This window comes from Oncorhynchus tshawytscha, linkage group LG02 (genome assembly GCF_018296145.1).
Source record: "Oncorhynchus tshawytscha isolate Ot180627B linkage group LG02, Otsh_v2.0, whole genome shotgun sequence".
NCBI classification, from domain to species: domain Eukaryota; kingdom Metazoa; phylum Chordata; class Actinopteri; order Salmoniformes; family Salmonidae; genus Oncorhynchus; species Oncorhynchus tshawytscha.
The window spans coordinates 66,524,935-66,669,113 of record NC_056430.1 but is presented as its reverse complement, the minus strand read 5'-3'; the positions used below and the strand labels follow the sequence as shown (position 1 = coordinate 66,669,113).

The 144,179-nt window shown below is 45.0% G+C and overlaps 4 protein-coding genes and 1 non-coding gene across 10 annotated transcripts in view; 1 reads left to right on the top strand and 4 right to left on the bottom strand.

Moving 5' to 3' along the window:
* The first annotated feature begins 29,168 nt into the window (after positions 1-29,168).
* On the top strand, positions 29,169-103,805 carry tnrc6c2 (trinucleotide repeat containing adaptor 6C2). Of its 4 annotated transcripts, XM_042303280.1 has the most exons (21): positions 29,169-29,978; positions 48,040-48,130; positions 50,148-50,169; positions 57,351-57,710; positions 66,367-69,168; positions 71,823-72,032; positions 72,627-72,874; positions 74,694-74,751; positions 77,169-77,314; positions 77,619-77,762; positions 78,622-78,762; positions 78,928-79,047; positions 80,024-80,107; positions 82,878-83,115; positions 83,323-83,487; positions 93,199-93,396; positions 93,628-93,777; positions 94,131-94,247; positions 94,925-95,146; positions 95,891-96,104; positions 96,508-103,805. In XM_042303280.1, the coding sequence occupies exons 2-21, from the start codon at positions 48,077-48,079 to the stop codon at positions 96,863-96,865; spliced, it is 6,051 nt and encodes a 2,016-aa protein (XP_042159214.1). In that variant the 5' UTR covers positions 29,169-29,978; positions 48,040-48,076; the 3' UTR covers positions 96,866-103,805. The 4 variants fall into 4 exon arrangements, with proteins under 4 accessions (XP_042159214.1, XP_042159219.1, XP_042159221.1 ...); XM_042303285.1 differs by lacking the exon at positions 94,131-94,247 and having other exon boundaries at positions 29,170-29,978; XM_042303287.1 differs by lacking the exons at positions 29,169-29,978; positions 48,040-48,130; positions 50,148-50,169; positions 57,351-57,710 and adding an exon at positions 61,754-62,224.
* Positions 102,737-111,361, bottom strand: LOC112264226. The gene is made up of 7 exons (XM_042303312.1): positions 111,340-111,361; positions 111,030-111,075; positions 108,099-108,134; positions 107,070-107,426; positions 106,434-106,796; positions 105,578-105,681; positions 102,737-105,091 (listed from the first exon to the last, which is right to left on the bottom strand). The coding sequence occupies exons 4-7, from the start codon at positions 107,413-107,415 to the stop codon at positions 104,906-104,908; spliced, it is 999 nt and encodes a 332-aa protein (XP_042159246.1). The 5' UTR covers positions 107,416-107,426; positions 108,099-108,134; positions 111,030-111,075; positions 111,340-111,361; the 3' UTR covers positions 102,737-104,905.
* A 937-nt stretch (positions 111,362-112,298) lies between these two features.
* On the bottom strand, positions 112,299-118,536 carry LOC112264216 (BUB3-interacting and GLEBS motif-containing protein ZNF207-like). 2 transcript variants are annotated; one of them, XM_042303298.1, is made up of 11 exons: positions 118,365-118,536; positions 117,710-117,836; positions 117,470-117,605; positions 117,158-117,349; positions 116,853-116,934; positions 116,596-116,660; positions 115,912-116,045; positions 114,607-114,705; positions 113,679-113,909; positions 113,295-113,451; positions 112,299-113,128 (listed from the first exon to the last, which is right to left on the bottom strand). In XM_042303298.1, exons 1-11 carry the CDS (start codon positions 118,403-118,405, stop codon positions 112,983-112,985), a joined length of 1,410 nt encoding a protein of 469 aa, XP_042159232.1. In that variant the 5' UTR covers positions 118,406-118,536; the 3' UTR covers positions 112,299-112,982. The 2 variants fall into 2 exon arrangements, with proteins under 2 accessions (XP_042159232.1, XP_024296551.2); XM_024440783.2 differs by lacking the exon at positions 114,607-114,705 and having other exon boundaries at positions 118,365-118,535.
* LOC112223486 lies at positions 116,446-116,574 on the bottom strand. The gene has a single exon (XR_002949330.1). It is a non-coding gene; the product is annotated as a small nucleolar RNA SNORA49 (small nucleolar RNA).
* A 9,629-nt stretch (positions 118,537-128,165) lies between the features above and the next one.
* LOC112222347 (rhomboid-related protein 3-like) overlaps positions 128,166-144,179 on the bottom strand; it is a 51,831-nt gene continuing 35,817 nt past the window's right edge. For both annotated transcript variants that reach the window (XM_042303274.1, XM_042303276.1), the window contains 5 exons: positions 143,894-144,042; positions 138,226-138,338; positions 131,742-131,842; positions 130,791-130,851; positions 128,166-130,251 (listed from right to left, as the gene is read on the bottom strand). In XM_042303274.1, the coding sequence (XP_042159208.1) occupies positions 129,863-130,251; positions 130,791-130,851; positions 131,742-131,842; positions 138,226-138,338; positions 143,894-144,042 (813 nt within the window). In that variant the 3' untranslated portion in view covers positions 128,166-129,862. The remainder of the gene's footprint in view (positions 130,252-130,790; positions 130,852-131,741; positions 131,843-138,225; positions 138,339-143,893; positions 144,043-144,179) is intronic.

The window sequence follows — 144,179 nt, the reverse complement described above, 5'->3', positions numbered from 1 at the left end:
TTGAACTCAAGTGGAGCTTGCATCCTCTGATTTGAGAGAAATTAATATTTCTTGAGGGTAAGGACACTGAGAGAACGTCACTGCTGGGTGTTTCTTTATAATGATGCCTGGGCAGGTCTTATTTGTTTGGCGTTAAACCTCGTACATCCTCAATATACAAGTCATAATTGCCCTAGACTAGAGCTCTCCACTCTACCACACACACACACACACACACACACACACGTCTCCTTCTGCGCTCCTGTTCACAATGGAACCAGGACAATAGTGCTAATTATTAGTGAGTCCGGCTGGTCCAGGAGAGAGAGGCTCAGAAGGAAGAAATGTGGAAAACAGGAGATGACTGGTTGGCACCCAAGTGCTAATGCTAGTGTGTGTGCGTGTGTGACGTGCATACGTGTTTGTGTATGAGTGTTTATTTTGTGAAGAACAAAGTATTTTAATAAGACCACTCTTCAGTCTGGGTTTTTATGCCGCAGTGGATAAAATTGTTGTGTGAAATAATGTGAACCCATTTACTTGTCTGCAATTCTGAACACTTCACCGAAATTAGCCTGAGAATTTAATCTTGCATTTTTGCATAACAACTGCTGTTAGGTAATGGAAGATTTCCATCAATTTCAAAACTATACACCAAAGGCTACTTACTGTCAAAACAGACCTTTTTCTCTTTAAAATATTGCAGCTAATATTTGCTGTTGTCACGTCATAATTACCAGGCTGAGTAATGCTTGAGGTGTTGTACTTAATGTCAGAAAACCTGGTTCCCCCTAGAGGATGATTCGAGGCTTGTTTAATTAGTTGACTGTGTCCTAATTGGCATCTAGAGTGCAGCAAACAGTTCCACTCTCTTTCTGTATGAGCTAATCTCTCTCTGAGCTCCTCTCTCGCTCTCTCTCGCTCTCTCTCGCTCTCTGTCTGTCTCTCTGTGTGTGTGTCTGTCTGAGCTCATCATTGAGGGAAACATGCATTTAACTAAACACTTGTTTTCTGTGAGCAGGCAAAGTAGTGTGTCAAGGGAGTGGGTAAGTAATATACATTTTTTCAAATGTGGAATTTAAGTCTGAAGATTGACAGATTTCAGTGTGCCGTTCAGCAGGTTAACACTGTGTTTGAATAGCAACTAGATATAGTCAGAGCAACATACAGTGCCTTCGGAAAGTATTCAGACCCCTTGACTTTTTCCACATTTTGTTACGTTACAGGCTTATTCTAAAATGAATAAAATAAAATATAAAAGCCTCAGCAATCTACACACAATACCCCATAATGACAAAGTGAAAACAGGTTTTTAGAAATGTTTGCAAATGTTTTAAAAATAACTGAAATACTTTATTTACTTAAGTATTCAGACCCTTTGCTTTGAGACTCGAAATTGAGCTAAGGTGCATCCTGTTTCCATTGATCATCCTTGAGATGTTTCTACAACTAGATTGGAGTCCACCTGTGGTAAATTCAATTAATTGGGCATGATTTGGAGAGGCACATATCTGTCTACATAAGGTCCCACAGTTGACAGTGCATGTCAAAGCAAAAACCAAGCCACGAGGTCGAAGGAATTGTCCGTAGAGCTCCGAGACAGGATTGTGTTGAGATACAGATCTAGGGAAGGGTACCCAAAAAATGTACCCAACATTGAAGGTCCCCAAGAAAACAGTGACTTCCATCGTACTTAAATGGAAGAAGTTTGGAACCACTAAGACTCTTCCTAGAGCTGGCCGCCCGGCCAAACTGAGCAATCGGGGGAGAAGGGCCTTGGTCAGGCAGGCAGGTGACCAAGAACCCGATTGTCACTCTGACAAAGCTCCAGAGTTCCTCTGTGGAGAACCTTCCAGAAGGACAACCATCTCTGCAGCACTCCACTAATCAGGACTTTATGGTAGTGATCAGACTGAAGCCACTTGTCAGTAAAATACATGACAGCCCAGTTGGAGATTGCCAAAAGGGACCTAAAGGACTCTCAGACCTTGAGAAACAAGATTCTCTGGTCTGATGAATCCAAGATTGAACTCTTTGGCCTGAATGCCAAGCGTCTATTCTGGAGGAAACCAGCACCATCTCTACGGTGAAGCATGGTAGGTGGCAGCGTCATGCTGTGGGGATGTTTTTCAGCGCAAGGACTGGGAGCCTAGTCAGGATCGAGGCAAAAGGGAACGGAGCAAATTACCTTGATGAAAACCTGCTCCAGAGCGCTCAGGACCTCAGACTGGGGCGAAGGTTCACCTTTCAACAGGACAACGACCCAAGCCCACAGCCAAGACAAGGCAGGAGTGGGTGGCCCAGGTTGAGCCTTGAGTGGTGCAGGTAGAGCCCGAACTTGAACCTGATCAAATACATGAAAATAGCTGTGCAGCAACGCTCTCAGCAGAGCTTGAGAGGATCTGCAGAGAAGAATGGGAGAAACTTGAAGGGGTGGCAGGTAGCCTAGTGGTTAGAGCGTTGGGCCAGTAACTGAAAGGTTGCTAGATCGAATCACCGAGCTGACAAGGTAAACATCTGTTGTTCTGCACCTGAACAAGGCAGTTAACCCACTGTTCTTAGGCCGTCATTATAAATAAGAATTTCTTATTAACTGACTTGCCTAGTTAAATGAAGGTTACATTTTTAAAATCCACAAATACAAGTGTGCCAAGCTTGTAGTGTCATACCCAAGAAGACTCGACGCTGTAATTGGGTCTGAATGCTTATGTAAATGAGATATTTCTATTTTTTATTATTTATAAATTAGCAAACATGTCTAAAATGTTTGTCCTTTGTCATTATGGGTTATTGAGTGTAGATTGAGGGGGAAAAAACAAAAAAAACAAAATCCATTTTTAGAATAACCAAATACAGAAAAAGTCAAGGGGTCTGAATACGTTCCGAAGACACTGTACACATACAGTATAATCATATTATACAGTATTGTGTTACATGTACAGCTGAATTATGGCTTTGGCTATGGATGTCAGACACCAGAGCCGCTGGTCAGGGTGACCAGTTGAGTAAGGGGGGATAGAGAGGAGGACGTTACGGTTCTGTCTGTGCTAGCTGTGAAATGGGGCTGCCCCATGACGTCTCTGTGATCACCTAGCCTTAGCTGTGTAAACACACACAACACACTACCTTTCCCTAGTCCCAAAACAATCACACGTGGGTTATCAGGCCATTACCACAACGATGGCGATCAAAAGGCACCGGTAGCACGGAGGGGGCCTCCCTAATGCGCTCGACTGCATGCCTTGCCTACCCGCTCCCCCTGCCTCCCTGTAGGCCTCCAACCAATACATTGAGCTAATTGGATTAGTGGTGATAGTAATGCACTGCTGGGCCTTAGCGCAAACTCGCTAATAAACTGTGCGGGAGAGAGAGTAAATTAGCCCTATTTGTGAAAGGCAGATTAATAGAGATTATGAGTGGATGAATTAAGTAAATCTAGCTAAGACCCCCTGTATGTGACGAGAGGGGTTTCTCACCTTGATACACTGAAAGGGAAGAGAACTCAAGCATGGGATTGTGTGTGTGGGTGTGGGTGTGTGTGTGGGTGTGTGTGTGTGTGTGTGTGTGTGTGTGTGTGTGTGTGTGACACTTGTAATTATGACAATGATAATCAGGATTATATCACGTTAGCGTCGTAGCCTAATCAAATCGTGTGTACTGTGCATGTGATTAATTTTGAGATGATATATATGCATGTGTTTGAAAGCGTTTATGATTTAATGTGATTTAATGTCATTATCGCGCCATGTGTTGGTTTGATTGTCGTTTATGTAAAGCGGATGTTTTGTTGAGGTTGACTTCTGTCATCTGTCATGGGATTGTTTGGCTCAGTGTCTCTCTGGCTTTCATTCTCTGTCACTCTCTTGCTCACTGTCACTCTTCGCTCTCTCTCTCACTCACTTGCTGTTCTCTTACCTATCCAATGTGCAGGCCCATTTCATTATCATTCTCTCACAGCAGACGTTCCTATTCAGAGTGGTGTCCCAGAGCCCAGCCTGGTCAACAGACAGAACAGACATTCCTATTCAGAGTGGTGTTCCAGAGCCCAGCCTTGTCAACAGACAGAACAGACATTCCTATTCAGAGTGGTGTTCCAGAGCTCAGCCTTGTCAACAGACAGAACAGACATTCCTATTCAGAGTGGTGTTTCAGAGCCCAGCCTTGTCAACAGACAGAACAGACATTCCTATTCAGAGTGGTGTTTCAGAGCCCAGCCTTGTCAACAGACAGAACAGACATTCCTATTCAGAGTGGTGTTCCAGAGCCCAGCCTTGTCAACAGACAGAACAGACATTCCTATTCAGAGTGGTGTTCCAGAGCCCAGCCTTGTCAACAGACAGAACAGACATTCCTATTCAGAGTGGTGTTCCAGAGCCCAGCCTTAACAGACAGAACAGACATTCCTATTCAGAGTGGTGTTTCAGAGCCCAGCCTTGTCAACAGACAGAACAGACATTCCTATTCAGAGTGGTGTTCCAGAGCCCAGCCTTAACAGACAGAACAGACATTCCTATTCAGTGGTGTTCCAGAGCTCAGCCTTGTCAACAGACAGAACAGACATTCCTATTCAGAGTGGTGTTCCAGAGCCCAGCCTTGTCAACAGACAGAACAGACATTCCTATTCAGAGTGGTGTTATTCTTCCAGAGCCCAGCCTTGTCAACAGACAGAACAGACATTCCTATTCAGAGTGGTGTTCAGAGCCCAGCCTTGTCAACAGACAGAACAGACATTCCTATTCAGAGTGGTGTTTCAGAGCCCAGCCTTGTCAACAGACAGAACAGACATTCCTATTCAGAGTGGTGTTTCAGAGCCCAGCCTTGTCAACAGACAGAACAGACATTCCTATTCAGAGTGGTGTTTCAGAGCCCAGCCTTGTCAACAGACAGAACAGACATTCCTATTCAGAGTGGTGTTTCAGAGCCCAGCCTTGTCAACAGACAGAACAGACATTCCTATTCAGAGTGGTGTTCCAGAGCCCAGCCTTGTCAACAGACAGAACAGACATTCCTATTCAGAGTGGTGTTCCAGAGCCCAGCCTTGTCAACAGACAGAACAGACATTCCTATTCAGAGTGGTGTTTCAGAGCCCAGCCTTGTCAACAGACAGAACAGACATTCCTATTCAGAGTGGTGTTTCAGAGCCCAGCCTTGTCAACAGACAGAACAGACATTCCTATTCAGAGTGGTGTTCCAGAGCCCAGCCTTGTCAACAGACAGAACAGACATTCCTAATCAGAGTGGTGTTTCAGAACCCAGCCTTGTCAACAGACAGAACAGACATTCCTATTCAGAGTGGTGTTCCAGAGCCTAGCCTTGTCAACAGACAGAACAGACATTCCTATTCAGAGTGGTGTTTCAGAGCCCAGCCTTGTCAACAGACAGAACAAGGTTTCCCCAACTCTGCTTTCACTTCCTCTTCTCTCCCTCCAAAATATAATATTTTTTAATACACTTTAGTCAACCTTTTCCTCTCCATTTCCTCCTTCCCTTCTTTTTCGTTGACATTTTCTGGTCGCCTTGGTTGCTTTGTCCTTTACCATTCGTTTCGGCTCAAGGTAATATCTCACATTCTGGCTGGGTGATTTATTTATGATTCATGTATGTGTCTCTTACACACACACACACACACACACACACACACACACACACACACACACACACACACACACACACACACGACGCTCGCGCACACACTCTTTCTCAAAGACACACTTGCATACACACTCCCACACATTACACACACATTCTCCCTCAGTCTAGAGTCTACCGTGCCTCTGTCTGGCTATGCACACACTCACGCACGCATCTCAAGACACTAGCTCCAGGTCAGTTGGAGGGGGTCCAGGCTGGGTCTTCTGGCTGGGTCTTCTGGATGCGAGTCCATCTGGCCTCCAACCCTGCCTCTCCCTCCCCCAACGTGCCTCCCACCTCACCCCCCCGTCCCCATCATTAGTCAACATGGTCAGGAGTAAATGAGCAGGGATTGAGCGAGGGGGGGAAGACGCGGAGAAGGATATAAGGGGGAGGGGGTTAATGTCATGTAATGACGTTGTCCGAGGTCTGCTGTGACAGGTGACCCAGAGCAGCAGGCCATCTCAAATGACTCCATTGGGTTACTACTACTCCATTTTCACTCATGTCCATGGTATGTTGAGGAACTGCCACGCTGTATTCCTGATGTTGAGGTTGTAGAAGACAAGTCTTTTTGCATATGCTACAGGCTCTTGTTAGCACTGTGGGAGCACAAGTCCTTAGTCAGTGCAGGCTTAGAGAGTTCACTGTAGATGGCAGCATGTCTCATTCCAGCTGCACTACTAACTTTCCTTTTCCTCATTCTAATACACTTGAGTACCTTCATAGACAAGTACATAGACAAGCACCAGGAGGACCTATATTCTAAACTTCAGTCAGTGATTGGTCCAGTGGCAGGACCAATCACTGACTGAAGTGCAGGAATAATCATATATAGGGATCCCATTCTCTGTTTGTCACACACACACACACACACACACACACCTCCCCATCCCCCACAACAACATCATGAGCTCGCTCTCCCTTCATCAACATTATTCTCCCTTGTGTGCGATGAAATAGCCATCTGTCACAAACCCAGGTGAATCCCATTACAAAAAGCCATGGGAAAATTAATGAAGGGACTTCCTCCCTCCAGGCTACCAGCACCCCAGACAAACTCAGATCCTATAGAAACACTAAAATTGCCTTTTTAATTTATTTTCCTTCTTACTCATCTTGGTCCTTGAAGATATCATTGCGAACTAGGTCAGCAGAGAGAGAGAGCATGTCGGCTGTGAGACAATATTAAATTGTGTTGCATCGTGCCTAAGAACTGCTCTTAGCCGTGGTATATTGGCCATATACCACACCCCCTCGGGCCTTCTTGCTTAAATATATATCTGCCTTTCTAACATCTATTTGTCTTTTTCATTGTGATCCTTTTCTGTTACCTGTCATGTGTGCTGTGTAGAGATCCCAGTAGAGATCCCACATGTGACCACCCAGACACAAAGGACTGGGGTAATACATGTACATGTCCCAATGTTATGGAAATAGCCTCAGCCCTGTTTTCTCCAGCAATGGTCTCCTCCAAACCTCGAATGAACCATTGTGTATTCCAGTGAGTGCTTGGGTCAAGGAACCTCAGATGGTGGTAGGGGTGAGTGAGGTTTGGGGGGCATTAATTCAGCATTATCTCATCACTCCTGCTGTATAGATCAATAGAGAACACACCCCCCTCCCCATCGTCTCTCCATTTTATAGTTACCCCATGATGGACCTAACTCTCTTCCACAATCAGCACTTGCCATATGGTAGGAGATCAATGTTTTGATTACCCACAGAATGGCTCTCTCTCTCTATTCGTCCCTCTATCCTGTTCTCTCTCGCTCTCGCTCCCGCTACCCCCGCTCACCCCTCCGACCTTATCTCACAAGTGTAATCAAATTGGCAGTCGAGGTGGCAGGCGGTGGTGGGGAAAGCAGCGAGAGAGCCAGATGTGGGAGAGAGAAAGAAAGGGAGAGAGAGAGAGTTAGATGAGACGTCCACACAGACAGCAGGCTCTCTTCTCCAAAGGGAAAGGTGTTATAATGGATGTAGACAGACGTTCCCTGTCAGCACTGTGCTCTCTCTCCGAATCCAGCCAGCCTCTCATCTCTGCATTAACACCCCTTCCTCCCTCCCATCCCTCTCTCCATCCTCCCTGCCTTTCTCTGCCTGTTGTCTACCTCTTCCCCCTCCGCTGCACCAGCCTCCCTCCCTCCACCACCACCTCTCTCCTCTAGATCTACATATTCTCCTGTAATTGACATTTTCCATTTGGCAGCCTCCATATCGGCTGCCAGCCGTGAGATGCCCGTTGCCTAGGTAACCGTGCTAGTGAAGACCCTCGGTGCTTGGCAAGAGAGGTCTAGCTGCCCTGCCTCCCTATACAGTGCACTACTTTTGACCAGAGCCCTATAGGGAATGGGGTTCCATTTGGGACACAGCCCCTTCCCTAAACTGTCAGAACCAGAGGCACGCAGGCGGCGGCCCACTTAGGGAATACTTAAGGTCCAAATAATCATGAAAGGTATTATCAAATAAGGGCATTTAAGCTAATTTATGGAATTAATTAGCTCTCTATGAGTCCAGAGGGGGGAGAGTGTGTGTGCAGTGTGTATGTGCAGAATGTACGCATATAATCCATCTATATGCACTCAGTAGCCTATAGGTTACCTTAGATGTAGTGCAGTTGGTTGGAATGTCCTGGCTAAGTCTGTCATCGTTAGCTTGAAGGTAGCTTTATGATGCATATACATTTAGATACAGCTCAGATGCCTATATTTTTTTCTCTTACACTGGTTCTCTTTTGTCCTTATCTAAATTCAAGGTTGTCCATAATTGTAATCTCCATACCCCCTCACTTTCTCACTCCCTCTCTCTCGCTCTCTCCATCCCCAGTGTTTGGAACAGAGAAAATCAATAGCATCACAGAGCTAATCTGTGGCTGTAATTACATTAATACCAATGAAAGGCAGCTCAGCTAGCCAGTCAGTCATTCCACAGCCAGCCAGCCTCAACCATGCTGTGTTTCCCTCCAGTTACAGGCTTCGTATCAATGTCCATACTAGCGTAACACTTAGAACACCGCTTAGGATGATTTACTGATAGATCTGAGTAATTAATCCTGCCGACTACACCAAATGTATGCCCTATACATTGTCCCATTCTAAGTGGTACGATATATTTTGTGGATTTTGTCAGACAGACACAGACTCTCTGGTCTTCCAAATCCTCCTGACTAAAGGAATTAGCTCCAGATGAAGATTTATGTACCCAGCAGTGGTAGAAAAAGTACTCAATTGTCATACTTGAGTAAAAGTAAAGATACCCTTAAAAGAAAATGACTCAAGTAAAAGTGAAAGTCACCCAGTAAAATCCTGCTTGAGTAAAAGTCTAAGTATTTGGTTTTAAATATACTTAATTATCAAAAGGAAATGTGATTGCTAAAATATACTTAAGTATCAAAAATAAGAGTATAAATAATTTCAAATTCCTTATATTAAGCAAACCAGACGGCACCATTTTCTTGTTTTTTCAATTTACGGATAGCCAGGGCACTCTCCAACACTCAGACATAATTTACAAAATAAGTGTGTTTAGGATGGTCTCTTGATGTGTGTATTAGACTATTTTCCTGTCCTGCTAAGGAGTACGTTTGGGTGTCAGGGAGAATTTATGGAGTAAAAAGTATTTTATCTTCTTTAGAAATGTAGTAAAGTAAAAGTTGTCAAAAATATTAATAGTACCTTCTGCCTGGTGTGTTTAACTTGTCTAAAGTATGGTATCTTTAAAGCTTTTTGTTAATGTATTATTTGTATTTTTTCTAGTTGAGTATATTATTTATATTGCTTTGTGTTGTCTTGTCTGTCTGTGTGTGTGTAATACTTAATAAATAGAGTAAAAAAAAATATATATATATATATGTGTCATAAACAGTAGTGGTAGTGTTATGGTGACATCACGCTCAGCACGCCACTGACACAGTCAAGGCTTCTCTTTCATTTTTCCGATCCCTTTCTCTCTTTCCCCCTCTCTCTCTTATCGATCAAAGAGATTCCTCTAAGTCCCTCTGAGTTTGATATAGTTTCATGATAGTTATACACATTTTACTACATGTGATTATCGATATGTTAACTTCTTGGAATATCATCCAATATCACTTTTCTCAGCATAGTGGACCATCATAATAATACCAGCTAACATTACTTTTCAAAATGTAGTAAAAATACAGTTGCTATCATAAATGATCAGATCAAAATATTGTAAAAGTAGGGCTTATACTGTAACCCTTGCCTTGCACCTTGGTATCACACTGAAAACTCTGGGTCTAGCCTTATCACAAGACTAGATCCACTTCCCCCCACCCCTGATATCCCTTCATCCCAGGGACTCAACTGTTCAAACCTATCCTAACCGGGACAATTTGATGTCTGTCACCTCCTTCCGGTTCCACTCTGTTCAATTTGCTGGTGTGAGAGGCGGACAGGCAAGATGTGGAGGTGAGGGGGATTGAAAAAGGAGATAGTCAGCGGGACCGGAACACACCGACATCTCCATGCCGCTCGGCTAAATTGAAACTCGGAGATTGCCATCAGCGCAGAGCCAGCTGATGCAGATTCCCATCCCCGATTGGGGGATATGTGCGAAGTGAGTTTCTCCAATATCCACACACACACACTTGTCATATCCTGTTTAAATGCTTCCCATTGACTACCACTGCAAGAGACACACAACATATTGTGAAGACACTGCCTTTATAGTAAAGTGAAGGTGAGAATGAATGTTTATTTGCGCTTAGAGATTCGGTCTGCAGGATGGAGGATTGCGTATTTCGAGCTCTCGACAATTCGTTCAGCAAGGTTCTTTTGTGTCTGCCTCCAGCGTTCATTTCTACCCCTCTTAACCCACACTCCCATCAGACCTACCATTTCTCTAATCAACTTCTCATTCAGTTCAATTAAAGTGTCACCTGTCAGTCTCTCTACCTCCAGGTGATGTTTTCGTTGGTTGAACTAACATTGGAGATTTAACTACCAACGGATTTGGCTTCAATCAGGCTATTCATATGGTATGTTCCAAATGGCACCCTGTTCCCTATATAGTGCAAGTCTTTTGACCAAAGCCACTATGGGCCCTGCTCAAAAGTAGTGCACCACAAAGGGAATAGGGTACCATTTGTGATGCAATTATACTCTCTCTATACCCTAACAATCCCCCAGCCTCGTTCACTCACAATATTAGATACACACACTACCCATAACTCATTCCCTCTCCCTCTCCTCACCCTTGTATCCCTCTTTAATTAGCTGTGGATTAAATTAAAGGCTATATGTTCTCGTTAATTGATTTATCTTGAGAGTCTATAATTACAGGTTCTCAATGGAGAGATCTCCACGGTGTCGCTGTGAGCAGTGTCTCGCCGGTGTGTGTGTGTGTGTGTGTGTGTGTGCGTGTGCACTTTGTTCGCGCACGTGTGTGCTCTGATCACCAGCAAAAGAATAGTATGCATTGTTTGAGGCACTCGGAGGTTAGCGGCCCACACAACACTTGAAGTGGAGAGAATAAAAGGAGGCCGCAAATAGATGTCGCTGCCACGTGTGTCGTAATGAAACACAATTATGGCTTTATTAAAGGATGTAATTGCTTTGTTGGAGCGTCTCAATTATGTCCTTTGTTGTGCTCAATTCACCCACTCTAATATTCAATGCTCGGATTTAACCTTGGTTGACCCCTTCCATCTATCAGTTATTGTAGTAGGTGAAAGTGCAGTCATTGTTTTGTTTGGAGAGGGGGTAGACTTCACAGGTTCAGGGACAGGGTAGTTTGTTGTTGTACAGTGATAATTCTATAGGGAAGTGTCACTGGCGTAGACCACCAGGGGGATATAAAGGGTTTAAAGAGGGGGTGATGAAGAGGAGAAGGAGAGGAGAAGGGAGGGAGTGAATATGAGAGGGGATGCAGCTCTGTTGCAAAATGTTTTACGCCACTGCTTTCTCCCTGCCTACTCCCTCGTCTCTTCTCTCTCGGTTTTCTGACAGGACAATGGAATGGTTTTCTGTTGCAGGTCCATCCTCAGAACTCTTAGCAATAGAGACATGTAGTGAACATATTGGATCATTATGCCATTATCCAGTGCTGTTGCCCATATCTAATCCCCATTCCAGCTTTCATCCCTTGCCCAGAACAGTGCCTAGAAACTGGGCATGGCAAGGGATCTCAGCAGCCAGCTACCCCCTCATGGTCTGGTCCCTGATCTGTTATTGCTATCTAGCCAAGCTGGCAAGAAGGCACAAACAGATCTGGGACCAGGCTATAACCCCCTCACCTTGGCAAGCTGTCAAGAAAAAACACCCAGCTCCCTTCTTAGATTTGACACTTTGCCAATTTCCCTCCATCTATATCTACCTCTTTCCTCTGTCGACTGATGGACAGATTACACTTTGTGCCAATTTCCCCCACCCTTCTCTCCTCAGTCTGCATTGACGGACGGATTACACTGTGCCAATTTCCTCATCCTACTCTCTGCTTCCATCCTTCCCTCGGCGGACGGACAGATTAGGACGTCTTTAACAGCATGTCGTTATCCGTCTGCTAAGTGACCGGTGATTAATTGGCCGTTATTAACGTAACCGGGGGATTGTTCTCCAGATACGCACAGCGTGGATGTCTGATTCAACTTTAATAGGCCTCCACTTCCCGCGCATGGATAATGTGTCATTTGTAAAAAGGACCTCTCTTAGACCGTTAATGTAGGCTATTCCCGTTTTTCTGGAAAATCCCAGACTAATGTGTAATTGGGACAACGTGCCAGGGAATAAGGAAAGATTGACCAGAAAAGGCAGGATTTTCTCAACGCTCTGAAAGAGGCCTTAGGGAAAAAAAGGAATCTCACAGTTCATTTGTGCGAAATCCATTTCTGGCGTTCTCCAGGGATATTGCAAGGAATCATGGAATTTTCAGGTATCGTGAGTTCTGAGGTGGTCATGGCAATCCATGTTGGCGATTATATTCATTTGTAGATCACAAACTGGCTGTCTGTAACGATGAGCGCTGAGAGTCGTGAGGCAAGTTCAGGCAGTGAGTGTTTTAATAAACAAAACGGAACATAATACAAAACAAGAAACACTAACAGCACACAGACATGAAACTGAAACAATAACGCCTGGGGAAGGAACCAAAGGGCGTTACATAAACTCAGCAAAAAAGGAAATGGCCCTTTTTCAGGACCCGGTCTTTCAAAGATAATCCGAAAAATCCAAACAACTTCACAGATCTTCATTGTAATGGGTTTAAACACTGTTTCGCATGCTTGTTCTATTGACCATAAACAATGAATGAACATGCACCTGTGGAACGGTCTTTCAGACACTAACAACTTACAGATGGTAGGCAATTAAGGTCACAATTATGAAAACTTAGGACACTAAAGAGGCCTTTCTACTGACTCTGAAAAACACCAAAAGAAAGATGCCTAGGGTCCCTGCTCATCTGCGTGATCGTGCCAAGGCATGGTGCAAGGAGGCATGAGGACTGCAGATGTGGCCTGCAATGTCCGTACTGTGAGACAGCGCTACAGAGAGACAGGATGGACAGCTGATCGTTCTCGCAGTGGCAGACCACGTGTAATAACACCTGCACAGGATCAGTACATCCGCACATCACACCTGCAGGACAGGTACAGGATGGCAACAACATCTGCCCGAGTTACACCAGGAATGCACAATCCCTCCATCAGTGCTCAGACTGTCCACTGAGAGAGGCTGGACTGAGGGCTTGTAGGCCTGTTGTAAGGCAGGTCCTCACCAGACATCACCTGCAACAATGTCGCCTATGGGCACAATCCCACCGTCGCTGGACCAGACAATACTGGCAAAAAGTGCTCTTCACTGATGAGTCGCGGTTTTGTCTCACCAGGGGTGATGGTCAGATTTGCATTTAACGTTGAAGGAATGAGCGTTACACCGAGGCCTGTACTCTGGAGCGGGATCGATTTGGAGTTGGAGGGTCCATCATGGTCTGGGGCGGTGTCACAGCATCATCGGACTGAGCTTGTTGTCATTGCAGGCAATCTCAACGCTGGGCGTTACAGGTAGACATCCTCCTCCCTCATGAGGTACCCTTCCTGCAGGCTCATCCTGACATGACCCTCCAGCATGATAATGCCACCAACCATACTGCTCATTATGTCCATGCAAGACAGGAATGTCAGTGTTCTGCCATGGCCAGCGAAGAGCCCGGGTCTCAATCCCATTGAGCACGTCTGGGACCTGTTAGATCGGAGGGGGAGGGCTAGCGCCATTCCCCCCAGAAATGTCCAGGAACTTGCAGGTGCCTTGGTGGAAGAGTGGGGTAACATCTCACAGCAAGAACGGGCTAATCTGGTGCAGTCCATGAGTAGGAGATGCACTGCAGTACTTAATGCAGCTGGTGGCCACACCAGATACTTACTGTTAGTTCAGGGACACATTATTCCATTTCTGTCAGTCACATGTCTGTGGAACTTGTTCAGTTTATGTCTCAGTTGTTGAATCGTGTTATGTTCATACAAGTATTTACACATGTTAAGTTTGCTGAAAATAGACACAGTTGACAGTGAGAGGATGTTTCTTTTTTTGCTGAGTTTATATAGGGAAGGTAGGTGAGTCCAGGTGAGTCTGATGACACGCAGGTGCATGTAACGATGATGACAAGGGTGCGCCATAACGAGCAGCCTGGTGCCCTAGAGGCCGGAGAGGAAGCACAGGTGACACTGTCTCTTTCCCTTAAATCATGGGGGAAAAGGCAAGGCACCATATGGATATAATGGTGAGAAAATCTGGTAGAAATTAGTCCCCTGATTCAGTTGGTCCCCCTGGTTCAATAAAAGTATCTTGGTAGCACTGCTTAATCCCATTGATGGCATTGGGAGGGACGCTCTCAATTTCCAAGTTGTCAAACCCCTTCCCCCCTCCCCCCAAACTCCCTCCCTATACAGTACCCCCTCTCCACATGAGGCTGCTGACGGGAGGACGGCTCATCATAATGGCTGGAACGGAGTGGTTGGAATTGCATCAAACAATGTTTGATGTATTTGATACCATTCCATTTATTCTGCTCCAGCCATTACCAAAAGCCCATCTTCCCCAATTAAGGTGACACCAACCTCCTGTGTTCTTCTATCTCAAATGAGGTGTCTATACAAGACTGCGTTCATCTCATGTCTGGCTGAACAGTATACGTCCTGCTCCTCAGTTCTACCTCCACCATAACCATCACCCTTACCCCCATGCATCCACCATGCAACTGACCCACCCCTGACATCCATGCTACTCTAACCCCACATCTCTCCTCATCAGCCTTCCATCCAACCCACCCCAGCCACCCAGACATCCACACTGCTCATTCTACCCCACCCCTCTCTTCATCACCCTTCATCCACCCCCCCATCCTTCTCCCTCAGGGGGCTTCTCGCTAGACTACCATGGCTATCTGCTAGCCAGCAGTCTGTTGTTCTGAGCAGCAGTGGAGATGATCTGTTACTGCGTGGAGGAGCTGCTGTACAAACAAAGACAGCCATGCGGCCCTGGCTCTGGTTGACTCCCAAATGGTAACCTATTCCCTATTTAGGGCACTACTTTTGACCAGGGCCCTGGTCAAAAATAGTGCCTAAATAGGGAATAGGGTGCCATTTGGGACTCAGCCTGCATCTCTGCTCTATGGCTCTGCAGTGGAGACTGTAAACCGTGTTCCACTAAAAAGAGAAACCCTCACCGGCTCCTGCCTTTGAAAATCCAACTGCTGCCACCAATTAGCAGCGGTAAAACTCATCAGGGGTGTTGTTTGCCATGTTACTGGGAAGAAGAGAACGTATTGCAGTCCTGTAGTGTGTTTCACCGTGTGTGTTATGCGTGCGGACAGCTACAAGATACACACGTTAGCAACTGATGTAAATGACTGTTTAGATAGTGGTAGCCACAGCAGGCATTTAATAATGCATTTTTGACATTTGCACAGGTGGGAATATGTCAACGTACATCTGCATCTCACATTAATTGCTGATTCTATTGTTGAGCAATTACGGCTAATTAGCAGGCGCTTCAATCTGGTGCCGTGTTGCGCAAATGGTAAACAAATGTTACCTTTACGCATGCAAATAAAGCCGTTTTTATGCCCTCCTTTTGTCCTTGTACTGGGTATGTACTAGCGACTACAGCGAGGCATTTGTCATCTCGTAGCGAGGCATCGCTGCAGAGCTGCTAAAAGGGGACGTGGTTTGTCATGCTGCTGCTGGCTGATGCTAAATGTTTCTTTTTTTATTCCTCCTCGGCAGCTCAGATGTGGCGGGCGGCGGGTTATTATGCAGCTGGGTTATTATCTGGAGATGGATGCCCATGCCACCGCGCTGTCACTCTCTGACCGGGGGAGGAGGGGATGGAGGGAGGGAGGGGAGAGAGTGTAGTCAGTGGAGGAAGGGTGATAGGATAGGGAGGTTTTGAAGCGAGCGAGGCAGGCAACGTGCACCTGGAAGAGGTAGGAGCGGTGGCGTGAAATTGGCATTGCCCCCTCCATTTGCCCCCTCTCTCCGCTTGCCAAGGAGCTGCTGCCTGGCTGATTGACTGACTGACTGGAAGGACCATAGATGGTTGGCTGGCTTACCGGCTGGCTGACTGGGATGGGCTGCAGAGGGTGAGGTTGTTGCTGTGCTGCTGAGGGGATGCACCCCCCTCTCACCCCCTAGCCTCCGCTCCCTCCCCCTTCCCTCACAACTACAGCCTGGTCATAACTCACCCTAATTGCATTTCGTAGGTGGTGCTCAAACACAGAGCGCATGGCAGAGCAGTGTGTGTGTGTGATGTGCAAAGAGCCTCTGCTATGTTTAATACAGCAGGATTTGTGGGAGCCGTAATGGAAAGAAGGTCAGAGGTCCAGCAGGGACACATTACTGACCTCTTAGTATGCACCTCAAATGGCACCCTTTTCCCTATTTAGTGCACTACTTTTGACCCTCCAAATGCACTGGTATTTACTACACACACACGTTACCCTTTATCTAACCTGTTTACCAAAGACCTTGAAGTGTACCCTCCTCCTTTAAGGTGAGAGGGGTGCCTTATGTCTTGAGTATATATGGCACATACTGTATATTGTGACCTTGTAACCTCAGCAGTGTAAATACATTCTTTCTCTCTCTCTTTCTCTCTCTCTCTCTCTCTCTCTCTCTCTCTCTCTTTCTTTCTTTCTTTCTTTCTTTCTCTCTTTCTTTCTTTCTTTCTTTCTCTCTCTCTCTCTCTTTCTTAATTTCTTTCTATCTCTCTTTTTCTCTTTATTTCTTTCTCTCTCTTTCTTTATGTCTGCATGTATTGGGACTTTGCAACCTCAGTCGAGGAATGACCTCTTTCTATCATTTTATCACACATACTTTCACTTCTGGACAGCCTTCTTAATCAGCGTCAGTGTAAATCAGGAGGCGTAATAAGCTCATCTGGGCTGTGAGGAGATATTCTCCTTGCCTTGACGCCTCCCGTTTTCCTCATAATTAACGCGTCTAATCCATCCCTCCTCCTACCATGAATACATCACACACACACTAGACCTCATCTCTCCCAGGGTGCATTGCTGCTCCCACGTTGACTTATGTCCCCAAGATACTTTCTCTCTCAAAAACCCAGTGCACCGGAATACATCTACTATTAAGCATTTAAGCATATTCTGCATGTATTATATGACGTTAATTATGTGACATCACGAGGTTAAAATATTCAGCATTTATTAAGCTGAATTTATTAAGCTTGTATTACGTTACATCATGGGAATTTAGTTACGTAGCATAAGTTACACATTCATTACACAATACATATTAAGTACATGTGTATGTTTTTAATCACACCACACACACAGCTCCTTTTATTATCATAGGGATCGATATCTTCAGCGGTGCTTTGCTCAGGCCATGCCTCAGCCAATTGACTTTGCACTGATGCCTGGAGCACGAAAGAAAAGAACCAACCTTGCTTTTGTTATCTCCTCCTTTCATCAGTCAGTCGCTCTCTTTGGTCCAAGGTGTGGTGGAATCAGACCCCTGTGAAGCCCGTACTTCTGCACACCTACAATTTGTCTTTGACTATCCCTCTCTCTCTCCCTCTCCATCTCCCCCTCTCCATCTATCTTCCCTTCCCCTTTCTGTCACTCTCGCTTTCCTGCCCTTCTCCCCCTTCTCTCCCTCTCGCCTTTTCCCCATCTCTTTCTCTCTCGACATCCCTCCCTCCCTCTCTCTCGCCTGGCATAAGGTGATGGAGGCGGGGTGTGTGTGGGTCTCGGGGGAGCACGCCTCAGGGATTATACAGAGTGATGCCATGAAAGATTCATGACGATCCGGAGTGTGTGTGCGTGTGTGTGTGTGTGTGTGCGTGTGTGTGTGTGTGTGTGTGTGTGTGTGTGTGTGTGTGTGTGTGTGTGTGTGTGTGTGTGTGTGCTCGCCGACTGGAAAAAGGGAGCAGGGAGAGAAGAAAGGCGAGAGGGGGAGGGGGAGAAAGAAGTGAGAGACAAATTGATGGTGCACAGCAGGACTGGCTTCCAGGCTGAGATTACAGGCTTCTCCTTTGACCAAAGTCGGAGGCGGCCATCTTGGTTGGTCAGGCATGCGGTTCACTGCACTGGCCACTGACCCCCTCACACACACAAAAAACACACGTACACATCAAACGCATGCAAGAGTCGCACACACACACACACACACTACTGACTCACAGAACCTATATGCCCTCTTTCTGAAGCTATGTCTCTAATGGGCTTTCAAATAGTCCGTAGGCCATAGAGCTCCATGCTTCTCTGATGGACCAGTATTGAATTCAGAGCAGACGGAGAGAGCAGAGGGCGTCTGCTGTACTAACATGTGCTGTGATAATGATGGAGTTAATCAGGCTGGCACACTCTCCCGTGCTCCAGTCTGGTCTATGGCTGCGTCCCAAATTGCACCCTATTCCCTTTATAGTGCACTACCTTTGACCAGGACCCATAGGGTTCTAGACTATATAGGGAGTAGGTTGCCATTTGGAATGTATCCTATGAGGTCTGTGCCAAGCCGGGGCAGACTGAAACTGGGGGGGTGGGTGGGTGAATGGGGCATCGGTGGCGAAGAGCTGCCATGGCCAACGGAAGCATGGTGACAGAGCCAAGCCAACACATCTCTATTCATAAGATTGTGACATCACTCTGGTAGTCATCTGGGAATGGGTATGAGAAAGGAGGAGGAGGACTCGTGTTGTGGCTTTGAAACAAACATAGAATGCTGATGTGTCAGTGTCCATTTATGATGTACAGAATGTGTGTTTGTATTTGTGTGTGTCAGTATGTGTCTTTAGGAGTCTATTTGTCACTGGTGCAGAGAGGAGTAGACAAGAGGCAGTCGCAGGTTTAGAACTACTGAATTTATTTCAACTCCATAGAATAGGTGGCAGGTAGTGGTTAGAGCGTTGGACTAGTAACTGAAAGGTTGCAAGATCAAATCCCGAGCTGACAAGGTAAAAATCTGTCGTTCTTTCCTGTCGTTCTGCCCCTGAACAAGGCAGTTAACCCACTGTTCCTAGGCCTTCATTGAACATAAAACTGACCTGCCTAGTTAAATAAAGGTTTAAAAAACAAAGAGGGAAGAAACCCAAACACTGTTATGCTCAAAATATATCTTCATAAACAAAAAGGCACAGGGCGAACCCAAAATGCAAAATATAAAGTGCTCAGGAAATAGTAGTAGAGATTCCTCTCAGGAAAACAAGTAACACAATGACAAGTTTACAATGACCAACAAAGACAAATGGAAGAGGGAGTATATATACAGTGATAGAGTGGGGATTGGAACCAAGTGTATGTAATGATGACGAGACAAGTCCGGGGTTGATGAGTGAAGGGCGTCTGCCAGCAGTAGGTTCGGCAGCAGCTAGAAGGCCGGTGATGCTTACGCCTGAGCTGGACAGGAGGGTGAGCCAAAGCGAAGGCTGAACGATCCAGAACGTCCCACGCTGGAATCCAGCACCGCTCTTCGGGACAATACCCCTCCCAGTCGAACAGGTACTGGAGAAGCCCCCACGGCGCTGTGAGTACAACAGGCTGCGGACAGAGTACGCCAGGGCCAGCACTAGCCAAGGGACTAGCTACCACCGGCCTGAGGAGAGATACATGAAATGAGGGTGAGATACGGTAATTGACGGGGAGCTGTAATCTGTACGTCACCTCATTGACTCTCCTTGGGACTTAGGACTGAACGGCCCCACAAACTGCGGGCTTAGCTTCCGGCAGGGCAGGCGGAGGGGCAGGTCCATCGTATAAAGCCAGACCCAGTCACCAGAGTGAAAGACTATGGCCACACTTCGGTGACGATCAGCCTGCGCCTTCTGCCGGAGGACGATGCGCTGGAGACAGGTCGGAACCAATCAGCCACCACAGGAGCCTTGATCTGACTCCGGTGCCAGGGCCAGCTGATAGCCTCGAACACAATGAAAGGGTGTGAGGTTAGTGAAGGAGGCAGAAACGCAGCCCACTCCCCCGGCTGGTCCTGACTGTAACTATGACGGTACTTATCCAGTTCCTGATTTACCCTTTCCACTTGCCCACTTGATTGGGGACAGTACCCTGGAGGTGAGGCTGACTGTGACCCCCAGGTCATCTAGACATGGCAGGTGAACTGAGGACCACAGACACGATGTCCTCTGGGATCCCGTGAGAGAAGAGAAGAGAGCCTCCCTCATCTGCAGGGCCGTAGGGAGACCAGTCAGAGGAATCAAACGTCAGGCTTTGGAAAACTGGCCCACAATGACCAGGATGGCGGTTTGCCCCTCTGAGGGGGGAAGGTCTGTGACAAAGTCCACGGAGAGATGGGACCAGGGTTGTTTTGGAACCAGCAGCGGGTGGAGTTTGCCATAGGGGAGGTGTCTAGTTGTCTTGCTCTGTGCTCAGATCAGGAAGAGAAGTAAACCCGGATGTCCTGGGCCAAGGTGGACCACCAGTACTTGGCAGAGAGACAGTCGATAGTACAGGCTATACCCGGGTGCCCCGACACAGGTGCTGTGTGTGCCCAGGCGAGGAGACGGTCCCACACATCAGACGGCACGTAGGTACGCCCCTCGGGAGAGTTGGCAGGTTAGGGCTCCTGTCGCAGGGCTCGACTGATGTCCGCATCCACATTCCACACGACAGGAGCCATAATGTGGTTCAGGAGAATAATGGGTGTCACTTTCTCCCTCCGATCCTCTGTGTCATGCACCCGGGACAAAGCATCGGCCTTAACATTCTTTGATCCCGGCCAGTAGGAGAGGGTAAAGTCAAACCTGGTGAAGAATAGGGCCCACCTGGCCTGATGCGGTTTCAGCCTCTTCGCTGCTTGAATGTACTCCAAGTTCCTGTGGTCCGTCCAGACAATGAATGGGTGTTTAGCACCCTCCAGCCAGTGCCGCCATGCTTTCAGCGCCTTCTTGACAGCCAACAACTCATGATCCCCTATGTCGTAATTCCACTCCGCAGGAGACAGCTTCCGTGAGTAGAAGGCGCATGGATAGAGCTTAGGCGGCAATCCATTGTGTTGGGAGAGAACAGTTCCTACTTCAACCTCGGAGGCGTCCACCTCCACGATGGACAGAGACAGGTCAGGGTGAGCCAGAACAGGTGCGTTCGTAAAACGTTCCTTGAGCGCACGGAAGGCTTTGTTGGCCTCCCCAGTCCAGCACAGCTGTCGAGGACCTCCCTTCAGGAGGGAGGTGAGAGGGTCCACCACTGTGCTGAAACTCCTAATGAAGAGCCTGAAATAGTTCACAAAACCATGGAAGCGCTGCACCGCCTTGATGTGGGATGGAACAGGCCGCGATCATACTGCACTTACCCTCTGCTCTTCCATCTCCACTCCCGTGGATATCCAATAGCCCAGGAAGGAGACCGCCTGCGGAAAGAAAAGGCACTTCTCCGCCTTGGCGTTCAGGTGATTCCCTATCAGCCTCCCCAAAACGGACTTGACATGAGAGACATGTTGCTCACGTGTAGTGGAGTACACCAAGATGTTGTTCATGTACACCACTACACAGCGACCCAACATGTCTCTAAACACCTCATTAATTAATGATTGAAAAACAGAGGGTGCATTTGTCAGGCCGTAGGGCATTACCCTGTATTTGTAGTACCCGGTGCTGGTGCTGAAGGCGGTCTTCCATTCAGCCCCCTCTCTGATGTGCACCAGGTTGTAGGCACTGCGTAAATCCAATTTAGTAATGTACTTAGCACTGTGCATTTGCTCGATCACAGTGGTTATGAATTTAATACTAGCCTTATTCCTTGTCCGGTAATTGATACAGGAGTGCAGACCCCCCTCCTTCTTCACGAAAAATAAGCTGGAGGTGGCCGGAGAGGTGGACGGACGGATGAATCCCTCGGCCAGCGCCTCCTGGACGTAGGCCTCCATGGCTTCGATCTCTGCATGCGAGAGAGGGTAAATGTGTCCCCGTGGGAGAGTAGAACCAGACAGTAGATTGATTGATTGGGCGATGAAGGGGCAGGCACGTAGCACGAGTCTTCAAAAAGTCCACTTGTAGGTCCCGGTACTCCTCCGGGATAGGGACGTGGGTGGCCTGGTCCGGACCTTCCACAGAGGTGGCACAGATTGACACAGAGAGACACCGCTCCCTGACAATCCTGCGACCAACCCAACAACCTGCTCTCTGTCCACGATATACTGGGGTTATGCAACTCTGGGTCTTCTTTTCCTGTGGCTGTCCTCATGAGAGCCAGTTTTATCATAGCGCTTGATGGTTTTTGCGACTGCACTTGAAGAAACTTTAAAAGTTCTTGAAATGTTCTGCATTGACTGACCTTCATGTCTTAAAGTAACGATGGAATGTCGTTTCTCTTTGCATATTTGAGCTGTTCCTGCTATAATATGGACTTGGTCTTTTACCAAATAGGGCTATCTTCTGTATACCACCCCTACCTTGTCATAACACAGCTGATTGGCTCAAACGAATTAAGAAGGAAAGACATTCCACAAATGTAACTTTTACCAAGGCACACCTGTTAATTGAAATGTAAAGAGTGTGCACAGCTGTCATCAAGGCAAAGGGTGGCTACTTTGAAGAATCTCAAATATAAAATATATTTTGATTTGTTTAACACTTTTTTGGTTACTACATGATTCCATGTGTTATTTCAAAGTTTTGCTGTCTTCACTATTATTCTACAATGTTGAAAATAGTACAAATAAAGAAAAACCCTTGAATGAGTATTGTGTGTCCCAACTTTTGACTGGTACTGTATATTTATATATCTGAGCATCAGTGTGTGCCCCAATAACCCCTTCCAGGACTCCTCCCTCCTCCACTCCCTCCATCTGTCTCTAGCCTCTTGAAACACATTGCATTACGGACAGTTTTGATCACATTTCAGATTAGAGCCACAGCCGCCGTGGAGAGAGCACAGCTTTCACCAGGGAGTGAATTATGCCGCCGTTACCCCCCTCCAGTGCTGGTGTGTGTGTGGGGGGGGGGGCTGAGTTCCCACTATTCCTGTTACCTCAAAGGAAAGCAGCATTAATCAAAATGACGTGGCGGTGGGCAGAGGCAAAGAGAGAAAGAGGGGAAAGGGATGATATTGCTCAACACAAACCCCTCTCTCCAACGCCCAACCAACACCCTACCCCCTCCATCTTCTCTGCATCCCTCCCTTCTCTCTCTGTGCCCTGAGGCCCTGGGGTTCCCGGTGCTGCAAACAGTGAATTAACCCATCTCAGACCTCTGTTAATGGACTCCTAAATATCAGCCCTAGCCTTTGGATATGCCACCTACATTTACATGGGAGATGGAATGATTCGGCTGCCTTTCGGCGATAAAAGCCGTGTTGTTATTGATTTGCTTGTTCCTCCCATTGTTGTTTTGTTTGTGTGTGAGTGCATGTTTATGGAGATGTGGTTTGTCTTTTTGTGTGTGTGTGCGTAATATGATTTCCATCCATAGCCATAACATTGTGACTCTGCCAGCTAATGTGAAACCACAGCATGTCCCACCAACATTGTGTACAGTATGTGCTCACAAGTCAAAGGTCAAGCCATCGCTCCTATTCCAAAACACCCACACTCTCTCTCCCCCCCAGTAATCTCCACACCAGCCAGGCAGCCAGTGAAAATTAAAGTCAACAGCTGTGTGTGTGTGTGTGTGTGTGTGTGTGTGTGTGTGTGTGTACTATACACACGGCAGTTCTGTGGCTCTGTGTCAGTCAATACAGGCTGATCGAAGACGATGGGGCCCTGCTGGGGGAAGGTGTGTGTGTGTGCGTGCGTGCCAGAGCCCTGGCTGGGTTTAATCTGTGGACAGTCCTCTGCAATGATGATGCTATTGATCTGGTGGTAGATCATATGAAGGTTAGGATATGTTGTCTGTTTGTGGAGGCCCAGGTAGTAATACACATTGGCTTTCATTGAACAAGTGCCACCTTTTCTAATAGAAAGCTTGGACCGTATGGGGGAGTCCAATGAGGACAAAGACGTAGAGCGTGTGCAGACACACACACTTAATTTCCCCCTCTGTTGTAAATCCGTTAGTGGTTGAATCAGTTGTCTATTCCTATAATCATAGATTTCTGAACCAGAAGCCATATTTGCATACTAAACTAATTATTCCAACCCCATTTGAAATACATCTAATAGGCTACATTTGGCTAATTTCATTGGTAGTTAGAGGAACACAGCATTCTACACAGTAAGAGTAGATATTGTTGAGTTGAACCTTAGTTGATTGACAACTCTCCTGTCCCATCCCCAGGTCATTATCATCGTTCCAGCGGCTTGCCTCTCTGCAGGTTGATGAAACAGAAACAACGCTTGTTAGCACTTCATTATTCATTTGAATCCATAAAGGCAATTAATTAAGCTTAAGTGTGCAATAAATCTGATTAGCCAGTCGGTTCCCAAAACACCATAAAATCCACGCAGGTCTTATTCCCTTTAATTAATTTGTGGAGAGGGCGGGGGCAAATACCCATGTATACGTTAATGTATGCACACAAACACACACACACAGTGCTTAACTATGACTGAAATAGGTTCCGGTACTAATTTTGGGTGCCGGTACTGTTTATATTTAGGTGTCGGTGCTCCACAATACTTTTGAGCTAATATTCTATAAGAGGAACAGGAGCTCTAGAAGTAGAAAATAAGTTGCCGGTACTCTGCTCCGGTGAGCTCCTGCCCAAGTCAAGCACTGTACACACACACACACACACACACACACACACACACACACACACACACACAAACAGAACGGTATACACACATTCACATGTACACACACACACACACAAAACAATATGCAAACGGCTATTCATTGGGGATGAAAGATAAGCTGGGCTTAATGTATGCTAATATTCAGGGGCACCACGAACAACAAAATAAGCAAGGTCATCAGTAAACCTGAAGTGTAATTAATAGATAGAATTAGCAACAAAAACAATGGGGCACTTAAAATGCTTATTGATAAAAATGACACGTTGGAAAGGATAATAGAAATGGGCTTATTAAATGTGTTGACAGGAGTGGTCACAAAAATAAAGCTTAAAAAGAGTTTTTAATGATGCTGTGCATTGGATGAACCTTCCTTTCCTCTCTATCGCCACTCTTTCCATTACTCCAGTCTATGCTGTTTGTATCAGGCCTCATTATTTCTGAACACACTCTCTCTTCCTCCCTCCTTTCCTCTTCCTCTTCCACTCCTCCCTCCTTCTCCTCCCTCTCCCTGGCCAGTACTCTCGGGGGAAATTACCACAGCTCAGAAACGCTGTCCTACTGCACCGCACTGCTCCACTCTCCTCTCGGCCCATATAACAAACCACCAGTACTACAACACACACTCATACACACACACACACACACACACACACACACACAACCCTCCCTCAGTCGATACAGTACCCCAGGCCTGCTGCTGTAACCGGCTATTCTGTAGAAGCGCTGCTTGTTTGTTGTCCCCTGTATAGAAAGTGAATCGGTCACTCTGTGGCCAAGGTCCACTACACACTGCACTGATGAACAGGCTCTGCCTCTCTCTCTATTTCAGATTCTATTCCTCTCGCTCTCTTTCACAGATTTTATTGACCTTGTTCTCTGGGTAATTGACAGTAATGTTTACAAGGCTATAATAAAAAAAGGCTCTGTCCACCTGATGGTTATGGAGTTATGGCAATATGCTTTCTAAAGCCCCTCTTCTCGCATTACAATGGTATGGCCCTCAGAGAAGATGGCAGTATTGGTAATATGACAGCCCTACCACTACTACAGTAAAATAAAATGTACTAGTTTCACAAATTATAGATTGCTAAATGAATCTGTAGCGGCATGGAATTATGTTTTGGTTTGTATTAGTGGTGCGTGGAGCGTTGATAGTCACCTGTCTATTCAGTAGGGTGAAAACAGCAGAGTTGGGGACACTCAGGCTCTACTTTGGTTGTTATCTTTTGGTACTCCCATGTGAGAATTATCATCACTGTAGCATTTAGCATACGTCAAGTCATACCTTTGGAAATGTCACTTTGAACGGAGCGGCAGCCACTGTCTGCATTTTGATTACTCCTAGGCATAATCTCCAGACTGGAGGATTCAGGATTCATGATCAATACCAAAAACCTGGCCTATCATCTATCATTCTGCACCAGACAGGGAACCAGTGATGGGTTCCCTGTCTACTGCATATAGTGCATTAGTTACAATACTAAGTAGTGCACTATATATGGAATAGTGTGCCATTTCCAGACGTAATGACAAGGGAGGGAGTCTAAACAAAGATCCACTTTTTGGCTCATCGTTCAGTGAATTGTTTGGCTTCTCACCCGGTCATATTTACTTTGTTAATTCCTAATTCCATAAGATAAGGCAATAAACTGAAATTGGGAGAGGGTCTTTAGTGTTATGAGAACTGCTAAATTGTAGACTGTTGGAAAAGCTGGATTGTCATTTAGATGTACTATTCTTCTGACCTGGTTCAAGATCTGTTTCTGCGGGCTTGACAACTTCAATGTTAAGCTCGCCAATGACCATAGGAGTTGGCAAGACAGCACAAACAGATCTGGGACCAGGCTAGTATTCTTCATCATCATAACACATGGAATATGTCTGTCTGTTTCTTAAAGAAATGCCGAACCTCTTGAGATTCGCTTTGTACAATTGGTTCCTGATTTTGTGTCTGTCTCAGTTTTGACTGTCTATAAATGTTTCTGAAGGGAGTGATACTTCCCCTCATGGCAAGCATGCTTAAAGTATAACATTTTAAACTGTTGCCAAAGCACATGCATCAGATATACATGTAGCCACAATAGTGTGTGTGCGCAGATATACAGTAACTTGCGTGTGGGAGTGTCTCTCTGCTAGCAAGATCTTACGGCAGGCATGAAATTAAAACCTTCTGTGGAACGCACTCATGATTGAACTGGAATTAAAACAAAAGACATGAGCACAGGGCGCTTAAACGAAGAAAAGAAAGAAAGGGAAAGACGGAGGAGAGGAGTATCCCAGGAGAGCAGAAGAGAGGAGAAAGTGAGTGATTGCCAGCGCCGCAGTCCGTCCGCCTCGCCTCACGTCTGCATTTCCTCTTATCAGAATATCAACCAGACCTTTCTCATTGCCGCCACTCCATCAGACGGCTAGCTTAAATGTGAAAGCAATTAGGGAAATTGGCCCAAGTCAAAGAATAATCCGAGACACCTAAAAAAAATAGCGTCACTGATTAAGGGTTGTCCCGAATGGCACCCTATTCCCTATGTAGTGCACTACTTTTGACTGGCTCTGGTCAAAAGTAGTGCACTATGTATGAAAAAAGGTGCCATTTAGGATGTAAACTCAGAATAGATGTCAATTGTTTACCCTTTTGTTCTCCCCTTTATTCACGTCCATCTATTTGCCACTAACTGTTACAGTGGGAGATGTGATGGTGTCCTATGTGGGGGCATAGATCTCTATCTCTCTTTTTAAAGTGCACTAATGACTTGTGAGGTCACAGAATTGGTGATGAGAGTTGTGCAAACGTGGATGTTAGTTCTGCATTAGCCTGCCTGGATGGCAGGCTTGCTCTGATGCTGGCAGGAGCTTGCAAAATGCACTCTACAAAAGTGCAGTATTGTAACGTAATTAATCTCACACCTACCTACAGTATATACAGTGACCTCCAAAAGTATTGGGACAGTGACACTACGCCAACACAAATATCATAACCCCCCAAATGCTAACCTCCCCTGTTATTGTAATGGTGAGAGGTTAGCATGTCTTGGGGGTAGGATATTTGTGCCTCTAATTTTCTCACTCATCATTATTCACAATTAATTCAGGATTCATGGTGGCATCCACATTATCATGGTAGAATCCACATTAATATAGAAGTGTTTAGAAAATATTATATTCTTATTTACAATAAAAGTGATTCTAAAATCACACAATACATGATTTACAATGAATTTCTATTGGGCACAAAATAATCTATAACGAAAACAAACAGCAAATGCATCCAACAAATGTGTAGTCACAAGCTTGATGTATGTAGTCATTGCGTGCTATGAATATGGGACCAAATACTTAACTCTTTACTACTTTAATACACATAAAAGTGAATTTTTCAGAATACATTTGGTCTCCAAAAATGGGGGGGACTATGTACAAAAAGGGTAGTAATTTCTAAACTTTTCACCCAATATGGATGAACATACACTCAAATTAAAGCTGGCAGTCTATTTTAACCTCCTAGTTGTACTTTTGGAGCTCACTGTGTGTGTGGCAGTATTACAAGTTTGTTATCACATGCAAACTCCAAGGAATGCAGCCTTCTTTGCTCACCTCCCTTAACCTCAAAGTTTAAACAGCTGTTTTCCCCATTCAGCTAGAGTTGAATTTCGCAATAGCTTTGGGCAGCTTGCCTTAAATAGGAAGAAACTTCGTCTGGCCTCTGGCTTTCTCATTGACAGTCTCTGCTGTGATCTATGGGGCTGTGCAGTCTAGGCTAGGCTGTTCTCACTGGTCAGTCCCCCCCTGGTGGACCACAACTTTGACCTATTCACACTGTGTGCATGCTGCACAATGCATGGTCATTTCCATAAGAAAAGAGGCATTGAGAATGAGTTGGGGCCAGAATCCTTTCTTGAATCTGAGAAGCAGAACAAGGGGAATAGTCGTCCTTCATCAATCAATTGTTAATTAGTCTGGAATTTAAATATGCTCCTTCTTGGTGGACTTCAATATTTTGAGGAAGGTTATGTGATAGAATCAAGGGCCCTTGTAAAAATATTTATTCTTCTAGCATAAACTTCTAATTTGCAAACTAATCACATACTATGTTGATACATTACTGAAACTATTTAGCCTTTTATTCACAGAACTCAATGTGTTATTTTGCATTGCCATAAATATAAACGTATTGATGATGTACATTTCCTACAGAAATAACCTATATGGTAGTGATTACCACACATATGCAACTGAAGAGTGCCCAAGGTAGGCTGCAAATAAGACATGCACTATTTTATCAGCCTCTATCTGCCTGTCCATCATTTATTCTAGTGAGCAAATCAGACTGCTATTGTCAAGGGTACGACGGGGCTGGATCATGCTGTGTTGTTAGTGGGAGATCACGTGGATTGGCTGCTTGGGCATGGGGGCCACTTCCTACATTATTTCTGCTCAGAGGAGAAGAGCGAGCGGTCTTAGTTTGAACAAAATGGCTGCAAGAACGCTGTCAACGAGAGCTCACTGAACGCATTATGACTGTCCACTCCTACATTTGGATTTTTCGAGAATGTATTTTCTTGGATTCGTTTTTCAATTTGCATTCGTAGTAGCAAGGTCGTCGGTCAGATGTTGTTGCTAACCTGCTAGCTCCTCAGCTAGCGGCCTAAACACAAATAATTTCATTTTGCACTTTAACCCAAGTTTCCTAGCTAGCTAGCCATTGTCGTCGACAATTTACTGAAATCTGCCTATTTTCTTTCATTTGCAAATTACTCCTTACAACAGTCGATGACTAATGCCAACTAGCTAACGTTAACGTTAACTCCGCTACTTTTTGAGTCGGAATTGTTTCTCTTGCTTTTTCGTTTTGCTGTTTTTTTTCTATATCGTGATACTTACGTTTAGCATGTTTTTTTGTTGCGACAATTTTACTTTTAGTGCATCGTTGCGCTAAAATACAAATTTCTTACTGTGTGTATTTCAAGTATCGATCTCGGTATTTTTGTTATTAAGCTGCTCAAACAGTTATCCTGTCAGTCAGTAAGCCCCTGCAGCAAGAGAGCTGCACTTGGCTAATGCTAGCTAGCTGGATAACTGCGAAGACTGAATTCCTGATTTGTAATTTACGGGTATTTTTCGGAAAAGGCACAGCAGAATGCTTTTCTGCATCGTTCTCTTTCATGCACAAACTCTGTATTGAAAGCTGCCAAAGCTCAACGTGTGATTACGCAAGGTAAGGAATACTTTATTGATATCCAAAACCACAGCTTGTTTGACAAGTGGTCACATACATTGTGTTCTATTATTATGTGACTCGAGCACTAACACTACCGTTGGTGTTTTTCTACTCTTCCAGTTTTCATAGTTACGTTGCTTTTATTTACTAGATTGTATTAGCTGATGATTTATAGCAATACATTATGGGAAAGGGTAACGTCAGCTATATTAGATGGCAAGTTAAATTCCCACCACCATGACATTACACTAAGCCGAGTCAGTATTTATTTTTGCTTTACAGTCAACGAGCCAATGTCAATGATAGTAGCTAGGCTGATAAGACTTGACGCCAACAAGTTGAAGTTTTAAATATAACTACAAGGGTAACGCGCATTGCTGATCATTTTAGTTTCACGGTTATAAAGAATTTGATGAGAACTCGTTAGTAACGTTAGCTGTTATTGACAGGGGTTGCCTTCTCTAAAATACAAACCATGATTTATCCATGGGTTTGGATGGAAATGCACGAGGGTTTTGTGTTCAGAATCGCAAACCAGGAACGTCAGAGGCAGATTATATCATAATCTAATTAGTGGTCGGTTTAGCGCGGGTTGAAATGACACTGGAATTGACTGGCTCTCATGATTCTAGCGAATACATGTGTGTTGTAGGAACAGAGCAGCTTTTCTTGAAGTGGGAATACTTTCCATGTCATAAGTCAGTTGATTGTGTCATATTGATCTTGAAATGTAGGCTAAAGGCAGACCACACACACCATAATATTTGGGACCATTCATTGTTATTCCTCTGATTACATTCCATCAAATTACTACAATAATGTGGACTGCACTGGGCAGTGTTTGTTTATTTGTTAGACATCACTACCCCCTTTTCATACAGTAGAGGAAGGTATGAGTTGTGATTGAACTGTCGCTTTCCCCATGCTATCCGTATGCATCCTCCCATACCAAAGTGGTGGAGTAGATCCTGTAGTCCCCACCCCCCATCTTATCTCAATCGTCAGACACCAGTAATGACACCAATAATGAAATGCATAGCGAGCAGTGAGAGACCGGGAGTGGGGGAACATGGTGGGTATATAGTATGCTTAACGTGCTTACCGGGAGGAGTGTGACCATTAATGTCAAGCTGAAGGCTCTGGCTGCCAGTTGGTTAATGCGCTGCAGTTCGTAAAGGTGCCTCCCCTCTCCCTCCACCCTGCAACGCCTCAGCCCAGCTGACAGCCCCTGAACCCTCCACCCCAGCAACCTTCCTCTCCCCCAGGGTCAGGGGGACGGGGACCCCCCTCCTTCGCCAACCCTGTTCAACCCCCCTGGAGGGGGCATTCAAGGGGGAGGGGATGGGGAAATTGTAAAGACGTTTTAGGGGTCTGTATGTACTCAGTGGAAGTGAAAAGGGGGCGGGGAGAAAGCCAGTCGCTGGTGAAGGGGAGTTATGTCGGTTGCCATACTGTTTGGTGGCTTAAGGTTTCTGCATGCTTTGGTTCAGCTGGCTGAACGAGTTTGCTCACATACTCCCTTAAAAGACCTTCTCTTGAAAAATGACAAAAGGCTACAATAGTACTCTTTGTCCATTTGGAGATGCCTTAACCAGTATACAATTCCTTAAAATACTCAAATTAATCTAGGATAACTCAACAAATCTTTCACAAATTTGTATGTTTTTTCCAAGGAGATCTTAGTCATTTTAATTTGACATCTAAGATGTTTGGTGCAGTATTTCTCAAGTGTTTTTTTTTTTAGAAAATACTGCACCGAACATCGTTTGTGGACAACATACACTTATTTGAAGTATCCCTACTGTTGACCAATGGCCGGCGATGGGGCGTAGACTTCGGCTCTGCGAACAGCTGGGAAAAACCCTCGCCGAAGACCAAAAAGAAAAAAAGTCATAATATATGCATAAACTGTTTGGGATTGGAGACATGCGGACACATTATCCTCTCCAGACAACAGCAGGTGATGGGGCAATGGGCATGGAAGGGGCAGTGTAGGGACTGACTTGGCATGTTGTATTAACATGATGAGGATGTTGGCTACTTATGACATTCTTGTAACCTACAGGTATTGTTTTGCCTTCCGTTACAATTTTTATTTATTTTTTCATGGAAAAAAGCATTCTTTATTAAAATATTTGACAGTTTTGATAGATGTTATAAAACAATGTAGAGCTGTGCTTAGGGAATGAAATATGCATGGAACTGGAGAGGGAGCTGTTTCATTCCCGGACTGATTACGATACGTTTGTTTTGATTAGAGTCTTGTAAAGGAGCCGAGGGATGGCTGCCTAGCAACACTACACCAAAACCCTTCCTTATCTCCTGTTCAGAAGGATCATTTGTTTGAAATTAGAGTGAAGGCTGCCTGAGGCGGATGTAAGAACACAAGCCGTTTTGGATTATCTCCATCGATGTCCTCAACAGCCTTGCAGACAAAACATCATGAGCAGAGTAGGCAAACCCACAGGGTGTTATTTGCCTCAGTCTATCCATCCACATCCCACACTGATCTCAGTCTCGCCCAGGCTGCCGCGCACCGCCGCAATACTAAGCCTGGCGATTACGAGCTTTTAAAACCAAAAAAACAACTCAGTCCTGATGGATGACATGCTCTCTCTGTGTGCCAATGGGCCGTCATGGCTGAGGCTGGTCAGGGCCTGGCGGTAGAGGGGCATCAACAGTGAAATCAACTTAATTCAAAGAGGCCTTCTGCCAAACCCATTATCCTATAGCAGTATGGTGTTCTTTATAAATCCTGGGGTAAAGCTTGGGCCAAACAGCTGTTGTCTGACGGATGTAATGTAATCAAAATTGGAATGAATTGAAGATCTTTCAATGGGGTGGACGGTGGCGGCTAGTTTTTTGTTATTTTTCTGCCAACACTTGTCAGTTCCTACTAAGGCAGTCTTCCTTGAAAGTAAACTAAATCAATATGTCATTACTTCAAGGGGAGTCGGCCTCTCGTGTGTGTGTGAGGCCAGGAGAGGTTGAAAGTGGGAAATGGAAATATCCTCCCCCAAGGGCCCCAGTGTCATAACCGTTGCTTATGTGGACGGTGTGGGTGAAGTCGATCGGCCAGGACCCATAATGTAGTAGGCTGTAACTAACGATGGTGCAGCGTGCCTGCGCACGTCCGGTCCGTGTTAGAGGGGAGGGCCTGGCAGGGGCACAGGGGTGGGGGTCGGGAGGGGGAGTTCAGGCAGGAACTGTCTGGCAGCAACTGTCTGGCAGCAATCTAGGGGAATGTCGAGGCGGGGACCGGTGGGGGCCTCCCTCTCCCACCTCCCCGTTATGTTGGCTAATTGGAGAGACGTGAGGAGAGGCATCAACACATGTCGAGGACAGTGAGAAGCTGGACTTACCGTATTGTTTGTGTCAGACTATTAAACAATGTAATGATAACTAACTTACTCTTAAAAATTCTCTGGGATAGCCAATGCTTGTTTTGCAGTTATGTGGATAACTAAGTTAAATTAGGCTACATGCTGTGGGATAAGTCACATGTGTGCTAAGGCTTTTCCAGGTCAGGTTTAGACTTTGTTTATTTTGAACATACCTGCCAACATCTCCGCTCATGTCTGAATAAAGGTTAAATGTAAAAAAATAAATAAAAATCAGCCCAGTGAAATGAATGGCATTCATAGTTGGCATAGTTTGACTGCATAGTTTGACTGCGTAGTGTTGACAGTGCTTTAGCACACATGGCAATTGAGAACTTGTTTGTGCACTTCATTTTTGAATGGAAAAATATTTCAACATTTGCTTGCATTTCAGGTTGGAGTCCATGTTTGCATTTAGCCTACATGCACGTTAGCTGTTTTTCTCAGAATCTTACAATACTTCAGATTTCCATGAGTTGAACATGGCACTAAATGCCAAACATTTTTTGTAATAAACTACTTATGGGGTAACTTCAGTACCTTGATAAGATGGCCTGCTTGTCCAATTGCACATTAGCTCAATTTCTCATCCAGCTTGTCAGCCATTTCATGAAGGCATTAGTAAGTTGCACCCCCCTTCCCCCAGTCTCTCTCCTCGCAGCATCTTTCAAACATATCAGATCTGAGCTATATTATTTTTCCTCTTTCTCAAACTGTTGTGCGTTCTGCTTTTTTTTTTTGACAGATCCTGTCTCTCTCTGCTGTTGTTGGCAGCAGTGAAAGGCAGTCAGTCAATGTCAGAGCAACCTTGAGGGAATGCAGTCAACTGGCTCCATTCAGGAGACCAACTGTTTGCCTTTTTCTTCTGTCGGTTTCATTTCGTTGAGTCCTCGATGCTTTGATAGTTTTGTTAGACTATAGTAGTACTGGAACAAGGCAGTCCAATGCCTAAATAGTAGATACTGGAGTCTTCGCTTGGCGCTTTGCAGCTCTTCCTGGACTCCCATTCGTCTTGGTCCTGATAAACGTCTTGATCTGTGTCGTTATCTTGATGAAGTAATAAAAACAACCTCATAACATTAACAAAAGCTGAGTTTGTAAAGGTTGCTCCAGCACTATTGTCAACCAGCCAATGTTACACTCTATCTTGAGTTGAAGTAACATCGGCTTGCATTTCAGGTTGGAGTCCATTAGAGGTCGACCGATTATTTATTGGATTAATCGGCCGATTTAAAAAAAAAATGTTTAAAAAAAGGTTTTTATTTATGTGTAATAATGACAATTCCAACAATACTGAATGAACACTTTTATTTTAACTTAATTTGGTTTAAATAATGCAAAAACAAAGTGTTGGGGAAGAAAGTAAAAGTGCAATATGTGCCATGTAAGAAAGCTAACGTTTCAGTTCCTTGCTCAGAACACGAGAACATATGAAAGCTGGTGCTTCCTTTTAACATGAGTCTTCAATATTCCCAGGTAAGAAGTTTTAGGTTGTAGTTATTATAGGACTATTTCCCTCTATACCATTTGTATTTCATTAACCTTTGACTATTGGATGTTCTTATAGGCACTTTAGTATTGCCAGTGTAACAGTATAGCTTCCGTCCCTCTCCTCGCTCCTCCCTGGGCTTGAACCAGCAACACAACGACAACAGCCACCATCGAATCAGCGTTAGCCATGCAGAGCAAGGGGAACAACTACTAGAAGGCTCAGAGTGAGTGACGTTTGAAACGCTATTAGCGCGCGCTAACTAGCTAGCCATTTCACTTCGGTTACACCAGCCTCATCTCAGGAGTTGATAGGCTTGAAGTCATAAACAGCGCAATGCTTGATGCACAAGGAAGAGCTGCTAGCAAAACGCACAACAATGCTGTTTGAATTAATGTTTACGCGCCTGCTTCTGCCTACCACCGCTCAGTCAGATACTTAGATACTTGTATGCTCAGTCAGATTATATGCAACGCAAGACATGCTAGATAATATCTAGTAATATCATCAACCATGTGTAGTTAACTAGTGATTATGATTGCTTGTTTTTTATAAGATAAGTTTAATGCTAGCTAGCAACTTACCTTGGCTTACTGCATTCGCGTAACAGGCTCCTTGTCTCCTTGTGGAGTGCAACGAGAGAGAGGCAGGTCGTTATTGCTTTGGACTAGTTAACTTTAAGGTTGCAAGATCCCCATCCCCCGAGCTGACAAGGTGAAAATCTGTCGTTCTGCCCCTGAACAAGGCAGTTAACCCACCGTTCCTAGGCCGTCATTGAAAGTAAGAATGTGTTCTTAACTGACTTGCCTAGTTAAATAAAGGTTAAAAAAAAAAAAAAAAAGAACTCTTCAAAGGGGGAGACACTCTAGACCCAAACTGTTACAGACTTATATCCATCCTGCCATGCCTTTCTAAAGTCTTTGAAAGCCAAGTGAACAAACTAATCCCACCGTACCTTCTCTGCCATGCAATCTGGTTTCCGAGCTGGTCACGGGTATACCTCAGCCACACTCAAGGTCCTAAACGATAACATAACCACCATCAATAAAAAAAACAGTACTGTGCAGTCATCTTCATCGACCTGGCCAAGGCTTTTGGCTCTGTCAATCACTGTATACTTATCGGCAGACTCAACAGCCACTGTTTCTCTAATGACTGCCTCGCTTGGTTCACTAACTACTTCTCAGACAGAGTTCAGTGTGTCAAATCGGAGGGCGTGTTGTCCGGACCTCTGGCAGTCTATGGGGGTGCCACAGGATTCAATTCTCGGGCCGACTCTTTTCTCTGTGTACATCAATGATGTCACTCTTGCTGCTGGTGATTCTGCTGGTGATTCTCTGATCCACCTCTACGCAGGCCCATTCTGTGTTCATCTGGCCTTTCTTTGGACACAGTGTGTTAACAAACCTCCAAACGAGCTTCAACGCCATAACACTCCGTCCATGGCCTCCAACTGCTCTGAAATGCTAGTAAAATTAAATGCATGCTCTTCAACCGATCGCTCCCCGCACCTGCCCACCCGACTAGCATCAATTCTATGGACGGTTCTGACTTAGAATATGTGGACAACTATAAATACCTAGGTGTCTGGCTAGACTGAACTCTCCTCCCAGACTCGCATTATCCTGTCTAGGACTGGGGTTCCCTCGCCAACAGCCAATGAAATTGCAGGGCGCCAAATACAAATCAACAGAAATCTCATAAATCTAATTTCTCAAACATACAAGTATTAGGCACCATTTTAAAGACAAAATTATCGTTAATCCAGTCAGTGTCTGATTTCAAAAAGGCTTTACATTGAAAGCTCCACAAACGATTGTTAGGTCACCAACAACTCACAGAAAAACCCAGCCATTTTTCCAGCCAAAGAGAGGAGTCACAAAAAGCACAAATAGAGAGAGAATTAATCACTAACCTTTGATCTTCATCAGATGACACTCATAGGACTTCATGTTACACAATACATGTATGTTTTGTTCGGTAAAGTTCATATTTATATTCAAAAATCTTATTTTACATTGGCGTGTTAGATTCGGTAGTTACATGCAGTGATATTGCAGAGAGCCACATGAATTCACAGAAATACTCATAATAAATGTTGATGAATATACAACTATTATACATGAAACTTTAGATACACTTCTCCTTAATGCAACCATTGTGTCAGATTTCAAAAAAACTTTCTGGAAAAAGCTAAACGTCGCTCAGAGCCCAAACCAGCCGGAGAAATATCCACCATGTTGGGTAATCAACATTATTCATAAGTAGTATCATAAATATTCACTTACCTTTGATCTTCATCAGAATGCACTCCAGGAATCGCAGATCCACATTAAATGCTTGTTTTGTTCGGTAATGTCCATCATTTATGTCCAATAGCTTCTTTTGTTAGGGCGTTTGATAAACAATCCAAAAGTGCGATCTGGTCCATTTGGACGAAACGTTCAAAAAGTTATATTACAGGTCGAAGAAACTTGTCAAACTAAGTATAGAATCAATCTTTAGGATGTTTTTTTTTATCATAAAAGTTAAATAAGTTCCAACCGGAGAATTCATTGTCTGTGGAAATGCACTGGAACGAGAGCAACCTCAAGTAAAAGCGCGTGACTGAGAACGAGGCTGTAGGCAGACCACTGACTCAAAGAGCTTCCATCCGGTCCCACATCACAGTAGAGGCCTGAAACAACGTTCTAAAGGCGGTTGACATCTAGTGGAAGCCTTAGGAAGTGAAAAATAACCCATATCCCACTGTGTATTCGATAGGGGTGAGTTCAAAAACCACAAACCTCAGATTTCCCACTTCCTGTTTGGATTTTTTCTCAGGTTTTTGCCTGCCATATGAGTTCTGTTATACTCACAGACTAATAATGATATGCATATATTAGCATCTGGGACTGAGTAGAAGGCAGTTCACTCTGGGCACGCTATTCATCCAATAGTAAAAATGCTGCCCCCTATCCCAAACAAGTTAAGTATCTCCAATCCAAAGTTGAATCTAGAATCGGCTTCCTATTTCACAACAAAGCCAAACATACCCTCGTGAAACTGACTATCCTACCAATCCTTGACTTCGGCGATGTCATTTACAAAATAGCCTCACTCTACTCAGACTGCAATCCAATCTATCACAGTGCCATCCGTTTTGTCACCAAAGCCCCATATACTACCCATCACTGCGACCTGTATGCTCATTGGCTGGTCCTCGCTACATATTTGTCGCCAAACCCACTGGTTCCAGGTCATCTATAAGTCTTTGCTAGGTAAAGCTCCGCCACATCTCAGCTCAGTGGTCACCATAGCAACACCCACTCGTAACACGCGCTCTAGCAAGTATATTTCACTGGTCATCCCTAAAGCCAACACCCCCTTTTGCTGCCTTCCAGTTCCTTCCAAGCGTCAGCTGTCAGAGCAGCCTACAGAGCCCATCTGTAAATAGCCCATCCAACCTCATCCCCATATTTGTTTTGTTTTTCTGCTCTTTTGCCCACCAGTATTTCTACTTGCACATCCTGATCTGCACATATATCACTCCAGTGTAAATTGCTAAATTGAAATTACTTTGCCACTATTGGCCTATTTATTTATTGCCTAACCTCTTTACTTCATTTGCTCACACTGTATACAGATTTTCCATTGTGTTATTGACTGTACATTTGTTTATTCCATGTGTAACTCTGTTGCTTTTGCCGCACTGCTTTGCTTTATCTTGGCCAGGTCGCAGTTGTAAATGAGAACATGTTCTCAGCTGGCCTACCTGGTTAAATGAAGGTGAAATAAAAAAGAAAAAGTAGAATGACTCACAAATAAACCCACTTTTCTCTCACCTCTCCAGTGGCCTATGTGGCTTGTCAACCCAGCTAAAGTACATGTTATCAGAGTACAGTGCTCTACTAAGAGCTTTCCTCAATTACCGTTATGGTCATGTAACTCTTCTCAGCCTTTAAAAAAAAGTACTAGGGTACTTTTCGTTATTGTCAGGGTCACAGTCCACAATCCACATTTCTCTGGCAGCTTAGGCTGCTTTTACAGGCAGCCCAATTCGGATCTTTTTTTCTCTCCTTTTGACCAATCGGATCAGCTCTGAAAAAGATCTGATGTGAAAAGACTAATTAGTGGGGGAAAATATCAGAATTGGGCTGTCTGTCTAAACGCAGCCATTGACAGCCTTGTCCTTCAGGCTCCCGAGTGGCGCAGAGGTCTAAGGCAGTGCTCGAGGCGTCACTACATACCCTGGTTCGATCCCATGATTGGCCCAGCGTCGTCTGGGTTAGGGGAGGGTTTGGCTGGGGTAGGCTGTCACTGTAAATAAGAATTTATTCTTAACTGACTTGTCTTGTTAAATAAATAAAAGTATAGAAACTGACAGACTCTCCGTGCCGTCTCTATACACTGCAATATGCTCAATAGTCTATAGCCTTTGGCACAACAGAAGCTTTTTATCAACTTGAAGTTTGATTTCTTTACCTAATGAACTGCCAGAACAAAAGTTCCCTGTTGATTTGGTAAGGAAACAACAGCTATGGACGACATTGACTTCTAATAATTTCTAAAAGAGAACTTCAAAGGAGTTTTATTCTTAGCTTTCGTTGGGCTCTCGCCGCCAGCAACCAAGAGTATGAAAACCGGCCCCCTCTTTTCGATTCATTGAGTCAGCCCAGCAGCATAGTTGAGATAGCTGTTGTTCCCACTCATAAGGGCAGGCGGCATATTTCCACATGCTGATCTCCACCTGGCTTTAAAGCAGCAATTGAAACAATAACAAAGCCAACTCCCCACCCCTGTTTCGGTAAAAAGCTGAGGAATGAGGCTGGAGAAATGTAACCTCCCTCAAATTCATAGACCGGGCTATGGATGCAAGTACTGACCATCCATGACTTAAAAATGTATATTTCTGTGCATGTTTTGAGGCTAAATAGTGTTTACCTTTACTTTGTTTACAAATCATTCATTTATAATCCAAAAATGTATGTATTAACTACTGACTGGTCCTTTAAAACTAGACTAAGGTTGTTGCCAGAGTTGGCCAAAAGCAGTGCACTTTAAGGAAAAGGGTGCCATTTTGGACACAGCCTAAGATTACACTAGTCTCCTCAGTCTTTAATGGTGGCTGTGGGATTACTACTCTCCAGTCAGGTTGTTGGTAGCCGTCCTAGATAATGGCCGTGTGAAAGGGCTCTGGAGAGCTGCAGCTTTCCTAATGCCTGGCTGCAGGAAAGCAAAAGGAAGGGTGATGGAGACTGTGGTGTCTTCACCCCCCTCTTCCCTTCCTCATCCTCCATGGCTTTGCTCCGTCGTTCGTACAGTGGCAGTGTTAGCCGGAAGGGCTCCAGAACACACAGCAGCACTGTTTGCCTTGCGGCCATCATGGCAACCTTGTCTCTGTGTCAGGGACGTCTAGTTCTGCTCTGCACACTGCCCTACAGCCTGAGCCTGACTGTCTCTCTCTCTTCCTCTCTCCCCCTGCTATAGCCACCTCTTCTCCTCTGGCTCTCCTCGCTTGCTCACCCAAGGTGCATGGATATTATTAAGCTTCTCTTTTCTCCATATCTCTCTCTCTCTCGCCTTCCTCTATCCTGCTGCTTTTTGTGTTTTTTTCCTCTGCTCCCCAGTGAGCTTTCTCTCTTCTCTCTCCCTTCACAGATGCTCTCCCCCCTCTCTCTCTCATCTCTTCTTGCCCTATCTCCCTCTCCCGACGGCTGTCATTCTTAATTGGTGTTGCTCTGCCTCTCTTTTCATCCTCCGATTTTCCTCTCTTCCTCCCCGGTGTGAGCAGCAGCTTCAGCATCTCTCTGTGAACACATCTCAGACTCCCTGTGCCGCTGTACGTCTCACACACACACACACCAGTTATTCCCTCTTAACAAGCGCTGCTATTTTTGTGTAGCAGGATCCTCACAGACCATAAAAGTCTTTCCTCCCTGTTATGCTTTCTGTCTGCTTTGATTCTGGTCATGCAGAGTTTATACACAGCTCACAGATGGAAGGAAACCTTTGCAATGTAATGCCTTTGAATGCTCAACTCGGCTACTATTTTTATTCATAAACAATTGTTAGAAGTGTGCTATAAAGTGGCTAAGCAAATCAATATATATATATATACACACACACACACACACACACACACACACACACACACACAACGGGTGTGTAAACATGGGGAAAGGCGATATAAACTCAGCAAAAGAAGAAACGTCCTCACTGTTAACTGCGTTTATTTTCAGCAAGCATAACATGTGTAAATATTTGTATGAACATCAGATTCAACGACAGAGACGTTGTTACACGTGGTCTGCCACTGCGAGGACAATCAGCTGTCCATCCTGTCTGCCTGTAGCAGCATGCCTAAGGCATGTTCACACAGATGAGCAGGGACCCTGGGCTTCTTTCTTTTGTGTTTTTCAGAGTCGGTAGAAAGGCCTCTTTAGTGTCCTAAGTTTTCATAACTGTGACCTTAATTGCCTACCATCTGTAAGCTGTTAGTGTCTGAACAACCGTTCCACAGGTGCATGTTCATTCATTATATATGGTTCATTGAACAAGCATGGGAAACAGTGTTTAAACCCTTTACAATGAAGATGTATGACGTTATTTGGGTTTTTGCGAATTATCTTTGATAAGACCGGGTCCTGAAAAGGGCATTTCTTTTTTTGCTGAGTTTACATGTATCTAGGCTATAGGTCTTCCACAGTATCTAGCACAAGCATATGATACTGTATAGGCCTACTAGACTGCTTCGCTTGAGTATGTCAGCAAGTCTCTCTGTGTGGAGGGCCTCTGCCAGGCAGGTGTAACTTGATCCCCAGCCAACCCAAAGTGTCAGCCTGACTCTGGGGGTGACTGTGTCAGCAGCTCAGTGGAGACGGGCAGGGACACAAGGGCACAGTCACACTGCTCTTGTCATTTCCCCTGAACTGGTGCCCTCTCTCTGTCTGTATCGCTATCTTGCTTGCTTCCTGTTTCTTTCTCTCTCGTTCTGTCATGGGACAACTATGCTATTTGGCGACCTTTACTGTACATTTCTCTCTTTCTCGCTTTTCATTCTCTCATCCCCTTTTGCTTTTCTCCTTTTCTTCCTCTCTCCTCTCACCTGGTTTCCTTGAGGGTAATTAGAAGTGAGAAGCAGAGCACAATGCTCACCACCACCCCTTGCGAGTCTGTGCTCTCTGGTGGGAACTCCTGTGAGAAGGAACACCTGTTCTTCCTGTGAGGAGGAACTCCTGGAGCAGATAGAGCGGTTGCTTCAGTGTGGTAGCTGGATGCAGTACGGTCTCTGTCTTAGTCGGCACAATTATGCTGCTTTTTTGGCTCTTTTCGGATTAGGCCCAGCTGCTAGTTAAGTCTTCAAATTGTACTGTGCTTTCTAGGATTTAGATTGAATGGCAACTACTTTGGGTTTAGTGTGAGACAGTTACAACACTAAGACTCTGTTGGGGACAGAGCACTGGCACTGTGCTGTCATGTTAAATCTCTGGTTCAGACCAGATGATTATAACATTGACTTGAATGGGGATGCCTGTTATAATTGAATCTATTTATATAAAGGGCAGCAGGGCACATTCAGCACAATAACAATAAATGATTTTCCAAGGGAGATAAACAAACGTCGTAAGAGACTGTATCCGGTACGAAGGCAACAAAGGGAGAAGGTTAAGCATGCCTTTCTCATTGTGGACAAACTCTTTATAGATGGACAGCTATTCCGAGACAGCTCTCAATTACATGCTCGCTTACACATACGGACTTATACATACACACGATCTCGCTCTCTTCTCTCCCTCTTTTCTCTCCCTCTCTATTGTCAAACTGTTTAAAAATTTAATGTGTATTGTTTGTCTTTTTTATACATTTGTCTACAAGTTTATATAAGTTTACAACAGGCAAGGGGAAGATATCAGAATAAGGGCATTAGGGAATAATAACATATTGTATGGAATACATTTGTACTGTAGTGAATCCGTCTCTAAGTAGTGCAAGGTCTTTTTCATGATCATGTGAAACGTCAATTGCTATGGAAATGCTGGGATGTGTTTTTCAATGATGTTAAAGGTAATTATGATGTAATTATGACGGTAATACAATATGGATTACAATTATGAATGTTACGGCTATACGCACTACATGTTACACACACAGTCACTCAACCATGCAATTGGTGCAGTTATTTTTTTTACTTGGACATCACACATTATTACTCTTATACAGACATCGTACACACTCTCACTAAATCGCATCCAATGTCATACACATCAACCGACTCAGATTTACTACACACATAACATCTAAGTAACTAATAACTAATTATGATAAGTGTACAAAATGATGTATTGGATCTTTAAAAAAATACAGCTTTTTTTTAACATTACATTACTCTGCAGTTTACCTATAAAATGGGCTGATAAAGTAGACATACTCGGTATTCATGTAACAAAATATACACTGCTCAAAAAAATAAAGGGAACACTTAAACAACACAATGTAACTCCCAAGTCAATCACACTTCTGTGAAATCAAACTGTCTACTTAGGAAGCAACACTGATTGACAATAAATGTCACATGCTGTTGTGCAAGTGGAATAGACAACAGGTGGAAATTATAGGCAATTAGCAAGACACCCCCAATAAAAGAGTGGTTCTGCAGGTGGTGACCACAGACCACTTCTCAGTTCCTATGCTTCCTGGCTGATGTTTTGGTCACTTTAGAGTGAAAGCACTGCCAGCATTCAAGTGGTAGCATGAGACGGAGTCTACAACCCACACAAGTGGCTACGGTAGTGCAGCTCATCCAGGATGGCACATCAATGCGAGCCATGGCAAGAAGGTTTGCTGTGTCTGTCAGCGTAGTGTCCAGAGCATGGAGGCGCTACCAAGAGACAGGCCAGTACATCAGAAGACGTGGAGGAGGCCGTAGGAGGGCAACAACCCAGCAGCACGACCGCTACCTCCACTTTTGTGCAAGGAGGAGCAGGAGGATCACTGCCAGAGCCCTGCAAAATGACCTCCAGCAGGCCACAACTGTGCATGTGTCTGCTCAAACGGTCAGAAACAGACTCCATGAGGGTGGTATGAGGGCCCGACGTCCACAGGTGGGGTTTGTGCTTACGGCCCAACACCGTGCAGGACGTTTGGCATTTGCCAGAGAACACCAAGATTGGCAAATTCGCCACTGGCGCCCTGTGCTCTTCACAGATGAAAGCAGGTTCACACTGAGCACATGTGACAGACGTGACAGTCTGGAGACGCCGTGGAGAACATTCTGCTGCCTGCAACATCCTCCAGCATGACCGGTTTGGCGGTGGGTCAGTCATGGTGTGGGGTGGCATTTCTTTGGTGGGGCCGCACAGCCCTCCATGTGCTCGCCAGAGGTAGCCTGACTGCCATTAGGTACCGAGATGAGATCCTCAGACCCCTTGTGAGACCATATGCTGGTGCGGTTGGCCCTGGGTTCCTCCTAATGCAAGACAATGCTAGACCTCATGTGGCTGGAGTGTGTCAGCAGTTCCTGCAAGAGGAAGGCATTGATGCTATGGACTGGCCCGCCCTTTCGCCAGACCTGAATCCAATCTGTACAACCACCACCAACGCCACGTTGCACCACAGACTGTCCAGTGCTTTAGTCCAGGTCTGGGAGGAGATCCCTCAGGAGACCATCCGCCACATCAGGAGCATGCCCTGGCGTTGTAGGGAGGTCATACAGGCACGTGGAGGCCACACACACACTACTGAGCCTCATTTTGACTTGTTTTAAGGACATTACATCAAAGTTGGATCAGCCTGTAGTGTGGTTGTCCACTTTAATTTTGAGTGTGACTCCAAATCCAGATCTCCATGGGTTGATAAATTTGATTTCCATTGATAATTTGTGTGATTTTGTTGTCAGCACATTCAACTATGTAAAGAAAAAAGTATTTAATAAGAATATTTCATTCATTCAGTTCTAGGATGTGTTATTTTAGTGTTCCCTTAATTTTTTTGAGCGGTGTATAAAACAATGCAAGATTCAAGACTTCATGCTTTTCAGCTAAAATTATTATATAGAATTCTTGCCACCAACAAAATGTTGAATATTTGGGGCATAAAATCATTGAAGCGCTGCAGATTTTGTTGTGAGGATACAGAATCAATATACTTTTTTATTTAGGTTTTTCTCCCAGTTAGCATGGTTCTGGTCTCAGGTTCAGGAATGGCTGAAAATGCATAGCATTGATCTAAAATTGACCCTAGAAATAGTACTGTTAGGAGATCTTGAGTGACTGCGTCAGTCAATTTCTAATACTCTTAGTAAAAGTATTTATCTTCAACTCACAATTTGTGGATTCTATTCGATTAGATTGGAATTGTACGTTAAACATCACAGCATAGTTGAAAGATATGTGTTGTGTAGAAACCCGACGTGGAGATAGATGGGCTGAGGGTTGGGATGTGGAATTGGCGACGAGTGGAGTTGCTGTGTGGGGGAGAAAATGATGGTCAAAGATAAAAGTACAAATAAAACATAATAAAACGTATGTTTGAATGACACTGAGGGTTAGTGTTTTTACAACTAATGCTGGTTTACTTGAGGCTGATGCCGTGCAGGTGTTTGTACACATGCGGCTTCACTGCACGTATATTGTATGTTTCGGATATTCAATAAAAACTATTTAAAAAAAACAATTATAAAAAAAAAATGCCTTTCAGTTTGTCTGCTGCGGCGCAGAAATGGATATCTGTAACATAATATTTTGGGAATCGCCTACACACAGGTTAAATGTTTCGTTTAACCTTGTATTTTGACAGGAAGTCATGCTGAGACCAAGGTCTCTTTTACGGATGAGCCCTGTAATTACCCAAAATATAGGCTACACATCAATACACAGGTTTCGATTTCAATGCTGCTCCTATGGATGAGTGGGGCAGCACGGCAGTGAACAGTGGTTTGTTATGATCTTGGATACAGGAACACAGGTGGTTGTACTGTACAGCGTGGTGTGTTAGATCAAACTCTACTAGCCTGCTACCAAAATAGACCGTCTGTCGTCCTTCATACTTTTCCGTAACCGTGTATTTTCTAGGAAGTGAGGTCCCTAAGTAAATACGCGTGGTGTACTGTTATTGTCATAACCCTTCCCCCGCTTCTGTCTCTGTCATAAGCTGGCCCACCAGATGGGCTGTATGGGAGATCCCATGTTAACAACAGCCAGGACAGCGGTAGGCTAGTAGTCACTAAGCAGTAGATGGACTGAGTCAGAGGCTCTCTTTGGGAAAATTCCAGCATTTAAGGGGTTCCACCGGATATTTTTATATCCCGATCCAATGTCCCCTTCCCCCTCCTTCCACCCCTTTCTATTCTGAGGGTGATTTCAACATTCAGAACAGTGCCAGTGAGCCCCCCTGCCTTTTGGACAGGTGCCAAGGAATATCAGCAGGGAGGATGGTGGTGGGGAGAGATGCCAGTTAGACTGACCGGGCATTGTGATTGGTCGAGGGGGCGGGTGAAGGGGGAGTGGTAGCCTATGAGGTTGTTGGATTGTTAGTGCTGTGCAGGAGTGCTGGTCTGGTTAATAGGCAGGTCTGAGAGAGGAGACACTATTGAGCTCCTACTTATTACCAGGCAGAGATCAATCAGCCTTTCTGTCTGATTAGATACTAATGCACCACACACACAGTTCCCTCTATAATAAATAGGAGTCTGATAGTGCGTTGTACTGTCCTCCCTCAGTCATTACAGCTAGACAAGGCCTCTGTCAGTATTTGTTGCTGTTAAACAGCACACTAGCTGTACTGTAGATTGACAGTTAATGCCTGTCAATTTCTTTCTCTCTACCTCTTTCGCACTCTCTCCGTTCAATTTAAGGGGCTTTATTGACATGGGAAACACATAACATTGCCAAAGAAAGTGAAATAGATAAACAAAAGTGACATAAACAATAAAAAATGAACAGTATACATTATACTCAAAGTTCCAAAATAATGTCTTATATATACAGTATTGTAATGATGTTCACATAATTAAAGTACAAAAGGGAAAATAAATAAACATAAATATAGGTTGTATTTACAATGGTGTTTGTTCTTCACTGGTTTCCCTTAACTTGAGGCAACAGGTCTCTCTCTCTCCACTCGCTCTCTCCCTTCTCCCCTCTCCCGCTCACTTTCGCACTCCCTCAACATGGCTGTCCCTATGGACACTCCTCCCCACCATTTACTCACTCTCAGCCTGCCTCTGCCTGTCACTCTGATTGACAGTTCCATTCCCCTACCAACAGGCAACACACTGGGAGGCGGGCATGTCATTACTCTCCCTGTCATTATTATGATAATTCATCAATGTATTCATGTGCAGGCCCCTATGGACACTGTCTGAGGCTGGAGAAACTCCGGTAAGCTCCGGTGTGTGTGTCAGTCACTCAGGCACTGAGAAAAATGTGTGTTTATGGCCTTACTATTGCTGAGGACAGAGCACAATGGCCGATTTGTTTGTGTGGAGGGAGTTGAAGAGTACGTTGAGATCCCAGAGTTCCACGATAAACGGCTGGATTTGCGGTGACAGGAACAGCCAGTCAGTTGGAAGCTGTCTAGTATTGACCAGATAATAACCAGAATGTCCACTGATTGGCACTTAGCTGGCAACACTGACCAGATTGAAATGGCTGACTGGCACTAGTAGGCTTTAGACACACACACACATACATATGCACACACACACAGGCTCCCCCAGTCCCTCTCCTCATGCCTTTAATAGTTTCCAGGAACCGTCACCGAACTTCAGCCAAAACAAATAAAGGCTTAAATAAACCAATTTCTCTCGCAGGCTCTCCAGCTATCTGATCTCTCCTTTGGCTGCTTGGCTGGCCACTGGAGACAGACTTTGGGAAAGGCCTTGAGTTTGTTCTTTCTTTCTCAGTCTTTCCTTATTTTCTATCTCTTCCCCCATTTCTCCCTCGGTCAGTTTCCGGGTGTCCATCTGTTGCTCCCCCCCCCCCCAATCTCTCTCTGGCCATGAAGGAAATTGCATTTAAGAAGCAACTCAATGTGTTACTTCTGAAATGCTGAATGTGCTTGGCTTCTAAGTCATCTCTGGAAAAAGTCTGCTAGCTCTGACATTGACCTCTAAGCGGATGAAAGGGAAATTGCAGCCCTAGGTTACTGAACTTAAAGCCTGCTGCTCCTCTCTGCCCTGTTCTGAAAACCTCTCCCTTTCTGTTTGCAGCTGAGAGAAGCGAACAACACGAGAAGAGAACCATTTGATGGAAGAAAATAAAAAGCAAGAAAAGACCAAGAAGGAAGCTGCTCAGAAACAGGTGAGTTGTTACGTCTCTCTCCTCAAACGGAGTACCTCCTTCTGAAAAACCTCTCCATCAGGCTACACCTTCTCCCTTCTTCCCTCCGTCATTCACCTCTGTTCCCCAGGTAGGTGTGTTCAGTATAGTCTCCTTATGACTGAGTGTGGGAGTTCCTCCCTAGATTAACCTCATGGATTAGCCTAGAGCCAATAACCCTGCAGGCAGCACACTGCCAGGTGTATGGACCCTATTTAAAGACAGATTAGAGCTGGCACACTAGCTACACACACTGCTCTGTTGGAAACACTAGCCTGGCTCTGGTAACCAAGGAGATGTTGCTGTCGCACGCCATTCGCACAGTCATACAATTGTACACACAGGCATATAAAAACACAATGCTATGCGCAAACGCAAACTCGAGCCCGACAGTTAAATCAGTTGACAAATATTATCGGCCGATATTAGCCCTTTCACAGAAATATTTGTTTCGAGCTTTATTCCACAGATAAAGCGTGGATATTATATACATAGAATGAACAAATTCGCTTTCAATGTTTGCCCGAGGGGGGCGCTCTGTGAGCTGCTCCTTGAACATCCTTCAGGACGTGAGCGTGTGCATGGTGGTTTTTCACAGCCAGCGAAGGCTGAGGAAATAATCAAAAGTACCCGTTACCAAGCAAGGAGCCCCTGTCCTCATTGTATGCTCACTTAGCTAGCCAGCAAGGTAGTTAGCCTAGCTAGCTAGCAATCTGTGCTACCTATGTGCGACTGGACTGGCGCCAAAGTGAACACTGACTCATCCGTGATACATCCCTGAACGTGTGACTAAAACCAGTGCGGCAAACATTTTCCTGCGTGAATGTTTTCAGTCATCAGCGCATGCCATCTGCAGTTGAAATATGTTGCCAAATACATACATTTTGTATTGAATAACGGTATAATTTACATTATGGTTTCAGTAAGAAAACATTTTCGCAATGAACATCTAGCGCGGGCTTGTCATAACAAGCTCTTGTTGCGAGGTTGCCATAGTGGTTCTTTACTTGACTGTTTAAAGCACTGTAGTGAATCTACTCAATACATATGCTGACATCTAGTGGCGACATTAGGAACTCTTTCAGACATTCTTGTTTATTAGTGTGCTTGTCGTGCTTCACTTCTGCATTCTTATCCACTGCCATAGATGGACACAACTTAAAGATGTACCTAAGGTCAACTGAATAATTTTTTTATTTACTTTTGTATTCATAGAGGGTATAGTGGCTTTTTGGTGGTTGTCATGTAGGCCACAAATAAAATGTTCTTAAATAATGTTCATTTTAATATTTGGTTAAATCATCATTTAGACTCTGTTAATCCTTTTGGAGTGCAATTTGTGAAAAATATATTTTTCATTCTGCCTCCTAAAAGAAAAAAAACTTATTGGCACGTATGTCAGTGACCTTTGCCTCCCTAGTATCGGTATCGGACCCACAAATCCCATATTGATCGGACTGCTAACACACACATTTGCACTCAGACAGATTAGACAGACAGCCTGTAATTATCACTTCCACTAGCCAGCAGCCGTGCCAAGGCACTTTATAGCAGGCGTCTTCCCAGGTGGGGCTGTTTGGGCCTTGAAGACTGAGGCGTTTTACCTTGGGTGTCTAATCAGGCCCACACAGCCTACTGCCAGTTATGTCTCAATGTCCCACATCCCTACATTTTCAGCTAATTTCAATTGGCTTTTCATTTAAGATATTTGCCCATTCGTTGTATGAATATGCGATTGTGGGCTGCATCCAATTTGGCAGCCTGCAATGTGATGAAGTTCTACTGGGAATATCATTTCTCATGTTTACTTTGGTTATGAGTTTAACAGTTTCCTTCCCTGTTGTGTAAACGTACATACATTCCTTCCTGTAATGCACTAATGTTTTAGTTAATGACAAACTTTTATGACACACCATTTTGCTAGCTCCACATTAATCATTGAACAAAAACAACTTTACGTTTACAGCTGTTGACTTCTCTCTCCCTGTGTGTCTTCTAGGCTGCTGACACGAAAACCAAAGGTGAGTGGAATGACTAACTGCCACTCATAGCCGCACAGCTTTTTAAAAGTGCATGAAAATGATTGACACACACGGCCCTAATCGGCTCTGATTTTTAAGGGAGTTCATATGAGCCACAAAGGCGTATACATACAGATAAGGGCTGTGTAGGAGCAGGCCCAGCATCGTCTAACATACAGATACACAATGACTTCTCCTCTGAGCTCAGCAGTGCTGGCTAATGATTTGTGGAGAAGGCGCCCAGATGGGAGCTCCTAACGGGGGGAGGGGGTTTGGGAGGGTAAGGTGTTCAGTCAGTTCCAGGGGTGACATTATTTAAGGGGCATCTTGCCTTCTACGGTGACTTGTTCCGCTCTCTCCCAGCAGCATGTGTGCTCACATCGGTAGTACGTATGCTATTTCTGCGTGTGTTTCCATTCAGCACATTTTTAATTTAACCTTTATTTAACTAGGCAAGTCGGTTAAGAGCAAATTCTTATTTACAATGACCACTGCGCCGCTCGGTCCCCCACGTCAAACGTTTCCTATTGTATTTAGCCAACAAATGAGTCTAGTGTGTGTGAAGAATGTGTGTCATTGCGTGTGAATAAGCCAGGGGGTCGTTGTTAATGCGTGTAGGTGTTAAACCCCTGCAGGCAGGCATTAGACAGATGGGGCCAGGGCTTTGGTCCACTCTAAAGCCCATTAGAGCATCTGTTCAGTTTGCGCTGGTCAGCACCTCGCCCTCTAAAAGGTGTGTGTGTCCTGTTTGTGTTACCGGGGATTGGCCCCAACACACCCCAACAGCTAACCGCCCTCGCCAATAGGCATTGGGGTTTGGCCCGACGTCCGTTTGCGTTGTGTAGAGGTCAATGGCACTTTCTTGACCTCGTTAAGGTCTGTCTAATTATCTCTGGGGGAGACTCTGTGCTCCGTCTGTTGGTGAGTCACCAAGCGAGAAGGAACCATTTTAAGCCGAGGGGTGACTTAGGGTGTCCAACAGCAGACTGAGAAGGTAATACCAGCAGACTGAGAATCCGTAATACCCGGGTATGCCTGACGCATTCTCTACCCAGCCCTGGTGTAATCAGAAAAACAGCGCCTGCCTTTATAATGTATTCAAGAACAAACTTAATGCGTGTCAATCTTTTACCTACGTTTCCCCTTATTAAGGCTTCAGTTCGGCTGGCTGCTAGCCGATGTCGGCTAGGCGACCCGAACGAGTGTACTTGCATACTCCCTTAAAAGTCCTTTGATGAAAAGGGGGGGGGGGGAAAGCAACAATAGTGCGGTTTGTCCATTTGAGACGCCGTAGCCAGTTTACACCATCTTAAAATAGTCAGAATTAATTTAAGAGCTCTTAGTTGTGCAATTTTACATCTAAGTAAGATGTTTTGTGTAGTATTTCTCAATGAGAAATGCATGAAAAGGAGTTGTCTCTTGTTGAATGACAAGTCTTTATTGAAGAATCACTGTTGACCAATCACAGACGAAAGGGCGTAGACTTCGGCTACTGACTAGAGAGAGAATTCTGTGCCCGAACAGCCCCATAAAACTGTACCAAATGAACAAAAACGTCACAATGCCGTCATTATATGCACTTACTCTACCGAACTGTTTTCGGTAGAAAAACTGGGAAGCATGCCACCTTTACCCCATGCTGTTTTCTCCCCTTCCCAGGAGACCGCCCTGCTACCATGGCAACCCAACAATTTGCCACGGCGACTGACATATTTACAAGGTGTCACTGCGGTGACAGGAGAACTGCATTATTTCCACCCGGGAAACCGGACGACATCACATCGTAATATGCATATTGGATTAATTTGCAATTTCACATTCAATTAATTGTCAACACTTTTTAGTCGGATTTCTTAAATCGCAATCTAATTGGGGGATAATTGACTTTGGGGGGGCACCGTCGCCTTTCTGTGTCTAACTGCAACATTAATAAATACTCTGTAAATGAATAGTGAGTGAATGGATCCTGGTTTATGGATGCGAAGGATAATTGTTTTGTCTCTTTGCTTGCATGTCAAGTAGAGGGGGTTGATTTAGGAGTAGAGAGGGGGATGAAGTGGAAGGGAGGGGACAGAGAAGTGGGGGATATTTTCTGCTTGTATTCATGTTGGATTATCACTCACACGCTGCAGACAGAGGCAATTCAATATACCCTCCGTTACATCACAGCTGAGAGGGCTCATGTCACATTTAGAGGCAGATTAATAGAAAAGCGTATGTGCTGATATTAATGGCATTTAAAGATTAGGCTTTGCATGGGGGAGAGGGTATGTGTTGCTGAGCAGGACTGCCTGGTGTGTCTGGAAGAGGCAGCCCTCCTGTCTTCTGCTTCAGGTCACATTCTGCCTTTTCATGTCCAAACCACCAACACCACTCTGCCATTTTTGTGTGTTGACGAGGATATGCTGACAAATCATATCTACGTGGGAAGCATTGGCTCAGTGGTATACACATGACTCCTAAGGCACGTGGATTGAAGCTGTCCTTGTGCACAGATCTAGGATCACCTTCTCACCATAGCGTGTAGAGAACACACCTGACCTTAGATCAGTCTTTGGGCAACAATCTCCTTTGGATACACTGTATGGATAAGGGAGGACTGACTGAATCGTATCTAAGTGTGGGACTTTGGCTTAGTGTTATCTACCCATAGTTAACTGCAGTGAATTCTAACAAGCTGTCTCTATGAATCGTATCTATGGATCAACCAGACTCCTAAAGCATGTAGAAAGTGTGGCGAGAATGAGTCAACACTGCTGAGATGAGCCCTCTGCTCATTAGTGTGTGTGTCGGGGCTCAGGGCGGGGTGGTGGGTCACAGGAGGCCCGCAGAGCAGAGGTGCATTAGGCATCTCCATGGTGACGGGCGGCGGCCTAGTACCCAGGGAAGGGTGAGGGGTGGAAAGCTGTGCCTTTTAGTGTCTCAGTGTGTGTGGGGGTCTCTGACCTGCTACACGATTTACTACTGACAGATGGAACCTCAGACACCCCCCCCCCCATGGCACACACTCTCACAAGAGACTGTCTGGGTGTATCTTAACAAGCAACCATCAACACTCAAAGCTACTGATCCTGCTGTACCGCTAAAGTCTATAGCCCCTCTTAACCTTTAGTACTGTCAGTCCTCTCAACTACCCTGTGTCCACTTAAACAAGGCCACTAAACACACATACACCTCATCGGTCAGATGGTTTAGTTAAGTCCCTACATCACTATTTTCCAATGCTTGGATATGAAAAAGTATGGCTTTTCATGAAGTCACATTAACATTTGATTTCCAATGAGAGTCATGTATATAACTCCATACAGGATGCAGATAAACCTCTTCTGTAGTTCACTTATGTGTTCTACACACAGCCCTCCCCACTATAAACACGGTCACATATTAAAATGCGTCCTCATCACACAATAGCAGCACGTAGCTAACCTCTGACATGGACGATTCCCAGAACCCTTCAAAGCCAGGCACACTCCATAACCGAGCCAATGGCTCCTTATGCACCAGGGCCTGCCCTCTTGACCATCATCCTTTTCACTCAAGCTTTTTCATCTCTTTCGGCTTAGTTAACCATTGAGTGGGGGACAGGAGGCCAAAATTACAAGTTTGGTTAGGAGTGCTTCTCCTCCCTTGAGGGTTTAATGGAATTTACAGTGTGTCTCGTTATAATGGTTTATTTAATTGACTCTCCTTTGAACATCAAATAGTGTTTTTAAGGCTTTAGCGACCTGAAAAGGTCTAGTATTGCAGTTTGTTTGCGCTCCTTCTCTTTCATTCTCTCTCGTTCTCACACTCTAATTTGCGCGCGCTCTCTAATTCTCTATACCATTCTCGATTCATTCCATCTTTCATTCTCTCTCTTTACTTTGCCTCTTGCTCTGGGTGTTCCTACGATCTCTCAATCTCCCCTCTAAGTCTTTGGGTGTAGGACAATGTCACACGTATCACCTGCTATCTCTCCCATCAGACATACAGGGGAATCTCCCATATATATAGAAGAGAAAAAATCTCTCACACAAGTGATGGCGCTAGAGAACTTGACTAGACAGCATTTTGATATCGCTTTCTCTCATCCTGGTGAAGGGATTTTGTTTCGCCTCAGAAAATCTCCCGCGAAGCGCTTTAGCGTACGTTATGGATTAAAAAACCAACTCTTTCCCCCCAAAATAAAAGGAGTAATGTTTTGCTAGATCTCTTTTTATTTAGAGCCGAGAGACGTCGTATCGTAGCCGCCATTTATGCTCACACACATGCTTGTGTGCACACACACACACAGCTACTCTCTCCTGAGTAAACTCTTTTTCACTGAGTTATTAAATGCAGATTATTCCAAAGATGGATACACAATACCCAGCTGGCTGGAATAACAACCGTAATTTCCCATCATAGACCAGATAAACTGTGATCATTTACACGCACAACATAGTGCTTTAATAGCTTTTTTATTGTGTTGTAAAAGCACCAGTGTTGTCCTAAACAGAGGCTACTGGAGAATAGAGTGGAAACGCACACACCCAACCAACCCCCCCCTCAGATATACTCGCATAATGTGGGATATCCACACTCACAATGTACACCCGCACACCCTCCCACCACGTCATAGAAGCTGTGATTCATAGGGTGTGTGTGTGTGTGTGTGTGTGTGTGTGAGGCTGCCGGCCCAGTAACAGCCCAGCAGTCCATCTGCTTCCTCTAATGGATTCAGAGCAGCAGTGAACAATGAGAGAGACCGAATTGGATGAACGAGGGGGAGGGAGCACTAGAGAATAAAAGGGAGGGAGGGCGAGGGACAGGTTGAAGGGAGAGAATGAAATGGCTGAGCGGAGGGTGAAACGAAACAGGAGAGGGTGGACATTGTAAAAGGCAAGCGCGAGGAAGGAGAGAGAGAGGAGCAGGACGAAGGAGAGTGAGAGAGCCGAGGGGGGTGCGTGGTGAGGACACAGCACCCTGCCTACTGATTGGCTGTGACTGCGTCAGGCGGGCTGAGGCTGAATTTAATCAGATATGTGCGTCACCAGCTGCCTGCTGCAGCGCCCAACCAGCTCGCTAGCTCCTGCTGCTGGAGGGGCCAGCTCTGCCCAGAGATGGAGGTAGATCAGCAGGCAGTATGCAGTTTATGAGCGAGAGAACCTCGTTGTGTATGCGCATATTTGAAAGTATATTGAGTGTGTGTGTCAGAGGCACAGGGGTGCACAGCTCATGTGCAGAGGGTGCTCTGTTTATAGAAACGGTGTTGGCAGTGGGACAGGCCTTTGGCAGGCAGAGGGAATACGTGGGCCTGCCTGCAGTGTTTGCTTTAACCCCCGCTGTTGCAGCACAGGACAGCTAGTCAGCCACATCAGGCCTCTACTGTTCATGTGTGGGATTCTACACAGTCACACCCTGTTAGATTCTCGCTCTATTTTCTCTGGAGCCACAACTTGGAAAACCATGAAAAAATGACAAAAGCTGCAGTTGTCCTAATTGGTCAGACTGATATGACCTCGAATGTCATTGTGTGCATTTGTATGTTCCCATGTGTGTCGTGACAGAGTCCTCACAGTGGCTCCTGTGTTCCCAGAAGAGTGAGAGATCTGTTGCCTGGTTGCTAATCTGCATCTCTCCTGTGCCAATCCCTTCGCTCTCTCCCGTCCCCCCTCTCTCTCTCTCCTTTCTCCCCCCTGAGGCATACCTGCCAGCCTGTTGTTTTTAAAACCAGCCTATGCATTCTCCTCTGTAGCCACCTAGGGAGTATAGAACCACAACAAACCGTATTCACATTCACCAAACTGATGTAGCAGCTCATGAAGGTCATAAAGTATTGAGAGACAATATGGCTGCCATGCTTTTCTAGTCAGCATGGACAGTGAGCACACATACCATGTCAGATATGCAGGGTGTTAACCTCTTTCCAATGCAGTTGCGTAATGCGCACCCACACACTTGTGCTACATAAGCCTTGGTGCAGACACACACACTTCCGTAAGCCTCTGTGCCGTTTCCCCTCCAGCCCTCGCAGGCAGCTCTTAGCCTGTCCAGCCTCAGCCTCCTGCTCACCCAGAGGGCTCAGCTAAGCTCCTTTAGACACAGTAGGCAGACACAGTAGGCAGACACAGTAGGCAGACACAGTAGGCAGACACAGTAGGCAGACACAGTAGGCAGACACAGTAGGCAGACACAGTAGGCAGACACAGTAGGCAGACACAGTAGGCAGACACAGTAGGCAGACACAGTAGGCAGACACAGTAGGCAGACACAGTAGGCAGACACAGTAGGCAGACACAGTAGGCAGACACAGTAGGCAGACACAGTAGGCAGACACAGTAGGCAGACACAGTAGGCAGACACAGTAGGCAGACACAGTAGGCAGACACAGTAGGCAGACACAGTAGGCAGACACAGTAGGCAGACACAGTAGGCAGACACAGTAGGCAGACACAGTAGGCTGACACAGTAGGCTGACACAGTAGGCTGACACAGTAGGCTGACACAGTAGGCTGACACAGTAGGCTGACACAGTAGGCTGACACAGTAGGCTGACACAGTAGGCTGACACAGTAGGCTGACACAGTAGGCTGACACAGTAGGCTGACACAGTAGGTCCTGCTAGTACCGACTGCTAATACCACTCAGTCTGGTCAAGGCTTGATTAGAGGGCTGTTATCTCTGGCGAACTAATAGACAGAAGAATGCACAGGGTCAGGCAGAGGTGAGTGTGTGTGTGTGTGTGTGTGTGTGTGTGTGTGTGTAAGAACCTGCCCTTTCATGTTGTCTGGGCTGTCTGTCGGTGGTGTTCATGCACAGGTCGGCTCATAAGGAATGTTATTACTAACCATGTTTCGCTTGATTTCTCCTTAGAAAATAAGGGCTATGTTTTCAATCCATGTTATACGGGTGTCAGATATTTGGGGTATAACGTTTTTTAGAATAAAACCTTGCCTGGTTGCTCTAGGGTTAGAGGTCATTTGATGTTTCAACCTATGAACATCAGTTCAAATCAACCTATGAACATCAGTTCAAATGATCAGTGTGTTCATGTCATACTCAATCAGGGAAATGATAACACATTCAGGGGTGCACAGCTCATGTGCTCTGGGTGCTACAACCAACAATGTTGTCTTGCAAAGTACAGTGGATTAGTGATGTGTGCTGTGCAGAATTAGCTAATACCTTGCTTCCTGTGTTGTGTTTGTGTCCTCCTCCAGTGCCAGAGCCAGCTAAGCCCAGCCCCGGTCCCCTCCACCACCCCACCACCAGTGTGACCCTGCCCCAGGCCTCACATCCCCCCTCCTCCTCCTCTTCAGTCAGAACCAATGGGAAGCGCGCCCCCCCTAGCACCCAGCAAACACCACAGCAGCTGACCCCTCCGCCGTCGTCCTCAGGCCCCCGCTACCCGCCCCGTGAGGTTCCCCCGCGTTTCCGCCAGCAGGAGCACAAGCAGCTACTGAAGAGGGGCCAGCCACTGCCAGCCGGAGCCCTGAGTAGCCTCACCGTGACCCCTGCCTCTGACCCGCTCATCTCCGGTGCCCCCCCTTCTTCCTCCTCCGCAGGCAAGCGCCACACAGGTCAGTTCCCTGCTTATTGCGTCTTACCCTTGGCTAGATCTGTTTCCTCAGTAGGAATGTGGCCCGTTTCTGTGTAACTTGATAGAGAAGCTGATGTTACTAAATTGGTCCCATGAAATGAAGTGTCGCAGGTCATCATGGTAGATGGATGAGGCTGTTCAACACAGGGCTCTACGCTGACCTTTACAAGGCACACGTGTGCGCTTAACTTGAAAAATTGTAGGAGCACACAAATATATTTAGGAGCGCAGTGAATAGTATTTAAGATATTAAAACTATAATCCCCAAAATCCCTAGGTGTGCTAGAATTCAAATTCCAGGTCGACAGCAAAATATTTAAGGCACATATGCGAGTAAAATGGTCTCTGTGTTAGTGCCCTGCAACAGGTTGAGGAATGGGGCGAATCGCAAATTCGTATGATGGGTCCATATGTGGGTCAGTCCGAAACCTTGGTGTTACTCGGGGCAGGTGATATTACCCCTGTTCTCGCTCTGTACTAATCCACTGACATTAGGGAATTGATGATGGTGTGTTACTCTGAGATTCTCCTCCACTCTGACCCATTGGTTCACCTGTGTTTCTACAGGGGCTCTGTGCACTGCAGATAGGCTTTAACTTGACGCTGTAGAAATATGGCCGTGATGGTGTTTAGCCGCTGAGTGTAGATGCTGTGGAGACTGGAGAGCACTCAGGACCTGTACCGCCCGCGGTCACCTTTTTTTAATGAACTCACCAGTGACCGGATCTGTGGACCGCGTAGAGAAACATGTCAGGCCAAGAGACCCACTCTGCCAGTGGGCTTTAATTTAGAGCGAAAGAGAGAGGTGAAGTGGACAAACAATATGAGCCTTGAGTAAATGTCTCTCCTCCAGTGAGGGAGTGGGAGGCGTGCGGTCTCTGCAAGCTGTCTGGTGAACCACTGTTAGCCTACCGTCTTTCCTTTTTAAGCCTCAACCCTGCAGCTTTTCTCTGACCACCGGTCTTCACATCCCAATGGAAGGTATTTCAACCAACACCTCTAGTATATGTTGTCTTTAAACTCAGAACATGCACAGATGAGCACACCGTGAATTGTTGTACGACACTTTGAGGACGAGGCGGTGTCTGTTCACATACTTTTTTATTTTACTCCAATTTCTCTCCTCGGTGGTGCTGTCTTCCATTACTGTCTGACATGTTTACTCTGAGGGGGCTGCCTGCAGCTTCACTGTAAACAGAATTTCTCTGCAGAACCCTGGGCAGCACAGGGCATTACAGACACATGTCGCCACACACACACACACACACAGTGTGTGTATATGCACTCAAGCACACACACGGATGGTCTGATATCCAATGTTTTTTTTAACTGACTGGCTGGACAACTCTCCCAGGGGCCCTCTGCACAACACGGCCCCAGGCAGGAGAGGCCCAAGCTGGGGAAGGCTTTAAGTCCCTGGGGTTTCTGATCAACTGTTCTTCCCTCTGGCTGTCTGCCTTGTCATACCATGAATAGCTTATTTCTTTACTGCTGTACTCCACTGCCAATTATGGAAAGAGATACAGCATTAGTCTTGGCACTGAGGAACACAGGTTTTTGTACGGATGCAGTGTTGGAAAGTATGCATTTGATTTGGTGTCTAGCTGTGTTCTCTGAATTTTAGGAGGAAAACGTCATTTTTCCTGCCAGCATGGTACAAAATTCATGCAAACATGGGCCAATCTAATTTGTCCCCAGGCTGAATGTGAGAGACTGTATGTAGATGAGCTCTGTCTTTGGGGTCAGCTTCCCTTTGACCTCCCTGCTGGTGTAGCCACCCTTGTTTCAGAGGGGACACAGGCGCTTCCCGCCCCAGAGGCCTGCTGTGGCTGTACTACAGGAGTCAGTCACTGCCTTGATCTAGTTACATCCTCTCTCATCTGTCTGCCCACAGGCTCAGCTGGCTATAATCACAATCAACCAATCAAACAATTCAATAATGAATATTTTTTGTCTGACCAAATGGACACAAACACATACGTCGTAGGCCTATTTCTATTTCCATTGTGGTCCTCTTTAGACACAACCCAACCTCCACACCACAATGTCTTGAGACACAATCTCAACCCCCCACTCTCTCCAATACAACAGCTGATGGCATTACAACTCAGTGAGTGCTGCAGCCTAGCCTGTCTGGCCTTTCTCTAGTAGCATAGCAGGTGCTACAGTGGGGGTCTGAGATGCAAGCCGTGCTGTGGGAAAAGCACTCAGTGGTCTACAACAGCTGGTTCATTCATGGCTCTCTGTCTCCTAAGCCCCCGGGTGACATAGCATGTGGCCAGAAGGCATACTGTTAGCTAGATGTTGTTAACACGCATTGGCCCTGCCGCCTTTCTCATTTGGCCCCTTGGCTTTGTCTTCAAACGCCTGGATGAGGTGGCATATTTGTTCTTTTGATTCCAGTTCCAGACGCTATTGTTTTGTCTGCGGATAAAGACCAATCCGTAACAAGTCCCATTGATGACTGTTCAGCCAGGTATTCCCATCAGTGATCAATGCCTGATGTGGTTTAGCTGTAAGGCGATTCCTTTGATCATTGTTGTCAGGGCCACGTAAGTGAACAATGTTCAGAGGTATATGCATGACAATGACTGCACTAGTCAATGGAGTTGGCTGAAGCACATGCTGTTCTCGAGCCAAACGAGGCTAGAGAGAATGCTAGCCCTCTCGCTCGCTCGCTCTCCCCTCTCTCTCGCTCGCTCTCTCTCTCTCGCTCGCTCTCCCCTCTCTCTCTCTCGCTCGCTCTCCCCTCTCTCTCTCTCGCTCGCTCTCCCCTCTCTCTCTCTCGCTCGCTCTCCCCTCTCTCTCTCTCGCTCTCCCTCTCTCTCTCTCCTCTCTCCCCTCTCTCTCTCGCTCGCTCTCCCTCTCTCTCTCTCTCTCGCTCCCCTCTCTCTCTCTCTCGCTCGCTCTCCCCCTCTCTCTCTCTCGCTCGCTCTCCCTCTCTCTCTCTCTCGCTCGCTCTCCCCTCTCTCTCTCTCTCGCTCGCTCTCCCCTCTCTCTCTCTCTCGCTCGCTCTCCCCTCTCTCTCTCTCTCGCTCGCTCTCCCCTCTCTCTCTCTCTCGCTCGCTCTCCCCTCTCTCTCTCTCTCGCTCGCTCTCCCCTCTCTCTCTCTCTCGCTCGCTCTCCCCTCTCTCTCTCTCTCGCTCGCTCTCCCCTCTCTCTCTCTCTCGCTCGCTCTCCCCTCCAGCCCCTAGTGGCCTCATTAGCCCAGACTCTGCCAGGGAACCAAGAGGAAACTACCTCTCCTCTCCGGTTTTAAATCCTCCTGTGCCCACTCTCACTCCTTTTCTCTGTCTCTCCATTTCTGGAAAACTAACCAGAATCTTTTGATCCCGGAGACCTGAACTCAGAAGTTCCTGAAAGGGGAAAGAGGGTCTATTTTGAGGACAAAGGGGATTAAATGGTGCGTTTACTGCTTGTGGTGCGTCACCGTGAGGTTTGGCTGGAGATAACGTGGTGGATTGGCGGTGTTGAATGAATGGGAGAATAATGGCGTCCGGTTCGGCCCCATTCGTATGGCTCTCTGCTGCATTTCACAGCTAGCTCCAAGGCTACGCTATTGCTCATGATGTTGGCCACAGGCACTTTATCCTTTTTGGTGCACCGTGTCTTTCTCTTCATACACACTCTCTCTCTGCTCTCGCTCTCTCTTCCTTTGCCACTGTCAACCCCTCCCCCTCTCCCTGTCACCCTGGCTTTCATAGGGAGAGAAAGGCGGTGTCTAACCTCTGGCTACCTGCCCGTGTTCCCCATGTGAGCTGCCTGCTAGCAGCATCCTCATTATCAGCAGCAGCCTGATCTCCCGGTAGTTGTTTCCCCGGCAGGGCTACTAGCATCACTGCCGCCTTGTCTTATTCCGAGTAGTAGACTAGTGCTCTACGATAGGAAGCTGAGCTGGTATGTGAAGTGTGTTCGTTGATGCAGATGTAGTGTGTGCGTGCTCTCACCGCACTGCATATTTGGTGCCAGGGAGCCGCAGCAGAGCCAAAGAATAGAAGCCCCTTTGTTTTGATTTCTGACGCCGCTATTCATTCAGCGTACACAATCGTACCCACTGCCCTCCTAATTGGGACCAGAATGGAAGCAGCAGAGACTGAATAGAACTGTCCCCCTTTTTTCCTTGTTGTTTTGTTATTGTCCCCCGTTTCTCACACGCACACACCTTTTTCCCCCGAAGCAGGAAGACGTCTCACTAATCTATTGGAATGCCTACCAGAAATAAGGTCGTGCAGAGTTGTAAGGAAAAGAGAGTGGGCAAGGTTGAGTAGACCTAAGAGACGTGACACACACGCACACACACACACAGTGACTCACACGCACACACTACGCAGCCAGCCTCAATTTCTTGGCATCATGTCAAGTAAGCAGTTGCGGCGCTTTGCAGCGAGCAGTAGCAGACATATTGAATGGCGGAGGATGGCGATGGCTGCTGCGTCTCCCCGCTCTGCGTAGCGCCTCACAGCATGGTGTTGCAGCAGCACCGCCTCTCTTCAGGTATTTTTCCGCTCTACCCCCTGACCCCCTTCTTTACAGCTGCCGTCAGCTCTTTTATCTCTCTCTCTCTACTCCAGGTTTTTTATTTTGTTTCGCTCGTAGAGTTGTCCGTGACGGAGAAAAATAGGGCTGAGCTGCACGCTTTTCTGTGTAGTATATGATGGATTTATCATGCAACCTATTTTTATGCCCCTTCAGAGAAAATGTGTGCGTGGGAGCGAGCGAGGGAGCGACTAAATGAAAGGGAGAAAGCAGAGGGCAGAGCGAGACGTTCTTGCTGCAGGCAGCAGCCTCTGAGCTCTTGGCTGAGTTTCAGGTCTGCCTGATAAAATGGCGTTCCTTGCTGCTCGGCGGGCTTGAAGAGACCCGGAGAGAGGGGGGGGGGCGCGCGACGCTAGTCTGTGTCAGAACCGCTGGTGCTGTCGTCCTCTCGCGCTCTCTCCTTCCTCTCACATATAAACAAAAACCTAGCAGCCTTGCAGGTATATGGATTGACATTGTTTTGCTGACGGCAACACCCACAATGAGCTTTTCTATGTTAGGTTAGCGGTTAGCTAAACGGTGCCAAACCTACCAAAGCAAAAGCCTGCCGAAGACACTGACTCTCTCCCACACCCACACAGGGCTCTCTGTTGGAACGACTCCTAAAATATGCAAATCATGCAAAACCTCTTTGGTTGTTGTGGGCGCTGGCCACTGACATTAGCTGTTATGTGTACTGACTTTGATGCATTTGTTTCTCGAAGGCAATGAGGAAGTGATGGTGGTTGTGGTTCTGTTGTGGGTTTAAGATGTATTAAATAGTCCCGGTGAGTAACAATGGAGAGTTATGATCAATGTGGTATGGCGATATGTGTTCCTAAGTGAACAACGCTATAGAAAAGTTGTCCCAAATGGCACCCTATTCCCTTTTTATAGTGCACTACTTTTGAACAGAGCATATAGGGTACTTGCATAAGGATCCATGATGTGCTTACATAAGGATCACTCAGCCTAATGCACGCTGGTCTGTCACTGTGCATTGTGGGATGATGCGTCTTGGACGGGCAGCTCAGCTTGACCCTAGATGCCCTAGATGTTTTCTATTTGTGCAGTTTTGAGAGGGGGAGAGGTGCAACCGAACAGCCTGCTCACTTGTTTTTTTTCTCTCATCAAAAATGTAGTAGGAGAAACTTTTAATGGGAAATCTTTTGCAACATTGTTGGAAGTTAGGATTTGAGATGGGAATTTTGTGGTACCTCTGTGGTTACACTTTCTAGGAAGTGTAGAGCTGATTGCAGGTTGTGTGTGTGCATGCGTAGAGCTATATAGCCTACAGTGTGTGTGTGTGTGTGTGTGTGTGTGTGTCTGTGCCTTTCTACACACACACACACACACACACTGACGACTCTTTGTGATAAGGCAGTCTGAGAAGAGGAGATAAGTATGTTGAGGGGAAAATTGCATTTGGAGGGACTCAGGCGTGTTGCGCAGTATCTTAAGCCTAACCACATATCTGTCAGTCAGTGTGTCTCAAACGGAAGCTAGTCCCCCCACTATTTGACAGGATTGTGTTGACCATAGCTTTATCTGTGATGGATAAACTCCAGGCAATTATGCAAATCACGGAACGATCTGATAGAATCCAATGGACTCCAATAGCGAGCTAATAGAAGGTAAGAATCTCTATTTGAAACGAGGCGATGACCAAATACGGCCTACCCAACTGTTTCACACACACGCATATTAATAAAACATTCTGTGACGCGTCAAAGGAAAGCCGGAGGCTATACGTTTTCTAAATGTCTAAGACAACTTTGACATTGAGAATGCTTTTGTGTCATAGATAATATAGCTAGCAATGGGATACCTTTCTTTTTGATATGACAATTGATGAGCTTATTGGATTTGTGAATTTCAAAAACAAATAGATTATAGTACAGCCTTCAACAATGTGCAGTTTCGTAACATAAGCAGGATTGAGGTCAGTCTCATTTCTAGGCAGTCTGAATTTACTCGATTGAAATAAATTGGCCCCCGACCCTGCTCTCAAGTAATGAAGGCGAGTGGGAACAGCAGTGTTCTTAGGTCCTCTCTGTAGATAAGACCAGTTTTTAGTGGTTTGCTTTGCATGGTGGTTGGTGGATCAATACCACCTCCTCCTCCTCTCCAGCAGCATTAATAAGGCCATTGATTAGCTGCCTCTCATTGATTCATTGCGGCCTCATGGCACGAAATGAGCCTATTATTAGTTGTTACCGGGACTGGTTCCGCTCATCGGTATTAGTGAGAGTATTGTGTGTCTGTAGGCTGAGGCTATGTTGCACAGTGTGGGCTCGACTTACACTACCGTTCAAAAGTTTGGGTTCACTTAGAAATGTCCTTGTTTTTGAAAGAAAAGCAACAAAAAATTGTCCATTTTAAAATAACATCAAATTGATCAGAAATACAGTGTAGACGTTAATGTTGTAAACGGCTATTGTAGCTGGTAATGTCAGATTTTTAAAAAGATTTTTATGGAATATCTACGTTTATCAACAACCATCACTCCTGTGTTCCAATGGCACGTTGTGTTAGCGAATCCAAGTTTATCATTTTAAAAGGCTAATTGATCATTAGAAAACCCTTTTTGCAATAATGTTTGGACACCTGAAAACTGTTGTTCTGATTTTAAAGAAGCAATAAAACTGGCCTTTAGATGAGTTGAGTATCTGCAGCATCAGCATTTGTGGGTTCGATTACAGGCTCAAAATGGCCACAAACAAAGAATTTTCTTCTGAAACTCATCAGTCTACTCTTGTTCTGAGAAATGAAGGATATTCCACTCACCAGTCTCAATGTCAACAGTGAAGAGGTGACTCCGGGATGCTGGCCTTCTAAGCAGAGTTCCTCTGTCCAGTGTTTGTTATTTTGCCCATCTTAATCTTTTGTTTTTATTGGCCAGTCTGAGATATGGCTTTTTCTTTGCAGCTCTGCTTTAGAAGGCCAGCATTGCGGAGTCGCCTCTTCAATGTTGACGTTGAGAAAGGTGTTTTGCGGGTGCTATTTAATGAAGCTGCCAGTTGAGGACTTGTGAGGCGTCTGTTTCTCAAACTAGTCGCTCTAATGTACTTGTCCTTACTCAGTTGTGCACCGGGGCCTCCCACTCCTCTTTCTATTCCTGTTAGAGGCATTTGGCGCTGTTCTGTGAAGGGAGTAGTACACAGCGTTGTACAAGATTTCTTGGCAATTTCCCACATGGAATAGCCTTCATTTCTCAGAACAAGAATAGACTGACGAGAAACAAAAAATGTGCTATTCTTTCAAAAACAAGGACATTTCTAAGTGACCCAAACTTTTGAACGGTAGTGTATATCTTGTTTTTCTCCCTCTTCTGGTGTGAGGACATATATTAATAGGAGCATTTTTTTGTGTTCTGGTTATTATGCTGTTTTATGATTTATTTTCTTAGTTTTTTCAGTGTGTGTGAAGGAAAGAAATATAGAATTGAAGACGGCAGAGTTTTAATGTGCGTACTCTGCAGTCTCCACAGTGTCGGAGTGTAGCTGTGTCTAGCAGCCCAGACCTGGTAGTGCTTTGTGGGGACCTGCTGGAGCATAGGGAGTGATAGATGAGGAGCCATCTTGGTTTCATTTCAATAAATGAGCAGCTTTCCACTTGGGCTTCCCTTCACGGCCACAGCTAGGGGAGACTAATGGGCCTCTCAGTTCAGGGGGAGAGAGTAGGGAGGGAAGGAGGGAGAGGGAGAGAGCAGGTGGGAGGGAGGGTTCCATTTCACCCACTCACATAGAGGAAGGAAGGAGGGCTAGTGGGAGTGAAAGTAGGAGAGGGAGGGCTCCTATCTCTCACCCAGTCACTCCACATCTGACTGCACCAAAGCAGGAATATATGGATATGCCATAGCTAATAAGATATGGGGCATGGTCTGCTGTACATTCTGATTAAGGCAGGCATATGACTGGAGAACAGACCAAGAGAGCGTGACCATTGCTCTCCTCTCACTGCTGCCAAGTCGGATGATAACAATTTAACCAACCAAGGAGATACAGTACAATGACTTCCTCCAGGAGCTGAGGGAGTTTATTACATGGTGTTCTCTCTGTTTCTCTCTCTCAAATGTTTTCTCCAGGTTAAATACATCTTTCTCTCTTTTTCTCCTCCAGACCTGCCCTTCCAGAGTGGTCCTGGTGCCCAGCATGAGAATCCCCACTGGGGAGCCTTACCACCAGCCACCGACCGCAGCAGCAGCACCACCAGTAGTAGCTGGGATCAAGTGATCATCGACGGGAGCGACACCGAGGCCTGGCCCTCAATCAGTCGCAGCAGCGTCAGCCGACCAGCGAATCCTCCAGAATGTGCCACAGCCGCTGACTGTACGAACCCAGAGACCAGCAGCAACATGAGCATGGCCGCGGGGGTTACTAGCCAGCAGGCCCACTACCCCTCCTCTCTCAAAGCTAACGTCGCTAACATAGCTAGCATGATGCAGCCTAGCGGTGGCCAGGGAGTTGGAGCCATCGGCAGCAGGGGCTGGGGCTCCGGACCAGGACCCATCTCCATGGGCCCCACTGAGGGAGCCGCCAAACCCGACGGCCTTGGGCCCAACCTGGGTCGGAGTGGAGGAGCACCCAGCTGGAACTCCCAGCCCAGCTTTAGCCTGAACCTGAACCCCAACGCCAACCCCTCGGCCTGGCCCGTGCTGGGGCAAGAGGGGGCTGGAGGTGGCCCGAACCCCGCCCCACTACCACCCAACGGTATCCTGGGCAATGGGAGCCTGGGAGGGGACGAGAACAACAGCAGCAGCACCTGGGGAGGCATGATGAGCCCTGATGCCCCGTCCTCCAATAAGAATGTGTCTTTCAGCAGCATGGAACACCCCAACCTTAACACTGACGGACAAAACAGCCACCACACTAAGCAGCCCCTCAGCCCCATCCACGGGCTGCCCGGCTGGGGAGGCCAGTCCCCTACTGAGTCCTCCCAGCTCAACGGAGACGCAGGGAGCTCCGTCTGGGGCAACGAAGACACCAAGACATCCGCTAACTCCTCCTCCAAGAACTCAGGCTGGGACTCAGCACCCTCCGGAGGCATGTCCGGCTGGGGCCACTCTGGCAGCGGAGGAGGCGGGAGTGGCAGTGGAGAAGGAGGCTGGGGAGGAGACTGGGGGAAGCACTCCAGCGGTGGAGGAGAGGTCAAAGGAGGCTGGGATTCCTCAGATGGCCCAGCCCAGGACCAGCAGGTGAGCTCCTGGGGCCAGCCAACCCCGGCCCCGGCTAGTGAGGGTAGCGGGAGCGGTGGCAGCGAGGGGCACATCCATCGCAGGGATCAGACTGGCAGCGAGGACGGAGGTCCCCCTCCCCTGTCTCGGCAGGACCTGGACCCCCGTGTGCTCTGCAACACAGGCTGGGGCCAGACGCCCGTCCGCCAGCACACCTCCTGGGAGATGGAGGAGCAGCGTGCCGCCAACGATAGGAAGACCAGCGAGATGAGGGGAGGCGGTGGAGGGGACACATGGAGGGGCTCCAACAGCCCCTCTTCTGGATCCCCACCGGACCCCCGGAACGGGGGAGCCAACCCCAGCCTGGGACCATCTCAGAGGCCAGGCTCAGGGGGCCCCGGAGGCAAGAGTGAGGGCCCTTCAGGCTGGGGAGGCCCTCCACCCTCAAGCTGGGGGGAGCAGCCTGTCAACAAGGCCCCCAACGGTTCCGTCAGTGGCTGGGGGGACCCCATGGCCCAAGGCCCCAATACCACAAACAATGGCCCAAAGAGTGGAGGTCAATCCTGGGGTGTCCCTGAGGAGAAATCCTCCCCTACCTGGGACGACGGGCCAGCCAAGACCCAGCAGAACCTAACCCAGAGCTGGGGAGAGGGGCCCAAGTCCTCCTCCCACGGCTGGGGCTCCGGCCATGGAAGTGGCAGCAATGGATCCAACGGCTCCAACGGCGGAGAGTGGAGAGAACCGGCCGAGGTGAAGAAGAATGGGTCCTCCAGCCACATGTGGGAAGGAGAAGGAGGAAATGGACGAGGAGGAGGGTGGAAGGACAGCCCCAGAGGGGGTGGAGGAAATGGGGGCGGCTGGGGGTCGAAGCCTGCCCCTGCTGTTGGTGGCTGGGGGGAGACCCAGAACCAGCATCCCAACGGCCCAGCACCAGGATGGGGCTCCAAGCCCCAGGAATGCCCCAGCGGCCCAGCACCAGGATGGGGCTCCAAGCCCCAGGAAAGCCCCAGCGGCCCAGCACCAGGATGGGGCTCCAAGCCCCAGGAAAGCCCCAGCGGCCCAGCACCAGGATGGGGCTCCAAGCCCCAGGAAAGCCCCAGCGGCCCTGCACCAGGATGGGGCTCCAAGCCCCAGGAAAGCCCCAGCGGCCCTGCACCAGGATGGGGCTCCAAGCCCCAGGAAAGCCCCAGCGGCCCGGCACCAGGATGGGGCTCCAAGCCCCAGGAAAGCCCCAACTGCAATAGTGGAGGAGGTGGACCAGGAGGAGGCAGCATGGGGTCCTGGGGCGGCCCTGCATCTGTAAGGCAGAGTTCCAACCCCGGCTGGGGCCCGGGGAGCTCCGGAGCCAAACCCGACCCAGCGATGGAGCCCACTGGCTGGGAGGAACCCTCTCCTCCCTCCATCCGCCGCAAGATGGAGATCGATGACGGCACGTCCACCTGGGGAGACCCCAGCGCCTACAACAAGACCGTGAATATGTGGGACCGCAACAACCCCACTGGAGGTAACGGTAACCAAGGGAGCAACCCCACCCAGCCGCCGACCAGCAAGAGTAGCGGAGGCTTGACCGTCAACAACAGCCACAACAACCACTCCTCCGTCCCCCCTAGCAACAACAACCACCACCACATGAACCACCACCACCTGCACCACAGCCAGCCCCACGGCAACAACAATGGATCCGCCAACACCGCCGCTCCGCACCAGGGCGGAGGACCCCAGGGCAGACCACCTATGGCCAACCCAGGTAAGAAACCGACCCCATTCACTGTCTGAAATGTCTGTTAAACTGGTTATTCTGCACCGCTGTAATGTATTGTGGTATTCGCCCTGTGATTCACCTATACTGGAAAGACTGCAAGTGACAGACTTGTGCCGTATGTCTAAGGATATATCCAACGTTCAAGTATATATTTTGTCATTGAATATTAGTGCAGTGCGATTAACTGAAATGTTTTATTAATCGTTTTTAAGCAACTAATTGAGCGACATGGTTCAATGATTTTAAATTCCATTTGGTTTGGGGGGTTTCTGTGAGCTCAATGCGCACACAGCACAGTTTCTTTAGATATGGAACAGACGAAGCCCGAGCTGTGCGATGTGGGAGGGAGTTTGGTAATTACCTACAGTGATCATAATCCATTGGGTGCCTACTTGTCCGGTCTGTTTCTTTTACACCTGCTACATAAGAGACAGAAGAATGTGTGATCAAGAGTGATAGAGAGCAAGTTGCATAGCAGTTCTCTAACTGAAAATACATGATCTAAATGATTGATAGTTGGTATTCAGCAGTTGTGCCTTATTCACTTTGAAGAACTACTAAAATAGTGATTTTTGTCAGACAATACAGGCATCAGCTCTATAGAGATGAGATAATGACTTGGAATTAAACAATAGTCATCAAATAAAACACACAACAAGTGAGATATTTGAGTAAAGTAATGTGAATGAAGGTTAATAGGTGATAAGCAGTAATGGACAGTCACTACCATCATGGGACTTTTATTTATTGTTTTATTGTGTTACAGCATTTAACCCACATAATGCGTGGTGCATTTAATGGACAATTATTGGAATTGAAAATGTGTTTAATCGAAACTGAAACGACCTCAAAAAGCACTAATCACTCAACATTATTGAACATGCACAATGCCAGGGCTTTTCAAGGCACCCCACTGCAAAGACAAAAGCTTCAGTGAAAGCTGACTGTGGCAGGAAGGCACTGTTCTTGCTAAAAGGTTATGGATGAGTGACACCAGTGCCCCCTGCTGTTACTCTATGTACAACCCCTGTAACCAGAGACTGATCAGCCAGGCTTGGCACACACTGCTCTAGACTGCCTGCTTTACAGTCCTCCTCAGTGGACTCAGCCAGCTCGGACAAGAGGGTCTGGGAACTGGGCCAGGAATTAAACAGTCATGGCTGCCGTCCTCCTCTCTCCCTCCCCTTCTCTGCCTTCCTCTCTCCCTCCCCTTCTCTGCCTTCCTCTCTCCCTCCCCTTCTCTGCCTTCCTCTCTCCCTCCCCTTCTCTGCCTTCCTCTCTCCCTCCCCTTCTCTGCCTTCCTCTCTCCCTCCCCTTCTCTGCCTTCCCTCTCTCCCTCCCCTTCTCTGCCTTCCTCTCTCTCCCCCCCTTCTCTCTCCCTTCCTCTCCCCCTCCCCTTCTCTGCCTCCCCCTCCCCCCTCTCCCCCTCCCCTTCTCTGCCTCCCTCCCCTCCCCTTCTCTGCCTGCCTCCCTCTCTCTCTCCCCCTCCCCTTCTCTGCCTGCCTCCCCCTCTCTCCCCCTCCCCTCTCTGCCTGCCTCCCCTCTCTCTCCCCCTCCCCTTCTCTGCCTGCCTCCCCCTCTCTCTCCCCCTCCCCTTCTCTGCCTGCCTCCCCCTCTCTCCCCCTCCCCTTCTCTGCCTGCCTCCCCCCTCTCTCCCCTCCCCTTCTCTGCCTGCCTCCCCCTCTCTCTCCCCCTCCCCTTCTCTGCCTGCCTCCCCCTCTCTCTCCCCCTCCCCTTCTCTGCCTGCCTCCCCCTCTCTCTCCCCCTCCCCTTCTCTGCCTGCCTCCCCCTCTCTCTCCCCCTTCTCTGCCTGCCTCCCCCTCTCTCTCCCCCTTCTCTGCCTGCCTCCCCCCTCTCTCTCCCCCTTCTCTGCCTGCCTCCCCCTCTCTCTCCCCCTTCTCTGCCTGCCTCCCCCTCTCTCTCCCCCTCCCCTTCTCTGCCTGCCTTCCCTCTCTCTCCCCCTCCCCTTCTCTGCCTGCCTCCCCTCTCTCTCCCCCTCCCCTTCTCTGCCTGCCTCCCTCTCTCTCTCCCCCTCCCCTTCTCTGCCTGCCTCCCTCTCTCTCTCCCCCTCCCCTTCTCTGCCTGCCTCCCTCTCTCTCTCCCCCTCCCCTTCTCTGCCTGCCTCTCTCCCTCCTGGCCAGACTTTTCTGTCAGAGCCTAAAAGCCCTCTGACTATATAGAGCAGCAATCATGGCACTGTGTCAACCGATGCTTACGTCCAAAATGGCATCCTATTCCCTATATAGTGCACTACTTTTGGCCAGAGCCCTATGGGCCTTGGTCAAAAGTAGTGCACTATATAAAGAATAGGGTGCCATTTAGTACATAACAATACTGCCTCTGATTAACATGTAACAACTTGGCTCACTGTTTTATGAGGAAAAGCCCGAGGATTGAGAGTAAAACGGGGTGTAGAGCAAGTGAATGAATGGAAGCTAGCACACACTGTTCCTCAGTAGTTTTATGGTTCCATTTTCATCAGTAATGGAACCAGTTAGTTGGCAGTAAAACTAGACTGCCAGACTGCAATTGCTAACAATATGTCAGATCACTGTTTGCTGGTCTTGTAAGTGAATATACTTGCAATTGTGTTGCACACACAACTTTAAAGCATACATTATAAATATGTCCTCTCCCAGGCTGGGGGGAGTTGCCCAGTGTCCAGCAGCCCAAGCCAGAGCCGGCGTGGGGGGAGCCCGCTGGCCCCTCTCCTGCAGTGGACAACGGCACCTCTGCCTGGGGCAAACCCCCTGGTGTTCCTGGAGGCTGGGGCGATGGGGGGCACGAGCCCAATGGACCCTACAGGAGGGGAAACAACGGACCCTCTGGACCTGCACCCTGCAAGCCAGGTTAGGACCACATGCCGTTGGTGTACGAACATGGTCAACACTAATCTTATCAGTAAACAACAACAAAAATAATACCCTATTGTGTTTGTATATGCATCTGAAAGTTTCTGTTAAAGATTTGCTTTTCTAGATGTCTTGAATAACATTGTGTCACTAGAGGTTTCCCTGGTTGCATGCTTTGATCAATTTGGCAGTTCTTGTTTGTGCTTTTTAAATAATTGTTATACAAGAAGGCAAGCAAGAAATGAAGGGACTTGTGTGACAATACTGGCACCAAGTGGTTGCATTGCCAATTGCGCGCAAAGGGGTTGCCCTTGATCTTTGCAAGCAGTCAAAACTCAAATCAAAGTGTATTGGTCCCATGCACATGGTACAGTTAAATTCTTGCCTGTCAACGTGCTACTCCAGACTGCAGTATATTGGTTCAGCAGAAACACAGATACTGAGGTTAGTTTGAGACTATTGTTTGGCACTGCAGTCAGGTGTCAGATTTCAGTGAACTAGCTATATTACAAGAAGGCACTTACTAAATCATTTTGAATTTGTATTTAACTCTACAACATTCACATTTACCCTGCACTGCTCCTCTTCCAGCCCTCAAATCTATGCAAGACGGTTGGGGAGGCGGGAGGGAGGAGGAGATGGGCATGTCTTCTGGCCAATGGGATGCTGATGCCGGAGAAGTGTGGAACAGCCCCGCCTCCCAGGAGAACAACTCCTCCTGTAACTCGTGGGGCCAGCCACCCAAGAAGGGCCCACCCAAGGGCAAGATGGGCAACCAGCCAGACGAAGCCTGGATCATGAACCGTCTCATCAAGCAGCTCACTGACATGGGTTTCCCGGTATGAATGTGATACATTTTGCAATGTCAGAATCAGACCTGGTTTCCTACTGTTTTATATATTTCAATTACTTTTTCTCCAGCCTCCTGGAGGGGGGGGGTTATAGTTTTGTGATTATTTTGCCCATTAAGCCAGGCAAGTTCAGTCAAGCACAGTATTTGAAATTGTTTCAGAATCCATGTATTTAAATGCATGTACAGTTGAAGTCGGAGGTTTACATACACTTAGGTTGGAGTCAGTAAAACTCGTTTTTCAACCACTTCAACTGTATTATTTTTTATTTATTTATTTTACCTTTATTTAACTAGGAAAGTCAGTTAAGAACAAATTCTTATTTTCAATGACGGCCTAGGAACAGTGGGTTAACTGCCTGTTCAGGGGCAGAACGACAGCTTTGTGCCTTGTCAGGTAGGGGGTTACTAGTCCAACGCTCTAACCTCTAGGCTACCCTGCCGTTAACAAACTAGAGTTCTGGCAAGTTGGTTAGAACATCTAGTTTGTACATGACACAAGTCATTTTTCCAACAATTGTTTACAGACAGGTTATTTCACTTATAATTCACTTTCCAGTCAATCAAAGTTTACATACACTAAGTTGACTATGCCTTTAAACAACTTGGAAAATTCCAGAAAATTATGTCATGGCTTTAGAAGCTTCTGATATGCTAATTGGCATCATTTGGAGGTGTACCTGTGGATTTAGGCCTACCTTCAAACTCAGTGCCTCTTTGCTTGACATGATGGGAAAATCAAAAGAAATCGGCCAAGACCTCAGAAGAAAAGTCTGGTTCATCCTTGGGAGCATTTTACAAACGCCTGAAGGTACCACGTTCATCTGTACAAACAATAGTACGCAAGTATAAACACCATGACAGTATGCAGCCATCATACCGCTCAGGAAGGAGACGCGTTCTGTCTCCTAGAGATTAACGTACTTTGGTACGAAAAGTGCAAATCAATCCCAGAACAACAGCAAAGGACCTTGTGAAGATGCTGGAGGAAACTGGTACAGAAGTATCTATATCCACAGTAAAACGAGTCCTATATCGACATAACCTGAAAGGCCACTCAGCAAGGAAGAAGCCACTGCTCCAAAACCGCCATAAAAAAGCCAGACTACGGTTTGCAACTGCACATGGGGACAAAGATTGTACTTTTAGGAGAAATGTCCTCTGGTCTGATGAAACAAAAATAGAACTGTTTGGCCATAATGACCATCGTTATGTTTGGAGAAAAAGGGGGAGGTTTGTAAGCTGAAGACACCATCCCAACTGTGAAGCATGGGGGTGGCAGCATCATGTTGTGGGGGTGCTTTGCTGCAGGAGGGACTGGTGCACTTCATAAAATAGATGACTTCATGAGGAAGGAAAATGACATGGATATATTGAAGCAACATCTCAAGACATCAGTCAGGAAGTTAGTGGTCGCAAATGGGTCTTCCAAATGGACAATGACCCCAAGTATACTTCCAAAGTTGTGGCAAAATGGCTTAAGGACAACAAAGTCAAGGTATTGGAATGGCCATCACAAAGCACAGGGCAGAACTGAAAAAGTGCGTGCGAGCAAGGAGGCCTACAAACCTAACTGTTACACCAGCTCTGTCAGGAAGAATGGGCCAAAATTCACCCAACTTATTGTGGGAAGCTTGTGGAAGGCTACCCAAAACATTTGACCCAGGTTAAACAATTTAAAGGCAATGCTACACTCAATTAGTATTTGGTATGTAAACTTCCGACTTCAACTGTATCAAGCATGAAGTCAGTGTGTTGTATAGTTGAGTTTGTCACTGATTTGGTGTCTCATGTTGTCATTGTGTTAGAGGGATCCTGCTGAGGAGGCTCTGAAGAGCAACAACATGAACCTGGACCAGGCCATGAGTAGGTTCTCCCTCTGTGTGTCTGACTGTGTGTGTGTCTGACTGTGTGTGTGTGTGTCTGACTGTGTGTGTGTCTGACTGTGTGTGTGTGTCTGACTGTGTGTGTGTCTGACTGTGTGTGTGTCTGACTGTGTGTGTGTCTGACTGTGTGTGTGTCTGACTGTGTGTGTGTCTGACTGTGTGTGTGTGTCTGACTGTGTGTGTGTGTCTGACTGTGTGTGTCTGACTGTGTGTGTGTCTGACTGTGTGTGTGTCTGACTGTGTGTGTGTCTGACTGTGCTGTGTGTGTGTCTGACTGTGCTGTGTGTCTGGCTGTCTGTGTGTGTCTGGCTGTGTGTGTGTGTCTGGCTGTGTGTGTGTGTGTCTGGCTGTGCGTGTGTGTGTGTCTGGCTGTGCGTGTGTGTGTGTCTGGCTGACGTGTGTGTGTGTCTGGCTGTGTGTGTGTGTCTGGCTGTGCTGTGTGTGTGTGTCTGGCTGACTGTGTGTGTGTGTGTCTGACTGTGTGTGTGTGTGTCTGACTGCGCGTGCGTGTGTGTCTGGCTGTGTGTGTCTGGCTGTGTGTGTCTGGCTGTGTGTGTCTGACTGTGTGTGTCTGTGTGTGTCTGACTGTGTGTGTGTCTGACTGTGTGTGTCTGACTGTGTGACTGTGTGTCTGACTGTGTGACTGTCTGACTGTGTGACTGTCTGACTGTGTGACTGTCTGACTGTGTGACTGTCTGACTGTGTGTGTGTCTGACTGTGTGTGTCTGACTGTGTGACTGTGACTGTCTGACTGTGACTGTCTGACTGTGTGACTGTCTGACTGTGTGACTGTCTGACTGTGTGACTGTCTGACTGTGTGTGTGTGTGTGACTGTCTGACTGTGTGTGTGTCTGACTGTATGTATGTGTGTGTGTGACTGTGTGTGTGTGTGTCTGACTGTGTGTGTGTGTGTCTGACTGTGTGTGTGTGTGTGTGTCTGACTGTGTGTGTGTGTGTGTGTCTGACTGTGTGTGTGTGTGTGTCTGACTGTGTGTGTGTGTGTGTCTGACTGTGTGTGTGTGTGTGTGTCTGACTGTGTGTGTGTGTCTGACTGTGTGTGTGTGTGTGTCTGACTGTGTGTGTGTGTGTCTGACTGTGTGTGTGTGTCTGACTGTGTGTGTGTGTGTGTCTGACTGTGCGTGTGTGTGTGTCTGACTGTGCGTGTGTGTGTGTCTGACTGTGTGTGTGTGTGTGTGTCTGACTGTGTGTGTGTCTGACTGTGCGTGTGTGTGTCTGACTGTGCGTGTGTGTCTGACTGTGCGTGTGTGTGTGTGTCTGGCTGTGTGACTGTGTGTGTCTGGCTGTGTGACTGTGTGTGTGTCTGACTGTGTGACTGTCTGACTGTGTGTGTGTGTCTGACTGTGTGTGTGTGTGTCTGACTGTGTGTGTGTGTGTCTGACTGTGCGTGTGTGTGTGTCTGGCTGTGCGTGTGTGTGTCTGGCTGTGTGTGTGTGTCTGGCTGTGTGTGTGTGTGTCTGGCTGTGTGTGTGTGTGTCTGGCTGTGTGTGTGTCTGACTGTGTGTGTGTCTGACTGTGTGTGTGACTGTCTGACTGTGACTGTCTGACTGTGTGTGTGTGTCTGACTGTGACTGTCTGACTGTGTGTGTGTCTTGACTGTGTGTGTCTGACTGTGACTGTGTGTCTGACTGTGTGACTGTCTGACTGTGTGACTGTGTGTCTGACTGTGTGTGTGACTGTCTGACTGTGTGTGTGACTGTCTGACTGTGTGTGTGACTGTCTGACTGTGTGTGTGACTGTCTGACTGTGTGTGTGACTGTCTGACTGTGTGTGTGACTGTCTGACTGTGTGACTGTGTGTGTGTGTGACTGTCTGACTGTGTGTGTGTCTGACTGTGTGTGTGTCTGACTGTGTGTGTGACTCTGACTGTGTGTGTGTCTGACTGTGTGTGTGTCTGACTCTGTGTGTGTCTGACTGTGTGTGTGTCTGACTGTGTGTGTGTGACTGTGTGTGTGTCTGACTATGTGTGTGTGACTATATGTGTGTGTGTGTCTGACTATGTGTGTGTGTGTGTGTGACTCTGTGTGTGTGTGTGTGTGTGACTCTGTGTGTGTGTGTGTGTGACTCTGTGTGTGTGTGACTCTGTGTGTGTGTGACTCTGTGTGTGTGACTCTGTGTGTGTGTGACTCTGTGTGTGTGACTCTGTGTCTGTCTGACTCTGTGTGACTCTGTGTGTGACTGTGTCTGATTGTGTGTGACTGTGTGTCTGACTGTGTGTGTCTGACTGTGTGTGTGACTGTGTGTCTGACTGTGTGTCTGTCTGACTCTGTGTGTGTGTGTGTGTGTCTGACTGTGTCTGTGTTGGGCTGACTGACTGCGTGTGTGTTGGGTCTGTGTGTATGCGTATTCCATACTTATCTGATCTTTCTCTCTCCCAAGGTGCTTTGTTGGAGAAGAAGACTGAACTGGACAAGCGGGGCATGGGCATGTCAGACTACAACAACGGGATGAACAAGCCGTTGGGTTGCCGTCCTCAGGCCCTCTCCAAAGACCCCTCCTCGGACCGCAGCCCATTCCTAGACAAGGTACTATATGAATGCCACTAGCATTGTATCAGGAATCAACAGAAGTTCTGTCCATACGATAGAAAGACAGCTAGTGAAAGACATGTCCGTTGACGAAGGATTAAACCACACACACACCTGCCAATGAAAATGGAATGGTGAAAATAGAGGTCTTGTTTGAGGTTTTCAGTCCCACCTTTTCTTATTACCGGAGTTGGGATTATGAGAAGTTTACATCCTTTGTAAAACGTGCCATACAAAAAAGTGATTAACTGAAATGATTTACTGACTGACTGATCTCGTCTCCCCTCCTCCCTGGTTCCAGGACGGTGGTCTGTCAGATGACGCCCCCCCTTCACCGTTTCTGCCTTCTCCCGTCAGCCTGAAGCTCCCCCTGGTTAACAACCTGCAGCCTGGGCTGGCCCTGGGCTCCCCGGGGCTCAACATGCAGAACTTAAACAACAGACAGGTAAGGGGGGTGAAAGGCATGCGCTGCACCTGTAGAGGACAAGGAGTCAGGATCAAAGTCTCGTAATGAGGTAGCCCTTCCTGCGATTTACTGTAAGTCAGGGTCCTGAAAAAGGGAAGTTTATTTTTTTGCTGAGTTTAGGTATACACACACCCACAAACACTTTTACTGTAGATAAGTATACCCACACATACACATTATGCTTACATGACAATCTCACTAACTCCCTCACACACGAACGAACCCATTGCCAGGAGCTGGAGAATATAGGGGCCTCGAACAGTGTGGATGTAGTTGAGAATTCCATTCAGCTTGCCACCACTCTGTCTCAAGTGTCGGTAACCTTGCATGGAGAGCCCATTGATATTGAATAGAAAATAAGAGTCATTGAAAGCCCAACAAAGCACTGTAACTCTGTCATAACAGTATTGAATTGAACAACTTCTTGCCTGACACTGAACAAAATTATCTTTACCTGACCTGTGTCCCATTTTTCCTTTTATTGGCATATTGCGGGAGGCATTTAAAGAGTACTATCATTTAATCACGATCACCATTTAATCCAACTGAATGCACTCCAAATGTGCCAGTTTCTCCAGTATTGGTAAGTGGTTCGATAAGGTAGACCTTAGGTTTTCAACAATTTTCTTTCAAATGGACCCTGGATGATTTGGAAAGTGGTGGAGAAATAAGCTGATCACTACAGTAGTGTCTTTATTTGTGGTTTCTCTGAGACTGTGAGCAAATACCAGAGTTGTGTATTGTGAGGACATCCTATTAATCGGCTGTCTGTAGGGATTGAGTGATTGCCATGTCAACTCTTATTGACATTTAGTCATTTCCTCTCTCGTGTGTGTAGATGCAGAGTGGAATGTTGGGCAGTAGTGGAGCAGCACTATCCCGGGCCATGCAGCAGCCGCCTCCTCAGCCGTCAGTGCCGCCTCTCGGCTCCTCCCAGCCTAGTCTACGCGCTCAAGTGCCTCAGTTTCTCACCCCTCAGGTACATACACTATACCTCAGCCAAGTTTCTCTCCGTACACACACCACCTCGTTTTCTCTCCCACAGCCCCAGGCTCTCCTCAGGACTCCTTTACTCTGTTTGAAGATATTTTGAGGTGTTCTGACATCTCATCTCCTCGATCTGTCTCCTTGTCCTCCCCTCCAGGTTCAAGCACAGCTCTTGCAGTTTGCTGCAAAAAACATTGGTCTGAACCCTGCACTTTTAACCTCACCAATAAACCCTCAACAAATGACCCTGTTGTACCAACTTCAGCAACTGCAAATGGTGAGTGAAAGCCAAAGGCCCCTGACTGCATTAGAAACAAGGTTCGTACGAACAGAACCAGACAGGATGGGCCGGTCTGCATTAGAAACAAGGTTCGTACGAACAGAACCAGACAGGATGGGCCGGTCTGCATTAGAAACAGGATTCATACGAACAGAACCAGACAGGATGGGCCGGTCTGCATTAGAAACAGGGTTCATACGAACAGAACCAGACAGGATGGGCCGGTCTGCATTAGAAACAGGGTGCGTACTAACTGAACCAGACAGGATGGGCCGGTCTGCATTAGAAACAGGGTGCGTACTAACTGAACCAGACAGGATGGGCCGGTCTGCATTAGAAACAGGGTTCATACGAACAGAACCAGACAGGATGGGCCGGTCTGCATTAGAAACAGGGTTCATACGAACAGAACCAGACAGGATGGGCCGGTCTGCATTAGAAACAGGGTGTGTACTAACTGAACCAGACAGGATGGGCCGGTCTGCATTAGAAACAGGGTGCATACTAACTGAACCAGACAGGATGGGCCGGTCTGCATTAGAAACAGGGTCCGTACTAACAGAACCAGACAGGATGGGCCAGTCTGCATTAGAAACAGGGTTCGTACTAACTGATCCAGACAGGACTGATACGAACAGAACCAGACAGGATGGGCCGGTCTGCATTAGAAACAGGGTCTGTACGAACAGAACCAGACAGGATGGGCCGGTCTGCATTAGAAACAGGGTCCATACTAACTGAACCAGACAGGATGGGCTGGTCTGCATTAGAAACAGGGTACGTACTAACTGAACCAGATGGGCTATTCTTATTGTATTTTTTATGGACACCCTCAGGGGTACCCCACAGTCTTTTGGATAAGGTGATGACCCTTCCTCTCTTTCTTTGTCTCCCTTTCTCACGTTGCGCCTCTCTCTCTCTTTCCATCTCTTTCTCTCTTTCTCTCTCTCTCTCTCTCTGTGTGTGTTTCTAGGCGTACCAGCGTTTACAAATCCAGCAGCAGATGATGCAAGCTCAGCGCAACGTCTCCGGTCCCATCAGACAACAAGAGCAGCAAGTAAGAGGCCCCTGTTTCAACCCCAATACATTCTCATCACTGTGACCCTCTGGCTCATTCCATTTGATTTCAATCACTTTTTGACCGCACTCCTTTTGATTTTGAACTAAACTTTCCATGCGTATTTGCCCATGGTACAAGTGGTCAGAAAGTGAGAAGACCCCACCCTACCTACATCCATGTCTTCGTCACTGGAGAAGATAAACCGTTGAGTTTGATATAATTTAAACGCTTACAAACTATTTTATAATTTCTTGAAAATGTTAAGTATACAACAACAAAAAATATACAAAAAAATTATATCATTTCCGAATATGTTGAAGCTTTGACCCTATTTGACATCATCTGAGGTTTTTGTTGTGCCTGCAATCGATTAAGAGACGGCGTGCTCTTGAATACAAGGTGTGTGTGATTTCAATCATAGAAACAGAATGGACATATCCCTTCAAACCGGTGCAATTTAGCTGGTACATCATTGGCATTTGAATTGAAACGTTTACTTCCAATCACTAAGACAAAGATGGCCGCTGGTCCACCCACTGTCGAATGTGAACATAAATGTCTGTTCTATCATTTGTTTTATTTCAATAGGTTTCCTATGGAAGACTAACAGTATAATGTAAAACTGATATTCGCCTTTCAAGTCAACATTCTGATGTGTGGACCTCCAACCATGTTTGTGCTACCATTTTGAAAGTTGACATTTAAAATGTATTCCCATTTTAGAACCCCACTGTGTTGAAGAGCATGGTGTCTCAACCAATGGCAGGCACAACTCAAACACCAAAGATTATATCAAAATCGGGTCTAAGCTACAACATCTGCAATCACTTTACACATTTTTTGATCATTGACATAAAGTTAAAAATGCCGATTAAAAAATCTATAATAGCGTAGATATGTGCTATACATTGTATTGAGTGTGTTGAAATAGACCGGATATGCTTACTTAAAGTTGCAGGAGAAATGTTTGTCAAAAGCATCTCCAGTTGCTCAAACGTGCTATTTCTCTAGAATGTATGGAGAAGTAGTTACGGAAGTTGGTGGTTTGTGTGGTTTGATCCTTTTTTCTTGCAAATTGGGAACTTCTTTAAAATAATCTGTGATAAGACACTAAAGCAGTGGTTTCCAAATGCTTTTGGCACACGACCCCATTTTGATATCTGATAATTCTCATGACCCCAACCATGTGGTTAACAGTCAATGTTGACTTTTTAAATTAGGGCTATGGCAGGCAATTGCAAAACATTCTAACAGTATTTCTGATTTGTATTCTCAACTCGCCTTCGTGTACTTTTAATGTGGGGCTATGAGAGTCAATTACAAATTTGTCTGACATAAGATCAATTATCTCACCACCACTAATATATGGGTGTACTTGAAACATGCCGCGTCTGAGCTTCTTAAAGTCAAGTGGTCCACAGTGCGCACCTCATCTCTCCTGTCACATCCAACCTGGATTGATATTTGTTTTTAATGCAGACGAGAGCACTGAATGGGCGTACTATGAGTTCTAATGCTCGGAGGGAGACGACACTGTATTCCTTTTTATCAGGAACCAAAACTCCTCAATAGTGACCCGTGAATGCGTTGTCTGCAACATACGGTCACATTACAGCTCGATCAGCTGTTCCTTTTCACTTACCGATATGTCACCTGAGCCAGGATCACAAATGGATTTCGCTGATTTGGTCACTCATCTGTATCTTTTTTTTTGTTTGTATTTACCCTCCATGATTCAGTTCAGTTTCCCAAATATGTCTGTTACATAGGCAAGGAGACACGTTTTATTTTCATCAAAGTCTGTTTTTACATCCATTGCAAATGACAATTCCTCTGAATTCTAAAAACTCTTTCCAACACTCCCCCTCGATAACCACTAAGCCTTGGTGTGAAATGGAACATTGTCATGCTCTGATCCCATATCTTCACATATCTTTTAACAGTAGTGTGCAATGTAGTTTACAATCAAAGTTACCTGCTGCATATCAGAGTTCAGCACTCACCTCTTTTGCCGGCAGTTGCTTTCGGTGTATCATACAATGCGTCCATATTGTAGAGGGAGACTCATTCATAAGAGTGGAATGAGTTTTTCGTCAGTATAGCCACGCTGCTCATCACTCGTGCTGTTTCATGCTCGGGAATCGAGCAATCGAGACAGAACAATATGTCCCGGTGAATAGCATCCCCTGACAAAAGTCAATGCACCTCGGCCCTCGCAGCGAACGTCCGTTTGGAGAGAATAAGGTGGGGAGTTTGAGTCTTTGTCAGTTTCCTCTTGATTGCTAGCTATAGCATCAATTCAGTGTTATCTGACAAAGGTATTGATGTAATCTTTCTGTGCTTCTGCTTCCCCACACATTGTTTTCACCATATCGATTGCGGTCGGTAATATCAGTCTCTGCAATTGTGTGTGGTTTCTTATTCATTGGCCATGAGAATGATTCAAGTGCAGCCTTTTCCCACGACCTAAACGCGCTCTCTGGTTGAATTTATACTTTTAGATTTGAATCATTTTGAATTAGATTTAAGGTTAAACAAATTTACAATGACTTTGAGAGACAAACCTGACCCCATTTTCATAGACCCCTAGTTTGTGAACCACTGCACTAAAGGCAGTCTTTTCCCACCAGATAAAGTGACTGTTGATGAGGTGCTGATTGGAGGAGTCATGCCACGGTCATTGTAGCCTTATGCCCCCATTCTCTTTCTTTCTCCTTTGTCCGCCTCTTTCTCCCATTCTGTTTCTTTCTCGCTCTCTTGCTCCCAGGTTGCACGTACAATCAATAACATGCAGCAACAGATCCAACAGCACCAGCGTCAGCTGTACCAGGCCTTGCTGATGAAGCAGCAGCCCCCCGGCTCCCACTCCTCCTCAGGCCTGCACCCCGGCCAAGGCAAATCAGCCCTGGACTCATTCCCAGGCCACCCCCAGGCTCCGGGCCTCTCCGACCTGCACACCAAAGAGCCGCATTCTTCTCCCAGCTCCTACAGCCCCTACCCCCTCTGTGAGTCCAGCACACAGGTCCTACACACACATTGTCACTCACACATGCACTCCTTCAGCCCCTACGCTCTCGCTACATCTCTCACAAACAAGCTGTTTGTATAACTAGTAAGCCTATACGTCAGTATAAGTCCCTGCAATGTCCTACTTTATCAATCTGGTTTGTGTTGAGCTGTGTATTCAATGTTAGATGTTTTCTGTCTCTTAGCTGGACTCAATCCAAACATGAATGTAAACTGCATGGAGGTGGGGGGCCTGTCCATGAAGGAGCCTCCCCAGCCTCAGTCCCGTCTATCCCAGTGGACCCACCCCAACTCCATGGACAGCCTCTCTGGAAACTCCTCCCACATGGAGGCCAACCTCAATAAGCACGGTAGGAAGAACACTAGGAACTGTATGACTAAGTCCCATTCAATTCTGGTTTTCCCTCGGGGGCAATAAATACACTGCTCAAAAATAAATACTTAAACAACACAATGTAACTCCAAGTCAATCACACTTCTGTGAAATCAAACTGTCCACTTAGGAAGCAACACTGATTGACAATAAATTTCACATGCTGTTGTGCAAATGGAATAGACAACAGGTGGAAATTATAGGCAATTAGCAAGAATAAAGGATAAAGGAGTGGTTCTGCAGGTGGTGACCAGACCACTTCTCAGTTCCTATGCTTCCTGGCTGATGTTTTGGTCACTTTTGAATGCTGGCGGTGCTTTCACTCTAGTGGTAGCATGAGACGGAGTCTACAACCCACACAAGTGGCTCAGGTAGTGCAGCTCATCCAGGATGGAACATCAATGCGAGCTGTGGCAAGAAGGTTTGCTGTGTCTGTCAGCGTAGTGTCCAGAGCATGGAGGCGCTACCAGGAGACAGGCCAGTACATCAGGAGACGTGGAGGAGGCTGTAGGAGGGCAACAACCCAGCAGCAGGACCGCTACCTCCGCCTTTGTGCAAGGAGGAGCATTGCCAGAGCCCTGCAAAATGACCTCCAGCAGGCCACAAATGTGCATGTGTCTGCTCAAACGGTCAGAAACAGACTCCATGAGGGTGGTATGAGGGCCCGACGTCCACAGGTGGGGGTTGTGCTTACAGCCCAACACCGTGCAGGACGTTTGGCATTTACCAGAGAACACCAAGATGGGCAAATTCGCTACTGGTGCCCTGTGCTCTTCACAGATGAAAGCAGGTTCACACTGAGCACATGTGACAGTCTGGAGACGCCGTGGAGAACGTTCTGCTGCCTGCAAATCCTCCAGCATGACTGGTTTGGCGGTGGGTCAGTCATGGTGTGGGGTGGCATTTCTTTGGGGGGGCCGCACAGCCCTCCTTGTGCTCGCCAGAGGTAGCCCGACTGCCATTAGGTACTGAGATGAGATCCTCAGACCCCTTGTGAGACCATATGCTGGTGCGGTTGGCCCTGGGTTCCTCCTAATTCAAGACAATGCTAGACCTCATGTGGCTGGAGTATGTCAGCAGTTCCTGCAAGAGGAAGGCATTGATGCTATGGACTGGCCCGCCCGTTCCCCAGACCTGAATCCAATTGAGCACATCTGGGACATCATGTCTCGCTCCATCCACCAACGCCACGTTGCACCACCGCCACCTCATCAGGAGCATGCCCAGGCGTTGTAGGGAGGTCATACAGGCACGTGGAGGCCACACACACTACTGAGTCTCATTTTGACTTGTTTTAAGGACATTACATCAAAGTTGGATCAGCCTGTAGTGTGGTTTTCCACTTTAATTTTGAGTGTGACTCCAAATCCAGACCTCCATGGGTTGATAAATTTGATTTTCATAATTTTTGTGTGATTTTGTTGTCAGCACATTCAACTATGTAAAGAAAAAAGTATTTAATAAGAATATTTCATTCATTCAGATCTAGGATGGGTTATTTTAGTGTTCCCTTTATTTTTTTGAGCAGTGTGAGTGTATATATATATGTATGCTGTCAAACAAGAAATCAATCTATTAGTCTTCTCGATAGCAAAATTAGGTTAGCTGCTCACTTGGTCACTATTCTAAGAAATAGTGTCTTTCAGTTGACTCGCTCTGAATAACATTAACGTATTTCATGCCAACACAGACATTCTCTTGGTTTCTGTCACACTGTTAGGCATTCACAACACACGTTAACACTGAAAATATAACGTGTGAGCCACAAACACCACATCCCCTAACCTCTCCCACTGTAGCGTGAGCATCAAGCTGCTGTTCTGCCCTTCTTATAGTAATCAACTTGCACCAGTAAACAGGCGTTGTCATTACTTGAAGGCTTTTGTATGTTTCCACATATCTCAGTGATGAAACGGTATGGGACATCTCAACTGGAAGTATTTAGTATGAAATCAGTTGTTTATCTTTTTAGTGTCTGACACTTAAAATGACTATTTAAATCCATATCTATTTCTTAAATGATGTCTCGTGTTGGTATTCATCTGGATGTATTCTTGCAGCCCAGTGTTCCTTTTGCCCTCCATACTCCACTAAGAGCAACACTGACAACCACTCTTACTTTGCCATGTTTTTAAGCCTCTATGATTGTCATTTATGTATTTTTGTACGCCAGTGGCTGAGATATATATATATATACACACACACACACACATTACACACACATTACACACACACACACACACACACACACACACACACACACACACACACACACACACACACACACACACACACACACAGTACCAGTCAAAAGTTTGGACAAATCTACTCATTCAAGGGTTTTTCTTTATTTTTACTATTTTCTGCATTGTAGAATAATAGTGAAGACAAACTATGATATAACACATCGAATCATGTAGTAACCAAAAACGTGTTAAACAAATAAAAATATATTTGAGATTCTTCAAAGAAGCCACCCTTTGCCTTGATGACAACTTTGCACACTCTTGGCATTCTCTCAACCAGCTTCCCCTGGAATGCTTTTCCAACAGTCTTGAAGGAGTTCCCACATATGCTGAGCACTTGTTGGCTGCTTTTCCTTTACTCTGTGTTCCAACTCATCCCAAACCATCTCAATTGGGTTGAGGTCAGGTGATTGTGGAGGCCAGGTCATCTAATGCAGTACTCCATCACTCTCCTCCTTGGTCAAATAGCCCTTACACAGCCTGGAGGTGTGGTGTCATTGTAGTAAGTAGAATGGAGCCGGAGAGGATTGCTGAGGTTTTACGTGCTCCTAACCAACTGAATTTTACATTTTACATTGGCGTGTTACGTTCAGTAGTTCCAAAACATGCAGTGATTTTGCAGAGAGCCACGTCAATTTACAGAAATACTCATTATAAATGTTGATGAAAATACATGTGTTATACATGGAAATATAGATAAACTTCTCCTTAATTTAACCTCTTGCAGCTCCCCCCTACTTTTCCGCAGCTCCCCCCCCTACTTTTCCGCCTGAAGACATACCCAAATCTAACAGCCTGTAGCTCAGGCACAGAACCAAGGATATGCATATTCTTGGTACCATTTGAAAAAAAACACTCTGAAGTTTGTGTAAATGTGAATTGAATGTAGGAGAATAACACACAATAGGTCTGGTTTAGATAAAACAATGGGGGAAAAAAAACGTTTTTTTTTTTTAATCATCTTTAAAATGAACAAGATAGGATGATGGGGACAATTTCAGTGAAAAATATGAGGGCAACAGTACTTGTGCAAAGTTTCAGAATGATAACTTCCCAAATGAGTGTGCTACATTACATTTAGTCACCCATTTAGTCACCCAGGTGTCCCACACAAGTAGCCAAATTGGTGAAGGTATACATTTTGAAACAAATACCTATATACAAAATACCAAAATGGTATTCTAACACCCCCAAAAAAAAAAAAAAGAATAGAGAAAAATATATAATTATTGAAGAAGAAAAAATAAATATATAAATAAATATATATATTAATAAAAATAAATAAATTAATAAAAATATAAACAAATAATGTGTGTCACTGTGAAAGAAAATGTTCCGTTAGAATAGTTTCTCACATGAGCCCTATATCAACAGGTATAATAAACAGATTATATATATATATATATGAGTTGAAAGTTGAATATATTATTATTACCTGCTAGATCTACTGTCTTTAATATTATGACATTTCAGCTAGATCTACTGTCTTTATTATATTACAACAGACCAGCTGTATCTACTGTCTCCATTTCACTTTGGCCATTGATGTGGTCCTGCCCTCTCCTCAACAGCCTCAAATAGGCTATTTCATGTGGGTTGGGGTGGGGCGGCAGACACGCATCTCACATTTCATGACATTACATGTTTATATATTGCTTCTAAATTTAAAAAAAATCACAAATATTTTATATTATTAATTTCAAACAAGGGCATTAGCATGATAAGAACTTACCAGTCCAAAACGATATCCTCTCCCGGTCAAAACTTATTCCTCCACAATCGCTAAATGAAGTGTCCTTCAACAATCTCTGTCTCACCTTCCCAATCAATTTATTCTAAAATTGTGTGTACATCTGTATATCCAGACTTGGATTTAGCTTTCCCTGACTTAGTCACCATAATGATTGATATATAAACAGCTGAATCTGCGCATTCACCAAACACTGCAGTGCGTAATATGCGTAGCTTCTTCCGGTATGAAACTTCAATAGCGAATGACTCACTACGCTGAAGCTTACTACATGGGTTGGTCTTGCAACACATAAACATGGCGTATTGCGGTTTAGCTCAGCTCATTGGCAATCTACCCAGCTAGATTTCAAGACAGTCAATCAACGAAACAGCGGGCAAATCATTGGTGCACAATGATGTCATGACTTGTTGTCTTCAAATCGGTTTCTTTCAGTCAATATGTCCTGCAAAATGGCCCGTCAGGTTTGATTGTGTTACAAACAAACCAGTTGATTGCAGTGAAACCAAACATGACTGGAAAAGTCACGTTCTGTGTGGGTTATTTACCTGGAATGTGTCGTCGAAAATGGAATGAGACGGAATTCACGACAAGCGGTTCACAAAATGTTTCGTGTTAGGCTATAAAAACGGATTTTATCAAACAAAAGATCATTCATTGTGTAACAATGAGCATTGGAATTGCAAACAGACGAAAATCGTCAAAGGTACACAATTTATTTTAATGCAGTTTGTGATTGTTACGCCTGTGCTGTTTAAAATTATATTTTATGGGGCTCTATGCTCAGATAATCACATCGCATTCTTTCGCAGTAAATCCTTTTTTAAATCTGACAACGCAGTTAGATTAGCAAGATTCTAGGCTTTCAATACATGTGAGACACTAGTATTTCCATGAATGTTTAACATTACTATTTATGTAGCGATCACCGTATGTTGTGGAATTTCAGCCTGCTAGCAGGTTCCGTGCACAGAGAGGTTAATGCAACCGCTGTGTCGGATTTCATAAAAACATAATCTGAGTACGGAGCCCAAAACAGCCAAAATAAATATCCGCCATGTTGCGCAGTCAACATTAGTCAGAAATAGCATTATAAATATTCACTTCGAGGCTGCTGCCAGACCGCTGACTCATTCCCCTCTCATCCGGCCCCCCTTCACAGTAGAAGTCAAACAGCATTCTAAAGACGGTTGATATCTATTGGAAGCCTTAGGAATTGCAAAATTACCCATATCCCACTGTGTATTTGATAGGGGCTGAGTTCAAAAACTACAAACCTCAAGATTTCCCACTTCATGTTTGGATTTTTTCTCAGGTTTTTGCCTGCCATATGCATTCTGTTATACTCACAGACATCATTCAAACAGTTTTTATTAACTTCAGTGTTTTCTATCCAATACTAATAATAATATGCATATATTTAGCATCTGGGACTGAGTAGGAGGCAGTTTACTCTGGGCCCGCTATTCATCCAAAAGTGAAAATGCCGCCCCCTATCCCAAAGAAGTTAACTTATTTTTAACCTATTTTGTACATAGTGTTGCTGCTACCGTCTCTTATGACCAAAAATAACTTCTGGACATCAGATTAACAATTACTCACCTCGAACTGGAAGACGCTTTATCCTTTTAATAAGTCTCGAGGTATTGCTCGCTTGAGGTAGAGTACCTTATGACAAGCTGTAGACAACACTATCTACCAAGAGTTCTCATCTATATTATTCATAGCCATCTATTTACCACCACAAACCAATGCTGGCACTAATACCGCACTCAAGCAACTGTATAAGGCCATAAGCAAACAAGAAAATGCTCATCCAGAAGTGGCGCTCCTAGTGCCTGGGGACTTTAATGCAGGCAAACTAAAATCCGTTTTACCTCATTTCTACTAGCATGTCACCAGAGGAAAACCAGTGCAACCAGAAGGGAAAAAAAACTCTAGACTACCTTTACTCCACACACACGCATACAAAGCTCTCCTCCGCCCTCCATTTGCCAAATCTAATCATAATTCTATCATTGTGTTTACAAGCAAAAACTAAAGCAGGAAGTACCAGTGACTCGCTCACTACGGAAGTGGTCAGATGACGCGGATGCTACGCTGTAGGACTGTTTTGCTAGCACAGACTGGAATATGTTCGAGGATTCATCCAATGGCATTAAGGAGTATACCACCTAAGTCATCGTCTTCATCCAGAAGTGCATCGTCTGTCGTCCCCCACAGTGACCGTATGTACATATCCCTACCAGAAGCCATGGATTACAGGCAACAGATGCGCTAAATGCCTTTTATGCTCGCATCGAGGCAAGTAACACTGAAGTATGCATGAGAGCACCAGCTGTTCTGGACGACTGTGTGATAACACTCTCGGTAGCCGATGTGAGCAAGACTTTTAAACAGGTCATATTCACAAACGCAGGGCCAGACGGATTACCAAGACGCATACTCAAAGCATGAGCGGACCAACTGGCAAGTCTTCACTGACATTTTCAACCTCTCCCTGACTAAGTCTGTAATACCTACATGTTTCAAGCAAACCACCATAATCCCTGTGCCCATGGAAGCGAAGGTAACCTGCCTAAATGATTACCTCCCCGTAGCACTCACGTCTGTAGCCATGAAGTGCTTTGAAAGGCTGGTCATGGCTCACATAAACAGCATCCTCCCGGATACCCTAGCCCACAGAAATGTGTATACCGCCCCAACAGATCCACAGATGGCGCAATCACACTCCACACTGCCCTTTCCCGCCTAGACCACGGAACACCTATGTGAGAATGTTGTTCATTTACTACAGCTCAGCATTCAACACCATAGTGCCCACGAAGCTCATCACTAAGCTAAGGACCCTAGGACTAAACACCTCCCTCTGCAACTGGAGCCTGGACTTCCTGACGGGCTACCCCCAGGTGGTAAGGGTAGGCAACAACACATCTGCCACGCTGATCCTTAACACTTCATCCCCTCCTGTACTCCCTGATCACCCACAATTGCCTGGCCAGACATGACTCCAACATCGTCATTAAGTTTGCTGACGACACAGCAGTGATAGGCCTGATCACCCGACAACAATGAGACAGCCTAAAGGGAGGAGGTCAGAGACCTGGCAGTGGTGCTAGGACAACAACCAATCCCTCAATGTGAGCAAGACAAAAGAGGACTACAGGAAAAGGCAGGATGAACAGGCTCACATTAACATCGTCAGGACTGTAGTGGAGCGGGTCGAGTTTCAAGTGGTGATGTGGACACCAACAAACTATCATGGTCCAAACACAACAAGACAGCTGTTAAAAGGGCACGACAACACCTTTTCCCCCTCGAGATTTGGTATGGGTCCCCAGATCCTCAAAGTTTTACAGCTGGGCCATCGAGAGCATCCTGACCGGTCTCATCACTGCCTGATATGGCAACTGGTCGGCATCTGACCGCAAGGCACTACAGAGGGTAGTGCGTATGGCCCAGTACATCACTGTGGCCAAGCTTCCTGCCATACAGGACCTATATACTAGGCGATGTCAGAGGAAAGCCCAAACAATTGTCAGACTCCAGTCACCAAGTCATAGACTGTTTTCTCTGCTACCGCACGGCAAGCGGTACTGGAGCGCCAAATCTAGGACCAAAAGGCTCCTTCACAGCTTCTACCTCCAAGCCATAAGATTGCTGAACAATTAAAGCACCATCACACCACAACCTCCATGCTTCACGGTGGGAACCGCACATGCGGAGATCATCCGTTCACCTACTCTGCGGCTTACAAAGACACGATGGTTGGAAACAAAAATCTCAAATTTGGACTCCTCAGACCGAAGGAAACATTTCCACCGGTCTAATGTCCATTGCCCTTGTTTTTTGTCCCAAGCAAGTCTCTTCTTATTGGTGTCCTTTAGTAGTGTTTTTTTTGCAGCAATTCGACCATGAAAGCCTGAATCACGCTGTCTTCTCTGAACAGTTGATGTTGCGATGTGTCTGTTACTTGAACTTTGAAGCATTTAGCCTGCAATTTTATTTTTTTTCTCCCTTTTTCTCCCCAATTTTGTGGTATCCAATTGGTAGTTAGTCTAGTCCTATCGCTGCAACTCCAGTACGTACTCGGGAGAGGCGAAGGTCGAGAGCTGTGCGTCCTCCGAAACACGACCCAGCTGAGCCACACAATCCCTGCTTAAACCAGAAGCCAGCCGCACCAATGTGTCCGAGGAAACACCGTACACCTGGCGACCGTGTCATCATGCATGCGCTCGGCCCGCCACAGGAGTTGCTAGAGCGCTATGGGACAAGGACCCTCCCTTAACCCGGATGACACTGGGCCAATTGTGTGCCGCCCCATGGGTCTCCTGGTCGCGGCTGTCTGCGACAGAGCCTGGACTCGAACCAGGATCTCTAGTGGCACAGCTAGCACTGCATCATGGGCTGCAATTTCTGAGGCTGGTAACAATGAACTTATCCTCTACAGCAGAGGTAACTCTGGGTCTTCCTTCTGTATACCACTGCGACCTTGTCATAACACAACTGATTGGCTGAAACACTTTAACCGCTCTGGAGTAGGGGGCAGTATTTTGACATCCGGATGAAAAGCGTGTCCAAAGTAAACTGCCTGTTACTCAGGTCCAGAAGCTAGGATATGCATATAATTGGTAGATTTAGATAGATAAACACTCTAAAGTGTTAAAACACTCCACTATTTTCAATGGCTAGTACTAAAATTATGCACCCAAGTCCTCCCAAATTGCAGTTCCTAGGGCTTCCACTAGAGCTTCCACGGTCTTTAGAATGAGTTTCAGGCTGGTTTTTGGAAAAATGACCCAGAAATTGTAGTTTTCTAGGTGGATCCCATTTTGGCTGTAGTGTTTCCAAGCACGTGGAGGAAAGCATGTTCTTTCTTATTTATATCCGGTAATGAACATACTATTCTGTCTTAAATTGTATTGTTTATTTGCATATTAGGATACCTAAGGTTTGATTATAAACATTGTTTGACTTGTTTAGAAAAGTTTATTAGTAATGTTTGGGATTCATTTTGTATGCATTTTGATGGAGGGAAACTGAGTGGATTATTGACTGAAGCTCGCCAGCTAAACTGAGTTTTTATGGATATAAAGAAGGACATTATCAAACAAAAGGACCATTTGTGATGTAACTGGGACCTTTTGGAGTGCCAACAGAAGATCATCAAAGGTAAGGCATTTTATATCGTTATTTCTGACTTTCGTGTCGCACCTGCCTGGTTTAAATATGATTTTCATGTGTTTTTATGCAGGGTGCTGTCCTCAGATAATTGCATGGTTTGCTTTTGCTGTAAAGCCTTTTTGAAATCTGACACGGCGGCTGGATTAACAAGAAGTTGAGCTTTATTTTGATGTATAACATATAATTTCAAGAATGTTAATTATTTGAATTCAGTGTTTTTGAATTTCGCGTTCTGCAATTTCACCGGATGTTGGCCAGGTGGGGCGCTACCGTCCCACGTACCCGTAAGAAGTTAAGAACGCAAATTAACTTTTAATAAGGAACACCTGTTAATTGAAATGCTTTCCAGGTGACTACCTCATGAAGCTGGTTGAGAGAATTATTCTACAATAATAGGAAAATAGGAAAAATAAAAAAAACCTTGAATGAGTGATTTGTCAACTTTTGTCTGGTATTGTATATATTTTAAATGTCAAATAAATAAATAAATTCCTTTGACTTTTCCCAGGTGCCATTTCTGCTGCTTCTAATCTGGGGCCCCCTGGAAAGCCCCCCCACATGGATGACTCCTACAGCCCCTACAGTATGATGGGTGGGTCTGAGTCCCCCACCTCCCCCCTGGTTCCCCCTGACAGCTGGGGCCAGGGACCGGGAAAGAGCCCCAAGGACCAGATCACCAACGGAACGAATATCAACTGGCCCCCAGGTTGGTAGAGAAGACCGACATTCCTAACTCCCTTTCAATCAGATCAAACTTTATTTCACACGTGATCCTGACACTTTACTGATGGAGGACAAAGAAAAGAGATTTAAAACTCTTCTAAACTGTTTTGATTTTAGAAAGATAAACACTTAAGTTGTTCCCCACAACATGTGAGTTTTTAAATGTCAAATATCCAATGTACTGACTGTATTGTCCTCCATGTTGTCGTCTCAGAGTTCTGTCCAGGCGTGCCCTGGAAGGGCCTGCAGAACATTGACCCTGAGAACGACCCCAACATGACCCCAGGAAGTGTTCCCAGCGGCCCCACCATCAACACCAACATCCAGGACGTCAACCGCTACCTACTCCGTGACCGCAGCGGAGGTGAGGAGGGGGGTCTATCAGGGAGACAGGGTCTGGAGTTAGTTGGCTTTGTTAAGATACACGGATCGTCAAATAGACTGTATACATTCATTAACAGGGCAGGTCTCTGCTGTTGATTCTCACATGTGTTGATTTGTATTACTGTATTGACATTTCACTGTATTGACAACTTTAAGCTTATATCCTATTCCTTTCTGTGGCACTGAAGGGGTTACAGTACTACCTCACTTGTTGTGACCGTGTCATCCAGTAGCACAAGCCCTATTGTATTTATACACTTTCTTTAAATCAAGTTGTACATGTTTCTTTCCCCACCACCCCCTCTGTCCATAACAATGGGCCACCACGGCTAGGCTCCTCCCCTCCTTCACCGCCTCAGAACGGTGCTCTGCCCCCCTCCGCGGACTGGCCAGTCAGTGGCTGCTACACTAGCTCTTTCAGTCTGTCCTCCCCGGATGAGGAGAGTGCAGGTACAGACCACAGCACCCCCCTTCCAGCCCCCTATGTGGACATGCTGACCCATGGTCCCCATGCTTGACCCCCTTCCCTTCCCCTAATTACCACCATAGCAACACACCTTTATCCTATTGTTTGTGTGTGGTCTGTGTTGAGTGTTACGGTAGATAGGTCCTTCCTTTGCCAAATGTAATCCTACTACCAACTACCCAGTGCTGGATAATCAAGTCCGCCATGATGTGATTGCGTTGTACTCCTCATGGAATTAAGTTTGAGTGTTTGAATCAAGAAATGCTTTGAATGTTGTGGCCCTAGACGCCTATTCATAAGCATGTGTTGACGTGACATTTTTGTTGCCGCTAAGCAACCCACTCAGAATTACTATGAATACTTAAAAAATGTCCCCTTTTTAAATGTCTGAGTGACCCGCATTCTGTTTTTACATTTATGTTTCCTGTATTCATCAATGTGATCTCCGATATGAAATATATAAACCCAAGAAGCCGAGGTTTATTGTTGATGAACAATCTGCACAAAGTTAGATGTCTAAGAATCTTTCTAATAGCAGATTATAGGCCTACATAAATTTCCTCAATGTGTCATAGAACATAGGCTTCCACAGAGGGTCTCCATCTCTATAACAGTAGTAGGTCTCATAGGTTCCCCTCTTCTCTCTCTCGCTCTCTCTCAGGTAAACTATCTGACATGAAGTCCACCTGGTCCCCGGGGCCCATCTCCCACCCCTCCCAGGCCTCTCTGTCCCACGAGCTGTGGAAGGTCCCCCAGGGGCCCCGCAACAACACAGCCCCCTCCAGGCCACCTCCGGGCCTCACCAACCCCGCCAAGCCCTCCTCCACCTGGGGAGGAAACTCCCTGGGCCTGGCCCAAGGCTGGAGCAGCTCATACACCTCAGGTGAGATGCCACAGTAGAACTCCTCAGCCTGAAATATAGACCGGGGGAGTTGCTCTGTAAGAAGCCTGGAAAGACTTAAACCTGGTAATATACCTAGTAGAGGAAAATCAATGAACGCTGTGATCAGGGGTTTGGGGTTAGTCGTTTTGAGATTTTGACTTGATGCTCATTGAAAACCATTGGCTGTGGATTTGAGCTGACCTTACTTTGTGCTGTGTCAACATCCTACCCTAACATAATGTTTTTGACACATTTACCTAAAGAAGCATAGTGTAGGACACCACATAGGCGTGTCATTTTCCTAGGTGTGTTCGTTGTACAGTGTGATTCTCCCCCACTATGTTTTGAGCTCCCCTCCGCTCATCAGTCGCTGTAGCAAGGTGGAGCAATACACACCCCGCTGTGGTTAGAGGCCCTTGTCAAACTGAAGTCTTGCAGCTTATCAGATAAGACTTAAGTGACTTTTATCATGGCTTCAAAGAGAACCTAAACCGTGTGACCTTATTTTGACATGAGTCCTAAGGTCACACTGAGGTAAGAGTAAAAGTACTTACATGAGACAATGAAAATATGTCATTTAAAAATAAAAAAAGAACATCCATAGACGACAACAATGGACAACTTATGTACATGCATACAAATGTTGTCATCGATAGAAGACAAGTTATTGACCAAAAATGATTGCTTTATATTTTATGTGGACCTGAATATTGACTGATCATCAACCTTCTCTGTTTCTCTCAGAGGGCACAACCTGGAGCACAGACAGCTCCAACAGGACCAGTAGCTGGCTGGTACTGAGGAACCTCACCCCCCAGATAGACGGCTCCACCCTGCGGACGCTGTGCATGCAGCACGGCCCCCTCATCACATTCCACCTCTTCCTGACCCAGGGAAACGCTGTGGTGCGATACAGCTCCAAGGAGGAGGCTGCCAAGGCCCAGAAGTCCCTGCACATGTAAGACTCCCAAACTTGAAGGGGAAAAACCCATCTGGATTTTGTGTCGTCATGATGATGTGGCCGGTGACTCGTTTGCTTCTTGAAAGTCCAATATCGTGTGAACTTGACTGCTGACTTGAAAAAGCATTGTGGGACTGTATTAGTGGACTAATGAAAAAAAATACCAAAAGATAGTTTTGGAGTGGGTTTTCTCTTTTACCCATACTCTATGCTGTTCAGGGTAGTGATTATCTCAGTCTGACCTTAAACAAAACACTTCTAGGCTATATACATCTCACTGACAAAATAGCAAAGCCTATAAAGAAATACTTGTACTGTACTTCACCACGTGTAAGAAAATCCATGTTGATACTATAACACCTGTAAGTATGTGATGTATAACTGAGCCCTGTCCTCTTAGGTGTGTGCTGGGGAACACCACCATCCTGGCAGAGTTTGCCGGGGAGGAGGAGGTGAACCGCTACTTTGCACAAGGCCAGCAGCAGCAGCTTCCGCCCACCACCAGCTGGCAGCCTAACCCCGGCACCAATCAGACGCGCATGGGCGGAGGCTCGCAGCAGCACGCCATTGGCCATCACTGGAGTGGCGGCCTTGGGGGAGGAGCCAAGACCGGCGGAGACCTGCTGTGGGGGGGCGTGCCCCAGTACTCCAGCCTGTGGGGGCCCCCTAGTGGCGATGATAGTCGCGGCGTTATCGGGAGCCCCAACCCCATTAACACGCTGTTGCCAGGCGACCTGCTGAGTGGAGAGTCCATGTAGGACAACACACTAACAAACCAACCATGAGGACGGATGTGTCAACGCTGGAACAGACAGTGGAAAAATAATAATAAATACACACAAAAATTACAATGAACAGGAACAAAACCAAGCAAATCATGTGGCGATAATCAGTATCAACGGAACTGTGAATCGTGTACCGGAAGGCTGGGGGCGACGACACAAGACTGCTGACCCCTACGCCCTTCGGTTTTTACGTTTTTTTCCCCCTCCTTTTTAGTTGACTTTTTAAAAGGGGATTTTGTTTTTAGTATTTGATAAATGTTGGAAGCAAACAAAAATGAAATGCTGAAAAGACTCAATGAAGAGAGAACCATTAAGTGTTTTTAAGTTTTCCATGAATATCGCACATTCTGTGTGAAATGTTTTTTAGGAGAAGCAATCGTAGAAGCTGCCATTTTGAATCTTTCCTTTGCCCACGAAACTACAAATTGATTAAAAAAAGGCCATTCCCAGCATGCCCGTGGTTTAAAGACCTTTTACTTACGTTATTGTTTTGTTTCCAAGCACTAATATTAGCCTTAAGCGCTCTACTGCGGCCCAGGTCCTCCTTCAATCTCAAGCCTTTTTCATTGTTTTGAAACTGAAGAAATATTGTGATTTTGAAAGCTTGCTCAGTTCCCATCTCTGAGCCAGTGAATGGAACAGAACAAGTGTGATCAACCAAGGTCGTGTTCACTAGGAATGAAACGGAAGCAAGCGGACTGAAACTGAGGGACTACCTGAACTTTGTCCAATAAGAAATGCTTGTTTTCGCATGCTGTTGCAAAACGTTTTGCCACGTGTGCACCTAATGAATATGACCCCCAAGTCACTCGGCAGTATGAGGCCTGTCAACACTGACCGAACCAATCATCAGTTAAAACCTTTTTCCGTTTTTCTGGTCGTTCAATTGTTCTTAAAAGGGATTTACACTGCTGTTTTTGTTCTTTTTGTATATCGGGCGCATTTTTATATCTATCGCAACATAAGCTGAGAGATTATTACACATCGACAGACCTAGCTGCATCTGTTTTATGTGCGTTCTTGAGTATATGTCTGATGGAACCTAATCATTCACGTCTGGGAGTTCAGATTACCACTGCTCAGAACTACGACTTCAGCTATACTCACCTAACGAGACTTACAGGTGCTTCTTGTCAATTATTAACATTATTAGTCGGTTCCGTTGTTAACCCTCTCGTCCCCATTATGGTCCACCAGTTTCTGGAAACGACGACAAAAAAAATGAAAACGCTTCAACTTGATGTGAAAGTTACATTGTGCAATATATATGCCACAGACCCTTCTTCTTCCGTCCATGCTCAAGTCCAAACAGGAACTGGTGTCTTTACATTTTTCGTTCTTGATTTTTGTTGTCAAAGAACTTAAGAACTACAGAAACTTTACCTTTTCTAATTTTTGATTCCCACCAGGTCACCCCTTGACCCCCCCATGAAAAACCGTTGCGTTAACTCTTGCCGGAGAGGTGGAGCGAGCGAGGATGTGTGTTCAGAAACTGTCTCTGCAGCCCTGAAACTCCTCATACGTACACATTGAACTGGGGTACATGAGAAAGCACCATCAGAAAGCCCTTCCTCTCCACGTTGCCACAGCCACACTGAACAGACTGAATCCAGGTGGGGGAGTCACTGGAAGGTCACTGGAGATCTGGCACAATACCAAATAAGAGGGGTTTATCCTAATGCAGTAGATCTACTACGAGTGTTCCTTGTATTTGGTACTGTGCAAAAATGTAAAAGATAGACTAAGTAACCTTTTGTCTATTTCAAAGGGTTTTATCATAGCACTTATGAAGAGAGCTAAACGCTTCAACTTGCAAACCAATAAATCAGAAAAATGGAGCAGCAACTTTGAAAACTGAAAAAAAAAAGACAAAAAAAAGAACTCTTGCTCTTTTTGTACTGTATCTATACTTGGAAATAACTTCTGGTATTTGTTTGTTCCTCTTTGGTCCAAGGACTTGTATGAACTTTAAAATGGTAGCAGGATGAAGAAAAGAAAAAAAAGGAAGTCTACTTTTATCTGACAAAAAAGTCTGCAGTGTTTGATTTTTTTCTAAAGACATTTTCATTTAACTATATCAAAGTGAATATCACTGTTACTCCAAAATGTTTAGCCTTTTTCTTGTCTGGAGACACTAGACATGCAATGTTACCTGTCTCCGGCCAACGGTTGGTCGGAGTGGGGAGGGGGACGGTCACGGTCCACTGAGTGCCTCTCTGCTGTGGTGCCCATGGCGATGGTCGCTAGGCAAGGCTACCCCCACAGCAGCATTTCCTCCTGGGCTGGCACCAAGCTCTCCCATTAGACACCCTCAGCCCGGCAGGAAACCACGCTCCCTCCAAGACTGGCCAATCAGCACGGAGCTAGCCAGCTAACGACCGCGCCAGCAGCACTCGACCTCGTCTCAACCAACCCTCTCCATTTCCCCTAATCTTCTTTCACACAAAGATCACTTTAGCTGGAAGTCAAGAGACAGTCAAATTTCTGGAATTTTGCCAGTGTTTGATTAATTTTATTTTGTTTTCGTTTGACGTTATGTATTTTTTGATTTGTTATTTTTGTCTACATGCAGTGGTCTTTTCAAGATGGCTGCTTGAAACTAGCCCTTTTCACTGTTCATATGCAGAAACACTTTGGTCAGAGGTGCCTCTGTATGTTCATCCTGTGTATTGAATGCAAACGAGGATCAATACTACAGCCCGTCATTGATTGTCTATTATTAGTTAGTATCTTAACTGATTGATTGATCATTGCTTTGTTTTGGACAGTATTCTGTAGTACTTCCAGGCAGTATCTCAAGACGTGTAAGTTAGACCCAATAGGGTGTCTCAGATGGGTGAGTGTGTCCTGCCTGACCCTAGCTGCTCCACCTGGGTTCCACCAGGGCTGTCCCCTCTCGCCCGCTCACACAGCTGCTACTCTACACCCTCCAGTCCCCACCAAAGCAAACAACCTAGGCCATGGCCCTCCCCCTGACCAGACATAAACAGCGACTCAGTTCTGTTTCTATGCAAAAGACTAGAGGCTGCGGGCCCTTTACAGCCAACGTGCCAATCCTGCCTTAAGGGTTGAGCACTGACTCACAGAGCTAGACCCATTTAACCTCTTGCTGTATGTACCCTTCAGCACTTAGAATATGTCCGCTCCTGGTCCTTATAACTGGGTTTAAACCACAACACTGTCGTATTCCAAACTTCCACCCTCCCTCTAGGGGAGTTAGTACCACTGAAGTGGAGGTATAGTAGGCCTCTCTTTACTGTGCTGAAGAAGACTGATCTCCTGTCAGCTTGATCTCAGGGTAGGAGATGACGTTAAAAGATGCAGCTCTCTCTGTATGCATGTCCTTTTGCTGTAGTGTAAGAGAGCCAAGTTCTACACTAACTAATGGCAAGCTGTGCAGTAGTACTATAGACTTGTTTTGGTTGGAGAATTGTTTTTGGGGAATGGGATAGTAATGGTTTCCCTTCCCAATTATAGGCCTACTGTAATGTTACAATGTAGAGGCCCATTCTGCATGTAAGATGCCAATGTTATCCTATGTGCCAATACAATAAAATATATAGATCTCAAACTAGCCCATGTTATACGATCTGGAGAAAGAGCTCTTCTCTTCCCAGGATAGAGGATCTTTGATAACCTTTGTGATGGAGGATCTTTGATAACCTTTGATGGAGGATCTTTGATAACCTTTGTGATTTGAGGCAGGGGGGCAGGAGGGATCAAACAGATGGGTGGGGGCAACACACCTCATCCTGAACCACTGAGATAATATGGCCGGGTCTCTCATGGCACCCTGTTCACTATGTAGTGCATTATATAGGGATATAGGGTGCCATTTGTGGGGAATGCCCTGTTGATCAAATCTTTGGCGGATCCAAGTATCCTATGGTGCACAGTCAGTTTGATGTTGGGTAATCCTGGGTACATATTTTTTTAAACCAAATGAATTTCTTGCATTTTAACGTCATTTTAATATGAAGTTTGACACAAAATCAAGAAGAAAAAAATATTTAAAAAAACAAAAAAAACAGACTAAAATAAAAGATCTATAATATGTTAAAACTAAAGCTCTGCACTTCTAGCTGAAATGTCTCCAGTCCAGCAACCTCTAACTTCTACCATCCAGGGAGTCAGAATGCAGGCTGGGGAGCCTTTTTGTGGATGCTGTATTTATCCTATTTGTTAGTTTCCTCTCAAAGCGGACCCACAACTGTATATTTCCACAGACCCAGATGGCTTCGGGCCCACTGTATCAGCCCAGGTCGCTCGCCTCACTGTTTCTGCGGTAGGCAACGAGAGTGGACGCATTTCAAAAGGTACAAAGTCTTAACAAAAAAAAATAACAAAAAAAAAAATGGGATAAGGCTACCTTTTTGGGACTGTTCGGCGTCCTGCAGCACACTAGCAAAAATCACTATTGCCTGTTTCTGTAACTGCCTTGATCCAAGCTCAGAGACCAATTAGCCGGGTGGGGGCCTCCAAACGTCCGCTCGGTGTGTGTGCACCAGCACTGAGGGGCAGGCCGTGCTCTCTCTCTACTGCTTAACTATAGATATATGGATATGTACGCTCGGTGTGTGTGGTAGGTAGCACATCAACAGACACCTTGGATCTCAATCTCTGAAACCTTTTATTCCTCTTAAAAGGTCTGGGTTCAATACAAACTGAAGATGAGCAATATGTATTCCCCCCGCAAATAAGTGATACGAAGGAAATGGAATGGGTTTAGTGGTTAAACTGGTACTTGATGGATCATGAGTAATGTCTTTCCTACCTGGAGTTGGATATGCACGTTCTGGATTTATGAACATATTACAGTAAGTACCTTGAACTACTTGTACTGTATGTGAATTGGTCTAAACAATCCAACCTGAAATCACCTGTTTTTTAAATGCATACTTTCCCAGTAGAGAAAAATATCATTAAACATATCAACACAAAAATATAAACACAAATACTTGAATCAAGGAGCGCCAATAACGTAATGTGAAGTCTCTTTTGTAAAAAAAAAATGTAAAAAAAAACAAAATAAAAAACAATTTGACTAGTACACTTCCAAGCTTGAGGTCATCAATTAAAAAAGATTGGAGAAAAAAAGTGCAAAAATCATTTGGTTGTGTGCTTGAAAGTCAAATGTATGTGTGCAAACAACTGTGTGCTTGGCAGGCTTAGGACTGCTGTCATGTTCCATTCAGTATGTTGTGTATTGACATTGTTGTCTGTTCTTTTATTCAGTTTATTTTTTGCTTGTCAAAACTATATTCTGATAGACATTTATCTTCTAACGTTGCACTGAGTGTCTTCTACCCCTCACTCAGCTAATCGTAGACAAACGAGGGGAGAGTGACAATTCATGTGTAAATGTTTACTCAAGGACTTAATGGAAAAAAAGTTTTTGTTTTATCTGTAAAATGTTTATCTACCTTAGTGGCTTTTATTGTGGAATAATCCAAAACAAGGATTATCATAGAGTATTGCACCATTTTGTTCTGATTACATACAAATGTCATGAAAAAAGACAAAAAAAATGATCTAAGAATTGTGGCCATAGGTGGTAGGACTAGTAATCTCTTAACTTCATGGAGAAATGGAAAGGGATAATGTGGGGAGATGAGTTTGTTACAGGACTCATTTCAGAGGTGCCTATCTTATTTTTTTTATGCATAGCCACCCGCCGTTTACAAACATTTCATTTGTCTGAAGTTGAGGAAAAAGGAATTTAGAAGAAATGTTGAAAAAGACAAATTCCATCTTCCATCAAAAATATGAACATAAAACAAACTTTGCAAAATGAAGATTTATGCTACTTTCAGAACTCTGGGATTGATCAGTGTTGTGTTTTTAATTTCTCTTTTTTTTTATGTCGACAGACTGTATGTATTGAATTATTTGAATTTTGTCTTTGTAAAAAGACAACGCAATTTGCTCACTATCTTGCACACTCGTAAAGATGTGGATCTTGTCTCGGGAAGGCCAGGATTTCCAGAGTTCAAACTCCACCATTTGTATTTAAATTTGAGAGTTTTAAATTACAATAACTTTGAGAAATGTAACTCCAGGCACTGAACGTTAGGGATTTAAATAGAATATGATATACCATTGCTTCTAAAAATCCATAGCAGTTACATAATTTACCAAATAAATGACTGAAAATGAACTTTGAGAGAGAAAAAGTAGAGTGCTTTACATGTAAAATTGCTTTACATTTAAACAAAATTGATAAATGGTTTTAATTGTCAAACGGCAGTGATTAGTTTTACTTATGCATTTTCTTTGAGGTTCCATCCTGTAACTTTCAGGAGCTTTGTGCATTACTGTCTCGGTTCCTGTGGCAGATATTCAATGAGTTAAGAGATTCTGTCTAATAGATGGTTTTCAGGAGACAGATTTGAAGTGTGGGGGGGTAGCTGGTTTTTAAAGGATCATGATCTATGCACAAGTGGGAGGGAGAGTCCAGGCCTGCTTTTCTCTTGGGGCCCGGAACTCGTACTCTGGGGTTCAGGGTTTGATGTAGGGGTGTGTCTTTGTGCTACAAATTTGCTATGTTAGATTTTCTTCCCCCTCATCAGATTTATGGCAAAACTTTGTATTGCTTCGCCATGCTGTGTAATCCTTAAGCAATGAGCGCTTATCCTTCTGCTAAAGCACTGTGGGTTATACTGAGAAAAAGCCCATGACTTTTAAGGCGGTCTGGTTTTTGTAAGGGGGGGAGGAGGTGGTACTCTGCCTTTTTATTTAAAAAAGAAACATTAAGGAGAAATGTCTGTACTGAGAAAGTTGTGGCTTTTAATGTTTTTTTTCTCCTCATAGAATGTGATTGTTAATGACATGCACCGGAAAACATGTTTCCATGAGTTATGGAGCTTCTTTCGGACTATATTAATAAATTGACATTTTTCTTGGCTGTTAAAAAGCGTCTTGTCGATTTCTTGTGTTGTCTTGATTTTTCATGTGGACATTAGTATTAATGCACCTCTAGAGATGAAGCCAGTAAACTAGATGCAGCCGGATAAGGAAGCAACTTCAGACAACTCGCACACACCACCAAGGAATACACTTGAAGCACCCCTTGTTATAAAAAATTTTTTTTACAGTAAGCTGTTGAGTTAAATCTCTATTGCACTTTTATTCAGGTCAGAGTGAGTTCTCAGAATTTGCATATCGCAAAAGGACATTGCAGCTTTCACATCCAACTGAACTGCAAAGTCACTACCTCTGCTTACATATTACCTGTAACCCCTGTGTATAGCCTCGCTTATTTTTCTATATGCTTGTAACTAAGCATTTCACTGTCAGGTCTACACCTGTTGTATTCAGCACATGTGACAAATACAATTAGATTTTGAAGCTGTGGTTCAGCACACCATGCAAACACATCCGGTGGACCATCCCATGACTGGTTAATTTCCGATATGTAGCAAACTCAATGTGGAAAGGCAGGCACCCTGTTGCGAGCATGTGTCCTGGAGCTTGTCCACATATTAGCCAGTCCGCATTAAGACCAGGTTTCCTGGTCCCATCCAGTATTCAAAATATTGAGACATCTTGACGCCATAAAGGTTTTATCAGTCTACACTTGATATCAAGACAATTCACCGGACCACAATGCATTTAATAGTCTACATCTGTCTCAGAATGTGGACAAAGGACGGGATGTTAGCACCAGGTAGAAATGGGTATTTTGTAAGTCCTGATATTGGAATGGCCATGATTATCTGTTTCCTGCACAAATGTACCATGTCAAAATACAACACTAATAAAGACAAGTATTACACTTAATATTTTTGTTGGTTTAAATACAATACCTTTTCAAAAAGTAAAGCAAGGCTACAACATTTAGCTGCCAGCATTTACATCAAATACAAAACATTGTTTATAACGCCACAACAGCATTTACAGTACAACAAACTAAGTTAGGTGGATGTTTGTTTGTCCAGATTTAAGGTTATGTAAATTGTAGTTATAGTCAAACATCATGTTGGTGAGATTGAGCAGACCTTGTTCCTCGTAGTTTCAGATACTAGCGGTGACTCTTTGGGCCTCTCTGTGGTTTTCCTGTTGAGAACTCAGAGGGGGGGGCCTCGGGTGGTAAGAGGGAGACACTTTTCCATTCCGGTTGGGGGGCCGCACCCCAACCATCTCCTCGTAGATGGAAGCCTGGTGGTGCTGCGGTTTGACACGGTCTCCTCGGGTCTTACCCTGACAGAGGACAGAAGCCAATCAGAGAAGGCAGCAGGTGAAAGTGTGAAATGATGTGAATGGTAAGAGGATGGATGCTTTGATTCAGTGGCGTTCTTCCTCAATTTGAGGTGTTTGACAAATCACTGGTACTTAGTCATACCTGTCAGAAATCAGTGTTATGGTACTGACAATTTGTCACTTGAGGAATACAGTAGCTACCAAATGAGTACCTATACCTATAGTACCTATATACATTACAATATCATGCCTCCCCAGTCAACAACCATAGAGGTTACAGAGTGGCTTTATAAACTCAGAGCAGAGAACTGTTTTATTTCAAGAAAATGTCATATGAATGAGAAATTTGCAGAATGTGAGGTTGTAACGCTTTTTAAATTATGACCATAAAAGCAGCAAAAAAATTGGAGTGGCTACCATTTATATAAATAATATTCTGTGTGTCAATCATATTGTCCATAGTAAGTAGGTTACAGTCCTACTCACATAATGAGCCACTCCCAGGGCCATAAGGAAGATGAGTAGCAGCCCCACAGTAGCAGAAAGGGCATAGAGCAGTGGAGTGTAGCCAGTACAGCTACACCTAACACCTGGGGAAACAATGAGCAATATGTAGTGTCAGACTTTCAAGAATGTCAAATCACTTCCTAAATTAAAAATACATTGACAACCTTTCATATACTGTGTATGATTAAATGAATTACTAACAGACCATTGTCTGTTTGATAATTGTTACCTGAGTTACTGAATTGGCTACTAGAGTTAATAAACAATACAGCATCATAGAAACAGCTTCCAAGGATGACCTGGACATGTACTGGCATGAATTTACAGTTTAAAGGGATAGTTTGGGATTTTGGCAGATTCACTTGTGGATACCATTTTATGTCTGTGTGCAGTTTGAATCATTGCGCTAACGCTAGTTAGCATTGTCTCGCGAAACTACCTCCAACTTCCTTCATACTAGACACCAGACATAAAAAAATATCCACAAGTTCATCTGACTCTGGGGAAGTAGATAGGGTTCCTTGCCAAAACCACAAACTATCCCTTAAAAACCAAAACCACTGACCCCATTTTCCTACTGCATCTGTCTATTTTCAAAATGAGTATAGAGACCGATGTGGGGAGGGGAAGTGGAGACTTTTCGTAAAGGTCTGGTCAAAAAGTTGTATAGACAGACAACGCATAGGCACACAAAGAAGGTTCCCAATGTGATATGTAAGCTCAACGAATGAACAAGCCTTACTAAATCAAGTGTTACTTGTTTATATCCACTAGCCCAATATAAATCAGGTGTTTTATTAGGGTTGAATCCACTAGCCCTATGATAAACACCCACCTTGCACAGACACAAAGTAAACGTATCTCCCTAGCCTGGCACTGTTGTCGGACCTGCCGGGGAGCAGCAGCTCACAGCTGTAAAAGGCGCTCTCTTCCGGCTGCATCTTTAGCAGGGTGAGGTTGTATGCCAGGCTGCCCAGACCCGTGCCCAGGTGAAGCCTCTCTTCTGGGGGGAACGAGGCAGAGGAAGAGGGGCGCTTTAAGTGGAACAGCACCTCCACTGGAGCCCGGCCCCACCGCCTCTTCAGGCATACCCCTTCCATGGCCGAGGGGGAACCGTAGGGGGCGAGGCAGGGGAGGACAGCTGACCCCCCGGCGCACGTCTCTATCAGGCCTACATCCATCTTGTTGTCTGGGACATCTTCTCCAGATGGGAAACAAACACTAGTATGACTGGCTTTGTGGGCGGGGTAGAGGAGAGTATGTTGCTAGAGCCAGGGCTATTCTAAGGAGGAAGCAGTGGCAGGATGCATAACATGAACAGTATGGCTCAGCTATGGCGTCTGGAGTTATTACAACAAAAAAAGGAAAACACGCAGGCTACTGTGACTGTTGACTATGGTGTCAATAACTCTAATCGTATCAAGAAACATGAAAAAGGAAATAAATGAAGGAATCCATAAAGAATACTCACCAACATTGTCAACGTACAGAAAGAACTCCATATTGCTTGGAATCTTTTGATCGACGCTGGAGGCATCGGGGAAGACAAACTCACAGTAGTAGAGGTCTGTGTCTGTTCCCTTCAGCTGGCTGAGGGTCACGTTGACCCGGTGAGTACTCGGGTCTCCCGTGACATGGATGCGCTCTTTGACGTCACCGTAAAACGAAGGCTTTTGTTCAGTAAACATGAACAGGACCACTTGGTTGGGCTGCAGCCACTTGCGTTTCAGGTAGAGCCCAATGGGCTTGGAGGCATTGAACTCAGAGATACAGTAGAACTCTATAGAGTCACCCTGCGTTCTCTCCAGGAATTCCATATCACAGAACACTAGGAGGCAACATTAGAGAAGGTAATACAACGTTAGCTCCCCGTTTTTATTTGACCTTTATTTAACTAGGCAGTGCCATTAAAAACACATTCTTATTTACAATGGCGGCCTACCCAGGCGCAACCCCCCGGACGACGCTGGGCCAACTGTGAGCCCTCTATGGGACTCGCAATCTCGGCCGGCCGATTGTGAAACGAATCAGGCTGTCTGCAGTGACGCCTCTAGCATTGAGACACACTGCCTTAGACGGCTGTTTTTTATGGCTTGTTGGTGGTCATATAAAGGGAAGCCAACTGTACTGACAGCATGGTTTGGACCTCCCTAACGTGGTCAAGAAAGCGTCTGTATAATGATCAATGTAGTCATATGGAAGTTTCAGGCCTCTGGTTAAACTAACCCAAACAAGTGCTGTTTTATAGGCATTAAACTAATCCATGATAAAGTCATCCAAAACTTGCAATGGCAGAAGAAAAATTCCAACACCACAGGAGGTTGGTGGCACCTTAATTGGAGAGGAATGAGTGGAATGGTATCAAATAAATCAAACCCGTGTCTGTGTTTGATGCCATTCCATTCACACCAGCCATTATGAGCTGTCCTCCCCTCAGCAGCCTCCTGTGGCCAACACAGTTCCCAATAAACTAACCCCACACCAAAAGTTGCAGACTTACCCAACACTGTATGTGTGATGAGCAGCAGCCAAACACCTGTCAGATGAAGAGTCATAATGACTACCCTTGTTCTTATATGATGATGCTATCACACACTGAGCAGCATGCAGTGAGCCTCAGACATAAGTGGAGTATTAGACTAGAATTGTTGAGTGTGACTCACTTGACTGGGGGTCTCAGCCAGATGAGGGGAAATTGGTGACAAGTTACAGGAACTTCTCCACCTCAAACCTTAACGCTAAACAGGAAGAGTTGTTTGTAAACTACCCCTCACAAGTGTCATAGCAAAAAGCCACACCCACCTTTACATAATTACTACAAAATATTTATCTGTATAGATGAGATGGTTCTGCAAATGCAAAATACTGAAAATGTGTTGACCTTATACTAAGAGTATAAAATCCGGAGTATTTAGCCATTTGTAAAGCTGCAAAAATCTGTAAATTTCAGCCAAGTACTGCTAATAAGAGAATATATGTAGGTATCAAAACATGAGTTACTTTGAAGATGTTTAAGGTTTAAAAAAATGTTATAAAAGTTACAACATACCACAAATGACCAACTATTCACTGTAACGTCATGGGAGATATTGCAAACAGTTACTTGAGAAAGTCAAGTTCACGACCCAAGACCATCTAGTGGTCCTCTTACAAAGATGGTTCAGATCGGTCCTCTTCCTGGTATAAAACGGGTTTTTAACAAGATAGGCTTGAAAAAAGACACTGAAAATTGTACACAATACACATGATTTATTCTTATAATAGTGTGTTTTGATACAAAGCATTTAGATTTTTACATTAGGATAAATGTATGCACATCAGCAAAAGGAGAGAAACTGTGATACTGCCAACATGGTCTTGTGAAATAACATGTCAATTTGTTTTATGTGAAATGTATAGTTAATGAACAAACAGGCCAATGTTCCCTTTAAAAGAACGTTATAGGATGCATGTTGACAATTATAACTGGGGAGAATTCAATTATAATGGTGAAGCTAATCCGAGTAACAGTTTAACACAGCAGCACATCCAAGACAGTTTTGAGCATTGTTGCGAAAGTTGGAAGATGAGTTCGGACGAGTGTTGACGACAACATCCAACAGGCCAAATACTTTAATCCATAACTATTAATAATCTATTAAAATCTGTAAACAACGATCATAACTTGAAGAAAAAAACATTACCGTAATATGGTCTGGGAGTGTTTTCAAATGAACTTTACAATCATTATTTTACAACAGCCATCATGTACAGTGCCTTCCAAAAGTATTCACACCCCTTGACTTTTTCTATTTTGTGTTACAGCCAGAATTTTAAAATTGATTCAATTGAGATTGTGTCACTGGCTTACACAATACCGCACAATGTTTAAGTAGAATTGTTTTTTTGAACTTTTTACAAATTAATTCAATGTAAAGCTGAAACGTATTGAATCAAAAAGTATTCAACCCCTTTGTTATGGCAAGCCTAAATAAATTCAGGAGTGAAAATTAGCTTAAGTCACAATATAAGTTGTATGGACTCACTGTGTGCAAAAATAGTGCTTAACATGATTTGAATAACTCTCTCAATCCTGTACCCCACATGTACATATAAAAAAGGTCCCCGAAGCTGAGCAGTGAATTTCAAAACATATTCGCCAAAGACCAGGGAGGTTTTCAAATGCCACGCAAAGGGTATCTATTGGTAGGTGGGTACAATTCAAATAAAAAGCAGACATTGAATATCCCTTTGAGCATGGTGAAGTTAACACTTTGGATGGTATATCAATTGTGGTGGAAGACTTAGGTAACATAGATAATTAAGATGTCTTATCTGCATAATATTCTTATATGATATGCTTGTTATTAGAATGTATCCCTTTGGACTCTGGTGTTGGTAGTTGGACTTCCTCCCTCAGCTGGGGCCGAGAGGGGAGAAGTCAGGCTCGTCTTTCACATGCCGCTGGTGCTATGCAGAATATCAGAAAGAGAAATATGACAGGAGGGAACCTTGTCTTCATATGTGAATGTGTTTTCCTATTCTAAACCATGTGAAGGGATGGCGCGATTGATGCGGAACCACTTGTCTCCACAATGCCCGTGAGCCAGTCACTCCCTCCTTGGGGGAGATACGGTCTGAGAAAAGATGTGGGGAAGTGTCTGGAACCATTGTATGTCATCTCTGATGTTGCACCGGTCCTGGGGGTGTGTATGACCTAGAGGCTCACTCCCCTCAGTGTCCAGGCATGTGGTCAAGAAGGGGTTTTACTTGAGATGAAGGTATCTAGAGTTGACAATTGAGTTATACCATAGAATTAATTGGTGTTTCTGTGCTTTGAAGTACCAGGAACGTGATCGGAGCCTCGTCTTAGGGGCCAAACTAAATAAGAACAGACTTCAAAGCAAATGCTATCTGGTGGGATACTCCTTTCTCATATATCAAGTTACACCCTGTGACCCCTTCCATGCATCTGTTTGTCAAGAAGACTAAAAGGGCGTATATTTTCTATAAAAGATATGTATTCTTCGTATGTCAGAGCTACTCACCACAACACTTGGAAGTGTTGAGCCGACCAGCCTTATCATTATAGAAGCAATGAAAATGGCTGTCTAGCAATGATCAACAACCAAATTGACAGTTTGAAGAATATGCTAATATAATTACAATCCAGGTGTGGAAAGCTCTTAAGACTTACCCAGAAAAACATGTGCTGTAATGGCTGCCAAAGGTGATTCTAACATGTATTGATTGACTCAAGGGGTTGAATACATATGTATTTAATTTTCAAACATGATTTCACTTTGCCATTATGGGGTATTGTGGGTAGATGGGTGAGAATCTATTTCATCCGTTAAATTCAGGCTGTAACAACCAAATGGAAAACAAGTCAAGGGGTAGGAATACTTTCTGAAGCCACTGTACATCATAGCCGATGTGAAATCCTACTTACCAAATGAGTGGGGTAAAAATGTGTCCAGTTTCCACCAAGCTGCCCCCTTCACCACCAGACAGAAAGAGGCAACAATGGCACACCACAGCATTCAACATTCATTATATTTGTATGCAACCAAATGGTGTAACAAATCTTGAGCAAGTACTTTAGAATAACTCTACAATACTCAAAACAATGTACAAATCTTGGAAAAACTCCCAAAATGCATTACTTCAGATTCAATAACTAGTTACTGCTAAACGGTACATCCGGTACAAGATACAGCCACACTATGGTAAGGGAATGGGTACTTACAGATATAACTGACCTGTTTCGCAAGAAATCTGTGTTTTAGGCTGAAAAGCAGATAAGGACATTACCATCAAAATAGACATGGGCTTACAAAAGGTTTCAAAGTAATGCTTTTTCCATTTTAATATGCTATGCAGTGTTTCCCCTAATATTTTTTTCCAACAGCAGTGGCAAAGTTAGCATGTGGGGGTAGTGGGCATGACAAATGGCACATTTTAGCGGCCCTCCTCTCAGCCACAAAGAAACTGTAGCTGTTCTAAAAACTAATTTTCTACAATTCTACACATTTTGCCATGGCTTATGCATTGTTCCTAATTTATCTAAATGACAAACCAAATCAAAAGGGGCCCTATATCATGATTTTTATTTTATTTTACCTTCTGCAACTGTCTAGTCTTTATTTTGCCGATTTTTAGTCTTCAAATATATTGCGGCAATATCGTTTCTATATTCCTGGCTAAAAAATATTTTTTGCAGTGGCGGCTACGGTTTTGTGCCGCTGCTAAATACATATAGGGGAAACACTGATGCACCATAGTGGAATAACACCAAATAAGGCCCTCTGACTTGAAAAGCTAAACACCTGAACGGTGTAGTAGGTGAGTAGGTGGTTTAGGAAAAATACACCCGACATCAAGTAAAATGTATATTTATCATCAACCACACAGAGTATAGAGCACTTGCATGCAAATGTTAGTGAACCTAAGGTGAGGAAGATAAACTGATTCAGGGTGCAGGTTTAAATGACTGAATTACTATTAAAGAACATCCGGCTATAAAAGTATCTGCATCAAGACAATGTGTATATTAAAACATGTTTAAAAATACCAGATCTGGAATGTTGACATTATTATTTGAACAATATTTCATAAATACAACATTTATGTACAAACCTTCATGATGAAGGTACTAACCTCCATGGTACAAACCTTCATGAAGCCTCATCCCCATCCATGGGTCAGGAAGAAAACAGTGTTGGATTTTAAGTGAGTTTTATTACAACATAGATAGTTTAAAACAGTACAGAGAATAAGTTCACACAAGTTACCCTTTTGATCATGGAATAAACCTGAAATAAGAATGAAGCTAGAGACTGATAGATAATAATAATCCATGGTAAACTACTAAACAGTTGGAATCGTCATCATAAAGGAGGACCCTCACCAACCATACGGTTGGGGACAGGGCGTCCAACAACACACAAGTGTGCTGTGAGGGCCTCGTCACCGACTTACTCTACACAACAGAAAATCATATATTTACAGGAAACTTGCCTTTTTGTAAGGGGAGGGCGATACGATCATGTTACTCCAGCAGCGAGCAGTCAAAACAATATGAACCATATTTAACACACTTCACTTCTACAAACCTGAGTGAAACATGAGAAGAAAAACACCATACATGTATCAAATCTGCACAATGACAAAGTTGTCATTATCATCAAGTTGTTTTGTGTGTTTTGTTGTTTCTATGTTTTTTCCCCCATTAAAGATGTCATGTTAAATGTCCGTGTGCTGCGTATATATATATTTTTTCATTAATACTTTTCTTCACCATCACTGGTTGGTCTTACAGCTCATTTGCTTGGTTTTAAAAAGCACAAGGTGAGAAAAGGTTTAACCTCCAAACCTAGTGAGGGGTCAGGTCGTTGCGACTGCTTCAGTATCGTCCCGCAGGAGACATGACGGGGGGCCGCATGCCCATGGGAGGCCCTCCTTGGTATCCCATCGGAGGGCCCTGCCCATACGGAGGCATCCCGCCCTGCATGTAGCCAGGCATGCCCTGGGGGGGACCACCATACTGACCTGGAGGGAGGAGGAAGTATATTGAAACATCACAATCACAATGCAAGCAAACGCAAAAAAAACATGTTTTAACTGGTATGATACTTGGTCTTTCGTGCCATCAAAAAGGCTACAAGTTTCTCTCCATCAGTTAATTTTTTGGCCTAGTGATGCCATAACATCTTACCGTGCATGGGGTGCCTCATGCCAGGCTGCTGCGGGGGCATGCCCTGCTGTGGGGGCATCATGCCGCCCACGGCCGCCACAGGAGGGGCAGACATGTGGACCTGCCCCTGCCTGGGCACGTTACGCTGGTACCGGGGCAACTGAGCCCGTCGCTCCTCCTGTTACCGGGCAGACAGACACAGAGAGGATTCTTAGACAGGACACAACACTAGCCTATCCCTTTCAGTGCAACGGCAAGGACAAATCACTACTCAATTACATTATATTTGACTAATTTGTTTTAAACAAATATTACAAGTAACAACAGTAACGCGACAGAAAAAAATGTACTTTCTCATTCATTACTTACTGTGAAAGGGCAAAACGCAAAGCAAGAGCAACTTACCAGTGAGATATCCTCATCAGGGTGGATCAACTTACTGGTTGCACTCATGGTGGTGAGGGTGGCTGGCTTACTGGTCACTGTGGCGGGGGGCTTGGCCACAGTGTTACTAGGGGGGTTAGAGGAGGATGAGGAGGCAGAGGACTGGGTGTAGGCGGGGAATGTTGCTTTGGGAGGGTCAGAGGAGGTGGAGGGTGCGCTGTGGGGCACAGCTCCAGAGGCACTCTGCTGAGCCTGGGAGACCGGAAGGAAGATGCACTGTCAGATGGGTGAGTGACTCATCATGATCACACACACACAGATTACAATGCTCTCCTCTCATAGTAATCAGATATTCAGACATTTGACCTACTGACTCCTTAGAAGGGCTTTCTAAACAGAATTTGTCCCATGGTTTTTGACCACAACAAGCGATTGGTTGATTCCTCAGATTTTCACAAGCAGAGTGCACTGTACATCAAACTAACACTGAACATATTAGCACTTTAAATGACTGGAAAATATCAGTTCAGCTGAGACACAAGAAAAACTCATATCATATCACACATTGCTGATGAGCATTGCATTGTGCAAAATACCATCTGAGGAAATCCATGACAACAAGTCAGAGGAGGGGGAAAATAAGCAGAAAGCAAGCTGTGCCTAAACAAAAATACATATTTTAAATTACCAATCCAGTGCTAAGAATACTAAGGCAGGCCACACACAGGCATGCAGCAAGTCCTCCTAAGGGAAAGCCGATCGTCAGCTCATCCTTTTGGTGGAGCGGTTCACAAAAATGCACACGGAATGACAAAAAGCCTGTTGAATATGTTAACTTAAGTTCATATGTCAAAACACAGACATTTTGTAACATTTCCAACCAAATCAAGCTGATACGCTGCATGCCACAGGAGTCTATAGGACATGGAAGTGAAAGAGTCCTGCCTACTTGTGGAGTGTTAGAGAACAGAGGCTTAGAGGCAGCAGACTGAGAGTCTGCAGTGCTACTGGGAGAGGCTGTGATGGTGTTTGGAACATGAGAGCCCATCTGCAGCATAAAGAAGAGAGGCAGAGTGAACAACACTAGCAGAACCTAGAGTGAATACCAGCAGCTCTGGAGAGGAAAACGAGGAGAGGGCATTTTGATAATGAGCTATAGTTCCTTACTATGGATGCATTACTGATACAACTCTGCTATTGCTGCTCCCTATTAGGCTTGGGCGGTATACCATATACTGGGGTATTTGGAAATAGCCACAGGATGGTTTTTCAATACCGTTGAAACTATGTCTTAGAAGATTGCATAAATGTGAATATTTGTTGCTACATTTCAAGTAAAATACCCGCAGTCAACTTGTGCAATATGGTAAGAGATAATGATTGCGTATTTCATTTCACCTGTCAGAATTTTTCATTATGAAGCTTACCGCTAGTACCCAGTCACATGGTGTTTGTTTACAAGCACACAATAACGAGACACCAGAGCCTTGTGAGTCATTCATTGTTATGCAGCACACGCCATGTGATCAGGTCACAGTATGGAATTCACAACTAAATGTTCACCAGCTACGTTGTTTTTACTTAAAAGTTATAAAACAGTCTAAAATGTGCTAAATGCTCTGCAGCTGTACATTTGGTTTGCTAAATTAGTCGCTAGTTAGCTATCCAGCTAAGTGGTTAGCGTCTTACAAAATTAATTATATTGCCGGTAACAGCAGAAAATCCCCTCTTGAATCAAGAGCCTTGCTGTCTAATAATTGTGTTGTGCGGTCCGCAAACTAACATTTCTGAGTTACTTTTAGAACTTTGTGAGCTGGGAGGTCTGTCCTGAAAATAGTTTAGGTCAGAGACCGTCTACATGTTCACAATGCGCTCTTCATCATTTAGTTTGCATTCTATGGGATTTTACAAGTACTTGTTAGCATTGCTAACCTTTGGATTACAAAAGCTTAGCTGGGGTTTGAAAATAAATGTCCTTTGTGTTCAGTGCCGGTATTACCGAATATACCAATATGGCACAAGGTCAGTATGAAGGTATGACACTCTGGATACTGCCCAAGCCTACTCCCCACCATTAATGATGATATTCTGATAGTATGCATGTGCCGGAGATGAGCGCACCAGTACAACCATCTTAATACAGAGGAAATCCTCTTGGTGAATTATTCCATTTAAAATTAACAAGGTAAACCAATGAGACAGTTATGACAAGATACAGCTCCATCCCACCTCGCCTCTTGGCAAGGTGACCCACCTGTACTGCGCTGGGGAACAGGGGCTTGCTGACGGCAGCAGGGGCTGCTGCGGAGGGTCGGGGCATCCCTGCCGGGGTGGGGACCTGGGCCATGTGGGGCATACCAGGACGGTGACCCATGTGGGGTGGCATTCCTGAAGACAAGACATCAGGTCTCAATATCAAATCACAGTCCTTTCTCAGGAAGTTAGGGAATCCATGACAAATATCATAGCAGGTCGTTTCTAGGTCATGATAGAATTGAGAATGAACATGATTTTGCTCTACTAGAGCTAGGACAATTCTCTGGAATTCACATATCGTGGGCATTTTGCTGATATCGTTCATTATGATAAATAACCTATAGGGCCCTACTAGAGAAATGTGAAGTTTGAAACAAAATAAGTTTGATAACTGGACAATTGACAGCTACAACATTCAAAGTAGTAGTAGTATTTTTAAGGGTAATATTAAAACTGTGGTGCACATTCATGTTATAAGCTTATCGTTAAATAGATGTGCCCACGTCGCCCAGCTCTATGCTAATCTTGTGAAATTGTCAGCTCTCTCACAAGCCTCATATAGGAGAATAGTCCTAGGTGAGAGACGGCCACAGTGCTCTATCCCCTGTCAATGCCATTCCATCCCACTGGGTACAGAGTGACTGGAGTAAGGGAGGGGAAGAGGGGTACCGACAGTGCTTACCTGGCGGCATACCAGGCATCCCTTGCATCATTGGAGGCATCATCCCTCCCATCCCATGCATCATGCTGTAAGGAGATCAAACCAACAGGTGTGAGTTACAATCTGAATGATCAAATCTAACTGTCTGATGTTTTAATAATAAGGCAGATCCTGCAGCGACGGACCAGTTCAGGGCGACATTTAACTCCTGCAAAGAGTGAGCAAACGCATTGAGGGAGGAAAATGTCACCCACTGAGTAGTATGAGTTAGTACTCACCCTGGTGGCATTCCGTGCATACCAGGGGGCATCCCATGCATCATGGGCGGGACACCGTGACCTGGCATCATAGGGGGCATTCCTGCATTGGGAAGAAAAGGGAAGGAAACTAGATTTTAACCAATACACCATACATATATGCTGGGAATTTATTTTTTTCCAGTTTGTGGTTTGTTCAGAATGGGCATGATTCATTCACAATTCAGAGCAGTTGAACATTTTTGACAATCATCATTACTTGATGCAAATGTCTTTACTGGCAGAACACAGCAATCGTATGTATGGCCATTCAGCCCATGTTCTACCTGAGTAAGCTCCTGGTGGCATGCCTGGAGCCCTGGCCCCGGGGGGGATGCCTGGTTGGGCCATGGGAGGGACATAGCTAGCCTGGGGCTGGGCAGCAGGCATCTGCTGCTGAACGAACGAAGGGCCTGGAGCATCATCATCGTCGTCATCCTCGTCAGAGTCATCCTGATTCTGCTTCTTCTTCTGGCTCTCTGAACACAAAGTAAAGGGGTATTTTAGCCACACAGTAGTTCTTTAAGATGATTTGTTCTGGCTGTAGACTTCTATGGTTCTCAGTACAAATGCAGGAAATTACATTGACACTAACTAACCCTGTTTTTGTTCTAATGTCCGTCTCCTCTCCTGCATATCCTTCTCTGGAATTCCTTCCATGCCATAGATTTCCAATTCTATGTCTACCCTTCCAGGTATGGCATTGGGGACCCCGTCGATGGTCTCTTTGTGAACCTGAAAGACACACGACCCACGCCATCAATGATTCATATAACAAATAAAAGGTATGACCACACAGATTAATGAATAACCAACATGTTGTTAATGTGAATACCAACCTGCATACAGTGGATTGCCAGCCCCGGACCAGTGTACAACTTCTTGTGACATATATGGCACTTAAAATGTTTGGCCTTTTGATGTTGGATGAGGATCTTTTCATCATCGAAATCTCGATTACAATACCTTCAAGTTGTGAATTAAAGAAATGTCAGAGTATATACTAACGTTAGCAAGCTAGCTAGTTGGTTTCATTCAATCGAGGGTGCCTCCCCCCTGCTATTAACGTTGCTCCTTTAATTGAACGTAAGGTATAGTTACTCTTTGAGCACAACTTCTGACCACCATCTATGACAGACAAGGTATGCCGACTAAGCGTCATAAACGGGATAGTTGCAGATAGCTACATAATGAATACAATAAGTTACTTTGCTAACTAATATGCCGCTAGCTACTTAGCTAACATAGCTAGTTTTCAGCCTAAAATGTTCGTCAATATACACCATTTGGGTTTACTTTGTTGAGATAAAACTAAAAAGAGAGTGTTGTAAAATTACATTGCAACAACAGTATTACAGAAATACGACAAAGTATCAAAAGTGCGAACAGGTCTTGTGAGGCCTACATTATCTTACTTCGCTAGCTACCTTGCTAAACATTCGAGCCCTCACTTTCCTTTCGTGCGTTTTGTCTATTCCCCAAACCAAAGGATACCAGCACCATGGCTTCATCTGCTTCTTCTTCTTTCGCCCCATCTTTCAGATAGTACTTGGAAAGCAAACGTAGAATAACAAACACTGAAATTCGTTCTTATTGTGTCATAAACATTAGCGACATGCTGTGTGACAACGCCGAAAATGGCGCTTCTTCAAGTGGAGGAAGTGGATTATGATTTGCACCCACAATGCTGTGCTGATGGAAAACGTGCACAATTCCCTAAACAAAAGTGCTTTAAATACGTCTTTCCAGTATATTGACGAAGTTGTATTTTTTTTGTGGGATTTGGTCCGAAATCATCGGAAATTAATCATCATACCAAATTATTATATTATTTTATGTTTTTCTGCTCGCGTCATTTCAATGCATTCTGTGTCGGTGTAATAACTTTAATGTCCACATGGGAGCGACATTGCACCATACTATTGTATGGTGATGAAGGCGTCAATGCTGTGAGCAATTCAAATGTCGATAAATATATATGTATATCCTTATAATAGAACAACAATAATTAAGCAATAATGCACGAGGGGATGTCGTATATGTCCAATATACCACGGCCAAGGGCTTTTCTTATCTGGATACAGCCGATTAGCCGTGGTATATTTGCCAAAAAACCCAAACCCGCAAGGTGCCTTATTGCTATTATAAACTGGTTACTAACGTATACGGTCTGATATACCACGGCTGTCAGCCAATCAGCATTCAGGGCTCGAACCACCCCGTTTATAATACTGAATAGCACAAACTTGCAATGCATGCCATGCATTATGATATGGATGTTCAATTTCATTTGATTCAATAAAATGTTCTAGAAAAATGTATTAGATCAGCACATGGACTCAATAGGGCCTAGATTGCGAGTCCCCCAGCCCAGTGCCTTGCATATAAGCCAGACTCATTTGAATAACTGAAAATAAATATACCCAGTGCTGTGCTCAGCAGTCTGAGCAGAAAGGAAACAATAAATCTACTTCAGAGAATCTCCGTCTTCACCCTCCCTCCCTTCTCTTTAAATCGCTCCCCCTCCATCCCTTTCTCTCCCCTCCCTCCCGTTCTCTCTCCAAGGTAAATGATTCATTTGGAAAATGGGATATTTATGCAAGTGAGTAAACACAACAGATGCCAATTTCAGGGCTCCTAATGAATGTTAAATTGTATGCATTGGGAGCTGCTGTTGTTTCCCATACGGCAGTGACTAGACTAAAGAGAGACCACAGTGGCAGGCCTCCATCTCTGAATGAATTAGGTCTGACTCTTGTGTACTCAAGCATTTCTTTTATTTGTATATATTTTATTTTACTTGTATTTATTTTTTACAATAAACAAAAACACACAGAATCAAAAACAATAGACAACTGAACTTTTACATACATTTCACAAATATTAATGATATCACACATGCTCAGACCCACATGTTCCCACCATATCCACACCCAATGTTGTTTCTAATGCTTGTAAGACCTCAAAATGTTTTATGTCGTTTCTGTCTGTAGCCAGATTTTAAAATATATATTTAAATAATAAGGCATGTCATTTCGTGTATTATGTTTCAACACTCCCTCCATCAATATCAGTTATTTTTAAGTCTTGGATCCAATAGTTTCTATATGTTTTTAATAGATTGTCAGTTGTGTAGGCTGCCTGCAAGGTTTTGTATATCTGACCTATCCAATGGCGACCCATCATTTTTAGCAAAACACTGAGAGTAGCAGTTTGTAATGTTCTCTAGTTGCGCAGTGATTGGCTCAGTGTTCTGTCACTCATGAGGAGCTTGAAAACTCAAACCCCTTGGGTGCTGCCATAGAGTTACATTACAAGTGCCCATCCAAGAAGGCTCAAGGTCTTTCAACATCTTAGCTAGCAGTCATCATCATGAATCAAGTCGAAAATCTACTGGCAAATCCTTTTTATCCTTGTCATACGGAGAGAAGTAATGAAGAGAAATTATAGATAAAACGTATCGGTGCTAATCGGCCATTGGACCTAAACATTACACAGCAAGTTGGAAATTGCAAATTCAACAATGAGTGGTTTGAAGGAATCAGTGGCTAACTGCAAGCTTTGCAAAGCAATCACTAGCCTGCTATTCAGTGGTGGCTGTGTGGTCCCAAGTCTGGGTTTAAGGGTCTCTTTTCCAAGTTTAAAATGATAAACATTCAACATTGGCCATGCTGTCAATCCAGCATGATTTCTGCCACGCTCAAAACAACTGTTAACTTGTAACTGAGAAATCTGACCAGTGAGTTCAAGACAACTGGGAAATTAGGAAAAAACAAGTTTACTTTTTGAACGGTCATCCAATTCGGAATTGTAAGTCGGGAACTCTGGCCTTTTATAGAGCTACAACCTGAAGATCACTGACGTCATCATCATTTGATCTAGTTTTTTTTCCAGAGTTCCCAGTTGTCTTGAAAGCACCATAAATCCAGAGAATGCCAGACTTTGATGACTAACTTTGATGACAAAATCTACCCAAAAGGACTGCCGTGCCACCTTCATGTTCAAGTGAGCACAGCACAACAAGGTGAGTACAAAAATGTATTGTATGCTGCTGCATAAATGATGTAATATGCCAGGGAGATATGTGTACTGTAGCTAAGAAAGTAATACTAAGTGTATGTTGTGTAATAGGCTGTTAGTCGTCCATGTGCTGCACCCTAATAATTTGGTCTATTTTTCCCTCTTAATTTCACCTAACGTTACTGTTCTTACTTGGTGGTGCACATGTAGCCTATAACCTGTTTTAGAGAAATGTAATCATCGCATATTGGAAGAGCTTCCATTGTCTGCTTATATGTCCCCTTTATTTATCCTACGGTTCTGACTTGGTGTACAGGGAGAACACTGTAAGAACGGCCCATGTTCTGAATGGTGTCGCTGTACATTTCAAAAGTGCTGAACAAATAGTTCTATTGACTACGTCGGTCCTAGCTCGCTCATTAATGTCTTATTCGAAAATGCAGATTGCCTCTTATCCCCTTGTCGTCCCCTTATGCCATTGTTTCAACATCTCAATTGTCAGTAGAAACCACATTTGTTTAAGCAAGTATGCCATATAAGCTATGTTTTTTTAAAGACAGTAAATGAGTCTGAGTGAACTGTTTGGATACCAGACAAAGCTCCACTGATAGCCAGGTGTAGCAGTGGTTATGTGTTGGGACTGCTGTTGCGATTTGCTGCTGGGACAGGTTTACAGTGCATTCGGAAAGTATTCAGACCCCTTGACATTTTCCACATTTTGTTACGTTACATCCTTATTCTAAAATTGATTTTTTTTTGATTCACTCATCAATCTACAGACAATACCCCATAATGACAAAGGGAAAACTGCGTTTTATTCATTTTTGCAAATGTATTAAAAAATAAAAAATGGAAATTCCTTATTTACAGAAGTATTCAGACCATTTGCTATGAGACTCAAAATTGAGCTTAGGTGAATCATGTTTCCATTGATCATCCTTGAGATGTTTCTATAACTTGATTGGAGTCCACCTGTGGTAAATTAATTGATTCAACATTATTTTGAAAGGCACACACCTGTCTATATAAGATCCCACAATTGACAGTGCATGTCAGAGCAAAAACCAAGCTATGAGATCATAGGAATTGTCCATAGAGCTCCCAGACAGGGTTGTGTCAAGGCACAGATTTGGGGAAGGGGACCAAAAAATGTCTGCATTATTGAAGGCCCCCAAAATCACAGTGGCCTCCATCATTCTTAAATGGAAGAAGTTTGGGACCACCAAGACTCTTCCTAGAGCTGGCCACCCGGCCAAACTGAGCAATCGGTGGATAAGGGCCTTGATCAGGGAGGTGACCAAGAACCCGATGATCACTCTGACAGAGCTTCAGAGTTCCTCTGTGGAGATGGGAGAATCTTCCAGAAGGACATCCATCTCTGCAGCACTCCACCAATCAGGCATTTATGGTACTGGCCAGACAGAAGCCACTCCTCAGTACAAAGGCACATGACAGCCCGCTTGAAGTTTGCCAAAAGGCACCTAAAGACTCTCAGACCATGAGAAACAAGATTCTCTGGTGTGATGAAACCAAGATTGAACTCTTTGGCCTGAATGCCAAGTGTCATGTCTGGAGGAAACCTGGCACTATCCCTAGGCTGATGCATGATGGTGGCAGCATCATGCTGTGGAGATGTTTTTCAGCGGCAGGGACTGGGAGACTAGTAAGGGTCACCTTCCAACAGGACAACGACCCTAAACACACAGCCAAGACAACGCAAGTGTGGCTTTGGTACAAGTCTCTGAATGTCCTTGAGTGGCCCAGCCAGAGCCCGGACTTGAACTCAATCGAACATCTCTGGAGAGAGCTGAGAATAGCTGTGCAGCGACGCTCCCCATCCAACTTGACAGATCTTGAGAGGATCAGCAGAAAAGAATGGGAGAAACTCCCCAAATACAGGTGTGCCAAGCTTGTAGCGTCATACCCAAGAAGACTGGGCTGTACGCTGCCAAAGGTGCTTCAACAAAGTACTGTGTAAAGGGTCTGAATACTTATGTAAATGTGGCATTTCATCTTTTTATTTTTAATACATTTCTAAACATTTCTAAAAACCTGTTTTTGCTTTGTCATTATTGGGTATTGTGTGTAGATTGACAAGGGGAAAAAAACTATGTAAATAATTTTAGAATAAGGCTGTAACACAACAAAATGTAGAAAAAGTCAAGGGGTTTGAATACTTTCTGAATGCAAGGTATGTAGGCCATTAGTTTTTCACCTTTATAATACAATTAATGTATTGGTTAGTGTTGTGTTGTCTAGAGGCTTTGCTTGCATGCACCCCCCCCTTGCATGCACCCCCACCCCCACCCCCCACCCCCATTTTCTTCTGTTTGCCACACCAAGATTTACATTCCAAAATTGCTACTGGACCTATCTATCATATCTGTTTCTGACTCAAATTGCATTCCCTCAACATTGCTCTGATGTCCAAAAGCTTTTAGGTCAACATTCTGTTGCATATAGATTCTTTCGTTAACACAGGTGTGAGTGTTGACGAGGACAAGGCTGGAGATCACTTAGTCATGCTGATTGAGTTCGAATAACAGACTGGAAGCTTCAAAAGGAGGGTGGTGCTTGGAATCATTGTTCTTCCTCTGTCAACCAAGGTTATCTGCAAGGAAACATGTGCCGTCATCATTGCTTTGCACAAAAGGGGCTTCACAGGCAAGGATATTGCTGCCAGTAAGATTGCACCTAAATCAAACATTTATCGGATCATCAAGAAATTCAAGGAGAGCGGTTCAATTGTTGTGAAGAAGGCTTCAGGGCGCCCAAGAAAGTCCAGCAAGCGCCAGGACCGTCTCCTAAAGTTGATTTAGCTGAGGGATCGGGGCACCACCAGTACAGAGCTTGCTCAGGAATGGCAGCAGGCAGGTGTGAGTGCATCTGTACACACAGTGAAGCAAAGACTTTTGGAGGATGGCCTGGTGTCAAGAAGGGCAGCAAAGAAGCCACTTCTCTCCAGGAAAAACATCAGGGACAGACTGATATTCTGCAAAAGGTACAGGGATTGGACTGCTGAGGACTGGGGTAAAGTTATTTTCCCTGATGAATCCCCTTTCCGATTGTTTGGGGCATCTGGAAAAAAGCTTGTCCGGAGAAGACAAGGTGAGCGCTACCATCAGTCCTGTCATGCCAACAGTAAAACATCCTGAGACCATTCATGTGTGGGGTCGCTTCTCAGCCAAGGGAGTGGGCTCACTCACAATTTTGCCTAAGAACCCAGCCATGAATAAAGAATGGTACCAACACATCCTCAGAGAGCAACTTCTCCCAACCATCCAGGAACAGTTTGGTGGCGAACATTGCCTTTTCCAGCATGATGGAGCACCTTTCCATAAGGCAAAAGTGATAACTAAGTGTCTCGGGGAACAAAACATCGATATTTTGGGTCCATGGTCAGGAAACTCCCCAGACCTTAATCCCATTGAGAACTTGTGGTCAATCCTCAAGAGGTGGGTGGACAAACAAAACCCCACAAATTCTGACAAACTCCAGGCATTGATTATGCAAGAATGGGCTGCCATCAGTCAGGATGTGGCCCAGAAGTTAATTGACAGCATGCCAGGGTGGATTGCAGAGGTCTTGAAAAAGAAGGGTCAACACTGCAAATATTGACTCTTTGCATCAACTTCATGTAATTGTCAATAAAAAGCCTTTGACACTTATGAAATGGTTGTAATTACAGTATACTTCAGTATTCCATAGTAACATCTGACAAAAATATCTGAAGACACTGAGGCAGCAGACTTTGTGAAAATTAATATTTGTGTCATTCTCAAAACGTTTGGCAATGACTGTACATTGTTCTCTCCAAAATGACTTTATAATTCGGTCATATCTGTCAGAGATAGGCTTTCTGCAGGGTTTTGTATATGTTACCTGTCATATGAGTATCATTTTCTGACTTAAATAGAAGTCCCTCACGTTGTTATAGTGTTCTTAACTGTGAAGTTGTTCATGTTCTCAGCTCCATCCTTTGAAAACAGACACGTGAAACGATTCTAGGGATGAACGTGCGCAATCTTCAATATGTACCCTTTGTTCCTCTTTAGTGCATTTAACAATATGTCGCAAGTAAAAGGCTTGGGAGGCGAGTTGATACATTTCCATGTCTGGAAGTTAAAAACAAAAAAAATGGTCACATACACATGGTTAGCAGATGATAATGTGAGTGTAGCGAAATGCTTGTGCTTCCAGTTCTAACAGTGCAGTAATATCTAACAAGTAATCTAACAAATTCACGACTACCTTATACACACAAATGGAAAGGGATGAATAAGAATATGTACATATAAATACACGGATGAACAATGGCCGTGCGGCATAGGCGAGGTGTAGTGCATGGTATAGAATACAGTATATACACCTGAGATGAGTAATGTAGGATATGTAGACATTATTAACGTGGCGTTATTTAAAGTGACTTTATTGAATCCATATATTACATTTATTGAAGAGGTCAGACATTTGAGTCTGTATGTTGGCAGCAGTCACTCTATGTTAGTGATGGCTGTTTAACTGTCTGATGGCCTTGAGATAGAAGCTGTTTTTCAGTCTCTTGGTCCCCACTTTGATGCACCTGTACTGACCTCGCCTTCTGGATGATAGCGGGGTGAACAGGCAGTGGCTCGGGTGGTTGTTGTCCTTGATGATCTTTTTGGCCTTCCTGTGACATCGGGTGCTGAAGGTGTCCGGAGGGTAGGTAGTTTGCCCCCGGTTTGTGAGTGTTTTAGGTGTCAAGCCACATTTCTTCAGCCTCCTGAGGTTGAAGAGGCGCTGTTGCACCTTGTTGCTGTCTGTGTGGGTGGACCATTTCAGTTTGTCCGTGATGTGTACGCCGAGGAACTTAAAAACTTTCTACCTTCTCCATTGCTGTCCCGTCGATGAGGATGGGGGGATGCTCCCTCTGCTGTTTCCTAAAGTCCACAATCATCTCCTTTGTTTTGTTGACATTGAGTGAGAGGTTATTTTCCTGACATCACACTCAGAGGGCCCTCACCTCCTCCCTGAAGGCTGTCTTGTCGTTGTTGGTAATCAACCCTACCACTGTAGTGTCATCTGCAAACTTCATGATTGAGTTGTAGGCATGCATGGCCATGCAGTCATGGGTGAACAGGGAGTACATGAGAGGGCTGAGAACGGACCCTTGTGGGTCCCCAGTGTTGAGGATCAGCGGGGTGGAGATGTTGTTTCCTACCCTCACCACCTGGGGGTGGCCCGTCAGGAAGTCCAGGACCTCGTCCAGCTTAATGACAATTTTGGAGGGTACTATGGTGTTAAATGCTGAGCTGTAGTCGATGAACAGCATTCTTGCATATGTATTCCTCTTGTCCAGATGGGATAGGGCAGAGTGCAGTGTGATGGCAATTGCATCGTCTGTGGACCTATTGGGGTAGTAAGCAAATTGGAGTGGGTCTAGGGTATCAGGTAGGGTGGAGGTGATATGATCCTTGACTAGTCTCTCAAAGCACTTCATGATGACAGAAGTGAGTGCTACGGGGCGATAGTAATTTAGTTCAGTTACCTTAGATTTCTTGGGAACAAGAACAATGGTGGCCATTCTGAAGCATGATGGCACAGCAGACTGGGATAAGGATTGATTGAATATGTCCGTAAACACACCAGCCAGCTGTTCTGCGCATGCTCTGAGGATGTGGCTGGGGATGCCGTTTGGGCCGGCAGCCCTGCGAAGGTTAACACGTTTAAATGTTTTACTCACGTTGGCCACGGTGAAGGAGAGCCCACAGGCTTTGGTAACGGGCCGTGTCAGTGGCACTGTATTGTCCTCAAAGCGGGCAAAGATGTTTAATTTGTCTGGGAGCAAGACGTCGATGTCTGCTACGGGGCTGGTTTTCTTTTTACAATCCGTGATTGACTGTAGACCCTGCCACATATGTCTCGTGTTTGAGCGACTTTACTTTGTCTCTAACCACCCTTAGACTTGTAAATGTAAAACTATCCTATTTACTCAATGAGTTTTATTTGCTCATATAAAGTCTGTTATGGCCAAGTATACTAAGAATGTCATCTGTGGGGTAATTAGTATTACCGAAACCAAATATAAAAACTTTGGGAGCAATGCCATTCTAAAGAGGTGTATTCTACCTGTAAGATTTATGGGGAGATTGATCAATTTAATTAGATCTGCTTTCAAGTTGTTGAGTAATGAGATGAAGTTATCTTTATGTGTTTTTTCTTTGTTTTAACCTATTAAGCATCCTAAGTATTTAATATTTTTTTGTGGTCCACTTAACAGATTGCTGTAGATCATGAGTTATTCTTTTTATTTTTCCTATGGCCATTATTTCAGTTTTTAGAGTATTCCAGAAATATTTTTAACAATGGGGGCATTACACTCAATATTAGTCAGGTATATCAGGAGATCGTCGGCAAATAAGTTTAGCATATATTCATGTTTACCAATACTGATACCTGTTACGTTCGGGTCCTCTTGTCCAATTATTTCTGCAAGTGGTTCAATTGCCAGTGCAAACAGGAGGGGGGAGAGAGGACATCCCTGTCCGGTGCCCCTTTCTAAAGCAATTTCTTCAGATATTGTATTCTTTGTGTATATTCTTGCTTTAGGATATTTATATAATATTTTTATGAAATGTATTACTTCAACTGGAAAGTTGAATGCTTCCAAAGTTTTTAATAGAAAACACCACTCAAGACGGTCAGTCGAAAGCCTTTTCAACATCATCAGCCATTATTGATGTCCTCACGCATTTCATTGATTACTTTGACATCAACTGTTTTCTCCAATGCCTCTTCGGCTACTCAGGCTAGAGCTCTCGCCAAACACCATTTGGAAAGTTAATCCGGTTTTGTGACTGAAACAGCTTTGGTCCGAGGAGGTCTCTTTGCACTAAAGGGGGTCGGGTGATCCCTGACCACAGAGAAAGACTGCTGTGTGTGTCTGGACACTATGATGTTTGGAGCGAGGACACAATTGGGTTTGTTTGGATATCTTCACAACACTGAGGCCTTTTCTCTATTGGTCCCTTGTTGCCTCCATGGTTTGCCTATGTGAAAGAGGCCTTAGTCTACTCTAGACAATCAGTTTGCTGAACAGTCATCGCAGTTAAAATGTGTTGCTAAAAAACTGTCTGGCTGCGGTAGTTGTGCAATAGGGTTATTGTATGTATGTGTGTGTGTGTGTGTGTGTGTGCAGGGGGGGGGCAGTAAAACAAAAGGCATTGAATGAAAATGGTCTTTCAAAACACTTGTGCAGGTTGAATCATAAATAACACCAAGAGGTCAGAATACGTTTCATTATAAAAACAGTTTAATGTATTCCAGTACAGTATTTACATATCAAATCTACAAAATATGCACATGTTAAAATATTGTCAGTTACCACTATGTTCCGTATGATAGACCTTATTATATACAATCAACAAATGTTAAATAGACAGGATATTTTACACATCACAATGTAGACCAATTCAAGAATCAACAACCAGCTATTGTATGTTAACATATGAATTTGTTAATACTTACAGTCTTTCTTATTATTTATTTTGTGTGAAGCGGCATAACGTGAGGTTAAGTTAAAGTACACTCTCGAGCTAGACTGGGTGCACGTCTGTTCCTGGTGCCATGTCAACTCCATGTCACTCATTGTCATGCCAAACATCTGTGGCTTGACAATGACAGCAATGGAGTTGGTAAGAGCACAAACAGATCTGGGACCAGGCTAATTTGAGCCTTGGTTGGTTGAGATGCGACGTGTTCTCCTGATGAAGCAAACACAGCATCCAATACAACATGGCTTAGCTTTCTCCTTAAGGGCATTGACAGTACAGTACTACCTGAAGGCTAACTCTGGAGGGAGGGACCTATTTACATGTAGCACCATTTCCACAGTCTGTAACAGAGTTAAATATTGAATACCTATCAATAAGTGTGTGCCAGAGGGAGAATGCTGACATTCAACTCAACCAGTACTCATCCCAAAAGGCAATATATTACCCTATTATTAAAACAGTACATGTTCTCTGTAGTGCTCTGTCTTTTGTATGCTATTGGTTAAGGGATGGTTTTGGCAACGGTCAGGAACACAGAGGGTTTGAACCGCACTTCTATCTTTGTTTCAACTTCCATTTCCATTTGCACATAACAAAATAATGTAAATCAGTGTAACCCGGATGATACTGTCCTCTTCTCCAATACTGTCCACTCCTCCAAAACTGTCCACTCCTCCAGTACTGTGCATGCCATACTGTATAGGTGAGAACTCTCTCTCTCTCTCTCTCACACACACACACACACACACACACACACACACACACACACACACACACACACACACACACACACACACACACACACACACACACACACACACACACACACACACACACACACACACACACACACACACACACTGCTTTGAGGTGACAAGAGTGCTTGACACAGTTAAGACTTAAGACTTAGAGCAAGACACACCAAAGGCAACAACAAATACGTAAGCCAATTCACACTGAAATTATCTGGCTTGAGTTCCCATCTCATTCTGCTTTGTCTTTTGTGCTTTTCTGCAAGCCATTTGTCTTGCCAGACATATTGTGAAAGGCAACAATGTACACGTAGCATCGTTGAATGTATAAACAGTCAGGTAACCAGACAAAAATCAGGAAGTTGGAACAAACCCATGTCACATCAGATGTACTCAGTACAGTGTAACATGTCAACAGTGGAACATTTCATAGCTTCATTTCAGATAACAGTACTATAGTATGACAGATTGAAGACATGGGTATCATCACAATCTCCAACCCTATGAAATTGTCCTTTATTGAAGCTAACTGTTAACCTCTTTCTTACAGTTACAGGCACCATTGGGTTTAAGAGGAGATGCCGACATACTCTGTTCCATACAGTACTCTAGAATGAAGATACAAATTCTGAAGTCTTGGACCTAGATTGTTATGTTCCATCGGATCTGAGGTACGCAGTTGGCCCTCTCAGTTTTCTCTGAAAAGCCCAACTGACTTAGCATGCAGCCCTGCACTATTGAGACCAGACTTGTTCGGAGGCCTGTGGGGCTGGGGGGGGTGCAGCTCATGTAGCCACCTCTGGAGCTCAAAGAGTGGGGGGAGCCGGACGTCCAGCAGGCTGTAGGCGAAGACGTTCCAGAAGACAGCACAGAGGACAAAGAGTAAGTAGACAGAGAAGAAGATCCAGAATAGAGACTGCTCTTGGAGACGCTGCTCGTAGTTCTGGAGGACTACAACCCCCAGGGTGAGCCCCACCATCACACCCCCCAGGTGGGCCACAAAGCTGGGGTTGGGGCAGGGTGGGAAGGCCGGCGGGTAGAACCGCAGCCACACGGCACGGCCAAACTCCACACTCACTGACGGGGGTGGAGAGAGAAGGGTTACCATAATGCTGGCAATAGTCCTGTTTCCATAGTGAACAAGGGATATTGTTATTTATTTTTATTTTTTTATTGTAAATACTGCTATGTTTATCTCTTACAATTTGGCAAGTTACCAAGATTTGTAAGTGTAAAATAGTGAAAGAAAGTGAAAAATAAGAAGTTGGTTATGTACTATAAAGGTTAAGACCCCAACAAACCCGTCCTCGTTGCTCACATTAATCTTACCAGTAAGGTATGTTCTTTCTAAGTGTCTATTGCTTAGCCACAGGGCCCTTCCTGTCTCCAAACCTACATCCACCACGGTACGAACTAGGTCAAGAGCAAGGTTGTTGTAACAGTACGCAAGACCGGAGTTCCCTCTAGCGACTTTGTTTTTTAATGATCCAAATTAACAGCGTGTTGGTTTTGGTTACCTGCAGGCTGTGGCTAGTCACACAGTGGTGTAGAGACTGACTGGTGTATCTCAGATAGGATTTGAATATAGAGAAACTTCAGAGTTTAGACAGACTTACTGCAGACCAGAGCCATGGCCATCCGGAACAGCTTAAACTGACATTTCATACCCGACCAGTTCTGGGGAGAGAGGAGCAGAGTGAGTTGATGAGAAAAGGAGTGAGAGAGAGAGAGAGCAAGATAAAGGGTTCATGATTCAGGCCAGGAGTTTTCCCATGTTAGAAAACATGGACCTGGGTTTGTCCCTGACCATGTTACCTGACCAGGAAAAACTCCTGGCCCTATTAATAATGATACTATAATCCATGACACTAAGCCTCGTTCATTTCCTACATAAGATAGTAATGTAACAGACACTTACTATGTCCAAAGCGACTTACAGAACTGTCAACATTCAGAGTGACACATAGATTACAACAATAACATATCTTTCCCCTTCCATGATAGCTTTCAGAGCCAACAAAGACATCATGTGATGACCCTTGACCTTCTCTCTTTTCTTGGTGTTGTAGGAAATTTGTCTGAGAGGAGGAAGCACCACCGGGGATTGTAAAGGGGCCCACTGGTGTAAATATTCAATGACAGGGACCATCCAATTATATAGACAGCAGTATGGCCTTATGGCCCCTACTTCTAAGGTTATAAACTTGTAGGGTAGTATGCATGGATTGAACCAATCAGAGCACAGCTAAGGTCAAAGGTGAATTTACTTGCAGCCTCAGAATGGGAGAAAATCAAGTTATATGACAATTATCTAATTACACTCTAACACTATGTAGTGCACACACACTCACGTGCAACACACACACACACTTTCAACACTAGATAGTCGACACACCCTTCCACTCTTTGTAAATGGGAAAGCTGAAAGGCAGGAATTTATGGAATCCATAGACTGGGCCCCAGAATGCCCTGCTTTGATGCCACATGATGAATGTCTGAGCATGATAGTAATCTCATGACAAGAGGGCTGCTCTGACACACACACGCAAACACACACACATCCTTACCATGACGACATTGGCCAGGTGTGCTGAGACCAGTGCATAGACTCCTCCTGACGACCCCACCACCGGAGCAGTCATATCAGTGACAGAGACGGCCAGGGAGCCTGCCAGGGTCAGAGGTCAGAGGTTAGAATCAATCAAATAATCAATCACCTTCATATTCACTGTATCAATAGGGCACTTCATATTGAATATGTCAATTCATATCCATCGCTGTAATGTATCTCAGAGCAGCTTTGAATAATGATAATTGATTCAATGGGCAGCTTCAAATAAATAACATTCCCAGGTAGAAACAGTAGATACTGTATATGAACGCAGTCACTCCTGATGTTTTTTGTCGTTGTATTGAAGCAAAACAGAGGCTTACCCAGTGAAAATTGGTGTAATTACAACCAGAGCGACAGACACAACCAGAGCGACAGACACAACCAGAGCGACAGACACAACCAGAGCGACAGACACAACCAGAGCGACAGACACAACCAGAGCGACAGACACAACCAGTGCGACAGACACAACCAGAGCGACAGACACAACCAGTGCGACAGACACAACCAGCGACAGACACAACCAGAGCGACAGACACAACCAACCAGACACAACCAGAGCGACAGACACAACCAGAGCGACAGACACAACCAGAGCGACAGACACAACCAGAGCGACAGACACCAGAGCGACAGACACAACCAGAGCGACAGACACAACCAGTGCAACAGACACAACCAGAGCGACAGACACAACCAGAGACACAACCAGAGACAGACACAACTGACACAACCAGAGCGACAGACACAACCAGAGCGACAGACACAACCAGAGCGACAGACACAACCAGAGCGACAGACACAACCAGAGCAACAGACACAACCAGAGCGACAGACACAACCAGAGCAATAGAGAACTGCTTGCTGAGGGGGAGCATTGAATTACACATAGAGAGAGAGAGTTCCTAGTGTTCCCTAGGAAGGTGTGTGGACAAAGGAGTTCTGACACACTCTATATGCAGGCATGTGTGCGCAGACACAAGTGTACACGCACGCCTGCCCCCCTACCAATACACACTATACCACAGGGGTGTATTCTCCCCACTCCATAGCTCTGCGTCCATTGGCTGGCTTGCTTGAATTATGGATGCTAACTACATGAGACGCACCTGCCTACGCAGCACTGGGGAACATGTGGGGTGATGAATGAATCTCAACTGTGTGTGTGTGTGTGTGTGTGTGTGTGTGTGTGTGTGTGTGTGTGTGTGTGTGTGTGTGTGTGTGTGTGTGTGTGTGTGTGTGTGTGTGTGTGTGTGTGTGTGTGTGTGTGTGTGTGTGTGTGTGTGTGTGTAGGTATGGCTGCTGTCATGAAGAGTCTGCTCTATGGGAGCTTCACAATAGTAGCCCTATCCTGCAGTCAAATGACCTAGTGGCCTCATGGGTGGAATGTCATTCATAATTTTCATAATTAATCAACATTATTTTTTTAAATCCAGCCGAAAATCCAGTGTTTCTATTTCAAACGGTTTTGTTATATTTCAGTCTTCTGTGACGTATATAAAGTGTACTATTGGGAAGCAAACTCAAAATGTAATACAATCAACTCTATATCTGACATGGTACAGGTGTCCTCTTTTTTTAAGCCCATAACCATGCCCATAACCATGTGTGTGAGGTGTATACTTTTGTTTCAAAGTAGTCACACTCTGTGTGACTCTGATTCAGCCCACTGCAGTAAAAGGTTAAATCACCATTCGATAATAAGTCATCACAATCAGGCTGCTATTTCTGGAAGGAAAACAGCCAGGGGTGAGCCCAGCCACACACACACATCCAGTGGTGGAAAAAGTACCACATTTTCATACTTGAGTAAAAGTAAAAGTCATCAAGTAAAAATACTACTTGAGTAAAAGTCTAAAAGTATTTGGTTTTAAATATACTTTAAGTATCAAAAGTAAATGTAATTGTTCAAATATACTTAAGTAAAAGTATAAATCATTTCACATTCCTTATACTAAGCTAACTAGATGGCACCATTTTCTTGTTTATGTCATTTATGGATAGCCAGGAAGACATTCCAACACTCAGCCATCATTTACAAATGAAGCATGTGTGAGTCCGCCAGATCAGAAACAGTAGGGATGGCCAGGGACGTTCTCTTGATAAGTGTGAGAACTGGACCATTTTCCTGTCCTGCTAAGCATTCAAAATGTGACTGTTGGATGTCAGATAAAATGTATGGAGTAAAAAGTATATTATAAAAATATAAATAGTAAAGTAAAGTACAAATATGCCCCCAAAACAACTTAAGTAGTACTTTAAAGTATTTTTTTATTAAGTACGTAAAGTACTACTTAAGTTGTATATGTGAGGTCATACAAATACACATGCATGTACATATGTACACACACACACGAACACACACACACACACACACACACACACACGAGGCCCCATTCCCATATTGACAACGGTTTCTTTCCGTCAGGGATTTGAGGGAGATGAAGGACAAATCGGATCTACCTTTTTTAGTGTAACATTAATATTCCTTTAAGGAGGACAGTGAGGAAGTACTGTCTGTCAGACTAAAAGAGAGAGCACCGAGACACTGAAGACACACACACTGAGACCAAGCAACCACTACATCATCACTTAGAAGTTTAACAGTATATCACATCATCAATTAACTAGAAAAGTATGAATGTACTCTATTATCTGAAATACCTGAACTAGCTGTAGTAGTTAATGCTCTTCCTGAAGTAGAGATCAAAGCAGAGGAGGTGTGTGTGTGTAATTAAAATGTATTTAAGCATCAATCACTGAATGGAGATCTAAGCTGATGATTACATGTTTCCTGAGACACACACACGCACACAGTAACAGACACAGAGATAGCGAGAAAGAGAGAAATACACACACACACACACACACACACACACACACACACACACACACACACACACACGAGAGAGACACGCACACACCTGTTAGACAACACACACCACCCTGGTTCCTCTGCTCAAGGTGTGTGTGTGTAGACAGATGGGAAGACCATTATTACCACAATTATCTCTGTTAATATAATTGTTTTACCACTGTAACAACCCCCACACCAACTAAAGGACTTCCTTCCCTTTGTAGTCTCACTGGAGGCCCTCTGGGTCAGTTGTTGGGTGAGAAACTGACGTGTCATCTATCTTGTTTGTTGGTTAAACTTCCAAACTAGGACATAGTGATGAATCTTGCTGCCAATGAGGGAATACTACGTTTGGCCACATTATCTACACAGCATCAGTGCTACTCATCATCAGAGAGAGGTAGAGTGGATACAGGAAATACCCCAAAGTCCCCACAAGGGTAGTAAAACAAGGGGACATTTCGCCGGCCCCCACAAGGACAAAAAATATTTTAGGCTTAGGGGTTAGGTTTCGGGATACAAATAGGGTATGGTAGGAATTAGGGTAAGGGTTAGGAGTTAGGAGTTAGGGTTAGGGGTTAAGGAAAATTGGATTTTGAATGGAAATCAATTTTAGGTCCCAACAAATATAGTAAAACATATGATGTGTGTTTGTGATGTTTGTGCCTGCGTTCGATCATGAGTCTCTCTAAGTGACTATTTTATGTCCCCCCTTTTACGCTGCTGCTGCTCTCTGTTTATTATCTATGCATAGTCGCTTTAATAACTTTATCTACATGTACATATTACCTCAATTACCTCGACTAACCGGTGCCTCCACACATTGACTCTGTACAGGTACCCCCTGTTAGCCTCACTAGTGTTATTTTACTGCTGCTCTTTAATTATTTGTTACTTTTATTTTTTACATTTTTTTAAGCTAATTTTCTTAAAACTGCATTGTTGGTTAGGGGCTTGTAAGTAAGCATTTCACTGTAAGGTCTACACCTGATTTATTCGGCGCATGTGACAAATAAAATGTGATTTGATTTGTATTACAGCCTTAAAAGCCCATATTGAGTATTGATATCTCGCTGGACACCTGAGTCCCTATTGACCTCTGACCCTGTCGGTACAGCTAAGCACTTATCTCCACCATAACAACATTATCCCAGACAAAACAACACAGAAGACAACCTCCCTACACACACATACACACACTTCCAGTGGGTCGATATCTAATTAACCAGCAGGTTCCCGTGGGGACAGTGGCCCTCTCAGTACCACCACCGTGCGTGTGTGTGTGTGTGTGTGTGTGTGTAGGGGGTTTTAGCTACAGGCCACCACAGCTGGGGCAAAAGGCTTCTGTGTACACACCCATCTTCATACACAACCAGATATAAAACCTCATACATATATACAATATTTATCTTCACCAACACACACGCCGTAAAATAAACACACACACAAATATGGAATAGGGATCCCTAGTGGTGCAGCGGTCACCACTAGCACTGCATCTCAGTGCTAGAGGTGTCACTGCAGACCCTGGTTCAATCCCGGGCTGTATCATAACCGGCCGTGATCGGGTTAGGCCGTCATTGTAAATAAGAATTGTTTCGTAATTGACTTGCCTAGTTAAATAAAAGGTACAAAATTACACTCTCTGCTGGCAATCCTCTGCCCTTCTACAGTTTTTCCCACCCACAGGGTGTTATATCCTTGCTAACTATCCCCAAACATCAACCATTTTCATCCAAATATTTCCACTCTGAATGTTTCCTGAGCATTTAGTTTCCAGAGGGCAGCAGGCAGAAATCCCTGATAATGTTTGTTTGGCTCCAGAGGTAATTCAAGCTAAAGCTGGATTATCGCTCCACTCCTCATGTACACTGCATGATAAGCAGGCAGTGTAGAACATACCCCATGGTCACATGGTAATCTAGTGAGCACTGAGCCATACTGAGCCAAGCCGCGCTGGGCCAGGGGGGAGAGGGGAGAGAGGAGGGAGAGGGGAGCCCTGGGCACTCAAATGACATTAGCAACTAATGTCACTAGGGAGCTAGCGATGACATTTGCCTTGAAAGCCTCTTCCTCTCTCTGATGCATAACATCCCAGGAGGCTTGGTTCTCTTCCTCTCTCTGATGCATAACATCCCAGTAGGCTTGGTCCTCTTCCTCTCTCTGATGTATAACATCCCAGGAGGCTTGGTCCTCTTCCTCTCTCTGATGTATAACATCCCAGGAGGCTTGGTCCTCTTCCTCTCTCTGATGTATAACATCCCAGGAGGCTTGGTCCTCTTCCTCTCTCTGATGCATAACATCCCAGTAGGCTTGGTCCTCTTCCTCTCTCTGATGCATAACATCCCAGGAGGCTTGGTTCTCTTCCTCTCTCTGATGCATAACATCTCAGTAGACTTGGTCCTCTTCCTCTCTCTGATGCATAACATCCCAGGAGGCTTGGTCCTCTTCCTCTCTCTGATGTATAACATCCCAGTAGGCTTGGTCCTCTTCCTCTCTCTGATGCATAACATCCCAGTAGGCTTGGTCTCTTCCTTCTCTCTGATGCATAACATCCCAGGAGGCTTGGTTCTCTTCCTCTCTCTGATGCATAACATCCCAGTAGGCTTGGTCCTCTTCCTCTCTCTGATGCATAACATCCCAGTAGGCTTGGTCCTCTTCCTCTCTCTGATGCATAACATCCCAGGAGGCTTGGTTCTCTTCCTCTCTCTGATGCATAACATCCCAGTAGGCTTGGTCCTCTTCCTCTCTCTGATGCATAACATCCCAGGAGGCTTGGTTCTCTTCCTCTTCTCTCTGATGCATAACATCCCAGTAGGCTTGGTTCTCTTCCTCTCTCTGATGCATAACATCCCAGGAGGCTTGGTCCTCTTCCTCTCTCTGATGCATAACATCCCAGTAGGCTTGGTCCTCTTCCTCTCTCTGATGCATAACATCCCAGTAGGCTTGGTCCTCTTCCTCTCTCTGATGCATAACATCCCAGGAGGCTTGGTCCTCTTCCTCTCTCTGATGCATAACATCCCAGGAGGCTTGGTCCTCTTCCTCTCTCTGATGCATAACATCCCAGTAGGCTTGGTCCTCTTCCTCTCTCTCTGATGCATAACATCCCAGTAGGCTTGGTCTCTCTCTCTAACATTCTCTCTTTCTCTCTCTCTAACATCCCTAGGCTCTCTCCTCTCTCTCTCTCTCTCTCTCTCTTTGCATAACTCTCTTGGTCTCTTCCTCTCTCTCTCTCTTTTCTCTCTCTAACATCCCAGTAGGCTTGGTCTCTCTCTCTCTCTCTTTCTCTCTCTCTCTCTCTCTCTCTCTTTCTCTCTTTCTCTCTCTCTCTCTCTCTCTTTCTCTCTCTCGTGTTTTAAGACGACTCACTTCCCCCTCTCTCTGTTGTTCTGGACCGGTGGGGGAACATTGATGCTCAACAAGAAAGCCTGTCAGAACACAAGCCCATCTGTCCCAGACACATGTGTTTTCTGAATGACTGTTCTCCAAACACAGTGGGGTGAAGCCTGATAGCGGGGGGTTGAATGTGTGTGTGCATGCACCTGCGCCATGTGTGTGTGTACCCTAATCCAGTACTCACCTGCCAGTACACCACACACGTAGACCAGTCCTATCCTCAGCGCTCCATGGACCATCTCAAGAGGGACTCCCACCAGCAGCTGCATGGCCATATTCAGACCCAGGTGTTCTATCCTGCTGGGTCACAACACACAGCCGTCAGTTAGAGGACAGGATGCATCCACACTCAAACTGATCCAAGATCAGCATTCCTACTCTGAGATGTTCTATGAATACGAGCCGGACATTTTTTTTAAAGTCCCTATATTGAATGCCTGTATAGCTTTTAGAATCCGTTTGTAGGAGAGTAAGTGACATAAAGTAATTGAATATATCAGTAACCTCTCGCTCAATGAGCACCAGACTAAATTCATTGTCATTAAATTAGCCCAACTCGATGGTCGTAGAAAGTGATGGATGGAGGGATGGCAATGTGTTGCTGAAAGATAATTGTGCCCACAGAGCATGTAAGACATTTAAACATAGATTGATTATCCAGTGAACATACTGTAATAGTCTCCCCTGGGGGGACTTACAGTAGCTCTAGGAAGCAGCTCATACCGCCATTATCAACAACAACACTTGACTAAGGACCAATGGTGACTGGGGATAATGTGCTTCTGGAGGGAAAGGAGTTAGCACATAGGCTTTACTACAACATCCGAAACTAGGCCAACTGTGTTGCAGCTGTGCTATCCACTGGTTTTGGCTCTAGAGAACACCCCAATAAATCTCCTGTAAACCTTTTGTAGATGATGTCTCAGTATTGATCCAGCATTGCTTGGCTCCTGCTGCCATGTGCTGGCAGTTGACACATTTGATGCATCGTCATCATTGGCTGAGATCCTGCAACGATGATGCAGGATCCCTAACAGGCTTTGGCGGTGTCCCTCCTCTCCTCTCGATCTATCTGGCCGGCCGTGTCGTGACCTGTCTGACTGTGATAAGTCCGACATATTACACCCCTCCACAATGTAATCCCTTCACTGGGGTCAACAACACTGCTTCCAATCGACAACAACACAAACAGAATGCACATATCAGCCCAGAAACACCACAGGACATCACTCCACTAACCCTACAGGTAGGACTAGCTGCTCTGCCTGGTAGGTCTAGGACAACTCATTTCATTTGTATTATTTTAGTCATTGTTTTTAGGGGGTCTAGGACAACTTTAGTAGGTTACCATTGACCAAAGACGAAGCCGTTCCCCAGCCACTTATGACTTGAACCACCCCTCTGTTTGATCACGTTTTGGCTGCTTAACTCCTTATGTTTTCAACATAAAAGCAGGATTTGGCTTGTTTTCCCGCCTTTAAGCTGGCATTGAGTGTACAGTGCAGCAGCTCAGTGAAAACAGCACTGCGTTCTTTGTTTTCCTTTGTGGTTGTCTAGAGAATGACAGTGATCCGTGTATTTGTCTTTGCCATTGTTATGAGACAACGGGATGTCTTCTCATAGGAACGTGTGTGTGTGTGTGTGTGTGTGTGTGTGTGTGTGTGTGTGTGTGTGTGTGTGTGTGTGTGTGTGTGTCTGTGTGTGTGTGTACATATGTACATGCATGTGTATTTGTATGACCTCACATATACATATATATTGTCATTGTTATGAGACAACGGGATGTCTTCTCATAGGAACGTGTGTGTGTGTGTGTGTGTGTGTGTGTACATATGTACATTTGTATGACCTCACATATACATATACATTGTCATTGTTATGAGACAATGGGATGTCTTCTCATAGGAACGTGTGTGTGTGTGCGTGTGTGTGTGTGTGTGTGTGTGTGTGTGCGTGAGAGTGTACGGAAGCATCCCTCTGGGACTGGTTAGCGCTGGAAAATGAATAGTCCTTTTAATCTCCAGTGGAACGTCCTTGTGTATTTGGACAGGGCCTTGCTTCTCCACAAAGCCAATCAATATCACCCTTGTCTCATTGTCAACTAGAATGATTCTCTCACTACAGCATGAGGGCTCTTGTCTGCTTCAACAAAACAACTCGTAGATTTGATTCTGTTTGGGGATTTGTTTCTATGGATACATCCGCTGTAGGGGTTTTAAACCAATGTGTTCATAATATCTGAGGCTGAAACACACAGTTTTTTTGGGGGGCCTAGTTTTGGCATGCTATCGTCACTATGGTATAAATGGGATAGTTAAAGTATGTCCACCAAGCTGGGACAGAGAGAGGGAGAACTTCTGTGGCACCCACATGTGTCAGTGCTGAGTACGGGCCCTGTGGGCATAAAGGACACAGTGTGTGGATTCTGTGTGGATTCTGTGTGGATTCTGTGTGGACAGCAGTGCGTGGATGCTTTGTGTGTGTGTGTGTCTGTGGCAGTCACAACACTGAATGACCTCTCCTACACACACTGCTGATAGAGAGCCAGAGCTTTGGGATGTTAGATATTTGGTTAAATTCCCAGCAGCCTCCGCCTCTCTCAGAGCTGTGTGTGTGTGTGTGTGTGTTTAATAATGGATGGCTTGCCACGACCATGTGCTCTCATGAGGAGGCCGATGTGGTGTGTGTGGGAGCATAATCTAGAGGCGAAAGAAACGTACACCTATTTCGGCGAGGTGCTGGCTAGGGAAGTAAAACACTTACAAATTAAAGGAGAGCCGCACACTAGGAGCTCAGGTGCAATAATTTAATAACCTACTAATATCCAACGTTTCGACAGACAAGCTGTCTTCATCAGGGTATGATCATGGGAACATAATCATTTGGAAAGGAGACAGCTGATACTTAAGTGATATCATGACACACACACATCCAGGAATAGATTAAGAAGCACTGCTCTACAGAGCCATAGAGTAGATATGACAATGTATGTACAGCATACAGTGCATTCGGAAAGTAATCAGACTCCTTGACTTTTTCCACATTTTGTTACTTTACAGCCTTATTATAAAATGGATGAAATCATTTTTCCCCCTCATTAATCTACACACAATACCCCATAATGACAAAGCAAAAACAGACATTTTTGCAAATGTATTAAACATAAAAAAAACTGAAATACCTTACTTACATAAGTATTCAGACCATTTGCTATGAGACTCGAAATAGAGCTCAGGTGCATCCTGTTTCCATTGATCATCCTTGAGATGTTTCTACAAGGCACAGATCTGGGGAAAGGTATCAAAACATTTCTGCAGCAAGACTCTTCCTAGAGCTGGTCTCCCGGCCAAACTGAGCAACGTAGGGAGAAGGGCCTTGGACAGGGAGGTGACCAAGAACCCGAGCTCTACAGTTCTTCTGTGGAGGACAACCATCTCTGCAGCACTCCACCAATCAGGTCTTTATGTTAGAGTGGCCAGACAGAAGCCATTCCTCAGTAAATGGCACATGACAGCCCTCTTAGAGTTTGCCAAAAGGCACCTAAAGGACTCTCAGACTATGGGAAACAAGGTTCTCTGGTCTGATGAAACCAACCTTGAACTCTTTGGCCTGAATGCCAAGCATCACGTCTGGAGGAAACCTGGCACCATCCCTACGATGAAGCATGGTGGTGGCAGCATCACACGACATGATTGACAAACGTTATAGGTTAGGATTCGGGGAGAGCCAGGGGCAGACTGGGACCAGAAATCGGCCCTAGCATTTTTAGCACACTGGCTAATTTTTATTATCCAGATAATGATCATTTTGTGCAAAAACCCAAGTTAGACAGGCCCACAGGGCTAAAAATGGACCAGCCCATCTTACATTTGCCCAAAATGCCAGACAGCCAGTCTGCCTCTAGGGAGGGCTAATCAAGTGGATGGCTGCAAATGTTCTACTTTTAAACTCGGACAAAACAGAGATACTTATTCTAGGTCCCAAGAAACAAAGAGATCTTCTGTTGAATCTGACAATAAATATTGATGGTTGTACAGTTGTCTCAAATAAAACTGTGAAGGACCTCAGCGTTACTCTGGACCTTGATCTCTTTTTTGACGAACATATCAAGACCGTTTCAAGGACAGCTTTTTCCCATCTACGTAACATTGCAAAAATCAGAAACTTTCTGTCCAAAAATGATGCAGAAGAATTAATCCATGCTTTTGTCACTTCTAGGTTAGACTACTGCAATGCTCTACTTTCCGGCCACCCGGATAAAGCACTAAATAAACTTCAGTTAGTGCTAAACACGGCTGCTAGAATCTTGACTAGAACCAAAAGATTTGATCATATTACTCCAGTGCTAGCCTCCCTACACTGGCTTCCTGTCAAGGCAAGGGCTGATTTCAAGGTTTTCCTGCTAAATTACAAAGCATTACATGGGCTTGCTCCTACCTATCTCTCTGATTTGGTCCTGCCGTACATACCTACACGTACGCTACGGTCACAAGACGAAGGCCTCCTAATTGTCCCTAGAATTTCTAAGGAAACAGCTGGAAGCACAACTTTCTCCGATAGAGCTCCATTTTTATGGAATGGTCTGCCTACCCATGTGAGAGACGCAGACTAGGTCTCAACCTTTAAGTCTTTACTGAAGACTCATCTCTTCAGTAGGTCCTATGATTGAGTGTAGTCTGGCCCAGGAGTGTGAAGATGAATGGAAAGGCTCTGGAGCAACGAACCGCCCTTGCTGTCTCTGCCTGGCCGGTTCCCCTCTCTCCACTGGGATTCTCTGCCTCTAACCCTATTACAGGGGCTGAGTCACTGGCTTACTGGTGCTCTTCCATGCCGTCCCTAGGAGGAGTGTGTCACTTGAGTGGGTTGAGTCACTGACGTGATCTTCCTGTCTGGGTTGGTGCCCCCCCAAGGTTGTGCCGTGGCGGAGATCTTTGTGGGCTATACTCAGCCTTTTGTCAGGATGGTAAGTTGGTGGTTGAAGATATCCCTCTAGTGGTGTGGGGGCTGTGCTTTTGCAAAGTAGGTGGGGTTATATCCCGCCTGTTTGGCCCTGTCCGGGGGTATCGTCAGATGGGGCCACAGTGTCTCCCAACCCCTCCTGTCTCAGCCTCCAGTATTTATGCTGCAGTAGTTTATGTGTCGGGGGGCTAGGGTCAGTTTGTTATATCTGGAGTACTTCTCCTGTCTTATCCGGTGTCCTGTGTGAATTTAAGTATGCTCTTTCTAATTCTCTCTCTTTCTCTCTTTCTTTCTTTTTCTCTCTCGGACGACCTGAGCCCTAGGACCATGCCTCAGGACTACCTGGCCTGATGACTCCTTGCTGTCCCCAGTCCACCTGGCTGTGCTGCTGCTCCAGTTTCAACTGTTCTGCCTGACATTTACTCCTGAGGTGCTGACCTGTTGCAACCTCGACAACCACTGTGATTATTATTATTTGACCCAGCTGGTCATCTATGAACATTTGAACATCTTGGCCATGTTCTGTTATTATCTCCACCCGGCACAGCCAGAAGAGGACTGGCCACCCCTCATAGCCTGGATCCTATCTAGGTTTCTTCCTAGGTTCTGGCCTTTCTAGGGAGTTTATCCTAGCCCCTGTGCTTCTACACCTGCATTGCTTGCTGTTTGGGGTTTTAGGCTGGGTTTCTGTACAGCACTTTGAGATATCAGCTGATGTAAGAAGGGCTTTATAAATACATTTGATTTGATCAGACTGTCCCAATATTCATACTTAGCATTAGCATGCACGGTCAATACATCACCAAATACTAAGTAGTATGCAAGTATGTATATTTGGACATAGTCTGATTATAGGAGGGTCTTACCCTCCCCGAGCCAGGCTAGGTACCCACCCTGCATGCATGAAGGCGTAGCTGAGGTATCTCCAGGCCTGAATCCGTAGCTGGGGGTGGTATGGCAGTGGGCCCCTTAGGAAGTGGGGACTGGACACCTGCAGCACCCAGCGGTCCAACTGCAGGCCATAGTACATGAACACTGCCACCTACAGGATGGAAGGGGAAGTTATTGTTGAGGAAGATAAGATCTAGCCTGGGTACTAGCCTAAGAGATACGTTTTAGTTTTCACAGAGATATTTAGGTTGTCTCCATGAAGAATGTAGCGTTTCACAATAGTCTAGA

Coding starts and splice junctions, on each gene's coding strand:
- LOC112264226 (XM_042303312.1), bottom strand. CDS start 107,415: ATGGAATTCCTGGAGAGAACGCAGGGTGACTCTATAGAGTTCTACTGT. Junction 106,797..107,069: donor TCTGTACGTTGACAATGTTG/GTGAGTATTCTT, acceptor CATCTGGAGAAG/ATGTCCCAGACAACAAGATG. Junction 105,092..105,577: donor CCCTGGGAGTGGCTCATTAT/GTGAGTAGGACT, acceptor GTCCTCTGTCAG/GGTAAGACCCGAGGAGACCG.
- LOC112264216 (XM_042303298.1), bottom strand. CDS start 118,405: ATGGGGCGAAAGAAGAAGAAGCAGATGAAGCCATGGTGCTG. Junction 113,910..114,606: donor TGTTCTCTAACACTCCACAA/GTAGGCAGGACT, acceptor CCGGTCTCCCAG/GCTCAGCAGAGTGCCTCTGG. Junction 113,129..113,294: donor CATGAGGCACCCCATGCACG/GTAAGATGTTAT, acceptor TCCTCCCTCCAG/GTCAGTATGGTGGTCCCCCC.
- tnrc6c2 (XM_042303280.1), top strand. CDS start 48,077: ATGGAAGAAAATAAAAAGCAAGAAAAGACCAAGAAGGAAGCTGCTCAG. Junction 69,169..71,822: donor ACCACCTATGGCCAACCCAG/GTAAGAAACCGA, acceptor GTCCTCTCCCAG/GCTGGGGGGAGTTGCCCAGT. Junction 93,778..94,130: donor ACTCCGTGACCGCAGCGGAG/GTGAGGAGGGGG, acceptor CACCACGGCTAG/GCTCCTCCCCTCCTTCACCG.